The sequence below is a fragment of the Durio zibethinus genome, chromosome 12, assembly GCF_047325235.1.
Source record: "Durio zibethinus cultivar Kanyao isolate XHJ-2024 chromosome 12, ASM4732523v1, whole genome shotgun sequence".
Taxonomy (NCBI): domain Eukaryota; kingdom Viridiplantae; phylum Streptophyta; class Magnoliopsida; order Malvales; family Malvaceae; genus Durio; species Durio zibethinus.
The window spans coordinates 2,523,995-2,668,173 of record NC_143173.1 but is presented as its reverse complement, the minus strand read 5'-3'; the positions used below and the strand labels follow the sequence as shown (position 1 = coordinate 2,668,173).

Below are 144,179 nucleotides of genomic sequence, written 5' to 3'. Positions count from 1 at the left end.
TTATTTTTTAGTTAAATTTTGATAAAATTAAATTTTAATTTATTAATTTTTTTTATAAAATCATGAATGATAAAAATGTTTCTTTGTAAATTTAAAAAAATTATAAATATTCCAATTCACAACATTTTACAAATTTATGAATTTATGAATTTATAAATCTGTGGGATTTACATATGGTGCATTGAATAAGTAAAAAATAATTTGTTAATTTACTAAAAAAGTAATTTGTTAAAAGTTAATAATTATTGGATTTTTTTAAATAAAAAATGGGTGCATTTAGAATTTTTAATAAATGTAAATAGAATAATTCCAATTCTAGTAAAAATTTGATATGATTTTTAAGGGTTTATGTAAACTTAATAATTTTAAATATAATATGATAATATCACATGAAAATAATGTAAATAAAAAATATAAAAATAATACAATTTAAAATTTTAATAAAAATCATAAATATATAATAATATTAAAAAATATTTTTTATATTTTTGTATCGATATGAATTATGATATGTAATTTTTATATAAAATATAATATTAATATATAAATTTTTACTATTTTATATGATAAAAATATGTAAATTATCAAATCTAAATTTATCTAGTATGTCATGGCTAAAACATTAAAAGACTATGCATATTTTTTTTATAAAGGATTTGACAGCTATATCATTTAATTTAAAATATTAATATAATTTAAAATTTTAATAATATATATAAATTTAATAAAATTAAAATTTATATTTTATATTTTTATTAGTATAAATCATAACATAATATTTACATAAAGTATAATAGAAATATATATTTTAATATTTTAATTTATGAACACAAATAATTAGATAGCTCATGAGAAGATAGAAAAAGTTTTGATTTGAAATTCAAGTGTTTTGTGTTTTTACAAGAGCTCCTTAGTCGAATAAAGGAAACGTGAACTGTATATGTATCGTACTGATGGAGCGATGCTATATCAGTGGTTAAAAATAAGGACTTTGGTATAATTTACTCAAAAATAATACTTCACCGATAGAAATCATGTGCCACAGCGCACAAGTGCACAATCGAGACCCAGGGATCGTACAATGGAGACCACCTGGCCGTCCTTTAGTTGTGCTTTAGTTTGACTTGCCGTGAGAATTATTTGGTGCAATCATGCTCTATCTTGTTCATTAAGTGCTGTGTCTAGTGTGATTGTATTAAAAAACAAAAGAAAATTGCCAATCTCACGAGGTTGCAGTCGATTTCAAATGTAACTTTGTTGTTTGTTTTGCTTCGTATCATCAACTAGATTGTAATTCATGTACGAAGTAATTTTATTTATTTTATGTATATATATAAATGAATATTTTTTAAATTATATTTAAAATTTTAAAATTTATAATATATAAAAAATTTATATTTGATTGATTTATTATAAAAATAAATTATTTTAAAAATATAAAAATGATATATTTTTTCTTTACATTATATTTTTATTTTACATCATCTTTATTTGTAATAATATTTATATCAAATACAAATAAATTATATATATATATTTTTTAAAAACAAAACATATATATATTATCAAATAATAAATTAAATAACAAAATATAAAATATAAACAAAAACGCTTGGAGCCTATAAACCATGAACGTTTTCACATAATTAGTACATAGGTAAAAAACCAAATTAAACAAGAATAAAGCGTAAATAATACAATCAAACATTGGAAAGTGTTCTCCAGAGCTATTGTTCTTCTACATGAAATCTTAGCCAGTCAAAGGGGAAACCAGATGGAAAGATAATCCTGTCATTCCTACTTAAATTATTGAACCGAAGATGAGAATGTGGCGTGTCCTCCCTATTTGTTTAAGTGGTTTTTATCAGGATGGTATAAATTTCATTTTCATTGAGAAAAAAAAAAATTAAGATAACAATCTCATAGCAGGTGCCTTATAGATGATTAACGATAAATGATAAGTATAAATTTTATTTGTGTTATATTTATTATTTTATTAAATTAATGTTTTTAATTAAAATTATATTTAATTTAATACCGACCTCTCAATTATTTTGGATTAATTTTTTGGATCATTTTAATTTTGAATAATTTTGTTCATTTTGAGTTCATATTGATTTGAATTTTAATTAATTTGAGTTGGAATTGTTTTTAATTTTCGTCTGGATCGGTTGAAATAGGTGAATTGAGTGTGTTTTTGAGGTTTGGACTAAAATTAATAGATTTAATTAATCTCATTTAATGAAAATAAATTTAATTATGTGATTTAAAAAATGTATGAATTTATTTATAATAAAATAAAAAATTATAAATTTATTTGCATGTAATAAAATATAGAGGATATATATTTATTTTGTATAAAAAATTTAGTGCATACTTGAGTATCAAGTCAAAAAGAAGAAATAAAGTTAAAAAAAGACATGCTGGTTTCGTTCTTACTTGTTATCCCATGAAGGAGGGGGTTTTTTTGGCATAACATAAATTACATGTGATGCACGTCCCCATTTTAACTCCAATTCTTACGGAATCTTGATGTGGGGATCTATTTGTCATATCTCATTGTTAAATATTTAGAGATGTAAATTTATCATACTAATAGAGTTAGGTTGAATTAGTACTAAATATCAAGGACTTTAGTGTAATTTAGTGAAAATACTTTTCCGTGAAGCAAGTGTGCTCAATGGTGTATTAGTCTTGACCTTTCATGCTCTTTCCCAAACAACACACGATTATTGGATTTGATTCCCTGTTTTTCAACCACCACCCCTTTAGGTCAGTCTACGGCTCAATTTCTCAAACTTTATTGGTTTAAAACTCATTTCCATTGTTTTCGTCTGTGATTATTTGATTAAGATAATTTAATTTTTTGGTTTTCATTATTGTTGTTTTTGTTCTTTTGTGTTTTTTCAAGGAGCGTTCTTTCGGTTGCTGTAGTGTCACTGAGCGTAGCAGTGGGATAAAGGCAAAAAAATCTTTATCATTTTTTTTTTAAATTTGATAAAAGATATACATTTTTTATATTAAAATAACAATTAATTTTTATTTAAAACAAAATTTAAAAATAAAAAACAAAAAATAAAAAGAGAAGTTTGTATCTTTTAATTTCAAAGGAAAAAAAATTAAAGCAAAGGTATTTTTGGAAACAGTAGGAGTGGTGGGAATGGAAAAGCCCTCTAAACCTCCTTCCTTCTACTGGGATTTTTGAATTGCGGTGAGATACATTGTTTTTTGATTTCTAAATTCTTTGTTTAGTGTGATTAGACAAAAAACGATTGGTAATCTCATTGAAACGACGTTACGGTAGATTTAAAATGCAGTTTTATTGTTTGTTTTGCTTCATATCATCACTATTGTCATACTTCAAATTTAAAAAAATATATATATATTTTGAATGATATTTGGGTGAATTTGATGAACTTATAGGTAAATTCTTAAAAGCTTTAAATTCATAAATTTCAATCCAAATTTTAAAATTACAAATTTCAACTAAATTTGGAGTTTGCTTTTTATTAAATTTTGATAAAATTAAATTTTGAATGTAAATAGAAGTTCTTAACTCCAATTTGAATGTAAAAGAAACTCACAACTTCAATTCTAATAAAAGTTTGATGTGATTTGTAAAGATGTATTTATCATGTGATTGCTAAAACTTGGGACGATCATGTATATTTTTATATATATAAAGTTAGCTTACAACTCATACAATACATAATTTATTTTATCTATTTAAATATATATAAATTAATATTATTTAAAAAATTATATCAAAGTCTCCAATATTTATAAAATATAAAATTTATATACAGAATCGATATCTCATAAAAAATTAATTTTTTTAAAATAAACTTAGATGTAAAAGAGTATTATATAGATTTTTCTTTCCTTTTAATGATTGTAAAAAAAATATTATTGAATGATGAATTACATCATAAAATAAATATTTACATACCTTCAGTCTTGTATTCTTAATCAAAGTGTTGAACAAAATATTAAAACAATTAGCAGATGTCTATCAAAAGAAAAAATGAATTGAAAAAAAAATATTACTTGAAAAAAACTTAGAAAGAAAAGTTGCAAATAATATTATTATTGGATGGTAATTAGGATGCATATATATATATATATATTTCAAATTAATAAGTATTTTTGAAATTTAAAAAGGTGATATGAGTGTTTTTAAATTAAAAAAATATTAAAAGATTATATGAAATTTTATAAAAATAAATATCTTATTTGAGATTTTTGAATTTAGATTTTTCTATTGATTTATTTGATTTTTGCTCATCCAAATTTTTCTTGAATTTTGATTAATTTTAATAGGATAAGTTTAAGTATTTTCAAAATTTAAATTTAAAGATGTGATATTTTCTTTTAATTTTGATTGCATAATAATTTCATATATTATTTTATATATAAAAAATATAAATTATTCACGTAGACATCAAACAATATATCTTATTATATATTTATGTATTTTATAATATAATATTATATATAATGAGAATAGCTCATAAAAATGTTTTTTAATTTAAAATCAAGATTTTTATGTCCCGTCGAAAGTTTGTTAACTATTAAACCAAGGAAATTGATAACCGTATATTTATCATACTGATGGAGTGATGTTAAATTAGTGTTTAACATCAAGGACTTTATTGTAATTTACTTCAAAATCTATTATAAATAATCATGTTCCTCTTTCTTTACTAGTCTGACCTTTTCTGCAGAAAACACGCAATTCTGAGTTTTCACTCTCTGTTCGCTCAAACTACCGTTTCTTAAACTCTTTCAACTGCTGAATCCTCAAGCTTTATTCACCAAAAAGAAAAAAAAATTCCTAAAAAATTTTCCTGTACGTTCTCTACTCCTTTGATATTAGTACTCAAAGTAAGGATAGGAAGAAGCTGTAGCCAACCAATCTTCTGATATCTAAGACAAGGACAGAGGTATGTTTGTTTAAACCCATTTCCACTGTCTTCAGCTCTGATTATTTGATTAAAATAAATTTTTTTTTGGGTTTTGAGTATTGCTGTTTCTATTGTTTTGGGTTTTGTCAGTGAGCGTTCCTCCCTGTTTTTTTATTGTTTGTTCTGCTTCATATCATCAATTTCCTACCGATTCAAATATATATATATATATATATATATATATATATATATATATGGAGGCTGTTATTTCCATTGTTCTATCCATTCCTAGCTCTGTTGTTGGCAAAGCGGCGGAGTACACAGTTGATTCCACTGCACGACAAGTTAGTTAGTTGTTCAAGTAAACGAGCAAGTTTCAAAACCTCAGGGATCAACGTCAAAAACTGGAGGATTCATGAAAAAGAGTGCGAGAGGCTGTTAATGCCATGGAACTTGATTTGTTCCCAAAAACATAAGTGTCCTCAAACACCCACAGTAGAGTCACGTATTAGAGTAACATATTCCATATGGAATCTTCTCAGTCATGCGTTTCTAACAATCAAAATTAAGAACCATATACTGACAATTCCTATTTGTCAACACCAAAGCAAAGCAATATAATACAATTTTAAATATAATATTATGATATGATACCAAAAAAAAAAAAATTAATAGTTTAAAATTTTTAATAAAAATAAAAAAATATTTTATATTTAATGTGGTAATCGAATTATGACATGATAATACTTATAGTTTTCACCTTTTAAGACATGAATAAATAGACATGGATACGAGAATTTAAAGTCTAATAAATAGTCAAAACATTTAGACGAAAAAACATGACTGAACGCGATTCTGCAGTATGCAAGTATTATCTTACAAGTTGATTCTAAAGAGATAGATATATATATATATATATATATATATATATATATATTTATAAATGATTATGGGCATTGAAAGCTGTAAATCCCAGTTTTTAAAGGGAGAATTTCACTTATAATTTTTTCATTATAATATTATAATTAATCAATCATACTTAAAAATTATATAAAAATTTATCGTTTAAAAAATATGAGTTTTACATAAATATAAATTATAATTAATTAATTGTAATTAAATAATTGTAACTGAAATGTTTCCAATTTAAAAAGAACATAAGAACTCTCTAGCTGAATTTCAGTTGAAATTCACCATTTGAATTCTTCTAAGCGTCATACACATAGAGGACTTGCCAACATATTGCAAATAAGATTTCCCACTTTTCAATGTACTTTGTTTATTTAAATATCAAACAATGAACGCAATTTCTGGAGTTTGGAACATCGGTGGATAATCGGTTTTGGGTTTAATTGACAAATTTTTCAATCAAGAAATGAATTGGGTATCCAAAAAAACTGAGAAAAGTTGTAAGAAAAAAAGAATTACCTGTCCAACGTGAAAAGAAATCATGGGCAAGTACAAGCAAATTAAAAAAAAAAAGCTTATATGCAGAATTCGGTGCTTTGTTGTTTTACGAAAAATTATTTTTAAAAGTTAATTTTACATTTTTAGTTATTTGTTTCACAAAAATTAAGTGGTTAATGAAAAATAACTATTAGTTAATAAAAAATAAAAAATAAGATTTTTTTTAAAAAAAATTTTCTAAGTAAAATTATTTATCAACATAATTTTACTTATAAATAATATATTAATTAATTAATATTATAACAATGTTAATAAATAATATTATAATATATTAATAAATAATAGAAAAATAATAAATAGTTTTGTTTTAAGTATTTTTATATTAACATAATATTTTAATATTAAAAATTATTATCAAAATATAATTGTTTTTGAGTATTAATAATTTTAATATACTTTAATAATAAATAATTTTTAATATCTTAATAAATATATTAATATTATTTGTAAAAAAATATTTTAAAAAAACTAAATAATGAAAAATATTTTCATTAATTCCTCTAAATAACAAAAAATCTCTTTATATTCCAAAAATATAAATATTTTTTAAAAGTTATTTTTCGTGAAACAGACAAAGCTAAAACGTTTCATTTTTCGTGAAACGTTTAGGGAATAATACTCCTTTTCCAGACCAAAAAAAATGTTTAGGGAATAATAGAAATAAAGATTTATAAATAATAACTTCATTTTTTTTTAAATCATAAAATTACTTGCTCTAATTTCAATCTGAATTTTTAAAATCAATTTATTTACTACTTTATCTACTCTTGAACAATTTCTTACACTTCAAATTCTATAATTAGATTAAAAAGAGTTTAAAAGACACCTCTTTTCTGATGTAATAGGGATTAACACTGATTGTTAATGTCCACAAATGTTGTACAATACATATCATAGTCCTAACATGAAGAGAGACCATATTATTACCCCAATGGAAAAGTGCAACGTCAACTCTGATGATGCAGATATAAGAATTCATAATCACTGCAAGTTTGCAACTAAAAGTTGAGGATTTGCATTAGTTCACTTTCCAAAAGAGTACATCGTTTTGGCAAAAACAAAATGGTTAACTGGTTAAGGCCATGCATGATTTCCAACACAGGAGACAAAATTAATTTCGTCAGGTTTTTTCTAAATTCTTTCCATTTTCTCCCTTGGAGAATACTCACAAAAGCTCCTGGTGACAATGAGGTGAGGGATTTAATGATGCAACACAATATAGTATATCACTCTATACAAATAAGAACACTGGGAATAGTCAAGGGATCAAGCTCCCAATAGCCTCTCCAGCAGCAATCCTTTTCTCTTGTGTGCTGTAAAGCTCGAATCTGATGAGAAAATGTAGCAAACTCAATCTCCGGCACTTTGACTTCTTGAAGCCCTATAATGTGATTTAGATCCATTTACACATGACAGAGCCATAACTTTTTTGCTCTTGGCATTATCTTCCAACACTTCTACAATGTCACATTCACCCGTACCCAAGTCTGAATCTGCGGAGTTCTAACTCTGGTATATTGCCCAAACCTCCCCCTTTTTAGGGTAAATTTTGCATTTGTTCTTCCCAATGGGCTCAGCTCTTAATTGATGAGAGACAACGTTAACCTTGGTTTGGCCACTTTTAACTTTAAATATCCTACAACAAAGGGTAGTTTCAAGTCTTTAGGCCTTGAGCACATTTCCAGCAGTGCCACACGCAATTTGAAATGAGGGGTGGATTCAATCTTTTTGAATTAAGCAGAGTCCTTAGGCATGCCATCCCTACCATATAATGCCCAGATCTGATCAACCTCAAACTTGTCCTCAGTCTTTTCCCTCTTAAAATCCTAGCTCTCTGATTTTTATTTTTTGTGAGCCAAAGACAGGTGCAGAGACACTAGAGCTTTTAGTGACATCAATTGTACTACGATTCCTCTCATGTAAATGCATGTTACCAACATGCGAGCTCAAGGAAGGACTTCCTAGAGTATTGCCAAACCTACCATGATTTTGATGTTTGTTGGAAACTAAACGCTTCTTGCTATTTTCCTAGATGTTATGTTGACTTGCATTTACTTGACTGCCTTTTCTGCCCAAATCTCTTGGTGACCTTTGAGGTTTTAAGCAATTTGTTGTGAAATCATTACTTTCACATTGAATATTTTTATAATAAAAAAATATTTTTTTCATCCATTTAAAGAATTTACAAATACTCATATTCATAAATTTTTTTATAAATTTATGACTTTATAAATCTGTAGGATTATGCAAGGAAGAAGTGAAAAGTAATTTGCTAAAAGAGTTAATATGGATATTTTTATAATAAAAACATTAAATGCATCAAGAAATTTTGAATGTAAACGAAACTTCCAACTTTAATTCTAACAGAAATTTGATGTGATTGTAAAACTTTTGGACAATGATAAATATATTTATATATAAAATGAACATACGTCATAAAAAAATTAATTTAAAATCAAGATTTTTTATGTCCTGCTGAAATTTTTTCAATTATTAAACCAAGGAAATTGAGAACCGTATATTTATCATACGGATGGCGTGATGTTAAATTAGTGCTTAACAACATAGACTTTGGTATAGTTTACTCAATAATAATACTTTCCCGACAGAAAGCATGTGTCACAGCCCACATGTGCACGATCATGACCTAGGGATCGCACAATGTAGACGACCTAGCTGTGCTTTAATTGTTGTTTAGTTTGTCATCATGTCCCATTTCTTTACTAGTCTCCGCCTTTTATGCTCTTTTGCAGAAAACACGCAATTCTCAGTTTTCATTCTCCGTTCTCTCAACTCTTTCTACTGCTGAATCCTCATGCTTTATTCACCAAAAAAAGAAAAAATAATTCCTCAAAATTTTCCTGTAGGTTTTCGGCTCTTTTGATATTAGTACTCAAAGTACGGATAGGAAGAAGCTGCAGCCGATCTATATTTTGATATCTAAGACAAGGACACAGGTATGTTTGTTTAAACCCATTCCACTGCTTTCATCTCTGATTATTTGATTTATATATGTATATATATAAATATATATATATATATATATATATATATATTTGGGTTTTAAATATTGCTGTTTTTGTTGTTTTGGGTTTTGTCAGTGAGCCTTCTGCCCTTTTATTGTTTGTTTTGCTTCGTATCATCAATTTCTTACCATTCAAAAAAAAGAAAAGGAAAAAGGAAATCACATAATTTATTTTAAATTTCATGATTAAAATTTAATAATATAATTACAACATATATGTAACATATATATACACAAATCAATAGCTTGTTTTGTAAATTTTATTTTAAATCACATGATAATTGATAATACATAATATAAGAGATTATATAATTTTTTTAAATGAAATATTAATATGTAAATATATCATAATAATTAAAAATATATAGTTTATTTTAAATCATATTATAAATTATAAGAAGTTTTCAAGTAAACATAACATATATAATTTATACTTAGTTTGATATTAAAAATATATATTAATTTGATATTTTTAATAACTTTAATGAGTTATCATTTATGTTATTATTATTATTTTATTAAATTAATATTCTTAATTAAAATGATCTTTTTCTCAATTATTTGGGGTTAATTTTTTGGATCGATTCAATTTCGAATTATTTCAATTTTGATTAATTTTAGATTCATGTTAATTTAGATTTGAGTTAATTTGAGTTCAAATTATTTTTAGTTTCGAGCTAAATCAAGAGTTGGTTGGGTGAGTTTTTTTGGTTTGGATTAAAAAAATTTAAATTAATTTTATTTAAAGAAGTTAAATTTAATTAGGTAATTTTAAAAAAAATTGGGTTTATTTACAATAAAATAAAAAATTATAAAGGTATATATTCATTTTGTATGGGAAGTTAAGTATTTTTTTTTAATATCAAGTCAAAAAATTTGATCTAGTGATCAAAGAAATCTTAAAAGACACAAAGTTTGGAGTTTGACTTCATCTTCTTTTCCTCTCCCTTGTTGTTTGATTTTAAGGGGAGAGAGCTTTACAATAATAAAGAAGAAAGAAAGCATAGAGTCAAACCTCAATTTCGTATTTTTTTAAAGATTTTTTTATCACTAAATTAAGAAGCTGAAATTGGTTTAGTTATATTACTTGTCATCCTATTAAAAAAAAGGGTATTTTTGGTATAACATAAGTTGCATGTGCATGTGAGACGTGGGATCCATTTATCATCGGTAAGTGTTAAAACTTTGGAGATGATGTAAATTTATCATACAAATAGAATGATTGTATTAGTGCTAAATGTCAAGGACTTTAGTGTAATTTACTAAAACATTCTAATCCGACAAAAACCATGTCCCACAGGCTGCACAAGCACAATTGGAGACCCAGGGGCAGGCACTGGAGGCCAGCTGGTTGTGCTTTTCATGCTTTTTTCACAATTATTGGTTTTGATTTAAGTTGAAGGTGAAACATCTTTTTCATTATTTAAAAATCCATGAAAGATAGTTTTTTATATTAAATAATAATTAAATTTTATTTAAAACATTTTAAAAAAAGAAAAATAAAAAGAAAAGTAAAGGTGTTTTAGGAAATAAAAATTGGATTCAAGGAGTATTTTTGAATGTAAATAAAAGTTTTTAACTTCGATTATAATAAAAATTTGATGTTATTTGTAATGATGTATTTATCATGTCTTGGCTAAAACTATTGAAGATGATAGTATTTCATTTTTGGTATATAAGACGAGCATAATTTATGAAAATGAAGAAAATCAAATCAAGATTTTATGTTTTCCTAATAGCTTTTTCATCATTAGGTAAAAAAAAATGACAACTGTATATTAGTGCTTAACAACAAGGATTTTGGCGTAATAAAAAATAATACTTTACCGACAGAAATCATGTGCCACAGCCCAGAGGCGCACAATCAGGACCCCGGGACCGCAGAATGGAGACCAGCTGGCTGTGCTTTAGTCGTCCTTTAGGTTGTCAACATGTTCCCATTTGTTTACTACTCTTGGCTGTTCATACTCTTTTACAGAAAACACGCAATTCTGAGTTTTGATTCTCTGTTCTCTCAAACTGCCATCTCCTAAACTCTTTCAACTGCTGAATCCTCAAGCTTTATTCACCAAAAAAAGAAAAAAGAATTCCTTAAAATTTTTCTGTAGGTTCTCTGTTCTTTTGGCTTCACTACTCAAAGTGAGGATAGGAAGAAGCTGTAGCCGACCAATCTTTTGATATCTAAGAGAACGACAGAGGTATGTTTGTTTAAACCCATTTCCACTGTTTTCATCTCTGATTATTTGATTTATATTATTTTTTTATTTTGGGTTTTGAATATTACTGTTCATATTGTTTTAGGTTTTGTCAGGGAGCGTTCTTCCGATTAAAAAAAATATATGGAGGCTTGTATTTACATTGTTAGATCCATTCTTGGCTCTCTTGCTGGGAAAGCGGTGGAATGCACAGTTGATCCCATTGCACGACAAGTTAGTTACTTGTTCAAGCATAAGAGCAAGTTTCAAAACCTCAGGGATCAACTTAAAAAACTGAAGATTGCAAGAGAAAGTGTGCAAGAGGATGTTAATGCGGCTACGAGACAGGGAAAGGAGATATTTAGCTATGTGGGTGAGTGGTTGACTAAGGTCAATGGGATCTGTGATGAGGCTGCTGAGCAATTGGATGACGATGAAGAGAAAGCAAAGCAGATGTGTTTCGTTGGGTTGTGTCCTAATTTTAAGTCTCGTTACCAACTCAGTAGAAAAGCTGAGAAAGAGGCCAACACCATTGCTGAACTCTTAAAAGATAAAGACGAATTTAATAATAGAGTATCCCGCCAACCTGCTGTTGGAGGGACAGCCACTAGACCTGACAAAGACTACGAGGCCTTTGAGTCAAGAAAGGGTGCTTTCGATAGGGTCATGGAGGCGCTTGAAGATGCTAATTTGAGCATAATTGGTGTTTACGGGATGGGAGGTTTGGGTAAAACTGCCCTAGTCAAACAAGTTGCTATACAAGCCAAGGATTTGTTTGATGAGGTGGTCATGGCAGCTGTAACCCACAATTTTGACATAAAGAATATTCAAGATCTTATTGCTGATGAATTGGGTCTAATTTTTGAAAAGCCGAGTGTACCCGGAAGAGCAGGCGAACTACGTAACAGACTAAAGGGGAGCAATAAGATTCTTGTTATTTTGGATGATATTTGGGAGAAATTGGATATGGAGGCTCTGGGAGTTCCTTACGGAGGTGAACACCAAGGATGCAAGATCTTACTGACGTCTAGAAAGGTTGATGCTTTATCTTTGATGGGTTCGCTGAAAAACATTCCAATTGAAATATTGAAAGAAGAAGAAGCATGGAACCTGTTTAAGAAGAAGGCAGGTGATATTGTTCTAAGCCCTGACTTGGAAACTACGGCAATTGAAGTGGCCAATGAATGTGCTGGATTGCCGATTGCCATTGTAACAGTTGGGGAAGCTATGAAAAATAAGAAGAATTTGTCTGATTGGAAGTATGCCTTGAATGAACTAAGAAATCCCTCTAAAAGAAACTTCAAGGGGATACCAGCAGGTGCATATTCAGCTATAGAGTTGAGTTACAAGTTTTTAGAAGATGAGGAACATCGACCTACTTTCCTACTCTGTAGCATAATGGGCCATGATGCTGCCATCGACCGCTTGTTGAGATATGGCATGGGTTTGGGTTTATTTCATGGAGTTAATACAATCAAAGAAGCACGATATAAAGTATCCGCATTGGTTAACAACCTGAAAAGCTCTTCTTTGTTACTTGATGGTTCTACCTTTGAGCGCTTTGATATGCATGACGTTGTTTGTGATGTTGCCTTATCGATCGCTTCGAGAGACCACCATTGGCTTGCTCTAGGAAGGGATGATGATGATGTATTCAAAGAGTTGTCAAATGAGGAAAAAATGAGAAATTGCGAACTGATCAGCTTGCAGTATGCTAAGGTTTGTGAGCCTTCTGATCATGATCGGTTGGAATGTCCAAATCTTACCTTTGTCTCTTTGGGTAGTGAGGATTCCTCTTTGAAAATTTCAGACAACTTCTTTAGGGGAATGCAAAAACTCAGGGTCCTAGATTTTGCCAAACTTTATTTTCCATCCTTGCCTTCGTCATGTTGTTTCCTAAAAAATCTTCGTACTTTATGTTTTTCTAACTGCATTTTAAAAGATATAGTCATCATTGAAGAGTTAAAGAATTTAGAAATCCTTAGCTTCCGAAAATCTAAAATTGCAGTGCTACCACCCCAAATAGGACAATTGATCAAGCTAAAATTGCTAGATTTGAGTCATTGTTCCAGTCTTAAAGTAATATCATCAAATGTCTTGTCTCGTTTATCCAGATTAGAAGAATTATACCTTTATAATAGCTTTGATAGATGGGAGGTTGAGGGACATGAGAAGCCAAGAACCAATGCTAGCCTTGTTGAGTTGCAACATTTGTCTCGTTTGACAACTTTGGAAGTACATATTCCTGATCTGCAAGCTGTGCCAAAGAAATTGTTTTCTGAAAAGTTTGAAAGATACAAAATTTCCATTGGAGAGAAGTGGTGGCGGAATTATAAGCCAAAAACCTCGAGAGAGTTGAAACTCAAGTTGAATAAGAGTATTCATTTGGACGATAGTGGGGTTAAAACGTTGTTGAGAAAAACCGAAACTCTCCATCTGGATGCAGCAAAAGATGTCATAGACATGCTTTATGATCCAGATACCCAAGGTTTCCCACATTTAAAACATCTTGATGTCCGCAATGATTCAGAGGTTAAATATCTCATTAACTCCATGGAGTTGACTTCATGTAAAGCATTTCCTCTTTTGGAGACATTGTTTCTTCGTGAACTGAACAATTTGGAGGCCATATATTATGGTCAACTCCAAGCTGAATGTTTCGGTCAACTAAGAAAGATAGGAGTAAGAGATTGTAATATGTTGAAGAATTTGTTCTCATTCGCCTTAGCCAGAAAGCTCGGCCACCTTCAAGAAATTCGTGTATCTCTTTGCTCGAATTTCACAGAGTTAATTGTAGAAAAGAGGGAGGAAGAGATTGGTGATGATGACATTTTAGAATTCAGCCAATTACGCTATTTAAGGTTAGGAAATCTACCAAGTTTCATTGGCTTGTTTAACTCAGAAAAAAGGCTTTCCTCGTCTCAACAAGGAAGAGTTCAATCAATTGATGGAAGTTCAACTGCCACATCGCTTTTTGACCGAAAGGTATTTATGTCAATATATTTCTTCTTTTCGTTAAATTCTCACTTCCAACATATTTCCTTTTGATCTCGTTTTTGTTCCTTTTTCTTAAACTAGATTTTCTATTTAATATGTGAATGATATAATTAGGATAAAGAGCAAATTTATTATTGTAGGTGAGTGTTCAATTTTGTCATTATACTTTGGTTTTATTGAATTTTATTGCTGTACTTTCAATTTTAGTGATTTTTGAATCAAAATTAATGAAAATAAAATATATCATAAAATATTTTATTAATATATTTAAAATAAGTATTCAATAAAACATAAAATAAGTCTTTTAAACTCAAAGCTTATCCACAAGGATTAAATTATTTTATTAATAAATATTATATTTTTGTTACATTTTAATTTTGAATATGTTTGCAATATTAAAATATTAATAATAAAATTTTGTTATTTTAATAAAATAATAATTAAATGAGTCAGTTGAGTCAGCCTTGGAAGGGAGACTTGATAGGCCAATCCAAATACGCCTTTGAAACTGAAAAACTCCAATTCACTTTCATGACATGGGCGTGATATAATGAATTTAAGAATTGATATTATATATATAGATGGTCAATTGCACTCTATTTTTTGGGTTAGGAGTCAATAACTCATACTCAACATTTAATGACTTCATTGACTTTATATAGTTGCAAATCCAAGTAAATATTTAATTTTTGTTTAATAATCTACTTGAAAATTATTGTCAATGGCAATTATATATTATTTCTTTGTCTCATATCAATATTGGAAATCGTTATTAATTTTTTTTAATGTTTGAATAATAAGAAATTGTTGATTATCAAATATTTTTTTATTTGCAGGTCATGTTCCCATGCTTAAAGAAGTTGTGGTTATCTTGTATCACAGTTGAAAAATTATGGCATGATCAGCTTCCGGTAACATCTTTTAGTGTTGGAAATTTAACTGTGTTGACTGTTCAGGGCTGTCATAATTTGAAGAATCTATTTACTTCTTCTATGGTTGAAAGCTTCGTGCAACTGAAATCACTTTTTGTTAGAAATTGTAATGAAATTGAAGAGGTAATAACAGTGCCCGAAGGATTACTAGAAGAAGAAAGGATGAGGAAAATGGTATTTTCTAAACTAGACTTCTTGGAGCTCGTGAATCTTCCCAATCTCAAAAGATTTTGCTTTGGAAATCCAAATGAATTCTTCTCTCTAAGGGAACGAAGTATAGCTGAATGTCCAGTTTTGAACACATTTCATTCTGATTCTACAAGTGTGGATACAATTGTTGGAAATGAAGTAGGAAAGAGCAGCATCTCAACGGTGAACCCTTGCACTGATGTACCAAAATATCTATTCAATGAAAAGGTATTTTTTTTAATGCTTTTCTCCATTTTTTGAACATTAAATTTTTATTTCATACATTGTTGGTGGAGTTTTTAAATTTAACAATTGTAGTTAAAATATTATCATATGTTTTTTATTATATTAAATTTTTAAAAACATATCCTAATGAGTTATCTAGCAATCATCTAATTTCGTTGGTGTGGAATTTAAATTTATTATCAGTGGTGTTTTAGATTGTAATTTTCCTATTAACTTAACCTGAAAACAAAGTGATGAAGTATATATGTTAATATATTGCAAGACCAAAATGTATATCTGAAGGTGATTTTTTTCTCATCTTTTATGTTATTTTCTTCAAGTCTTATAATTCTCCTTTTCATATATAGATTTTTTTTCTCACAAACATTATAACATTTTATAGTCATCCAAAAAGATATTCTATCATTGTAGACTTAAAACTTTAAAGTTGAAAGTCTTAATTATTTGAATTATAGAGGGGATTGTCGAAACTGAAGATGTAAGGGGTCAGGCTGCATATGATTTTTTAAGCTTCAGCTTGATTAGTGTTGATTAAATTATTTTATTAATAAATATTATATTTTTGTTAAATTTTGTTTTTATATGTTTAAAATATTAATAATAATAAAAAAGTTTATTATTTTAATAATAAAATATTAGTTAAATGAGTGAGTTTTTTGTCAATAAAATAAATGAGTGAGTTGTCGGCCTCTTATTAGCTTTAAAAACAGAACTTGATAGGTTTAATCGATGAACACCTCTAAAACTTTAAAACTCTTACTTTTACAAGTCATGACTTGAGTGATATAATGAAATTATTGATATTATATATTATTATAGATCTAAAATTACATTTTTTTTTTTTGGTTAGGAGTTAATAACTAATACATAAAATTTAATGACTGACTTTATTTATTGCAACTTCAAGCCAATATTTGACTTTTTTCTAATTATTTCATGGAAGATTATAATCATTGTACGAAGTTAATTATTTCAACCAAAAGGCTTTCTACAATTCATTTTATAAATATTTTAGATTTTGGAGGAAGATGGGGGGTCTATGTGCCACCCTAAACCTTCCTTTAAAATGTATTTTTTTATTTTTTTATTTGGTTTTAATTTTTATTAGATAAATTTTATAAGAAAAATAATATATGTAAAAATTACGAAACAATTTGTATCTAATGGGTTTCAATTCACTTCGATTCAATATAGATATGTTGTTTTAAAAATTTTGAGAACAAATTGAGATTTTTTTTTAAAATCGAGATTTGTTCAAAGGTTATTTTAAAATGTTTTATCTTGTCTAAGATATATATAAAATTATATTTTTATTATTAATTTAATGTTATATTTATATATTTATTATATTAGTAAAATTATTATTTAATATCTTAATTTAATAAATTTACAACACTTTTATTTGGCCTTTTTTCTTTTTTTTTGCCAATAACCTTTTTCAAAAAAAATTTTTAATAAAAAAATTTCATACAAAAAAAAGACCATTGATGTAAGGATGACAAAACAAATTCAATGGATTTTGATTTCTTTCAATCCAATAAGTACATTATATTTTAAAATTGAAATTAGGTCGAAATTTTTTCTAAATCGGATAAGAGTAGGAAACGGATTTGGGATGTTCCATATATATTAAAAAAAATATATTTTATTATTTAATTAATTTTATATTTATATATTTATATTAATAAAATTATTAGTTAATATTTTATTTTAATAAGCTATTATATTTATACATAATTAAGATATAATTTATGAACAGTATACTAAGCTAAAATTATCGAATTAATTTTTATTAATTTGGAATGGATGCGAGTTATACATATATGTGATAGGTTAAGATCATATATCAATTAATAATAACTTAATGTCTAGTAGAAATTGAAGTAAAGTTGAATTATTTTATTATTATATTTATACATAATTAAGATATAATTTATATTAAAAAATAAAATGTTTATGAATATTATACTAAGTTAAAATTATTGAATTATTATTTTTTAATTTGGATTGGATGCAAATTATGTATATATGTGATAGGTTAAGATTAGATATCAATTAAGGATAACTCAATGTCTGGTTGAAATCAAAGTGGAATTGAATTATTAAAAATTCGAGTTAAGAGTTAAGGTGTGTATAAACCCACCCTGACTCGACCTCTTTTCTATCATTAAAAGATAGTGGCCATGCATCTTCCATTAATTTGACTATTTTTTTGCTTGGGCCATTCTTTTAGTTTTAACTTTTTTTTTTGTTTTTAATTGTTTATTTTAACATTTTTTATCTATGCTTTGGAAGATAAATTAACAATAGAATTGTTTAGGTAGCAATCCTATTTAGAATTTTTTTTTTTACCCTTCCATTCCTTTTTTTTCATTTTTTAAAATAAAATAAATTTTGTAAGAAATTGGATCAATAAATGTTAAAATAATTCGTATTTAATAGGTTTCGATTAACCAATTTAATAGTGATGGTTTTTCTTTTTTGAACTTTGAGGTCAGGTTGAAGATAAATTTAAAGTGTTTTTCTTTGTCTCGTCTCATGGTATACATTATATTATATATTTTATTATTTATTTAATTTAATTTATATATTTATTATATTAATAAAATTATTATTTAATAAAATACTATATTTATATGTTGGGTTAGATCGGGTATAAAAAATAATAATCCGAGATTAAGTTGGAGTTATGATAAGCATAACATGGTCTTACTCGTCCATTGTCATCTTTAAGTGGAAGTGTCGACTTGGCAAATTCATTTGGGTCATTTTTCTTTTTTCTTTTTTTTTCCTTTTTGCTTGGCACTTTTCCTTTTTTAAGTTTTTAAATGATGTATTTTAATATTTTTAACTATATTTGAAAATATGAATTTGTATTTGATTTGTTAACAAATTCTATAAATAAAATAAAGATATTATCCCCAAATTAATTAATAAATTATTATAAATCATTGTTTTTATTAAGAAATTATAAAAAATTATATTCATTGATTTATTAAATTTATTTAACTATAAATAAAAAAAAATTTAGATCTACAAGAAAGTGTGGGTATGTTGCTAGTATAATTAAAGATGACGGAGTTGTAGAAATATATAGTCAATGGCAATAATATATTATTTCTTTATGTTATATCAATGCTGAAAATCATTATTAATTCTTTTTAATATTTGAATAATAAGGAATTGTTGATCGTCAAACTTTACTTTTATTTGCAGGCTGTGTTCCCAGGCTTAGAGCGGTTGTCTATAGGCTTCATGGAAGTTAAAAGGCTATGGCATGAGCAACGTTCAGTAACTTCTTTTGGTGTTCAAAATTTAACAAATTTGGAAGTGTGCGAATGCAATAATTTGAAGAATATATTTACTTCCTCTATGGTTGAAAGCTTTGTGCAACTAAAAACACTTAATGTTGGAGGATGTAATGAACTTGAAGAGATAATAATAGTGACGGAAGGATTAGTAGAAAAAGAAGAAAGGATGAAGAAAATGGTGTTTCCTAAATTAGACTGTTTGACGCTGGTGGATCTTCTTAAGCTCAAAAGATTTGGCTTTGGAAATCCGATTGAATTCCCTTCTCTAACATATCTGTATATAGAAGGATGTCCTATTTTGAATACAGTCCATTTTGATTCTACAAGTGTGGAAACAACTATTGAAAATGAAGCAGGAGAGAGCAGCATCTCAACGGAAAACCTCCACTCGGATATCTCAAAATACCTATTCAGTGAAAAGGTATTTTTTTAATGTCTCCCTCCATCGCTCCAATATAAACTTAAAATTTGTTTCAAATAATTAAACTCATTTACAAATTGATAGGTAAAACTATATGTTTAATAGAAATAGCATCTAATTATTAATTACATCATTGGAGTTTAAGAATTTATTTTTGATTTCAATAATCTAATAGAGGGTAAACTACTTATATTGCTAATTGCTAATGAGATTTTTAGCTCCTAAACCCTAAAAAGTGATATTAAATGCATCTTTTTTTTTTACTCTTCTTATGCTATTTTTTTTTCAAATCTTTTTTAAAATAAAATTACTTAATTACTCTTTTTCATAAGTTTTCTGATATTTATATCCAACAAGTTATACAATTTTTCAAACATTTATTTTCAAAAATTTATAAAAAAAATATAATTAAATAATTTTACTTAAGAACATTTTAAAAAATAGGGTATAAAATGAAAAATAAGGGTGTATTTAACACCCCTCAATCCTAAATCTTAAATAATCTTTGGATCAAAATTTTAAAAAATAGATTGACGTGTTTTGAAAAAAAATAAAATAAAAAAGCATTTAATGGCAACATAATAAATATTAAAAAGAAAAGTATGTAAACTATTAATATATTTGTAAGAATAAAATACAATAATTTGTTTATCAAGATAGAATATATAATTTTATAGTATAACTTTGGATTGATCTATAATTTAACTAGAGAGGTATCTTTAAACTTCAATAATCAGATTTTGTTTTTTATTTTCAAATGTATACTTTACTAGTTTTTCAGTAAAATTATATGCATTAAAAAATTCTTTGAATTCTAAATTTTTGTAAAAGTTAATGTGTATCAAAAGTTAGAAAACGATTGTACCTATTTTTTTTTTTAACAAAAAAAATACGTTAATAATAATAACAAACTCAAATCAGCTGGTACTATGTAAGTATACATGATTCAATAATAAAAATAAAAAGATCACTACTTATATTAAAGATATACTTTTTTAAATTTCTCTTTTTATTCCACCATATTACAATCGTTCATTTTGATCCCTTTCAACAACTCATCCTCCGTCCTGTTAACACTTGCATGAATTGTGCAGTTGGCATTCCCAAATCTACAACAACTTCACCTCGGATGGGATGATGGGATGAAAGAGAGATTGCATGGCCTACGACTTGCATCGGACTACTTTTGCAAACTAAAAGTTCTCGGACTTGTACGGTTTCCTCAACAATTAGCCATATTCCCATCTTACCTGTTCCAATTACTATCCTTACCCAATCTCGAAAGCCTTCAAATAAAAGATTGTTACTTTGAAGAGTCGTTATTCCAAAGTGAAGGAGTTGGTGGTGAGGAAGGATTCCAAAATCTAAGGATTTTACATGTGGAATGGTGTCCCAAATTAAAAAGTAATTTAGTTCCATCCTCAGTATGTTTCCAGAATCTGATGACTCTTGAAGTTCAATTTTGTGATGGGATCATAAAATTAGTTACACATTCAACAGCCAAAAGCCTAGTGCAGCTCAGAGAAATGAGGATAAGGGATTGTGAAAAGATAGAAGAAATAATAGAAGGTAGCGATGGGGATCGTGATGAAGTGAAGGATGAAATCATTTTCCCCAAACTCAACCTTTTGGAACTGAGTGGGCTGTCAAATCTAGAAAGCTTCTGCTCATCGGGGAATCATACCTTTGGGTTCCCATCCTTAGCAACAGTAATTGTACACGAATGCCCAAAGATGAAGATGTTCTCCAGGGAAGGGTTAAACGCTCCGATGTTGCACAAAGTACGACCATATGACTGGGCAGATGAAGGGAATTGGATTTGGGAAGGAAGCCTTAATAGCACCATACAAAAACTGTTCACGGAAAGGGTATGTTTTTTCAAATTTCTTTGATTATCATTGACAAAGAAAATTTGTGGTTGGGGGCGTTGATCACGACTCCATTGTAAATCAAAATTAATTCATTTTTTCCCCCTCATGACCAATTAATATTAATTGTTGTTGGTGATTATTATATATATGTAGAATCCCGCGGAGGAAATGCAGTATTCTATAGAAGATCAAGGGAATCCTTCAACTTCTAACACACAAGTAAGCCAAATTTCATTCTATAAATCTTCAGATACCATTCATAATAATATAGCTTTTGTTTCTTTCAACTCAAATGCTTTACTTTTCCTCATCAATTAAGTAGGAGTTTGATGCCTCCTTCCTAGTTTATATTTCTCTTATCATTATAATATTATGTAATTTTTAAACAGTTTTTCCTTTTTATTTTCATCAGGATTTCTATTTAATTTACTCTTTTTAGGATATTCTAGAGCAACTGAAATAGATCATTGGATTTTCTTTTTAAAATACTTCTGCTTTTCAGTAATAATATTCTTTATGGTTAGAGAATGTTTAAATTTATAATAAAATAAAATAAGAAGAGGGATTATGGTGATGATCTTCAAATGGCAAGCGTGGCAAGGTAGGAAATTGTTGAAAATGTGTATTTGAGACATATGACTCTTGTTTCTTCATTCGAAATCAGAATGGCTTTGTTATCATTCATTATGACACTGATTCTTCAAAGAGTAACAAAAGTAATTTTCCAGTAATTTTCTTTTCACCTTCACTAATATTTGTTCATTATGATTTCATAATCCAGTCAACATAGTCGAGAATTCTGAAGAAGATCAGCTCAATCCTTCAACTGCCAAGAAACAGAGTAAGCCAAAAAGTCTTTCCATGCATCTTGAGACAGTATAGCTTATGTAGTACTCATCTAATGCAAATGATTTTTCTTTCCTTGAATAAGTTAAGTTCTTCATTTGAAGGTGTTTTCTTCATCTCAAGTGCAGAAGTGCAAGGGTTCTAATTCCTATTTCCTTCACGGCCAGCATTTATGTGCCATGGCAGAGTGAAGTAAACAATGTATGTATTTTGAGACATCATTATTGATACTTCATCGTTTGAAATCAAATGGTTATAAGATTTCTTTATTATAATACAAGGGTTCTTTAAAATGAAATAATGGTACTCTTTTTTTTCGTTTCTTTTTTTTGTCAATTATCATATTGCTAAAGGGCAGTGCTGCCAAGCTATTCTGTCTCTAAAGACAAGTTTAATCATGCTGCATTTGATCAACCTGTAAATGGTTGCAGCTTCTTTCTTTTAGTCTTTTATGTTTCTATGGTGACTAATTATAGCTTGCCATTTATTTGAACAACCTTGGAAGAAATAACATATGTACTACTTTTCTATTTTTAATGATCTGGGTGTTGAGAAGTTATGGATGACAACAGTTCTGAAGTCAGAGGATAAGGAGAAATATTATGAAGTTCAGGATCACATACTTATTTTGAAATTTCAAGGATTTGCGACTCCCCCTTTTTGGGAAGGTACAAACTATTTCACGTTGAAACTTGAAAGAAAGCTCAATTCATATTTATTCTGGAGGCTCAAATTGATGGTTTTTGTTTGGGCCGGCTGATGGTTTGTGTTTGTTTACAGGTGATTTTCTGCTGCTGCATTGAACCAATGGCAAATTCTTGAGTCCGTTGGGTGCCCCAAGGTGTGCTGTGCCTACAACATTTTGTGAATGGGCAATTTATCCATCCTGATATAACCTGTTCCATTCTACTCGACCCTTGTGCTGAGTTCCATGCTACCTTAGTGGCACTGTTCAGAGGCATGATTTGATGGCTCATGGTGAACATGGTTAGTCGTTTTCTTTGGCCTTGGGCAATTTTTGTGCTTATATATTAATTATCAATTGATTTTTCCACCCAGATCTGTGATTGACAATTTTTATCATCAATGTGAATTGTAAATAGAGCATTCAATGTCAAGGAGGCAGATGGTACAGGAAAATTGGGCAGAACGAATACCCCTCCTAGTTTTCTCATACGATGAGGGCTAATGCCAATTAATCCTACTGATTGAATGGAAGAATGGGAAAGAATCCAATCGCCATTGAAGGTTTACAAAGTATTTGCCTCATGTCAAGTGAAGAAGCTGGTCCTTTTCAAACTTTAGCAAAGGCTTACTAGTTTTATTTCATTAATTGAAAACATATACAAGTCAAAACACTTGCAGAAAGCCCAATGACTGACAACTCATTGGGATGGAGCAGTTATTTCTGATTTTCATTTAGGACATTTTCTATCAGCATTGACATAAACAGAACAACCTATAGCAAGTATCTTGGTCCTCTGAATACACTATAAGCCAAGAGTTTCCAGGTATAAGAAACAGAGGATCGTTGTTCAAGTACAATGGTTTTTATCTACAATAGGTATCAATTTTAAAGTTGGATTTTTTAGTTCTTTGCGTGAAAGAGTCTTGGCTTCAAATCTTATAAGAAGTGCCTTATATTCGTTTAAACACTGGTAAGTAGCTATGAGAATTTAAGTTAATTTCTTCTATTTGCAATGAAATGGGGAAAAGTAAAACCATTGTTGATTAACTTAAAATAAACATTATTTGATGATTATATTAGAAAATTTTTACAAATCATCAAGGTAAAGCTAATAGATCAAATAAATTAATTAATAACTTAATTGAGAGATAAGATCCAAAATTTAACTCTTATCTTTAATTCTCTTTTATATTATTGTTTGTATTGAAATTCTAATTAAATTAAACAGCAAATTAAAAATTGAAATAACTTCTAATTTTTATTGTTAGCATAATCTACCACTTTAATCCACAAGCATTAATATAATTAGTAAGGAGAAAAGGTTTTTTTTTTTCTTTGTTAATTAGAATTTGAACCCTATAAAAAAGAAACCTTTAAGAGTAAAACTCTGAATGTATCCATTCAATTTTTTTTTTTTTTGTAAATCAGAATTTGATATTTATGAAAAATATTTTAAAAGTAAAACACTGAATACAACTTATTGTATTAGAGAAAATCTCTTGAGAGAAGAAATTAGCATTAAATAAAGCTCGATAATATATCTAATAGTAAATCTTGAAAATATTTTGAGATCATATTATAAAAAACACTTTAAATTATATGATATTGAATTTTAAGTAGCCATAATGACATAACTAACAAATAAGTCAAATATGAAGACAATTACTTTTTATTCCTAAGTAGACACAATATTAGATAATAAATTTACCATGTTTTATCTTTTTTCAAAAACTACATAATACTAAGAGAAGTTAATGTTTTGGCACATCATCTAAAATTTTCGAAGTAACCAAAATCCAAGTACTTGGAAAATCATCTTGCATTGTGTAATTAGTTAGAATTGGTGGTCAACTAAGTTAAATTTTTGTAAGTAAGATATTAATTTAAATCCTCTTCCAACAACAAGGGCTAATAAGTAATAATTGTTCATATTATTATGGCCAAAATAAGAAAAAATCTTTCAATATGTAAATATTTGTGAACTTATAATTGAGTTCAGTTGGTTGATATTAATAAGTTTGAGTTTAAATTTTAATACTCATAGCCATTTTAAGTTAGATTTATGCAATTATTTTTTTAGTAAATTTAAGATTCAAATTTCTATACTTTTAATCTTTTTCTTAATCTTTAAACTATGATTTCTTTAAATTTTTTTTTTGAACCCTTCAAAGAAAACAAAGATGAGAAATATTTTCATTTTCCATGTAAGTTAATGACCAAAACTTGAAATAAAAAAATTAAAAAAAAAAAAAAAACCTTGTCCAAGAATAAGGGTTTCAGCTTGACTACATGAATCCTTTTCCATGGTACTTGATTTATCTACTCCTTAATGTTACAATATTCTGTGTGATGTAATACATCAGAACTCCGCCATAATGATCTCTCGCATTAACTCTTTAGGTGCTGCAAAACAGAATAAAAAAATTGACCTCATTTAAACCATATTAAGAATTTTGAAAATATATGTTGCAACTAAAATTCTTGAGCTGTAGGAGGCAGTAGTTTTGAGGAAGAATAGTTGAGATTATCACCACAAAACTTGAACTTGATCATGAGGATGGTACATGGTAAAATTACAAATCAGAATTTTTGGAAGAGGTTCAAAATAGGATATCTCCAGCAATTTTAACTCAATGTATATATATATATTTTATAAAAATTTAGGATAAGAAGAAGCATTCTCATTTTAGGACCATAGAAGATCACAAGCTTCAGCATCGACTTATATTAATTTACAAATCATCTATCAAGGGAAATGCTAGCATCGGGACTCAAACCTAAGTCTTATAAACAAAGTATTCGAATCTTATCAACTCAATCAAAATAGCTTTTTCAGATCATAAACTTGATCCATTCGTCCAACTAATGAAATAAAGATGGATTCGCTACTCACTGGAAGTTTTATTATTCTTTTTCAATAGTCTCGTGACTAAAATCAAACAGCAAAAGATCAAAATGGTTGAACTATCAACTTACATTTGCAGTAAAGATCTAAGGATGGTTTAAAAGGTCTAAAGTTTCTAATTGATTTAATTAGAAAATAAGTGTCCAGAGTGGTTATGATGTAGTTTAAGGTCATGAAACAGATAGAGGGAAGGAAGGGATTCAAGAGATACCTTCTCGACCAGTGAAGAGATTGAACTGACCAATAGCTTGTCTGAGGAACATTTCAACTCCACTGACAATGATTGCTCCTGCTGCCTCTGCATCTTTTAATAGTCTTGTTTTCTTAGGTGTATAAACAGCATCAAAGACCAGCTCATAATCTCCCAAGGTTGCCTGGAATATGAAAGCAAATAACTTCAGTAATGAAACAAAATTGAACTTTATTCTTCAGAAAAGAAATACCACTTAGTGGTGGAAGGTGGAGACCTCAGCAACAGGAATGCGCTGATCAGTATTCGGATGCATTCCCAGGGGTGTTGCATTTGCAAGGATCGATCCTTTCTCTGGCTGGAAGTTAACTACTTCTTCATAAGGTCGAGCTTCACCCGAGACAGCACAAGCAAGGGACTTTGCTCTCCCTTTTTCCACAAGCAATGATAATAGTAAGAAAGCGTTTTGATTCTCTACTCATAATGTTTATTCCTAATGCTACAACAATGTACTAAAAAAGAGTAGGCAGAAGTTATAGTTGACAATCATATCAGCATAAAGGGAAAAACCATGGATTTGCCTTTTAAGAATTGTAGATCACATACCAAAATCAATGTCAAAAATGACTATTTGAGCTCCTCTGCTTTTAGCACCAAATGCCAATGCTCTTCCTGCACCTCCAGCACCAACTAGCGCAAAGAGTTTCCCCGATATTGGACTGCCTAAAGCTACTTCATTACCAGTGCATCTCTTTTCTATAGTAGTTTACTGTTTACAAGTACAAAAGTGTCAGGATATCAGCATCTAGAATGGACTAGTCATTGATCAATACTTTAAACTTCCATGAGGACATGATGAGCATTTTTTTTCTCATCAATGGGAGGTACCTTTTAGAGCATCCTCGATCGCAGTTATTGCAGCTTCGCAGTCAGTATTATAACCTATCAGCTTTCCATCACAAGGCCTCCTTACAATAGTATTAACAGCACCTATAGACTGACAGTGCATGAAAAAAAAAATCGATTGCATTCTCAAATATATAAATATAGGAAACTGCAAGCAGATGCTATTAATAGGGAATTGAAGCACTAAGAATTCTGGTAAGAATTCTGGATATAGGGAAAATTCTAGAATCGCCTCTATATGAACCAGGTAAATATATCCATATAGAACATGTCAACATACAATTGTTAGAGTGTAATCTTCTGCTACTTTTGGTTTCCCATCACAAAATGTGCCATGTCTGATGATGCAATGCCAACTAGCTCAGATAGTAAAATATGAATTTTACAACCAGGATCAGATAAACATTCTGCCTAAACTTAAATACAATTTTTTTTCCTTTTTCTCTGGCAATGAACTGATCAAACCAGTCTTATATGCTTTGGTATGCTTCTCTCAATAAGTTGAACTTCTAAATAATTAGATTCAGAACTTGGTCTTAGACCTTAGTGTAGCCAGAAATCGGTGCTCTGGTAAACTGTGCGTAAAGAAATGGAATAGGGCACAAAAACAAGGGACCTGAAAAAGTATATGGGAAATTACAGATTCAAACATGTTTGTAAGAATGTTATATAGTCAACCTCAGCAAGTGGATGAACTTCATCACAGAACTCAACTACAGCTTCCTTGTACGGAAACCCAACACTGCAATCCATTGGAATGAGGAAAAAGAAAAGTTACATTTCCGAGAATAGTGGAAAACAAACCCGGCTACATCATTGCAGGAGATGAAAATAAGGGTGAGAAATAAAGCAATTTATCAAAGAAAGAAGGCATTTATATTTCAGTATGTTGCAACTATCCATGATCTTCCAGTTTCGAAAATCAGTATTACTATATCAACTAAAGAACTAGTTGTAACATAAAATTTTCCTACATCCATACTTTTTTGGTACTAAATCTTTCAAGGCCAGTTCTGGGCTTAGTTGTTACTGGCTAAAATGTGTTTGAATGCCTAAAAGGTCAAAATACAAGTGTTGCTCATAAGAACAGATGCAGCTTACAGTGGCTATATACTTAAGTGAAAAGACTGTAACCTGACATAATCTACCAAAGACAAAATTGAAGGATGACGTACCTAAAACCAGGAAAGTCGTGACTGGAATAGATGTTAAAGAACTCCTTGAGATTATCTACAAACATTGGGACATAAACACCATTGAAGTTCTCGTGTCTGAATATAGGATTATGCAATAGAGGGCCTTTGCTGTGACCGACAGGTTTTGAAACAAGTCCAAAAACTTTAGTTTCTGAATTTAGATAGCCAAGTTTATAAGTGTGGATAACACTATATAAAGAAGGCATGCCAGGAATTGAATTTCCCTCAATAGATCCATAGGCTAGAAAGCCACCAAATTTAGGGCACAATAGCTGGCTTATGAGACCTCTTTCCCCTGCAGAGTATGCTATTATTGGCACCTGCAGATAAATAATATTTGATATGTTATTCCACTGCAACAATTTATAAAACTAATCTGCACATATTCAAAGCAAAGTCAATAGAGTTAGAGTTTCATACTTTGCAATGAGAAAGCAAATGAAAAATTCTTGCTATCTCAGTAATATCCGTTACATTTGCAGCCATCTTGATGATATCTGCTCCGGTAGCTCGAATGCTAGCAGCAAGATTGTTTAACTCTTCGTCTGAAGAGGTCATTGCATTTATGTGACATGACACAATAAATTTAGTAGCACTACCATCCTTCATTTTCTGTTCCCAAATAAGATCAGAAGCAACCTGGACAATCACATAAAACTAAGAGAAATTTCAAAGGAACAAATAGGTCATTCAAAGGGAAAACTGCCGATGGCACTTTTTGTTTTAACTGCTATCAGATAAATGAGAAACGAAAAAGGGTGAAAATATTATTTAAGTTTGTAAAATAGTCAATAATAGAAATGAAAGCACCAAAATGCAATAATCAAGAGTATAATAGTTTGCAAACAAAAGTACAACAATTTAAAAGCTACCTTGAGTTCAAAGTCAACATAATCAGCTCCCATTTCTGTAGCTAAATGAAGTGCTTCAAGCCGGGACTGCTCATCTCCTTCATACCGACCACCTTCGGATTTAGGCCTGAAGAAAAGACTGAATCTTAGAAATTAAATACAATGAAACTTCAAACCTTCCCAAACTTTCAAACCCAAGTTATATTTTTATCTTTTACTACAGTTTTAGAAGTTCATACAACATAGATTCCTGTCATCTCAGAAAGAATGGCAAAATTATTCTATCACTGCCACCTATTTTAATCTAATTGTCCTACCTCACAACACAACTCACAAGCTTCTGAAAGTGAAAATTAAGAAAACATTATTAACACAAGTAGCAGTACGATAGATTTTCATGCAGAAAAGAGTACAAACTCATTAAAAACTCGATAAAGTTGGGCACTGATATTTGTCCTCTCTGTTTCCAATAATTTCTATGGCATGTTTGCATCCACAAGCAAAAGTGAAAATGTTCAGTATCATGGTTGGTCTCAACTTGGTAGAACAAAAAACATTTATTATTACAGCTGTTTGATGTGTTGAATTCAGGATGCCCGTCTTCAAATCACCAAATAGAAGCCCATCCTTACAACAATTTGCTGCAGCTTTTGCACAAGAATACGTTGCATGTGATTCTGAATTACTGGCTACATCCATTTAAAAACAAATGATGGGACCTAATAACATTTTTTCCACAAAAAAGGACAAGGATAGCAACATACGGAAAAGAATCTACCAAATACAATCTTGACTTCTAAAATGAGGGAAAAAAGGCATTTTTTCCGACTCTAATCTCCTAATATTCATAAGACTGCTCAAATAACATAAAACTAAGAAATCCACTAGTAGAAAAAAATATAGGTGAGATGATTACCTATATACAATGATCACTGGCAAAACTTTATTTTTGAGTATGATTTGAATATCCTGGTGAGGCTGGAAATTCTTGATATGCTCCAATCTAATCTCAACAACTTGTGCACCTTCAGCCTTTGCCTGGTGCATGTCTTTAACCATTTGCTCCACTGATTGAGCCATTAATGGAGCACATATCGTAGTTGAATTGTTCAGCATCCCAGTACTACCCATTTCAGCAAAGATCAAAAAAGCCAGCTAAGCTAAACTTTGAGAAACCCAAAAAAGGAGAAATTAAAATAAGTCAGAATGTAGAAATAAGTTTGGTCTATCTGTAGCGTATTAAACAGAAGAACTTTGCCAAAAGGAGGGTTGGTTGATGTAACAAGTCAAAAGTCTTTGACTGGATTGCAAGAATTCTATTTTGACGTAACGTAGAAAAGACAAGCCAATAATTGTTACAATCAATAAATGATGATAACATATAATGGATTTTTTAATATATATATATATATATATATATATGAAAAAACAAGGCCAAAGACAGACAATGTATATATATATTTATTAAAAAGCAAGGCCAAAGACAGAATGATTCTGCAGCATTTTAGAAATATTGGTTATCTGAATTAATTAAATTAAAATTTGAATTTAATATTGACGTTTCTCTTTAGCTTTTTGTTTTTGACTTCGTTTTTGCTTTGGTTGGTGTGGCATGTGCCATGTGGTAGGTGAAAAAAATGACAAATAGCTTTATTTGTATTTTTCCTTTTTGGTCTTTGCCTCCCACACGAAATCAACATTGAATCCACCTCATGTTTTTATCCATTTAAGGAAAAAAAATCTACAAATCTAAACAATTTTTTTTTCATTTTTTGCCAATCACAAATCTAAAAAGTTAGATTTAGTGCAAAATAATAATATTTAAGTCAAACAGTAAATTTTATTATAATGCAGGACTGGGGACGTAAACCAGTACCAGGACCAGGAGCCAGGACTGGAGACAGGCTAAAGAGTAGACATATTCAAGTGGGCTGCGTTGATGTAAGACTGGGCTAGCGCAAAGTTTTTCTTGATCTTGGCATCTGCCCATGTCTTTGGTTAGCAACAATGAGGGAAATTTTCAAATTACAAATAAACTGTTTCAACTTTCAAAATGCAAATTACTTTCTTAGATTATATTATAATTATTACAAGCAGTTACTTTTGATGTTCCACTTGAAACCCTCAGTCCTGGAACCGACTCTAGTGCCACTGAGCTAACAGCTCATTTTACAAGCAGTAAAAAATTATTGTCCAGGTTCCATGATCTCTCTTAGAAATCAAATACCAAAGCAAAAGCTTCTACAGAAGGCAAATAGCAAACTCACAGGGCTAAATTTCTTTAAGTTGCTCATTTCAATCAGAGTCTGAGCTCCTGTTATCAGCAATGGTAGCCATATCTGCCTGCTTTTTACCACTTAATAGGTTTGTGTTAGCAGAGAAATTGGTGGAGTCCCATAAAACGTGTGGCACAGCTTGATCTGCAAAGAAGCTTTCCAGTAGTTGCAAAGGTGACAGTTTAACTGTGGAACCAGCACTAGAAGAAGTGCTTGAGACGGCTTCTACTGAAACATTTATGGAGGTTAACTTAGTTCACACTCGTGCCGTGGTTTTGAATTGGCAGAAGGGACTTTTCCAGTTTTTTTATGGCATGTTTCCTGCTTTTGCTTCCCAGCAGCATTGTTTCGATCTGCCTTCTGCCTTTCCAGTTGTAAAATGTAGTCTCTGGGATCGTTTGGTGGGTATGGTGATTCAAGCTTGTGATCAGAAACGCATCCGCTGACTTTCCTCATGATAGCTATTTCATGATCTATAATTTGATGTTGCGAGCACATTCAAGTTAACACACAGAATCAGGATTACAGTTCAATTTTCAGCAAATTTTTGAGCATGCATAATGATAAAAGGTCTATGGAAAAGTTACCCATTTCCAATGCGATTTTTTGGCCTTGTGATACTAACTCTCTTTGGAATATTCTAAGTGAACTTTCAGCATGTGTGCAGGGGGAACTTGTCAACAAGATCAAACGCACATATGTATGCAATAGCCTCAAGCCTTAGATTGTTTTTTACAAGTGTTCCAATCAAGACTGTCAAATTGAAAGCAGATTTTTGCAGGTGTCATCAGAATACCGTCAGGCAAAAAAAGAAAAACTCATGTGAAAACACCACCTGAACTTAATATGTTACCATTATAATCCATAAATGTCATATTTTTGCTGAGAAATTTAAAGAACGAGATGATTGGCAAAGAAACAACAAGATAAGTAGTTAGCAGAATTCAGAAACTTACTACAAATAAGAACTGTAGCGGAAAAAAAAAAAGAAAATAATTTACCCATAAGGACCCCCTTTGATTCCTTTCTTGTACCATTCCAGTACATGATGCAACAAAACACTGTTGTAGCATCTAGGGTTCCATATGCAAAAGTTGTACCTCAAGAAATCACTCAAATGTTATTTTGGTGAATTCCTGCATTACATTATACCTGGTCGCTAACAGCTAGAGAAGATGTAACTATAGTAGCATTAATATAGCTATGCAGAGAAGACAAGGATAACCTCACCTAACAGCTAAACGAACCAACAAAAAGAGAAACGATAAACTAGGGAGACAGATAGAAAGTAGACTAACCGCAGATCTTATCTGTCAAACCAAGAGCCAGGCACAAATCAGGAGACTGTCTATACTCACTTGCAATTACCAAAACACCAAGAAGCTCATCCGCATCATAAGCAGAAATCAAAAAGTAGGTGACTATCAGCTGCAAGAAACCATAAGCCATCACACCATTCTGGTACTTTTGCGTTCTTTCTTTCTAATCATCTGCCAACTTCAAAACCTCTTCATTTACATGGGGTTCAATCTGGAGCGGAAATGTCCTTAACTGCTCCATCAATAGAATGCAACTCTTTCTTACTTCTCCTGAGGCTTCCCTAATAAATTCATCCCGAGTTCTTTTTCTTTTTAGGAGCATGCCCTGACTTTGAATGATAAAAGGTCGATAATGCATCCAAAACAAGTTTTGCAGGATCGGGAGACAATTGAAGAGCGTCAGAAATTTCACTGCGCATTAAATCGTGATCCTCCACATGCTCACATAGAAAAAGTATTAACGCCTTCGCATCCATACCGGTGCTATAAGATTGTAGGTCAATCCTTGCCTCTGAAGGAACAACGCCATCCAATTGAAGATTTTCTAATTGATGTCGGTCAATCTTTACTTGAGCATGATGAATACTACTTTCTGTACGGTTAGAGAATCAACTTATGAACATAAATTTAACAAGTGAATTTTTAGTGTCAAAAGAATAGAAAACCAACAAAGATATACTTGCCAAACTCTAAGCACGCACGGTACCATTCATGCTGCAAATTATTGTAATTACAAACAAATACATTCAACAATAACAAAAAGTTGCTGAGGAAGGGAGGACTAAACATTGAATTATGATCTTGGTCGATAAAAAGAACTAAAAAAGTAATAACAAGAAAAAAAAAAAAAGAAGAGATTTTAGCTGGGGCGGCCTTGTCAACTGCTCCAGGTGAAGTGAACTGTTCCAAGCTCCTGTTATTGGCAATTGAACACCCATCTTGCCAATTAAATGAGTTTGTGTCTACAGAGAAAGCATTGGAGTCCCACAAACTACAAGCAACAGCTTGATCAGCAATCGAGCTAACTAGTTGTTCAAGATGAGATGGTTTTAAGTGAAGACTGCAACCAGTACTACCAGAAAGGCTTGGTGTGGCCTCTGTTGACATATTCATGGAGGGCCACTTAATTCCACTCTCATGCTGTTGTTTAGCCTCGGCTGAAGGGACTGACATATTTTTTTTCCTCTCTGCTTTCTTCTTTTCTCTTTGTTCTGTATCATTTCCCTGTTCTTTCTGCCTTTCCAGATGAACAATGTAGTTTTCAAGATCCTCAGGTGGATATAGAGATTCAAGCTTCTGATCAGCAATGCATCTAAGGACCCTTCTCATAATAGCAATTTCTTGGTCTATGGTCTGATTTTGCCAGCATGTGGAGTTAAAGTCTTAAAGATATAAAATAGGATAGCAGCTGGATCTCAGCTTAAACTCTGAGCAAACAGAGACAGAAAAGGTGCAAAGGTTACCAGTTTCACATTTCATTTTTTGAAAGTCTTGTATTTGCTCATCTTGGAATATTTTGTGTAGGCATTCAGAAGGTGTGCAGGAGGGAACTTGTCGGCAAGATCAAATGCACAAATATATGCAATAGCCTCAAGCCGCAGATTATTTTTATGAGGTCCTCGATAAGGACTGCCAAATGCAACCAAATTTTGCAGTTCTGATCAAAATGCCATAAAATACTGTTACTGAAAGAAATGCACCACCTCAACTTGCTAATAACTATTACCTCAACTTATTATAGACAAGAGCATAGAGTACTTATCAAAATCAAAGAATTTTGCAGAGTTCATTTCCGAAGCCATTGATGCTTTAGCTTCCAATAACTAGCTACTATAGAAATGAGAGCGGGAGAATTCTGAACAACTAAATATATAACCATATTGATCTGCCAATCCCTTTTATTTACCATTCGAATACTTGCTGCAACCACGCAACTGCTGCAGCATGTCAAGTTTTTATGCGAAAATTTTATAGTAGGGGAGAGCAGTCGAATCTTATTTGGGAAACTCCTGCTGTATATCAAGCATTATGCTAGAGAGGTGTAACTGTTGGGAAACATCAGGCTAGAATCTGACCTTTAATTCTCAAATATAGCTAATATTCCAAATATTGGTTGGCTCAAGAAATAATCTAGCCCAGCAATCCCTCGTCTAATGTCTTCTACTTTTGTTTTCCATTTCTTAAGGAGTATGACATGTTGGAATAGGAAATTATGTTTACAACTTATAGGGGTGTCTGATATATATCTACAAAGATCTCGAATTTCAAATTCGAAGGTAAAATCATAAGTTCAGCATGTTTTTTTTTAATTGCATGCACATAAAAATTAACAATAATAATAGAATGGGACAAAAATAATCAGAAATGTTTTTTAAAATCTGATTTTTTTTAAAAAAATTTATGTGAAATTGTGAATAATAAAAATATTTTTTCATAAATTTAAAAATTTTACAAACATTCAAATTCATAATTTTTTACAATTTTATGAATTTATGAATTTATAAATCTATAAGATTAATGGTGCAAGGAAAAAGTAAAAAATAATTTGCTAAAAGTTAACAACTATTATATATTTTTGTAATAAAAAATTAATTGCATCAAGAAATTTTGAATGTAAGTAGAAATTTTTAACTCCAATATGAATGTGAATGAAACACCTAACTCTAATTTTAATAAAAATTTGATGTGAATTTTGAAAATGTATTTATCATCTGATTGTTAAAACTTGGGATGATGATATATATATTTTTTATTTATAAAATGAACATAGCTCATAAAAATATTTTAATTTAAAATCAAGATTTTTAAGTCCTGTTGAAAGTTTCTAATCGTACTGATGGAGTGATATTAAAGTAGTGCCTAACACCAAGGAATTTAATGTAATTTACTCAAAAATAATACTTGACCGACAGAAACCATTTGCCACAGCCCACAAGCACACAATCGAGACCTAAGGACAGCACAATGAAGCCAGATGGCTGTGCTTTAGTTGTCCTTTAGTTTGTCGTCATGTTTCCATTTCTTTACGTTTGGGCTTTTCATGCTCTTTTGCTGAAAACACGCAATTCTTTGATTTTCATGACCCATTGAATTGGTCTTTCGGTTTGCCATTATGAATCATAATCCTTTCCTTTAATATCGTTTTTTGATGCTCTTCTGCAGAAAAGACGCAATTCTTTTATTCTCATGATTCGGTTTATTCGAATGAATCATAAAATTAATTTTAATGAAATTAAAAATAATAATAAAATTAATTATTATAATGATGAAATTAAATATTATAATAAATTTAAAATTAAATATAAAATGTATATTTAAATATAAAAATAATGATGAATGTAATAAAAAATATTAAATATATCAAATTAAAATTTGAGTATAATTGAAGTTATATTATATATTTAATATTTGTAAAATTAATAATTTATTAAAATTGTTTTTGTATATAAAAACAGCATTTTGACATCAAGAAAATTCAAGAACTGATTGCAGATGAATTGGGTCTGAAGTTTGAAACGCAGAGTGAGCCCGGGCGAGCAGGCGAACTGCGTAACAGACTAAAGAAAAGCAAGGTTCTTGTTATTTTGGATGATATTTGGGATAAATTGGATATGGAGGCTCTGGGAGTTCCTTACGGAGGTGAACACCAAGGATGCAAGATCTTACTGACGTCTAGAAAGGTTGATGCTTTATCTTTGATGGGTTCGCTGAAAAACATTCCAATTGAAATATTGAAAGAAGAAGAAGCATGGAACCTGTTTAAGAAGAAGGCAGGTGATATTGTTCTAAGCCCTGACTTGGAAACTACGGCAATTGAAGTGGCCAATGAATGTGCTGGATTGCCGATTGCCATTGTAACAGTTGCGGAAGCTATGAAAAATAAGGAGAATTTGTCTGATTGGAAGTATGCTTTGAATGAACTAAGAAATCCCTCTAAAAGAAACTTCAAGGGGATACCAGCAGGTGCATATTCAGCTATAGAGTTGAGTTACAAATTTTTAGAAGATGTGGAACATCAACCAACTTTCCTACTCTGTAGCATAATGGGTCATGATGCCGCCATCGAGGACTTGTTGAAATTTGGCATTGGTTTGGGTTTATTTCATGGAGTTAACACAATTGAAGAAACGCGATATAAAGCATCTGCATTGGTTAGCGACCTCAAAAGATCTTCTTTGTTGCTTGATGGTTCTACCTTTGAGCGCTTTGATATGCATGATGTTGTTCATGATGTTGCCATGTCGATCGCATCACGGGACCACCATTGGCTTGCCAGGGATGATGAATTCAAAGAGTTGTCAAATGAGGAAACAATGAGAAATTGTGAACTGATCTGCTTGGAGTATGCTAAGGTTTGTGAGCTTCCTGATCATGATCAGTTGGAATGTCCAAATCTTACCTTTGTCTCTTTGAGTAGTGAGGATTCTTCTTTGAAAATTTCAGACAACTTCTTTAGGGGAATGCAAAAACTCAGAGTCTTAGATTTTGCCAAAATGTATTTTCCATCCATGCCTTCGTCGTTTTGTTTCCTAAAAAATCTTCGTACTCTATGTTTTTCTGACTGCATTTTAAAAGATATAGTCATCATTAAAGAGTTAAAGAATTTAGAAATCCTTAGCTTCAGCGCATCTGAAATTGCAGAGCTACCATCCCAAATAGGACAATTGATCAAGCTAAAATTGCTAGATTTGAGTTATTGTTACAACCTTAAAGTAATACCACCAAATGTCTTGTCTAGTTTATCCCGATTAGAAGAATTATACCTCTATGATAGCTTTGATAGATGGGAGGTTGAGCGACATGAGAAGAAAAGATCCAATGCTAGCCCTATTGAGTTGCAACATTTGTCTCATTTGACAACTTTGGAAGTCCATATTCCTATTGTGCAAGCTATGCCAAAAGAACTGTTTTCTGAAAAGCTGGAAAGATACAGAATTTTCATTGGAGAGAAGTTGTGGTGTTACGAGTCAAAAAAATCGAGAGAGTTGAGACTCATGTTGAATAAAAGAATTCATTTGGACGATAGTGGGGTTAAAACGTTGTTGAGAAAAACTGAAACTCTACGTCAGGATGCAGTGAAAGATGCCATGGACATGCTTTGTGATCCAGATACTGAAGGTTTCCCACATTTAAAACTTCTTGATGGCCGCAATGATTCAGAGGTTAAACATCTCATTAACTCCATGGAGTTGGCTTCTTGTAAAGCATTTCCTCTTTTGGAGACATTGCGTCTTTTTAAACTGAACAATTTGGAGGCCATATATTATGGTCAACTCCAAGCTGAATGTTTTGGTCAACTAAGAGAGATAGAAGTAAGAGATTGTAATATGTTGAAGAATTTGTTCTCATTCGCCTTAGCCAGAAAGCTCGGCCACCTTCAAGAAATTTATGTATCTAATTGCGAGAATTTCACAGAGTTAATTGTAGAAAAGAGGGAGGAAGAGATTGGTGATGATGACATTTTAGAATTCAGCCAATTACGCTCTTTAACGTTAAAATATCTACCAAGTTTCATTGGCTTGTTTAACTCAGAAGAAAAGCTTTCCTCGTCTCAACAAGGAAGAGTTCAATCAATGGATGGAAGTTCAACTGCCAGATCGCTTTTTGACCAAAAGGTATTTATGTCAATATATTTCTTCTTTTCATTAAATTCTCACTTCCAACATTTTTCCTTTTGATCTCGTTTTTGTTCCTTTTTCTTAAACTAGATTTTCTATTTAATATGTGAATGTTATAATTAGGATAAAGAGTAAATTTATTATTGTAGGTGAGTCTTCAATTTTGTCATTATACTTTGGTTTTATTGAATTTTATTGCTATACTTTCAATTTTAGTGATTTTTGTATCAAAATTAATGAAAATAAAATATATCATAAAATATTCGATTAATATATTTAAAATAAGTATTCAATAAAACATAAAAAAAGTTTTTTAAACTCAAATCTTATCCATAAGGATTAAATTATTTTATTAATAAATATTATATTTTTGTTAAATATTAATTTTGAATATGTTTGCAATATTAAAATATTAATAATAAAATTTTTTTATTTTAATAAAATAAGAATTAAATGAGTGAGTTGAGTCAGCCTTGGAAGGGAGACTTGATAGGCCAATCCAAATACGCCTCTGAAACTTAAAACTCCAATTCACTTTCATGACATGAGTGTTATATAATGAACTTAAGAATTGATATTATATATATAGATCGTCAATTGCGCTTTATTTTTGGGGTTAGGAGTCAATAACTCATACTCAAAATTTAATGACTTAATTGACTTTATGTAGTTGCAAATTCAAGTAAATATTTAATTTTTGTTTAATAATCTCCTTGAAAATTGTAGTCAATATTAGAAATCATTGTTAATTTTTTTTAATATTTGAATAATAAAAAATTGTTGATTATCAAATATTTTCTTTATTTGCAGGTCGTGTTCCCATGCTTAAAGGAGTTGTGGTTAGATTCAATCATAGTTGAAAAATTATGGCATGATCAGCTTTCAGTAACGTCTTTTGGTGTTGAAAATTTAACCGAGTTGAGTGTTCAGGACTGTCATAATTTGAAGAATCTATTTACTTCTTCTATGGTTGAAAGCTTTGTGCAACCGAAATCACTTTCTATTGGGAATTGTAATGAAATTGAAGAGGTAATAACAGTGACAGAAGGATTACTGGAAGAAGTAAGGATGAAGAAAATGGTATTTCCTAAACTAGACTCCTTAAAGTTATGGAATCTTCCCAATCTCAAAAGATTTTGCTTTGGAAATCCAAATGAATTCCTCTATCTAAGAGAACGAAGGATAGCTGAATGTCCAGTTTTGAACACATTTCATTCTGATTCTACAAGTGTGGGTACAATTGTTGGAAATGAAGCAGGAAAGAGTAGCATCTCAATGGTGAACCCTTGCACTGATGTGCCAAAATATCTATTCGATGAAAAGGTATTTTTTTAATGCTTTTCTCCATTTTTTTAACATAAAATTTTTATTTCATACATTGTTGGTAGAGTTTTTAAATTTTGTAAGTGTGGTTAAAATATTATCATATGTTTTTTATTATATTAATTTTTAAAAAATATATCCTAATGAGTTATTTAGCAATCATCTAATTTCGTTGGTGTGAAAATTTAAATTTATTATCAGTGGTGTTTTAGATTGTAATTTTTCTATTAACTTAACCTGAAAATGAAGTGATGAAGTATATATGTTAATATATTGCAAGACCAGAATGTATCCCTTAAGGTGATTTTTTTCCCATCTTTTATGTTATTTTCTTCAAGTCTTATAATTCTCCTTTTCATGTAGGTTTTGTTTTTTTTTTTTCCTCACAAACATTATAACATTTTGTAGTCTTTCAAAGAGATAGTCTATCATTGTAGACTTAGAACTTTAAAGCTGAAGTCTTAATTATTTGAATTATAGAGGAGATCGTCGGAGCTAAAGATGTCAAGGGTCAGGCTGCGTATGATTTTTTAAGCTTCGGTTTGATTAAGGCTGATTAAATTATTTTATTAATAAATATTATATTTTTGTTAAATTTTGTTTTTATATGTTTAAAATATTAATAATAATAGAAAAGTTTATTATTTTAATAATAAAATATTAGTTAAATGAGTGGGTTTTTTGTCAATAAAATAAATGGAGGAGTTGTCAGCCTTTTATTAACTTTAAAAAGAGAACTGGATGGTTCAATCGATAAACAACTCTAATAATAAAACTTTAAAACTCTTACTTTCATAGGTCATGACTTGAGTGATATAATGAAATTACTGATATTATATATTATTATAGATCTAAAATTGCACTCTGTTTTTTTTTTTTTTAGGAGTTAATAACTCATAAATATAATTTAATGACTTACTTTATTTGATTGCAACTTCACGCAAATATTTGATTTTTTTCTAATTATCTCATGAAAGATTATAATCATTGGACGAAGTTAATTATTTCAACCAAAGGGCTTTCAAGAATCCATTCTATAAATATTCTAGATTTTGGAGGAAGATGGGGGTCTATGTGCCACCCTAACCTTCCTCTAAAATGTACTTTTTATTTTTATTTGGTTTTAATTTTTATTTGATTTTATTTTTTATTAGATAAATTTTGTAAGAAAAATAATGAATATAAAAATTACGAAATAATTTGTATCTAGTGGGTTTCAATTCGTTTTGATTTAATATAAATGTATTGTTTTAAAAAATTTGAAAAACAAATTGAGTTTTTTTTTTTTTAAATCGAGGTTTGTTCAAAGGTGATTTTAAAGTGTTTTATCTTGTCTAAGATATATATAAAATTATATTTTTTATTATTAATTTAATGTTATATTTATATATTTATTATATTAGTAAAATTATTATTTAATATCTTAATTTAATAAATTTATAACACTTTGATTTGGCTTTTTTTGCTTTTTTGTCAATTACCATTTTCAAAAAAATTTTGTACAAAAAAAGACAATGAACATAGGGATGACTAAACAAATTCAATGGATTTTGATTTCTCTTAATTCAATAGGTACATTATTTTTTAAATTTGAGATCAGGTCGATTTTTTTTTTAAAATCGGATAAAGGTAGGAAACGAATTTGAGATGTTCCATCTCATCTTTGATATATATAAAAAATATATAATTTATTATTTAATTAATTTTATATTTATATATTTATATTAATAAAATTATTATGTAATAGTTTATTTTAATAAGCTATTAAGTTTATACATAATTAAGATATAATTTATATTAAAAAATAAAATGTTTATGAACATTATACTAAGTTAAAATTATTGAATTAATTTTGATTAATTTGGATTGGATGTGGATTATACATATATGTGATAGGTCAGGATTAGGTATCAATTAATGATAACTCGATGTCTGGTCGAAATCGAAGTAGAGTTGAATTATTTTATTATTATATTTATATATAATTAAGATATAATTTATATTAACAAATAAAATATTTATGAATATTATGCTAAGTTAAAATTATCAAATTATTTTTTATTAATTTGAATTGGATGTGGGCTATACATATATGTAATAGGCTGGGACTAGATATCAATTAATGATAACGCAATGTCTGGTTAAAATCAAAATGGAGTTGAATTATTGAAAATTCGAATTAAGAGTCAAGGTGTGTATAAGCCCACCCTGACTCGACCTCTTTTCTATCCTTAAAGGATAGTGACCATGCATCCTCCATTAATTTGACTATTTTGTTTGATTGGGCCATTTTTTTTAGTTTTAACTTTTTTTTTTTGTTTTTAATTGTCTGTTTTAATATTTTTTATCTATGCTTTGGAAGATAAATTAACAATAGAATTGTTTAGGTAGCAATCCTATTTATATATTTTTTTTCAACACTTCCATTCCTTTTTTTGGTTCATTTTTTTTAAATAAAATGAATTTTGTAAGAAATTTTATAGATGTTAAAATCATTCGTATATGATAGATTTCGATTAACCAATTCAATAGGAATGATTTTTCTTTTTTTAACTTCGAGGTTAGGTTGAAAATATATTTAAAGTGTTTTGTTTTGTCTCGTCCGTATATATAAGAATATATTTTTTATTATTTATTTAATTTAATTTATATATTTATTATATTAATAAAATTATTATTTAATACATTTATTTTATAAAATATTATGTTTATATATAATTATACAAATATATATTGGGTTAGATTTAGGTATAAAAAATAATAATCAGATATTGAGTTGGAGTCGAGACAAGCATAACATGCTCCTATCCGTCCATTGTCATCTCTAAGTGGAAGTGTTTATTTGGCATATTCATTTAGGTCATTTTTCTTCCCCCCTTTTTGCTTGGCACTTTTCCCTTTTTAAGTTTTTAAATTATCTATTTTAATATTTTTAACTATATTTGAAAATATGGATATATGTATTTGATTTGTAAACATGTTATGTAAATAAAATAAAAATATTATCCACAAATTAATTAATAAATATTTATAAATCATTGTTTTTATTAAGAAATTATAGAAAAATTATATTCATTGATTTATTAAATTTATTTAACTATAAATAAATTTTTTTTTGATCTACAAGAAAGTTCGGTTATATTGCTAGAATAATTAAAGATGGCAGAGTTGTAGAAATATATGGTTAATGGCAATCATATATTATTTCTTTGTGTTATATCAATGCTGGAAATCATTATTAATTCTTTTTAATATTTGAATAATAAGGGAATTGTTGATTGTCAAACTTTACTTTTATTTGCAGGTTGTGTTCCTAAGCTTAGAGGAGTTGCATCTAAGCTCAATCGTAGTTAGAAAACTATGGTATGAGCAACATTCAGTAAATTCTTTTGGTGTTCAAAATTTAACAAAGTTGGAAGTGCACTTCTACCATAATTTGAAGAATATATTTACTTCCTCTATGGTTGAAAGCTTTGTGCAACTGAAAACACTTTATGTTGTAAACTGTAATAAAATTGAAGAGATAATAACAGTGACGGAAGGATTAGTGGAAGAAGAAGAAAGGATGAGGAAAATGGTGTTTCCTAAATTAGACTACTTCGAGCTTAAGGATCTTCCCAATCTAAAAAGATTTGGCTTTGGAAATATGATTGAATTCCCTTCTCTAAGAAATCTGCATATAGAAGGATGTCCTGTTTTGAACACAGTTCATTCTGATTCTACAAATATGGGAACAACTGCTGGAAATGAAGCAGGAAAGAATAGCATCTCAATGGAGAACTTCCAAACGGCTGTTTCAAAATACCTATTCAATGAAAAGGTATTTTTTTTTTTAATGCCTCCCTCCATTGCTCCAATATAAACTTAAAATTATTATTTTGTTCATTGTTTATAGAGTTTTAAACTATTAAATATTATTATATGTTTTTTAATATATCATTTTATTAAAATTTTGGATTTTCATATCTAGTAAATTATATTTGCATATCTATAAATTATTTAAACCTTTAAAACTTTAAACTTTAAATTCTAAATCTAAAAATTCAGTTGAGAAAAAAAATCTCATATGATTTAGAATTTCCAAAGCATTGTAAAAAAAAAAAAAAAATACAATTTGTTTCAAATAATTAAACTCATTTACAAATTGACAGATAAAATTATATATTGAATAGAAATAGTACCTAATTATTAATTACATCATTGAGTTTAAGAATTTATTCTTGATTTCAACAATCTAATAGAGGGTAAACTACTTATATTACTAGTTGCTAATGAGATTCCTAGCCCTTAAATCCTAATGAGAAGGATAATCCTTTTTTTTTGCTCTTCACATGATAATTTTTTTTCAAATTTTTTTAAAAATAAAATTACTTAATTATCTTTTCTCATAAATTTCCTGATATTCATATCCAATAAATTATACAATTTTTCAAAAATTCATTTTCGGAAGGTGATTTATTGAAAATTTAAGAAAAATTACAAAAAGATAATTTTATTAAAATTTTTTTTAATTAGTGTAATAAGAAAAGTTATTAGAAAAAAATTATAAATTTTAGAATTAATAAAAAAGTTAATTTAACTATTTTGACTTTTTTATAAATTTAAAATTCATATTTTTTTAATAAACCATTTTTTTAACTTTAAATAAACTAAAATTTTTAAAAAAGTATCTCTATCTACTTATCACGATAGATTTCTACAATTAACGTATAAGATTTTGATAAAATTATTTAGTATTCAATATTATTACTTGTACAACTTCTAAGAGTTTCAGGTTTTAAATGTAACTTAATAGTTTTTTTATCATCTTTCATAACATCAAGAGATGAAATATTTAATTGGAGTTTTATAAGATTTGTTTATTTTTCTAAGGTCAAATAGTAAAATCAACTTTTTTTTATTAATTTTAAAATTTATGATTTTTCAATAATAAGTTTTTCATTACATTAATTAATAATAGTTTTTAATAAAATTTCTTTTTTTGTAATTGTTTTAAAAATTTTATTGTCTCACCTCTCAAAAATAAATTTTCAAATAGCTTTTTGCAAATTTAATTTTGGAAAGCTATATAACTTTTTAAAAATTTATTTCCAAAAAATTATATAACTTTCCAAATATAAATATTCAAAAATTTGTAAAAAAAATATAATTAAATAATTTTACTTAAGAAAATTTTAAAAATTAGGGTATGAAGAGTAAAATTGTGGTGTATTTAGCACCCCTAAATCCTAAATCTTAAATACTCTTTGGATCAGAATTTTAAAAAAAGAGATTGATGTGTTTTGAAATAAAAAATAAAAAAAAGTATTTAATGGCAACATAATAAATATTAAAAAGAAAATACGTAAACTATTAATATATTTGTAAGAATAAAATATTCTAATTTGTTTACGAAGATATAATATATGATTTTATAGTACAACTTTCGATTGACCTATAATTTAATTAGAGAGGTACCTTTAAATTTCAATAGTCAGATTTTGATTTTTTTTTTTAAATGTATACTTTACTAGTTTTTCAGTAAAGTTATATGCATTAAAAAAATTTTTTGAATTATAAATTTTTGTAAAAGTTGATGTGCATTCAAAGTTAGAATATGATTTTATCTATTTTTTTTAACAAAAAGAATATGTTAATAATAATAATAAACTCAAATCGGTTGGTGCTATATAAGTATACATGATTCAGTAAAAAAAAAAAAAGATACACATTTTATATTAAAGATATACTTTTTAAAATTTCTCTTTTTATTCCACCATATTACAATCATTTTTTTTATCCCTTTCGATAACTCATCCTCTGTCCCATTAACACTTGCATGAACTGTGCAGTTGGCACTCCCAAATCTACAACAACTTGACCTCGATTGGGATGATGGGATGAAAGAGAGATTGCATGGCCTACCACTTGCATCGGACTACTTTTGCAAACTAAAAGTTCTCCGACTTGAACGGTATCCTCAACAATTAGCCATATTCCCATCTTACCTGTTCCAATTACTATCCTTACCCAATCTGGAAAGGCTTGAAATAAGAAGATGTTACTTTAAAGAGTTGGTATTCCAAAGTGAAGGAGTTGGTGGTGAGGAAAAGCCTGCATCTGCATCGATGGTGCTCTCTCGGTTAACTGAATTACGGCTTACTTATCTTTATGAATTGATGCATCTATGGAAGGAAAAGGAAGGATTCCAAAATCTAAGGATTTTACATGTGGTAGGGTGTCCCAAATTAAAAAGTTATTTAGTTACATCCTCAGTATGTTTCCAGAATCTGATGACTCTTCAAGTTGAAGGATGTGATGGGATCATAAAATTAGTTACACATTCAACAGCCAAAAGCCTAGTGCAGCTCAGAGAAATGAGGATAGGTAATTGTGAAAGGATAGCAGAAATAGTAGAAGGCAGCGATGGGGATCGCCATGAAGTGAAGGATGAAATCATTTTCCCCAAACTCAACCTTTTGGAGCTTACTAGACTATCAAATCTAGAAAGCTTCTGCTCATCAGGGAATCATACCTTTGGATTCCCATCCTTAGCCACAGTGGTTGTGGAAGATTGCCCAAAGATGAAGGTGTTCTCTAAGGGAGGGTTAAACACTCCAATGTTGCACAAAGTACAAAGATATTGGGACCGTGAAGCGGATTTTATTTGGGAAGGAAGCCTCAATAGCACCATACAAAAACTGTTCAAGGAATGGGTATGTTTTTTCAAATTTCTTTGATTATTATTGACAAAGAAATTTTGTGGTAGGGGGCGTTGATTATGACTGCATTGCAAATCAAAATTAATTCATCTTTTCGCTTTCATGAGCAATTAGTATTAATTGGTGTTGGTGATTTATATATATATATATATATATATGTAGAATCGTGTGGAGGAAATGCAGAATTCTGTAGAAGATCAAGGCATTCCTTCAACTTCTAACACACAAGTAAGCCAAATTTCATTCTATGAATCTTCGGATACAATTCGTAAATAATATAGCTTTTGTTTCTTTCAACTCAAAAGCTTTACCTTTTCTTCACCAATTATGTAGGTGATTGATGCCTCCCACCTAGTTCTTATTTCTCATATCAGAATAATGTTATGTAATTTTTAAACAATTTTGCCTTTTTATTTACATCAAAGTTTTTATTTAATTTTCTTCTTTTAGGATTTTCTAGAGCAACTGAAATAGATTATTGGATAATGTCAAAAAAAATTTTTTTATGACAAAATTCTGTCATATAAATTGGTTTTTCTTTTTAAAATACTTATTGCCTTTTAGTAAGACACGTGACTCTTGTTTCTACATTTGAAATCAGAGGGCTTTGTTTTTATTCGTTATGATACTGATTCTTCAAAGAGTAATAAAAGTAATTTTCTTTTTCACATTCAATAATATTTGTTCATATTGTGATCAGGGATTTAAAATACGATCAAGGTTGTGGTTGCATTTTCGATCACGTTGTGTTTATTGTAGTTGCAGACATAATAGATAAGATAGCAGTAATCATACTCATCGTAATGGTGAATTTTTTTAAAATTTTCACAATGAAGCAAAGGAATAGTTTGATACAATAATAATCCTTCAACTGCTAAGAAACAGTGTAAGCCAACAATTCTTTCTATGCGTCTTGAGAAGCTATAGCTTTTGTTGTACTCATCTAATGCAAATGATTTTTCTTTCCTTGAATAAGGTAAGTTCTTCATTTGAAGGTGTTTTCTTCATCTCAAGTTCAGAAGTGCAAGGGTTCTAATTCCTATTTCCTTCACGGCTAGCATTTCTGTGCCTTGGCATAGTGAAGTAAACAATGTATGTATTTTGAGACATCATTATTGATACTTCATCGTTTGAAATCAAATGGTTATAAGATTTCTTTATTATAATACAAGGGTTCTTTAAATGAAATAATGGTACTCCTTTTTTTCGTTTCTTTTGATTGTCAATTGTCATGTTAATAAAGGGCAGTGCTGCCAAGCTATTCTGTCTCTAAAGACAAGTTTAGTCATGCTGCATTTGATCAACCTGTAAAGGGTCGCAGCTTCTTTCTTTTTAGTCTTTTATGTTTCTATGGTGACTAATTATAGCTTGCCATTTATTTGATCAACCTCGGAAGTAATAACATATGTACTACTTTTCCATTTTTAATGATCTGTGTGTTGAGAAGTTATAGATGACAACAATTCTGAAGTCAGAGGATAAGGAGAAATATTATGAAGTTCAGGATCACATACTTATTTTGAAATTTCAAGGATTTGCCACTCTCCCTTTTTGGGAAGGTACAAACTATTTCATGTTGAAACTTGAAAGAAAGCTCAATTCATATTTATTCTGGAGGCTCAAATTGATGGTTTTTGTTTGGGCTGGCTGATCGTTTGTGTTTGTTTACAGGTGATTTTCTGCTGCATTGAACCAATGGCAAATTCTTGAGTCCATTGGGTGCCCGAAGGTGTGCTGTGCCTACAACAGCTTGTGAATGGGCAATTTATCCATCCTGACTATAACCTGTTCCATTCTACTCGACCCTTGTGCCGAGTTCCATGCTACCTTAGTGGCACTGTTCAGAAGCAAAATTTGATGGATCATGGTGAACAAGGTTAGTCGTTTTCTTTGGCCTTAGGCAATTTATGTGCTTATATATTAATTATCACTTGATTTTTCCCCCCATGATCTGTGACTTACATTTTTTATTATCAATGTGAATTGTAAATCCAGCATTCAATTGTCAAGGAGGCTGATGGTACAGGGAAATTGGGCAGAACGAATGCCCCTTCCGGTTTTCTCATACGGTGAGGGTTAAGGCCAATTAATACTACTGATTGAATGGAAAACGGGAAAGAATCCAATCGCCATTGAAGGTTTACAAAGCATTTGCTTCATGTCAAGTTAAGAAGCTGGTACTTATCAAACTTTAGCAAAGGCTTGCTAGTTTCATTTCATTAATTGAAAACATATACAAGTCAAACGCTTGCAGGAAGGCCCAATGGCTGAGAAATCAGTGAAATGGAGTGGTTATTTCTGATTTTCATTTAGGACATTTTCTATCGGCATTGACATAAACAGAACAACCTGCAGCAAGGTTCTTGGTCCCCTGAATAAACCAAGAGTTTCCAAGTACAAGGAACGGAGGATCATTGTTCAAGTACAATGGTTTTTATTTACAATAGACATCAATTTTAAAGTCGAATTTTTTTGTAATTTTCTTGAAGGAGTCTTTGGCTTCTAACCTTATAAAAAGTGTCTTATTTTGGTTTTAAACACTGATAAGTAACTATGAGAATTTAAATTAATAAAGCTAATTTCTTCTATTTGCAGCTTGTACAATTTTTTTTTTTTTTACTATAGAATCAAAATAACTAAAATTAAAAATATCACTTTGATGCAAATTAGTCAAAAATTTAATTTTAATTCAATGATGAAAAATATAAAAATACACTAATGAAATTGAATCCTTACTCTCTCCCCATAAGTATATATATATATATATATATATATATATATATCCAAACAGAAAAAAAAAAAAAAAAAGCTTGCTCGAAGTAGCCATTGTAAAATTAAAATGATATATAATAAACAAAAAAAAGGCATAAAAATGCAATGGTTACATTGTTTTCATATCCAAAATATGGTTTTGGTTCAATCATATTCTCAAGCCAAAATAACGAAAAACATCTTCTACAAGTTTGAGTAAAGCATTAAGTCAAGATAAACTTTGATATCAATTCCATTATCAATGAGGAACTGAACCAACGCTATGATTTTTCCTTCAAATTTGTCCCTCCCTGGGAGTATAAGAAGTGGTATATACATCAGCTTCTCTTGCTCTCTTAGCTAAAATCTGCCCAATTGCCAAGCAAGAAGGAATGTCTGATCTTGATCCCAGCACTGCTTTAATGTCTTTAGAGTTTGTGCCAGCCACAGCAACCTGCTTACATGTCACCCTATGAGTAAGGGAAGCAAAAACAAAGCGCTTTGAGACGAAGACATTAGGTGTAAATGGCTCCATGTAGGCTACAGTGCGTTGTTTAAATGACATTTATTTGGATTCTTCGACTTTTTCTCTTTCTGGTAAGTGTATGGCCTGCTACTATCATCATCAAGAAAATCCATAAAAACACACCATGATAATTTCACTGGTTCATCAGTTTGCATGTCAAAGAAAATGTCTGAAGAAATTCAGAAATTTCAATTGTTAGATTCTCCTAAAGGACTTCTGAGTATACACATATTTCCTCAATAGAAGTAAGAGAAACAACCATAATGCCAAGAACATTGATTAATCAATATCAGTTTGTAATTACATTTCTAAGAGATATCGATCCATGTCTTGCTCAGATGAAACAACCACCTTCTTCCTTGTTAACCATGAATAATCTTCATTCTGGTTGTGAGTTGCCGCAATAATCATATTCAAGATATTTGATATCTCGCATGCATGCGTCATGAGTTTGAAGCTAGTAATCACTTAAGAATGATAGCACCATTGTTCCAATTGAATGCCAGTGCACTTATCTGTTTTCTGTAGTCATCCAAGCTGTAGGAAACATATATATATATATATATATATATATATATATTCAATAAGCAAAATGCTCACAGAAAGTAATATAGTAGTAGTTGTAGTAAATAAAAAGGGAGATAATGGAAGGGCAAAAAAGTACATGGCAAAGAAGGCTACAGTGTTTGCAGACCAAACAATTTCAAAAGACTTCCAAAAGAAAGGGATTATAACATTTAGGAAGAGGATGATGAGAAAGAGATAATTAAGAGCTAGCTTCTTTTTCATTCTTTGAGCATTCCCTGGCTTGAAGGGATGGAATTGCTGTAAATAAATAGGCAATAAGTAACTAAATAATGTTGTTTGTAGAACACGCAATAACTTCGATAGAAACCCTATAACCAGAGCATGCAAAAAATTAGTAGTATTAAGTAAAAGCTTTAGGACTAACTCACTGAACATCCAAATGTACCAAATGCCCATCAATCTCCAAATATCAGGTTCATTTAATGGAAATATAAGATTGAAAGACAAAGCTCCACACAACAGCAATGAGACATAGCCTTGAAACTCAAAAACGATATACAAGGCAGCTCCAGGCACAGCAGGGCTTTCAGTAGCTGTGGAAGCCCTTGGTTGAAAGGTTGCAGCAGTCTTCTAAACCACCTGTTGTCAATATAGAATACGGACATCCTCAAAATCGACCATTTCTCCATGTAAAACGAGGCCAACTTGAATAAAAAAATGAAACTTTTTGAGGTCCTTGTCAAGGGATTCAGTGGAAGGAGAGGAGTAATGGAGATGTTGTTGCTTTCTTTTTCAGGTTCAGATTCTGAAGTTTCATCTTTGGGTTCTTCCTCTACTGTTTCTGTCCGAGCATCTGCTTCATTTGTTGCATTGGCATTTCTGCAGCAGAGAAACTTGGGATTATTGTTGTAGTCTTTAAAAACTTCTTGGTGCACAATGAACCTTAAAAAGGGTAAATGTTGTAGCCATTATAAAAAATTAAACCTCACAATCTAAAACACTGACATAATATCATGACATGAAAATCATACAAACAAAAGACAAAGATGATATGGTTTAAAATTTTAACGAAAATACTATATGAGTTTAACAAAAACAAAAAAATATATATTTCTTGTTTTCTATGTCAACATGAATTATGACATGCAATTTTCATGCAAAACATGACACGAACAGACAAATTACTAATTTTACCAAAAACAAACTGTTTAGTTTGAGTCAATTAGCCATTGTGATTTCTAAAAAGTTTGGAAGTGAATCTAAACTTTCTACCTAATGAAGCAACATTTAACCATAGATTGAATAACATGAATTCCATATACGAACCATTAGAAACAAGGTTATAAGCATCAGAAACAGCTTGATAATTGTATATTCAGCAATAAATTTTGGAAGAAAGGAATGAAGTAGATATTTTGAGGGAACAATGACATCATCGAACTAGATTCACATAACCTTCTTTCAATCAACAAATCAAATAAATAGGGACGTATGAACAGATTATGTACATTCCCTCCCTCATCATTTCTCTTCTCTTCTTAACCAATTTCAGACCCCTCCAAGCAAGCCATGTTGAATGTTTCACTTCAAGTTTTCAATAAGGTAGATGTTACAATAAGTTTTAAATCTCTCCACCCATTATGGAACATTACTAGCATCATAAAAAGGCAAAAAATTTGGGCAAAACCAAAACTTGATCGAACTGGATTCTGCTATATGATTATGAGTGTTGAAAGTTGGAAAAAGCCAACTTTTGAATAGAACTTAAGAACTCTTCGCTAACTAAATTTCAATCAAATTCACCAATTGATTCTTTTATGCATCACACACATAGAGGACTTGACAAAAATATATCGCAAATAAGATTTCCAATGTTTCTATGTACTTTGTTTCTTGAAATATCAAACAATGAATACAATATCTAGAGTTAGGACATCAATTTGGTTTTACTTGACAATTTTTTCTATGGAGAAAAGAATTGGGTATCCATAAAAACTTAATAAAGTTTAAAAGAAAAAACGAATTACCTATCCAGTATGAAAAGAATTCGTGGGCAAGTACAAGCAATGCAAAAGAAGCTTATCTCCAGAATCTGAAACTACCCTTTTGCTCAAAACCTTCCCTATTAATTGCTTCAACATCTTACAAAGAACACCCTGAAAAACAAAAACAAAATGTCAAAACATAATTGCAAGGACTTTGCAAAGTTTATAAGAAGCGTTACATCAAACAGTTAAAGCGCATTGCCAAAAATGGAGCGTCAAAAACCTAAAAAGAGAGTCTTGGAAGAGATGTGAAAAAAAAATAAAAATTTGTATGGAATTTTGAAGTAAAACAAATAAAAGAGAGTTTAAGAACTGTAGAAAAAGAGAGGTAAACCTCGTGTAAATGACAAAGACAAACTACGAACTACTGTAAAAACTGAAATGATGAGAGCAAGTTTTGCTACAACTTAAAGCAACAAACACCAAAAAATCTGCTAGACTCAACACAGCCAGTTAAAACAAGAAATGCAAGGACCGACCTGTAACCACCAAACAGCTCCTAGCAGCCACACTCAAGTAAAATCCTAAAGCTCCCAAAACCAAGAATCCAAATCTCAAAGCCTGTAACATGATTCTGAAGATAACAAGTAAGCCTATTAGTAAATAACATACCTGGATCACAATGTCAATGAATCCAAACAACATTTCAACCAAAATATAATGGCTAAAATCAGAGAAAATTCAATTTTAAAATAGCAAGGGATCAAATTTCATGGTAAAAAAGGACACATAACAAAAACATTACAATCAACCATATTAACAAGAAATAAAGTTAAAATTTATAAGGATAAAAAAACAAAGAACCAACAAACAGCACACACATAACAAGCATAAATTTTACTTAATAGTTGGAACATGTTAGAAAAAAAAAAGACAAGTCAAGCAGCAAAACCAAAGCTTTAAGTCTTAACATGCACTTATCCATTGTTACCAAATGAAAAAGAAGAAATCAGAACAAATAAAAAAAGCTAGCAGATTTGATTAATTCTTACCAACTTGAATACAATGCGTAACGCCCCCAATCCCACATCAGGAGGATGTGTGGATAAAGAATGATATATATATGTAGAGACTTAATCCTAAACTTGAGAGACGTTTTTTGTAGGACAAAACCGTGAGGCCAAGGGGGGCCAGAGCAGACAATACCTCACAAAAGTGTGAACCGTAGCGGTTAAACTAATCTGAGATGCCGGAAGGGTGAATGCCCGGGTCTCAGAGTCTCGTGGGTTCGGAGCTTAAGTCTCGACTCGTGACAAGTGGTATCAGAGCTAGCCCTAAACCGTTCGATCCACACCAAGCACCTCGAGGGAGGTAGGCAGGGTGGCCAGCTTCCGTGACGAGGGCATCACGAGGTTGGGTGCGAAAAAATGTTACGGACTTAAGGAAGAGTCCTGAATCCCACATCGAACATAATACGAGGGTCACTAGGGTATAAAAGGGTTCACACCACCTCCGCCTTGTAAGGCGCCTTTTGTAGCACAAAACCGTAAGACCTTCGGGTCAAAGCGGACAATACCTCGCAGGTTGGGTGCGGATCTCTACAAATGGTATCAGAGCGGTCTCCAGTCCGCAGTCGTGGAAGTCACTAAGTGCTATACGATGGAGAGCCGTAGGAGTCACTAAATGCTACACGATGGTCTGGTGTGATCTTGGCCCTGTAGATGGACTCGGCTTGACAGGGACGTCAAGCATTAAAGGTGGGGAGATTGTAACACCCCCAATCCCAAATCAGGAGGATGTGTGAATAAGGAATGATATATATATGTAGAGACTTAATCTTAAACTTGAGAGGCGCTTTTTGTAGGACAAAACCGTGAGGCCAAGGGGACCAGAGCGGACAATACCTCGCAAGAGTGTGAACCGTGACGGTTAGGCTGATCTGGGATGCCGGAAGGGTGAATGCCCGGGTCTCGAAGCCGCGCGGGTTCGGAGCCACTCCACTTTCTTATTTTCTCAGGAACCAAACAAATCCCAAGATCTCCACAGAACTAACTTCATCAACCAAAAGTAGATAAAAAAAATTTCAAAACATACACTCACAAAGCCATTTAACCATCGAACAATAACAAATAACATAAACAAAGATAAAAACTAAAAAAAAAAAATAAAACTTAAATTTTAACAAAACATAACAGCAAAATAACAAACAAATGAAGCAAACCCAGATTGAAGAATGGAAGCTTTGAAAAATTAAAAAAAAAAAATTATACCCACAAAAACCAAAATGAAGGACACTTTGAAAATCATGAAAAAAAAACAAAGATAAAAATTGGCTAGATTTAGGCCCATTGAAATTTAAAATATGCATATTTAACATATTTAAATTGAATTCAAAGTGAATTTTATGTAAATTGAGTTTACAGTAATTTGATTTGTTAAATTAAAATTTTAGTATTATGATGGTTAAAATGATTTATGGTAATTTAATTTGTCAAATTATTTTGTTTTTACAAAAGTTAAGGATTTAAGAGGCCTAATTTCTAATTTAGTATAATGAAATGAGAAAAAAAATAAGCCCATCATTGATTAATTTAAAACAAACATTATTTGATTATTGTATTAGAAAATTTTTACAAATCATCGAGGTAAAGCTGATAGATCAAATAAATCGAGTAATAACTTAATTGAGAGGATCTAAAATTTAATTATTTCCTTAGATTCTCTTTGATTTCTTCTATATCATTGTTTTTATCATAATTCTAATTAAATTAAAAAACAAACTAAAAATTGAAATAACTTTTACTTTTCATTATTAAAATAACCTACCACTTTAATCCACAAGGATTAGTATACTACTTAATGGTACGTTATTCTGAGTGATGCAATGCATCAGAATTCTGTCATAATGATCTCCCGCATTAACTCTTTAGGTGCTGCAAAACAGAACAAAAAAATTGACCTCATTTAAACCATATTAAGAAATTTGAGAATATATATTGCAGCTCAAATTCTTCAGCTGTATTAGGAAGTAATTTTGAGGAAGAATAACTCAGATTGTCACCATAAAACCTGAACTTGATGACAATATATGGTAAAATTAGAAACCAGGATTCTTGGAAGAGGTTCAAAATAGGGTATCTCCTGCCAATTTATCTTGAAAGTTTAGGGTGGGGAGAAGCTTTCTAATTTTAGGAAAGGGTAGACTGTATATCTTAGAAAAGACTTAGATTTACAGATCGTTCTCCAAAAGAGAATGCTGACGGTGGGACTCGGACTTAAACCTTACAAGCCCTTACAACTCAACCAAAGTAGTTTTTCCACATCATAAACTTGACACATTGATCCAACTAATGAAATAAAGATGGGATTCGCTACTCACCGGAAGCTTTTATTTTTCATTTTCAATATTGTCATGACTAAAATTTAACAGCAAAAGATCAAAATGGTTGAACCATCAACTTACATTTTGCAGTAATGATCTAAAAACGGTTTAAAAGGTCTAAAGTTTCTAATTGATTTAATTAGAAAATAAAGTGTCAAGAGTGGTTATGATGTAGTTTAAGGTCATGAAACAGATAGGGAAGGAAGAGATTCAAGAGATACCTTCTCGATCAGTGAAGAGATTAAACCGACCAATAGCTTGTCTGAGGAATATTTCAACTCCACTGACAATGATTGCTCCTGCTGCCTCCGCATCTTTTAATAGTCTTGTTTTCCTAGGAGTGTAAACAGCATCAAAGACCAGCTCATAATCTCCCAAAGTTGCCTGGAACATTGAAAGCAAATAACTTCAGTAATGAAACAAAATTGAACTTTATGCTTCAGAAAAGAAATGGCACTTAGTGATGGAAGGTGGAGACCTCAGCAACAGGATTGCGCTGATCAGTATTCGGGTGCATTCCTAAGGGTGTTGCATTTGCAAGGATCGATCCTTGCTCTGGCTGGAAGTTAACTACTTCTTCAAAAGGTCGAGCTTCACCCGAGACAGCACAAGCAAGGGACTTTGCTCTCTCTTTTTCCACAAGCAATGATAATAGTAAGGAAGGGTTTTGATTCTCTACTCATAATGTTTATTCCCAATGCTACAACAATGTACTAAAAAAGCGTAGGCAGAAGTTATAGTTGACAATCCTGTCAGCATAAAGGGAAAAACCATGGATTTGCCTTTTAAGAATTGTAGATCACATACCAAAATCAATGTCAAAAATGACTATTTGAGCTCCTCTGCTTTTAGCACCAAATGCCAATGCTCTTCCTGCACCTCCAGCACCAACTAGCACAAAGAGTTTCCCTGATATCGGACTGCCTAAAGATACTTTATTACCAGTGCATCTCTTTTCTATAGTAGTTTACAGTTTGCAAGTACAAAAGTGTCAGGATATCGGCATCTAGAATGGACTAGTCTTTGATCAATACAATAAACTTCTATGAGGACATGATGAGCATTTTTTTTCTCATCAATGGCAGGTACCTTTTAGAGCATCCTTGATCGCAGTTATTGCAGCTTCGCAGTCAGTATTATAACCTATCAGCTTTCCATCACAAGGCCCCTTACAATCGTATTAACAGCAGCACCTATAGACTGATAGTGCATGAAAAAAAAATTTGATAACATTGTCAAATATATAAATATAGGAAACTGCAAGCAGATGCTATTAATAGGGAATTGAAGCACTAGGAATTCTGGATATAGGAAAAATTCTAGAATCGCCTCTATATGAAACAGGTAAATATATCGATATAGAACATGTCAGCATACAATTGTTTGCGTGTAATCTTCTGCTACTTTTGGTTTCCCATCACAAAATGTGCCATCTTGATGATATCTGCTCCGGTAGCTCACATGCTAGCAGCAAGATTGTTTAACTCTTCATCTGAAGAGGTCATTCCATTTATGTGACATGACACAATAAATTTGGTATCACTACCATTCTTCATTTTCTATTCCCAAATAAGATCAGAAGCAACCTGGACAATCACATGATATGCAAGTCAGAAAAAACTACGAGAAATTTCAAAGGAACAAACAGGTCATTCAAAGGGAAAACTGCCTATGGCACTTTTTAACTGCTATCAGATAAATGAGAAACGAAAATGGGTGAAAATATTATTTAAGTTTGTAAAATAGTCAATAATAGAAATGAAAGCACCAAAATGCAATAATCAAGAGTATAATAGTTTGCGAACAAAAGTACAACAATTTAAAAGCTACCTTGAGTTCAAAATCAACATAATCAGCTCCCATTTCTGTAGCTAAATGACGTGCTTCAAGCCGGGAGTGACCATCTCATTCATACTGACCACCTTCCGATTTAGGCCTGAAGAAAAGACTGAATCTTACAAATTCAATACATGGAAACTTCAAACCTTCCCAAACTTTCAAACCCAAGTTATATTTTCATCTTTCCTACAGTTTTAGAAGTTACATACAACATAGATTCCTGTCATCTCAGAAAGAATGGCAATATTCTATCACTGCCACCTGTTGTAATCTAATTATCCTACCTCACAACACAACTCACAAGCTTCTGAAAGTGAAAATGAAGAAAACATTATTAACATAAGTAGCAGTACGATACATTTTCATGCAGAAAAAGAGTACAAACTCATTAAAAACTCCATAAAGTTGGGCACTGATATTTGTCCTCTCTGTTTCCAGCAATTTCTACGATATGTTTGCATCCACAAGCACAAGTGACAACGTTCAGTATCATGGTTGGTCTCAAATAGGTAGAACAAAAAACATTTATTATTGCAGCTATTTGATGTGTTGAATTCGGGATGCCCCTGTCTTCAAATCACCCAATAGAAGCCCATCCTTACAACGATATGCTGCAGTTTTTGCACAAAAATACATTGCATGTGATTCTGAATTATTGGCCACATCCATTTAAAAAGAAATGATGGGACCTAATAATAACTTTTCCACAAAAAAGGACAAGGTACGGTAACATACAGAAAAGAATCTACCAAATACAATCTTGACTTCTAAAATGAGGGAAAAAAAGCATTTTTTCCAACTCTAATCTCCTAATATTCATAAGACTGCTCAAATAACATAAAACTAAGAAATCCACTGGTAGAAAAAAACATAGTTGAGATGATTACCTATATACAATGATCACTGGCAAAACTTTATTTTTGAGGATGATTTGAATATCCTGGTGAGGCTGGAAATTCTTGATAAGCTCCAATCTAACCTCAACAACTTGGGCACCTTCAGCCTTTGCCTGGGGCATGTCTTTAACCATTTGTTCCACTGATTGAGCCATTAATGGAGCACATATCATAGTTGAATTGTTCAACATCCCAGTACTACCCATTTCAGCAAAAGATCAAAAAAGCCAGCTAAACTTTGAGAAACCCAAAAAAAGAGAAATTAATATAAATCAGAATACATAAATAAGTTTGGTGTATATATAGCGTATTAAACAGAAGAACTTTGCCAAAAGGAGAGTTAGTTGATGTAACAAGTCAAAAAACTGCCAGAGACAGAATGATTCTGTAGCATTTTAAAAATATTGGTTATATGATTTAATTAAATTAAATTTTAAAGTTAATATTGACGTTTCTCTTTAGTTTTTAGTTTTTTATTTCCTTTTTGCTTTGATTGGTGTGGCATGTGCAAGGTGAAAAAAAAATACAAATAACTTTATTCATATTTTTCCTTTTTGGTCTTTGCTTCCCACACGAAATCAACATTGAATCCACCTCATGTTTTTATCCATTTAAGGACAAAACTATCTATAAGTCTAAACAAATTTTTTTTTCTTTTTTTGCCAATCACAAATCTAAAAAGCTAGATTTAGTGAAAAATAATAATATTTAAGTGAAACGGTAAATATTATTATAATGCAGGACTGGGGACGTACCAGGACCAGGAGCCAGGACTGGAGACAGGCTAAAGAGTAGACATGTTCAAGTGGGCTGTGTTTGATGTAAGACTGGGCTAGCTCCAAGTTTTTCTTGATCTTGGCATCTGCCCATGTCTTTGATTAGCAAAAATGAGGGAAATTTTCAAATTACAAATAAACTGTTTCAACTTTCAAAATGCAAATTACTTTCTTAGATTATATTATAATTATTACAAACAGTTACTTTTGATGTTCCACTTGAAACCCTCAGTCCTGGAACCGACTCTAGTACCACTGAGCTAACAGCTCATTTTACAAGCAGTAAAAAATTATTGTCCAGGTTCCATGGTCTCTCTGAGAAATCAAATACCAAAGCAAAAGCTTCTACAGAAGGCAAACAGCAAACTCACAGGGCTAAATTTCATTAAGTTGCTCATTTCAATCAGAGTCTGAGCTTCTGTTATCAGCAATGGTAGCCATATCTGCCTGCTTTTTACCACTTAATAGGTTTGTGTCAGCAGAGAAATTGGTGTTGTCCCATAAAACGTGTGGCACAGCTTGATCTGCAAAGAAGCTTTCCAGTAGTTGCAAAGGTGACAGTTTAACTGTGGAACCAGCACTAGAAGAAGTGCTTGAGACGGCTTCTACTGAAACATTTATGGAGGTTAACTTAGTTCCACACTCGTGCCGTGGTTTTGAATTGGCAGAAGGGACTTTTCCAGTTTTTTTTCTGGCATGTTTCCTGCTTTTGCTTCCTAGCAGCATCGTTTCGATCTGCCTTCTGCCTTTCCAGTTGTAAAATGTAGTCTTTCAGATCGTTTGGTGGGTATGGTGATTCAAGCTTGTGATCAGCAACGCATCCGCTGACTTTCCTCACGACAGCTATTTCATGATCTATAATTTGATGCTGCGAGCACATTCAAGTTAATACACAGAATCAGGATTACAGTTCAATTTTCAGCAAATTTTTGAGCATGCATAATGATAAAAGTTCTATGGAAAAGTTACCCATTTCCAATGCGATTTTTTGGCCTTGTGATACGAACTCGCTTTGGAATATTCCAAGTGAACTTTCAGCATGTGTGCGGGGGGAACTTGTCAACAAGATCAAACGCAAATATGTATGCAATAGCCTCAAGCCGTAGATTGTTTTTTACAAGGGTTTCAATCAAGACTGTCAAATTGAAAGCAGATTTTGCAGGTGTCATCAGAATGCCGTCACGCAAAAAAAAAAAAAAAACTCATGTGAAAACACCATCTGAACTTAATATGTTACCATTATAATCCATAAATGTCATATTTTTGCTGAGAAATTTAAAGAACGAGATGATTGGCAAAGAAACAACAAGATAAGTAATTAGCAGAATTCAGAAACTTACTACAAATAAAAAAATGTTGCGGAAAAAAAAATAAGAAAATAATTTACCCATAAGGACCCCCTTTGATTCCTTTCATGTACCATTCGAGTACATGATGCAACAAAACACTGTTGTAGCATCTAGGGTTCCATATGCAAAAGTTGTACCTCAAGAAATCACTCAAATATTATTTTGGGGAATTCCGGCATTCCATTATACCTGGTCGCTAACAGCTAGAAGATGTAACTATAGTAGCATTAATATAGCTATGCAGAGAAGACAAGGATAACCTCACCTAACAGCTAAACGAACCAACAAAAAGAGAAACGATAAACTAGAGAGACAGATAGAAAGTAGACTAACCGCAGATCTTATCTGTCAAACCAAGAGCCAGGCACAAATCAGGAGACTGTCTATACTCACTTGCAATTACCAAAAGACCAAAAAGCTCATCCGCATCATAAGCAGAAATCAAAATGTAGGTGACTATCAGCTGCAAGAAACCATATGCCATCACACCATTCTGGTACTTTTGCGTTCTTTCTTTCCAATCATCTGCCAACTTCAAAACATCTTCATTTACATGGGGTTCAATCTGGAGCGGAAATGTCCTTAACTGCTCCATCAATAGAATGCAACTCGTTCTTACTTCTCCTGAGGCTTCCCTAATAAATTCATCCCGAGTTCTTTTTCTTTTTAGGAGCATGCCCTGACTTTGAATGATAAAAGGTCGATAATGCATCCAAAACAAGTTTTGCAGGATCGGGAGACAATTGAAGAGCGTCAGAAATTTCACTGCGCATTAAATCGTGATCCTCCACATGCTCACATAGAAAAAGTATTAAACCCTTCGCATCCATACCGGTGCTATAAGATTGTAGGTCAATCCTTGCCTCTGAAGGAACAACGCCATCCAATTGAAAATTTTCTAATTGACATCGGTCAATCTTTACTTGAGCATGATGAATACTACTTTCCGTACGGTTAGAGAATCAACTTATGAACATAAATTTAACAAGTGAATTTTTAGTGTCAAAAGAATAGAAAACCAACAAAGATATACTTGCCAAACTCTAAGCACGCACGGTACCATTATGCTGCAAATTATTGTAATTACAAACAAATACATTCAACAATAACAAAAAGTTGCTGAGGAAGGGAGGATTAAACATTGAATTATTATCTTGGTCGATAAAAAGAACTAAAAAGGTAATAACAAGAAAAAAAAAAAAAAAGAGATTTTAGCTGGGGCGGCCTTGTCAACTGCTCCAGGTGAAGTGAGCTGTTCCAAGCTCCTGTTATTGGCAATTGAACACCCATCTTGCCAATTAAATGAGTTTGTGTCTACAGAGAAAGCATTGGAGTCCCACAAACTACAAGCAACAGCTTGATCAGCATTGGAGTCCCACAAACTACAAGCAACAGCATTGGAGTCCCACAAACTATAGGCATTCAGAAGGTGTGCAGGAGGGAACTTGTCGGCAAGATCAAATGCACAAATATATGCAATAGCCTCAAGCCGCAGATTATTTTTATGAGGTCCTCGATAAGGACTGCCAAATGCAACCAAATTTTGCAGTTCTGATCAAAATGCCATAAAATACTGTTACTGAAAGAAATGCACCACCTCAACTTGCTAATAACTATTACCTCAACTTATTATAGACAAGAGCATAGAGTACTTATCAAAATCAAAGAATTTTGCAGAGTTCATTTCCGAAGCCATTGATGCTTTAGCTTCCAATAACTAGCTACTATAGAAATGAGAGCGGGAGAATTCTGAACAACTAAATATATAACCATATTGATCTGCCAATCCCTTTTATTTACCATTCGAATACTTGCTGCAACCACGCAACTGCTGCAGCATGTCAAGTTTTTATGCGAAAATTTTATAGTAGGGGAGAGCAGTCGAATCTTATTTGGGAAACTCCTGCTGTATATCAAGCATTATGCTAGAGAGGTGTAACTGTTGGGAAACATCAGGCTAGAATCTGACCTTTAATTCTCAAATATAGCTAATATTCCAAATATTGGTTGGCTCAAGAAATAATCTAGCCCAGCAATCCCTCGTCTAATGTCTTCTACTTTTGTTTTCCATTTCTTAAGGAGTATGACATGTTGGAATAGGAAATTATGTTTACAACTTATAGGGGTGTCTGATATATATCTACAAAGATCTCGAATTTCAAATTCGAAGGTAAAATCATAAGTTCAGCATGTTTTTTTTTAATTGCATGCACATAAAAATTAACAATAATAATAGAATGGGACAAAAATAATCAGAAATGTTTTTTAAAATCTGATTTTTTTTAAAAAAATTTATGTGAAATTGTGAATAATAAAAATATTTTTTCATAAATTTAAAAATTTTACAAACATTCAAATTCATAATTTTTTACAATTTTATGAATTTATGAATTTATAAATCTATAAGATTAATGGTGCAAGGAAAAAGTAAAAAATAATTTGCTAAAAGTTAACAACTATTATATATTTTTGTAATAAAAAATTAATTGCATCAAGAAATTTTGAATGTAAGTAGAAATTTTTAACTCCAATATGAATGTGAATGAAACACCTAACTCTAATTTTAATAAAAATTTGATGTGAATTTTGAAAATGTATTTATCATCTGATTGTTAAAACTTGGGATGATGATATATATATTTTTTATTTATAAAATGAACATAGCTCATAAAAATATTTTAATTTAAAATCAAGATTTTTAAGTCCTGTTGAAAGTTTCTAATCGTACTGATGGAGTGATATTAAAGTAGTGCCTAACACCAAGGAATTTAATGTAATTTACTCAAAAATAATACTTGACCGACAGAAACCATTTGCCACAGCCCACAAGCACACAATCGAGACCTAAGGACAGCACAATGAAGCCAGATGGCTGTGCTTTAGTTGTCCTTTAGTTTGTCGTCATGTTTCCATTTCTTTACGTTTGGGCTTTTCATGCTCTTTTGCTGAAAACACGCAATTCTTTGATTTTCATGACCCATTGAATTGGTCTTTCGGTTTGCCATTATGAATCATAATCCTTTCCTTTAATATCGTTTTTTGATGCTCTTCTGCAGAAAAGACGCAATTCTTTTATTCTCATGATTCGGTTTATTCGAATGAATCATAAAATTAATTTTAATGAAATTAAAAATAATAATAAAATTAATTATTATAATGATGAAATTAAATATTATAATAAATTTAAAATTAAATATAAAATGTATATTTAAATATAAAAATAATGATGAATGTAATAAAAAATATTAAATATATCAAATTAAAATTTGAGTATAATTGAAGTTATATTATATATTTAATATTTGTAAAATTAATAATTTATTAAAATTGTTTTTGTATATAAAAACAGCATTTTGACATCAAGAAAATTCAAGAACTGATTGCAGATGAATTGGGTCTGAAGTTTGAAACGCAGAGTGAGCCCGGGCGAGCAGGCGAACTGCGTAACAGACTAAAGAAAAGCAAGGTTCTTGTTATTTTGGATGATATTTGGGATAAATTGGATATGGAGGCTCTGGGAGTTCCTTACGGAGGTGAACACCAAGGATGCAAGATCTTACTGACGTCTAGAAAGGTTGATGCTTTATCTTTGATGGGTTCGCTGAAAAACATTCCAATTGAAATATTGAAAGAAGAAGAAGCATGGAACCTGTTTAAGAAGAAGGCAGGTGATATTGTTCTAAGCCCTGACTTGGAAACTACGGCAATTGAAGTGGCCAATGAATGTGCTGGATTGCCGATTGCCATTGTAACAGTTGCGGAAGCTATGAAAAATAAGGAGAATTTGTCTGATTGGAAGTATGCTTTGAATGAACTAAGAAATCCCTCTAAAAGAAACTTCAAGGGGATACCAGCAGGTGCATATTCAGCTATAGAGTTGAGTTACAAATTTTTAGAAGATGTGGAACATCAACCAACTTTCCTACTCTGTAGCATAATGGGTCATGATGCCGCCATCGAGGACTTGTTGAAATTTGGCATTGGTTTGGGTTTATTTCATGGAGTTAACACAATTGAAGAAACGCGATATAAAGCATCTGCATTGGTTAGCGACCTCAAAAGATCTTCTTTGTTGCTTGATGGTTCTACCTTTGAGCGCTTTGATATGCATGATGTTGTTCATGATGTTGCCATGTCGATCGCATCACGGGACCACCATTGGCTTGCCAGGGATGATGAATTCAAAGAGTTGTCAAATGAGGAAACAATGAGAAATTGTGAACTGATCTGCTTGGAGTATGCTAAGGTTTGTGAGCTTCCTGATCATGATCAGTTGGAATGTCCAAATCTTACCTTTGTCTCTTTGAGTAGTGAGGATTCTTCTTTGAAAATTTCAGACAACTTCTTTAGGGGAATGCAAAAACTCAGAGTCTTAGATTTTGCCAAAATGTATTTTCCATCCATGCCTTCGTCGTTTTGTTTCCTAAAAAATCTTCGTACTCTATGTTTTTCTGACTGCATTTTAAAAGATATAGTCATCATTAAAGAGTTAAAGAATTTAGAAATCCTTAGCTTCAGCGCATCTGAAATTGCAGAGCTACCATCCCAAATAGGACAATTGATCAAGCTAAAATTGCTAGATTTGAGTTATTGTTACAACCTTAAAGTAATACCACCAAATGTCTTGTCTAGTTTATCCCGATTAGAAGAATTATACCTCTATGATAGCTTTGATAGATGGGAGGTTGAGCGACATGAGAAGAAAAGATCCAATGCTAGCCCTATTGAGTTGCAACATTTGTCTCATTTGACAACTTTGGAAGTCCATATTCCTATTGTGCAAGCTATGCCAAAAGAACTGTTTTCTGAAAAGCTGGAAAGATACAGAATTTTCATTGGAGAGAAGTTGTGGTGTTACGAGTCAAAAAAATCGAGAGAGTTGAGACTCATGTTGAATAAAAGAATTCATTTGGACGATAGTGGGGTTAAAACGTTGTTGAGAAAAACTGAAACTCTACGTCAGGATGCAGTGAAAGATGCCATGGACATGCTTTGTGATCCAGATACTGAAGGTTTCCCACATTTAAAACTTCTTGATGGCCGCAATGATTCAGAGGTTAAACATCTCATTAACTCCATGGAGTTGGCTTCTTGTAAAGCATTTCCTCTTTTGGAGACATTGCGTCTTTTTAAACTGAACAATTTGGAGGCCATATATTATGGTCAACTCCAAGCTGAATGTTTTGGTCAACTAAGAGAGATAGAAGTAAGAGATTGTAATATGTTGAAGAATTTGTTCTCATTCGCCTTAGCCAGAAAGCTCGGCCACCTTCAAGAAATTTATGTATCTAATTGCGAGAATTTCACAGAGTTAATTGTAGAAAAGAGGGAGGAAGAGATTGGTGATGATGACATTTTAGAATTCAGCCAATTACGCTCTTTAACGTTAAAATATCTACCAAGTTTCATTGGCTTGTTTAACTCAGAAGAAAAGCTTTCCTCGTCTCAACAAGGAAGAGTTCAATCAATGGATGGAAGTTCAACTGCCAGATCGCTTTTTGACCAAAAGGTATTTATGTCAATATATTTCTTCTTTTCATTAAATTCTCACTTCCAACATTTTTCCTTTTGATCTCGTTTTTGTTCCTTTTTCTTAAACTAGATTTTCTATTTAATATGTGAATGTTATAATTAGGATAAAGAGTAAATTTATTATTGTAGGTGAGTCTTCAATTTTGTCATTATACTTTGGTTTTATTGAATTTTATTGCTATACTTTCAATTTTAGTGATTTTTGTATCAAAATTAATGAAAATAAAATATATCATAAAATATTCGATTAATATATTTAAAATAAGTATTCAATAAAACATAAAAAAAGTTTTTTAAACTCAAATCTTATCCATAAGGATTAAATTATTTTATTAATAAATATTATATTTTTGTTAAATATTAATTTTGAATATGTTTGCAATATTAAAATATTAATAATAAAATTTTTTTATTTTAATAAAATAAGAATTAAATGAGTGAGTTGAGTCAGCCTTGGAAGGGAGACTTGATAGGCCAATCCAAATACGCCTCTGAAACTTAAAACTCCAATTCACTTTCATGACATGAGTGTTATATAATGAACTTAAGAATTGATATTATATATATAGATCGTCAATTGCGCTTTATTTTTGGGGTTAGGAGTCAATAACTCATACTCAAAATTTAATGACTTAATTGACTTTATGTAGTTGCAAATTCAAGTAAATATTTAATTTTTGTTTAATAATCTCCTTGAAAATTGTAGTCAATATTAGAAATCATTGTTAATTTTTTTTAATATTTGAATAATAAAAAATTGTTGATTATCAAATATTTTCTTTATTTGCAGGTCGTGTTCCCATGCTTAAAGGAGTTGTGGTTAGATTCAATCATAGTTGAAAAATTATGGCATGATCAGCTTTCAGTAACGTCTTTTGGTGTTGAAAATTTAACCGAGTTGAGTGTTCAGGACTGTCATAATTTGAAGAATCTATTTACTTCTTCTATGGTTGAAAGCTTTGTGCAACCGAAATCACTTTCTATTGGGAATTGTAATGAAATTGAAGAGGTAATAACAGTGACAGAAGGATTACTGGAAGAAGTAAGGATGAAGAAAATGGTATTTCCTAAACTAGACTCCTTAAAGTTATGGAATCTTCCCAATCTCAAAAGATTTTGCTTTGGAAATCCAAATGAATTCCTCTATCTAAGAGAACGAAGGATAGCTGAATGTCCAGTTTTGAACACATTTCATTCTGATTCTACAAGTGTGGGTACAATTGTTGGAAATGAAGCAGGAAAGAGTAGCATCTCAATGGTGAACCCTTGCACTGATGTGCCAAAATATCTATTCGATGAAAAGGTATTTTTTTAATGCTTTTCTCCATTTTTTTAACATAAAATTTTTATTTCATACATTGTTGGTAGAGTTTTTAAATTTTGTAAGTGTGGTTAAAATATTATCATATGTTTTTTATTATATTAATTTTTAAAAAATATATCCTAATGAGTTATTTAGCAATCATCTAATTTCGTTGGTGTGAAAATTTAAATTTATTATCAGTGGTGTTTTAGATTGTAATTTTTCTATTAACTTAACCTGAAAATGAAGTGATGAAGTATATATGTTAATATATTGCAAGACCAGAATGTATCCCTTAAGGTGATTTTTTTCCCATCTTTTATGTTATTTTCTTCAAGTCTTATAATTCTCCTTTTCATGTAGGTTTTGTTTTTTTTTTTTCCTCACAAACATTATAACATTTTGTAGTCTTTCAAAGAGATAGTCTATCATTGTAGACTTAGAACTTTAAAGCTGAAGTCTTAATTATTTGAATTATAGAGGAGATCGTCGGAGCTAAAGATGTCAAGGGTCAGGCTGCGTATGATTTTTTAAGCTTCGGTTTGATTAAGGCTGATTAAATTATTTTATTAATAAATATTATATTTTTGTTAAATTTTGTTTTTATATGTTTAAAATATTAATAATAATAGAAAAGTTTATTATTTTAATAATAAAATATTAGTTAAATGAGTGGGTTTTTTGTCAATAAAATAAATGGAGGAGTTGTCAGCCTTTTATTAACTTTAAAAAGAGAACTGGATGGTTCAATCGATAAACAACTCTAATAATAAAACTTTAAAACTCTTACTTTCATAGGTCATGACTTGAGTGATATAATGAAATTACTGATATTATATATTATTATAGATCTAAAATTGCACTCTGTTTTTTTTTTTTTTAGGAGTTAATAACTCATAAATATAATTTAATGACTTACTTTATTTGATTGCAACTTCACGCAAATATTTGATTTTTTTCTAATTATCTCATGAAAGATTATAATCATTGGACGAAGTTAATTATTTCAACCAAAGGGCTTTCAAGAATCCATTCTATAAATATTCTAGATTTTGGAGGAAGATGGGGGTCTATGTGCCACCCTAACCTTCCTCTAAAATGTACTTTTTATTTTTATTTGGTTTTAATTTTTATTTGATTTTATTTTTTATTAGATAAATTTTGTAAGAAAAATAATGAATATAAAAATTACGAAATAATTTGTATCTAGTGGGTTTCAATTCGTTTTGATTTAATATAAATGTATTGTTTTAAAAAATTTGAAAAACAAATTGAGTTTTTTTTTTTTTAAATCGAGGTTTGTTCAAAGGTGATTTTAAAGTGTTTTATCTTGTCTAAGATATATATAAAATTATATTTTTTATTATTAATTTAATGTTATATTTATATATTTATTATATTAGTAAAATTATTATTTAATATCTTAATTTAATAAATTTATAACACTTTGATTTGGCTTTTTTTGCTTTTTTGTCAATTACCATTTTCAAAAAAATTTTGTACAAAAAAAGACAATGAACATAGGGATGACTAAACAAATTCAATGGATTTTGATTTCTCTTAATTCAATAGGTACATTATTTTTTAAATTTGAGATCAGGTCGATTTTTTTTTTAAAATCGGATAAAGGTAGGAAACGAATTTGAGATGTTCCATCTCATCTTTGATATATATAAAAAATATATAATTTATTATTTAATTAATTTTATATTTATATATTTATATTAATAAAATTATTATGTAATAGTTTATTTTAATAAGCTATTAAGTTTATACATAATTAAGATATAATTTATATTAAAAAATAAAATGTTTATGAACATTATACTAAGTTAAAATTATTGAATTAATTTTGATTAATTTGGATTGGATGTGGATTATACATATATGTGATAGGTCAGGATTAGGTATCAATTAATGATAACTCGATGTCTGGTCGAAATCGAAGTAGAGTTGAATTATTTTATTATTATATTTATATATAATTAAGATATAATTTATATTAACAAATAAAATATTTATGAATATTATGCTAAGTTAAAATTATCAAATTATTTTTTATTAATTTGAATTGGATGTGGGCTATACATATATGTAATAGGCTGGGACTAGATATCAATTAATGATAACGCAATGTCTGGTTAAAATCAAAATGGAGTTGAATTATTGAAAATTCGAATTAAGAGTCAAGGTGTGTATAAGCCCACCCTGACTCGACCTCTTTTCTATCCTTAAAGGATAGTGACCATGCATCCTCCATTAATTTGACTATTTTGTTTGATTGGGCCATTTTTTTTAGTTTTAACTTTTTTTTTTTGTTTTTAATTGTCTGTTTTAATATTTTTTATCTATGCTTTGGAAGATAAATTAACAATAGAATTGTTTAGGTAGCAATCCTATTTATATATTTTTTTTCAACACTTCCATTCCTTTTTTTGGTTCATTTTTTTTAAATAAAATGAATTTTGTAAGAAATTTTATAGATGTTAAAATCATTCGTATATGATAGATTTCGATTAACCAATTCAATAGGAATGATTTTTCTTTTTTTAACTTCGAGGTTAGGTTGAAAATATATTTAAAGTGTTTTGTTTTGTCTCGTCCGTATATATAAGAATATATTTTTTATTATTTATTTAATTTAATTTATATATTTATTATATTAATAAAATTATTATTTAATACATTTATTTTATAAAATATTATGTTTATATATAATTATACAAATATATATTGGGTTAGATTTAGGTATAAAAAATAATAATCAGATATTGAGTTGGAGTCGAGACAAGCATAACATGCTCCTATCCGTCCATTGTCATCTCTAAGTGGAAGTGTTTATTTGGCATATTCATTTAGGTCATTTTTCTTCCCCCCTTTTTGCTTGGCACTTTTCCCTTTTTAAGTTTTTAAATTATCTATTTTAATATTTTTAACTATATTTGAAAATATGGATATATGTATTTGATTTGTAAACATGTTATGTAAATAAAATAAAAATATTATCCACAAATTAATTAATAAATATTTATAAATCATTGTTTTTATTAAGAAATTATAGAAAAATTATATTCATTGATTTATTAAATTTATTTAACTATAAATAAATTTTTTTTTGATCTACAAGAAAGTTCGGTTATATTGCTAGAATAATTAAAGATGGCAGAGTTGTAGAAATATATGGTTAATGGCAATCATATATTATTTCTTTGTGTTATATCAATGCTGGAAATCATTATTAATTCTTTTTAATATTTGAATAATAAGGGAATTGTTGATTGTCAAACTTTACTTTTATTTGCAGGTTGTGTTCCTAAGCTTAGAGGAGTTGCATCTAAGCTCAATCGTAGTTAGAAAACTATGGTATGAGCAACATTCAGTAAATTCTTTTGGTGTTCAAAATTTAACAAAGTTGGAAGTGCACTTCTACCATAATTTGAAGAATATATTTACTTCCTCTATGGTTGAAAGCTTTGTGCAACTGAAAACACTTTATGTTGTAAACTGTAATAAAATTGAAGAGATAATAACAGTGACGGAAGGATTAGTGGAAGAAGAAGAAAGGATGAGGAAAATGGTGTTTCCTAAATTAGACTACTTCGAGCTTAAGGATCTTCCCAATCTAAAAAGATTTGGCTTTGGAAATATGATTGAATTCCCTTCTCTAAGAAATCTGCATATAGAAGGATGTCCTGTTTTGAACACAGTTCATTCTGATTCTACAAATATGGGAACAACTGCTGGAAATGAAGCAGGAAAGAATAGCATCTCAATGGAGAACTTCCAAACGGCTGTTTCAAAATACCTATTCAATGAAAAGGTATTTTTTTTTTTAATGCCTCCCTCCATTGCTCCAATATAAACTTAAAATTATTATTTTGTTCATTGTTTATAGAGTTTTAAACTATTAAATATTATTATATGTTTTTTAATATATCATTTTATTAAAATTTTGGATTTTCATATCTAGTAAATTATATTTGCATATCTATAAATTATTTAAACCTTTAAAACTTTAAACTTTAAATTCTAAATCTAAAAATTCAGTTGAGAAAAAAAATCTCATATGATTTAGAATTTCCAAAGCATTGTGAAAAAAAAAAAAATACAATTTGTTTCAAATAATTAAACTCATTTACAAATTGACAGATAAAATTATATATTGAATAGAAATAGTACCTAATTATTAATTACATCATTGAGTTTAAGAATTTATTCTTGATTTCAACAATCTAATAGAGGGTAAACTACTTATATTACTAGTTGCTAATGAGATTCCTAGCCCTTAAATCCTAATGAGAAGGATAATCCTTTTTTTTTGCTCTTCACATGATAATTTTTTTTCAAATTTTTTTAAAAATAAAATTACTTAATTATCTTTTCTCATAAATTTCCTGATATTCATATCCAATAAATTATACAATTTTTCAAAAATTCATTTTCGGAAGGTGATTTATTGAAAATTTAAGAAAAATTACAAAAAGATAATTTTATTAAAATTTTTTTAATTAGTGTAATAAGAAAAGTTATTAGAAAAAAATTATAAATTTTAGAATTAATAAAAAAGTTAATTTAACTATTTTGACTTTTTTATAAATTTAAAATTCATATTTTTTTAATAAACCATTTTTTTAACTTTAACTAAACTAAAATTTTTAAAAAAGTATCTCTATCTACTTATCACGATAGATTTCTACAATTAACGTATAAGATTTTGATAAAATTATTTAGTATTCAATATTATTACTTGTACAACTTTTAAGAGTTTCAGGTTTTAAATGTAACTTAATAGTTTTTTTATCATCTTTCATAACATCAAGAGATGAAATATTTAATTGGAGTTTTATAAGATTTGTTTATTTTTCTAAGGTCAAATAGTAAAATCAACTTTTTTTTATTAATTTTAAAATTTATGATTTTTCAATAATAAGTTTTTCATTACATTAATTAATAATAGTTTTTAATAAAATTTCTTTTTTTGTAATTGTTTTAAAAATTTTATTGTCTCACCTCTCAAAAATAAATTTTCAAATAGCTTTTTGCAAATTTAATTTTGGAAAGCTATATAACTTTTTAAAAATTTATTTCCAAAAAATTATATAACTTTCCAAATATAAATATTCAAAAATTTGTAAAAAAAATATAATTAAATAATTTTACTTAAGAAAATTTTAAAAATTAGGGTATGAAGAGTAAAATTGTGGTGTATTTAGCACCCCTAAATCCTAAATCTTAAATACTCTTTGGATCAGAATTTTAAAAAAAGAGATTGATGTGTTTTGAAATAAAAAATAAAAAAAAGTATTTAATGGCAACATAATAAATATTAAAAAGAAAATACGTAAACTATTAATATATTTGTAAGAATAAAATATTCTAATTTGTTTACGAAGATATAATATATGATTTTATAGTACAACTTTCGATTGACCTATAATTTAATTAGAGAGGTACCTTTAAATTTCAATAGTCAGATTTTGATTTTTTTTTTTAAATGTATACTTTACTAGTTTTTCAGTAAAGTTATATGCATTAAAAAAATTTTTTGAATTATAAATTTTTGTAAAAGTTGATGTGCATCCAAAGTTAGAATATGATTTTATCTATTTTTTTTAACAAAAAGAATATGTTAATAATAATAATAAACTCAAATCGGTTGGTGCTATATAAGTATACATGATTCAGTAAAAAAAAAAAAAGATACACATTTTATATTAAAGATATACTTTTTAAAATTTCTCTTTTTATTCCACCATATTACAATCATTTTTTTTATCCCTTTCGATAACTCATCCTCTGTCCCATTAACACTTGCATGAACTGTGCAGTTGGCACTCCCAAATCTACAACAACTTGACCTCGATTGGGATGATGGGATGAAAGAGAGATTGCATGGCCTACCACTTGCATCGGACTACTTTTGCAAACTAAAAGTTCTCCGACTTGAACGGTATCCTCAACAATTAGCCATATTCCCATCTTACCTGTTCCAATTACTATCCTTACCCAATCTGGAAAGGCTTGAAATAAGAAGATGTTACTTTAAAGAGTTGGTATTCCAAAGTGAAGGAGTTGGTGGTGAGGAAAAGCCTGCATCTGCATCGATGGTGCTCTCTCGGTTAACTGAATTACGGCTTACTTATCTTTATGAATTGATGCATCTATGGAAGGAAAAGGAAGGATTCCAAAATCTAAGGATTTTACATGTGGTAGGGTGTCCCAAATTAAAAAGTTATTTAGTTACATCCTCAGTATGTTTCCAGAATCTGATGACTCTTCAAGTTGAAGGATGTGATGGGATCATAAAATTAGTTACACATTCAACAGCCAAAAGCCTAGTGCAGCTCAGAGAAATGAGGATAGGTAATTGTGAAAGGATAGCAGAAATAGTAGAAGGCAGCGATGGGGATCGCCATGAAGTGAAGGATGAAATCATTTTCCCCAAACTCAACCTTTTGGAGCTTACTAGACTATCAAATCTAGAAAGCTTCTGCTCATCAGGGAATCATACCTTTGGATTCCCATCCTTAGCCACAGTGGTTGTGGAAGATTGCCCAAAGATGAAGGTGTTCTCTAAGGGAGGGTTAAACACTCCAATGTTGCACAAAGTACAAAGATATTGGGACCGTGAAGCGGATTTTATTTGGGAAGGAAGCCTCAATAGCACCATACAAAAACTGTTCAAGGAATGGGTATGTTTTTTCAAATTTCTTTGATTATTATTGACAAAGAAATTTTGTGGTAGGGGGCGTTGATTATGACTGCATTGCAAATCAAAATTAATTCATCTTTTCGCTTTCATGAGCAATTAGTATTAATTGGTGTTGGTGATTTATATATATATATATATATATGTAGAATCGTGTGGAGGAAATGCAGAATTCTGTAGAAGATCAAGGCATTCCTTCAACTTCTAACACACAAGTAAGCCAAATTTCATTCTATGAATCTTCGGATACAATTCGTAAATAATATAGCTTTTGTTTCTTTCAACTCAAAAGCTTTACCTTTTCTTCACCAATTATGTAGGTGATTGATGCCTCCCACCTAGTTCTTATTTCTCATATCAGAATAATGTTATGTAATTTTTAAACAATTTTGCCTTTTTATTTACATCAAAGTTTTTATTTAATTTTCTTCTTTTAGGATTTTCTAGAGCAACTGAAATAGATTATTGGATAATGTCAAAAAAAATTTTTTTATGACAAAATTCTGTCATATAAATTGGTTTTTCTTTTTAAAATACTTATTGCCTTTTAGTAAGACACGTGACTCTTGTTTCTACATTTGAAATCAGAGGGCTTTGTTTTTATTCGTTATGATACTGATTCTTCAAAGAGTAATAAAAGTAATTTTCTTTTTCACATTCAATAATATTTGTTCATATTGTGATCAGGGATTTAAAATACGATCAAGGTTGTGGTTGCATTTTCGATCACGTTGTGTTTATTGTAGTTGCAGACATAATAGATAAGATAGCAGTAATCATACTCATCGTAATGGTGAATTTTTTTAAAATTTTCACAATGAAGCAAAGGAATAGTTTGATACAATAATAATCCTTCAACTGCTAAGAAACAGTGTAAGCCAACAATTCTTTCTATGCGTCTTGAGAAGCTATAGCTTTTGTTGTACTCATCTAATGCAAATGATTTTTCTTTCCTTGAATAAGGTAAGTTCTTCATTTGAAGGTGTTTTCTTCATCTCAAGTTCAGAAGTGCAAGGGTTCTAATTCCTATTTCCTTCACGGCTAGCATTTCTGTGCCTTGGCATAGTGAAGTAAACAATGTATGTATTTTGAGACATCATTATTGATACTTCATCGTTTGAAATCAAATGGTTATAAGATTTCTTTATTATAATACAAGGGTTCTTTAAATGAAATAATGGTACTCCTTTTTTTCGTTTCTTTTGATTGTCAATTGTCATGTTAATAAAGGGCAGTGCTGCCAAGCTATTCTGTCTCTAAAGACAAGTTTAGTCATGCTGCATTTGATCAACCTGTAAAGGGTCGCAGCTTCTTTCTTTTTAGTCTTTTATGTTTCTATGGTGACTAATTATAGCTTGCCATTTATTTGATCAACCTCGGAAGTAATAACATATGTACTACTTTTCCATTTTTAATGATCTGTGTGTTGAGAAGTTATAGATGACAACAATTCTGAAGTCAGAGGATAAGGAGAAATATTATGAAGTTCAGGATCACATACTTATTTTGAAATTTCAAGGATTTGCCACTCTCCCTTTTTGGGAAGGTACAAACTATTTCATGTTGAAACTTGAAAGAAAGCTCAATTCATATTTATTCTGGAGGCTCAAATTGATGGTTTTTGTTTGGGCTGGCTGATCGTTTGTGTTTGTTTACAGGTGATTTTCTGCTGCATTGAACCAATGGCAAATTCTTGAGTCCATTGGGTGCCCGAAGGTGTGCTGTGCCTACAACAGCTTGTGAATGGGCAATTTATCCATCCTGACTATAACCTGTTCCATTCTACTCGACCCTTGTGCCGAGTTCCATGCTACCTTAGTGGCACTGTTCAGAAGCAAAATTTGATGGATCATGGTGAACAAGGTTAGTCGTTTTCTTTGGCTTTAGGCAATTTATGTGCTTATATATTAATTATCACTTGATTTTTCCCCCCATGATCTGTGACTTACATTTTTTATTATCAATGTGAATTGTAAATCCAGCATTCAATTGTCAAGGAGGCTGATGGTACAGGGAAATTGGGCAGAACGAATGCCCCTTCCGGTTTTCTCATACGGTGAGGGTTAAGGCCAATTAATACTACTGATTGAATGGAAAACGGGAAAGAATCCAATCGCCATTGAAGGTTTACAAAGCATTTGCTTCATGTCAAGTTAAGAAGCTGGTACTTATCAAACTTTAGCAAAGGCTTGCTAGTTTCATTTCATTAATTGAAAACATATACAAGTCAAACGCTTGCAGGAAGGCCCAATGGCTGAGAAATCAGTGAAATGGAGTGGTTATTTCTGATTTTCATTTAGGACATTTTCTATCGGCATTGACATAAACAGAACAACCTGCAGCAAGGTTCTTGGTCCCCTGAATAAACCAAGAGTTTCCAAGTACAAGGAACGGAGGATCATTGTTCAAGTACAATGGTTTTTATTTACAATAGACATCAATTTTAAAGTCGAATTTTTTTGTAATTTTCTTGAAGGAGTCTTTGGCTTCTAACCTTATAAAAAGTGTCTTATTTTGGTTTTAAACACTGATAAGTAACTATGAGAATTTAAATTAATAAAGCTAATTTCTTCTATTTGCAGCTTGTACAATTTTTTTTTTTTTTACTATAGAATCAAAATAACTAAAATTAAAAATATCACTTTGATGCAAATTAGTCAAAAATTTAATTTTAATTCAATGATGAAAAATATAAAAATACACTAATGAAATTGAATCCTTACTCTCTCCCCATAAGTATATATATATATATATATATATATATATATCCAAACAGAAAAAAAAAAAAAAAAAGCTTGCTCGAAGTAGCCATTGTAAAATTAAAATGATATATAATAAACAAAAAAAAGGCATAAAAATGCAATGGTTACATTGTTTTCATATCCAAAATATGGTTTTGGTTCAATCATATTCTCAAGCCAAAATAACGAAAAACATCTTCTACAAGTTTGAGTAAAGCATTAAGTCAAGATAAACTTTGATATCAATTCCATTATCAATGAGGAACTGAACCAACGCTATGATTTTTCCTTCAAATTTGTCCCTCCCTGGGAGTATAAGAAGTGGTATATACATCAGCTTCTCTTGCTCTCTTAGCTAAAATCTGCCCAATTGCCAAGCAAGAAGGAATGTCTGATCTTGATCCCAGCACTGCTTTAATGTCTTTAGAGTTTGTGCCAGCCACAGCAACCTGCTTACATGTCACCCTATGAGTAAGGGAAGCAAAAACAAAGCGCTTTGAGACGAAGACATTAGGTGTAAATGGCTCCATGTAGGCTACAGTGCGTTGTTTAAATGACATTTATTTGGATTCTTCGACTTTTTCTCTTTCTGGTAAGTGTATGGCCTGCTACTATCATCATCAAGAAAATCCATAAAAACACACCATGATAATTTCACTGGTTCATCAGTTTGCATGTCAAAGAAAATGTCTGAAGAAATTCAGAAATTTCAATTGTTAGATTCTCCTAAAGGACTTCTGAGTATACACATATTTCCTCAATAGAAGTAAGAGAAACAACCATAATGCCAAGAACATTGATTAATCAATATCAGTTTGTAATTACATTTCTAAGAGATATCGATCCATGTCTTGCTCAGATGAAACAACCACCTTCTTCCTTGTTAACCATGAATAATCTTCATTCTGGTTGTGAGTTGCCGCAATAATCATATTCAAGATATTTGATATCTCGCATGCATGCGTCATGAGTTTGAAGCTAGTAATCACTTAAGAATGATAGCACCATTGTTCCAATTGAATGCCAGTGCACTTATCTGTTTTCTGTAGTCATCCAAGCTGTAGGAAACATATATATATATATATATATATATATATATATTCAATAAGCAAAATGCTCACAGAAAGTAATATAGTAGTAGTTGTAGTAAATAAAAAGGGAGATAATGGAAGGGCAAAAAAGTACATGGCAAAGAAGGCTACAGTGTTTGCAGACCAAACAATTTCAAAAGACTTCCAAAAGAAAGGGATTATAACATTTAGGAAGAGGATGATGAGAAAGAGATAATTAAGAGCTAGCTTCTTTTTCATTCTTTGAGCATTCCCTGGCTTGAAGGGATGGAATTGCTGTAAATAAATAGGCAATAAGTAACTAAATAATGTTGTTTGTAGAACACGCAATAACTTCGATAGAAACCCTATAACCAGAGCATGCAAAAAATTAGTAGTATTAAGTAAAAGCTTTAGGACTAACTCACTGAACATCCAAATGTACCAAATGCCCATCAATCTCCAAATATCAGGTTCATTTAATGGAAATATAAGATTGAAAGACAAAGCTCCACACAACAGCAATGAGACATAGCCTTGAAACTCAAAAACGATATACAAGGCAGCTCCAGGCACAGCAGGGCTTTCAGTAGCTGTGGAAGCCCTTGGTTGAAAGGTTGCAGCAGTCTTCTAAACCACCTGTTGTCAATATAGAATACGGACATCCTCAAAATCGACCATTTCTCCATGTAAAACGAGGCCAACTTGAATAAAAAAATGAAACTTTTTGAGGTCCTTGTCAAGGGATTCAGTGGAAGGAGAGGAGTAATGGAGATGTTGTTGCTTTCTTTTTCAGGTTCAGATTCTGAAGTTTCATCTTTGGGTTCTTCCTCTACTGTTTCTGTCCGAGCATCTGCTTCATTTGTTGCATTGGCATTTCTGCAGCAGAGAAACTTGGGATTATTGTTGTAGTCTTTAAAAACTTCTTGGTGCACAATGAACCTTAAAAAGGGTAAATGTTGTAGCCATTATAAAAAATTAAACCTCACAATCTAAAACACTGACATAATATCATGACATGAAAATCATACAAACAAAAGACAAAGATGATATGGTTTAAAATTTTAACGAAAATACTATATGAGTTTAACAAAAACAAAAAAATATATATTTCTTGTTTTCTATGTCAACATGAATTATGACATGCAATTTTCATGCAAAACATGACACGAACAGACAAATTACTAATTTTACCAAAAACAAACTGTTTAGTTTGAGTCAATTAGCCATTGTGATTTCTAAAAAGTTTGGAAGTGAATCTAAACTTTCTACCTAATGAAGCAACATTTAACCATAGATTGAATAACATGAATTCCATATACGAACCATTAGAAACAAGGTTATAAGCATCAGAAACAGCTTGATAATTGTATATTCAGCAATAAATTTTGGAAGAAAGGAATGAAGTAGATATTTTGAGGGAACAATGACATCATCGAACTAGATTCACATAACCTTCTTTCAATCAACAAATCAAATAAATAGGGACGTATGAACAGATTATGTACATTCCCTCCCTCATCATTTCTCTTCTCTTCTTAACCAATTTCAGACCCCTCCAAGCAAGCCATGTTGAATGTTTCACTTCAAGTTTTCAATAAGGTAGATGTTACAATAAGTTTTAAATCTCTCCACCCATTATGGAACATTACTAGCATCATAAAAAGGCAAAAAATTTGGGCAAAACCAAAACTTGATCGAACTGGATTCTGCTATATGATTATGAGTGTTGAAAGTTGGAAAAAGCCAACTTTTGAATAGAACTTAAGAACTCTTCGCTAACTAAATTTCAATCAAATTCACCAATTGATTCTTTTATGCATCACACACATAGAGGACTTGACAAAAATATATCGCAAATAAGATTTCCAATGTTTCTATGTACTTTGTTTCTTGAAATATCAAACAATGAATACAATATCTAGAGTTAGGACATCAATTTGGTTTTACTTGACAATTTTTTCTATGGAGAAAAGAATTGGGTATCCATAAAAACTTAATAAAGTTTAAAAGAAAAAACGAATTACCTATCCAGTATGAAAAGAATTCGTGGGCAAGTACAAGCAATGCAAAAGAAGCTTATCTCCAGAATCTGAAACTACCCTTTTGCTCAAAACCTTCCCTATTAATTGCTTCAACATCTTACAAAGAACACCCTGAAAAACAAAAACAAAATGTCAAAACATAATTGCAAGGACTTTGCAAAGTTTATAAGAAGCGTTACATCAAACAGTTAAAGCGCATTGCCAAAAATGGAGCGTCAAAAACCTAAAAAGAGAGTCTTGGAAGAGATGTGAAAAAAAAATAAAAATTTGTATGGAATTTTGAAGTAAAACAAATAAAAGAGAGTTTAAGAACTGTAGAAAAAGAGAGGTAAACCTCGTGTAAATGACAAAGACAAACTACGAACTACTGTAAAAACTGAAATGATGAGAGCAAGTTTTGCTACAACTTAAAGCAACAAACACCAAAAAATCTGCTAGACTCAACACAGCCAGTTAAAACAAGAAATGCAAGGACCGACCTGTAACCACCAAACAGCTCCTAGCAGCCACACTCAAGTAAAATCCTAAAGCTCCCAAAACCAAGAATCCAAATCTCAAAGCCTGTAACATGATTCTGAAGATAACAAGTAAGCCTATTAGTAAATAACATACCTGGATCACAATGTCAATGAATCCAAACAACATTTCAACCAAAATATAATGGCTAAAATCAGAGAAAATTCAATTTTAAAATAGCAAGGGATCAAATTTCATGGTAAAAAAGGACACATAACAAAAACATTACAATCAACCATATTAACAAGAAATAAAGTTAAAATTTATAAGGATAAAAAAACAAAGAACCAACAAACAGCACACACATAACAAGCATAAATTTTACTTAATAGTTGGAACATGTTAGAAAAAAAAAAGACAAGTCAAGCAGCAAAACCAAAGCTTTAAGTCTTAACATGCACTTATCCATTGTTACCAAATGAAAAAGAAGAAATCAGAACAAATAAAAAAAGCTAGCAGATTTGATTAATTCTTACCAACTTGAATACAATGCGTAACGCCCCCAATCCCACATCAGGAGGATGTGTGGATAAAGAATGATATATATATGTAGAGACTTAATCCTAAACTTGAGAGACGTTTTTTGTAGGACAAAACCGTGAGGCCAAGGGGGGCCAGAGCAGACAATACCTCACAAAAGTGTGAACCGTAGCGGTTAAACTAATCTGAGATGCCGGAAGGGTGAATGCCCGGGTCTCAGAGTCTCGTGGGTTCGGAGCTTAAGTCTCGACTCGTGACAAGTGGTATCAGAGCTAGCCCTAAACCGTTCGATCCACACCAAGCACCTCGAGGGAGGTAGGCAGGGTGGCCAGCTTCCGTGACGAGGGCATCACGAGGTTGGGTGCGAAAAAATGTTACGGACTTAAGGAAGAGTCCTGAATCCCACATCGAACATAATACGAGGGTCACTAGGGTATAAAAGGGTTCACACCACCTCCGCCTTGTAAGGCGCCTTTTGTAGCACAAAACCGTAAGACCTTCGGGTCAAAGCGGACAATACCTCGCAGGTTGGGTGCGGGTCTCTACAAATGGTATCAGAGCGGTCTCCAGTCCGCAGTCGTGGAAGTCACTAAGTGCTATACGATGGAGAGCCGTAGGAGTCACTAAATGCTACACGATGGTCTGGTGTGATCTTGGCCCTGTAGATGGACTCGGCTTGACAGGGACGTCAAGCATTAAAGGTGGGGAGATTGTAACACCCCCAATCCCAAATCAGGAGGATGTGTGAATAAGGAATGATATATATATGTAGAGACTTAATCTTAAACTTGAGAGGCGCTTTTTGTAGGACAAAACCGTGAGGCCAAGGGGACCAGAGCGGACAATACCTCGCAAGAGTGTGAACCGTGACGGTTAGGCTGATCTGGGATGCCGGAAGGGTGAATGCCCGGGTCTCGAAGCCGCACGGGTTCGGAGCCACTCCACTTTCTTATTTTCTCAGGAACCAAACAAATCCCAAGATCTCCACAGAACTAACTTCATCAACCAAAAGTAGATAAAAAAAATTTCAAAACATACACTCACAAAGCCATTTAACCATCGAACAATAACAAATAACATAAACAAAGATAAAAACTAAAAAAAAAAAATAAAACTTAAATTTTAACAAAACATAACAGCAAAATAACAAACAAATGAAGCAAACCCAGATTGAAGAATGGAAGCTTTGAAAAATTAAAAAAAAAAAATTATACCCACAAAAACCAAAATGAAGGACACTTTGAAAATCATGAAAAAAAAACAAAGATAAAAATTGGCTAGATTTAGGCCCATTGAAATTTAAAATATGCATATTTAACATATTTAAATTGAATTCAAAGTGAATTTTATGTAAATTGAGTTTACAGTAATTTGATTTGTTAAATTAAAATTTTAGTATTATGATGGTTAAAATGATTTATGGTAATTTAATTTGTCAAATTATTTTGTTTTTACAAAAGTTAAGGATTTAAGAGGCCTAATTTCTAATTTAGTATAATGAAATGAGAAAAAAAATAAGCCCATCATTGATTAATTTAAAACAAACATTATTTGATTATTGTATTAGAAAATTTTTACAAATCATCGAGGTAAAGCTGATAGATCAAATAAATCGAGTAATAACTTAATTGAGAGGATCTAAAATTTAATTATTTCCTTAGATTCTCTTTGATTTCTTCTATATCATTGTTTTTATCATAATTCTAATTAAATTAAAAAACAAACTAAAAATTGAAATAACTTTTACTTTTCATTATTAAAATAACCTACCACTTTAATCCACAAGGATTAGTATACTACTTAATGGTACGTTATTCTGAGTGATGCAATGCATCAGAATTCTGTCATAATGATCTCCCGCATTAACTCTTTAGGTGCTGCAAAACAGAACAAAAAAATTGACCTCATTTAAACCATATTAAGAAATTTGAGAATATATATTGCAGCTCAAATTCTTCAGCTGTATTAGGAAGTAATTTTGAGGAAGAATAACTCAGATTGTCACCATAAAACCTGAACTTGATGACAATATATGGTAAAATTAGAAACCAGGATTCTTGGAAGAGGTTCAAAATAGGGTATCTCCTGCCAATTTATCTTGAAAGTTTAGGGTGGGGAGAAGCTTTCTAATTTTAGGAAAGGGTAGACTGTATATCTTAGAAAAGACTTAGATTTACAGATCGTTCTCCAAAAGAGAATGCTGACGGTGGGACTCGGACTTAAACCTTACAAGCCCTTACAACTCAACCAAAGTAGTTTTTCCACATCATAAACTTGACACATTGATCCAACTAATGAAATAAAGATGGGATTCGCTACTCACCGGAAGCTTTTATTTTTCATTTTCAATATTGTCATGACTAAAATTTAACAGCAAAAGATCAAAATGGTTGAACCATCAACTTACATTTTGCAGTAATGATCTAAAAACGGTTTAAAAGGTCTAAAGTTTCTAATTGATTTAATTAGAAAATAAAGTGTCAAGAGTGGTTATGATGTAGTTTAAGGTCATGAAACAGATAGGGAAGGAAGAGATTCAAGAGATACCTTCTCGATCAGTGAAGAGATTAAACCGACCAATAGCTTGTCTGAGGAATATTTCAACTCCACTGACAATGATTGCTCCTGCTGCCTCCGCATCTTTTAATAGTCTTGTTTTCCTAGGAGTGTAAACAGCATCAAAGACCAGCTCATAATCTCCCAAAGTTGCCTGGAACATTGAAAGCAAATAACTTCAGTAATGAAACAAAATTGAACTTTATGCTTCAGAAAAGAAATGGCACTTAGTGATGGAAGGTGGAGACCTCAGCAACAGGATTGCGCTGATCAGTATTCGGGTGCATTCCTAAGGGTGTTGCATTTGCAAGGATCGATCCTTGCTCTGGCTGGAAGTTAACTACTTCTTCAAAAGGTCGAGCTTCACCCGAGACAGCACAAGCAAGGGACTTTGCTCTCTCTTTTTCCACAAGCAATGATAATAGTAAGGAAGGGTTTTGATTCTCTACTCATAATGTTTATTCCCAATGCTACAACAATGTACTAAAAAAGCGTAGGCAGAAGTTATAGTTGACAATCCTGTCAGCATAAAGGGAAAAACCATGGATTTGCCTTTTAAGAATTGTAGATCACATACCAAAATCAATGTCAAAAATGACTATTTGAGCTCCTCTGCTTTTAGCACCAAATGCCAATGCTCTTCCTGCACCTCCAGCACCAACTAGCACAAAGAGTTTCCCTGATATCGGACTGCCTAAAGATACTTTATTACCAGTGCATCTCTTTTCTATAGTAGTTTACAGTTTGCAAGTACAAAAGTGTCAGGATATCGGCATCTAGAATGGACTAGTCTTTGATCAATACAATAAACTTCTATGAGGACATGATGAGCATTTTTTTTCTCATCAATGGCAGGTACCTTTTAGAGCATCCTTGATCGCAGTTATTGCAGCTTCGCAGTCAGTATTATAACCTATCAGCTTTCCATCACAAGGCCCCTTACAATCGTATTAACAGCAGCACCTATAGACTGATAGTGCATGAAAAAAAAATTTGATAACATTGTCAAATATATAAATATAGGAAACTGCAAGCAGATGCTATTAATAGGGAATTGAAGCACTAGGAATTCTGGATATAGGAAAAATTCTAGAATCGCCTCTATATGAAACAGGTAAATATATCGATATAGAACATGTCAGCATACAATTGTTTGCGTGTAATCTTCTGCTACTTTTGGTTTCCCATCACAAAATGTGCCATCTTGATGATATCTGCTCCGGTAGCTCACATGCTAGCAGCAAGATTGTTTAACTCTTCATCTGAAGAGGTCATTCCATTTATGTGACATGACACAATAAATTTGGTATCACTACCATTCTTCATTTTCTATTCCCAAATAAGATCAGAAGCAACCTGGACAATCACATGATATGCAAGTCAGAAAAAACTACGAGAAATTTCAAAGGAACAAACAGGTCATTCAAAGGGAAAACTGCCTATGGCACTTTTTAACTGCTATCAGATAAATGAGAAACGAAAATGGGTGAAAATATTATTTAAGTTTGTAAAATAGTCAATAATAGAAATGAAAGCACCAAAATGCAATAATCAAGAGTATAATAGTTTGCGAACAAAAGTACAACAATTTAAAAGCTACCTTGAGTTCAAAATCAACATAATCAGCTCCCATTTCTGTAGCTAAATGACGTGCTTCAAGCCGGGAGTGACCATCTCATTCATACTGACCACCTTCCGATTTAGGCCTGAAGAAAAGACTGAATCTTACAAATTCAATACATGGAAACTTCAAACCTTCCCAAACTTTCAAACCCAAGTTATATTTTCATCTTTCCTACAGTTTTAGAAGTTACATACAACATAGATTCCTGTCATCTCAGAAAGAATGGCAATATTCTATCACTGCCACCTGTTGTAATCTAATTATCCTACCTCACAACACAACTCACAAGCTTCTGAAAGTGAAAATGAAGAAAACATTATTAACATAAGTAGCAGTACGATACATTTTCATGCAGAAAAAGAGTACAAACTCATTAAAAACTCCATAAAGTTGGGCACTGATATTTGTCCTCTCTGTTTCCAGCAATTTCTACGATATGTTTGCATCCACAAGCACAAGTGACAACGTTCAGTATCATGGTTGGTCTCAAATAGGTAGAACAAAAAACATTTATTATTGCAGCTATTTGATGTGTTGAATTCGGGATGCCCCTGTCTTCAAATCACCCAATAGAAGCCCATCCTTACAACGATATGCTGCAGTTTTTGCACAAAAATACATTGCATGTGATTCTGAATTATTGGCCACATCCATTTAAAAAGAAATGATGGGACCTAATAATAACTTTTCCACAAAAAAGGACAAGGTACGGTAACATACAGAAAAGAATCTACCAAATACAATCTTGACTTCTAAAATGAGGGAAAAAAAGCATTTTTTCCAACTCTAATCTCCTAATATTCATAAGACTGCTCAAATAACATAAAACTAAGAAATCCACTGGTAGAAAAAAACATAGTTGAGATGATTACCTATATACAATGATCACTGGCAAAACTTTATTTTTGAGGATGATTTGAATATCCTGGTGAGGCTGGAAATTCTTGATAAGCTCCAATCTAACCTCAACAACTTGGGCACCTTCAGCCTTTGCCTGGGGCATGTCTTTAACCATTTGTTCCACTGATTGAGCCATTAATGGAGCACATATCATAGTTGAATTGTTCAACATCCCAGTACTACCCATTTCAGCAAAAGATCAAAAAAGCCAGCTAAACTTTGAGAAACCCAAAAAAAGAGAAATTAATATAAATCAGAATACATAAATAAGTTTGGTGTATATATAGCGTATTAAACAGAAGAACTTTGCCAAAAGGAGAGTTAGTTGATGTAACAAGTCAAAAAACTGCCAGAGACAGAATGATTCTGTAGCATTTTAAAAATATTGGTTATATGATTTAATTAAATTAAATTTTAAAGTTAATATTGACGTTTCTCTTTAGTTTTTAGTTTTTTATTTCCTTTTTGCTTTGATTGGTGTGGCATGTGCAAGGTGAAAAAAAAATACAAATAACTTTATTCATATTTTTCCTTTTTGGTCTTTGCTTCCCACACGAAATCAACATTGAATCCACCTCATGTTTTTATCCATTTAAGGACAAAACTATCTATAAGTCTAAACAAATTTTTTTTTCTTTTTTTGCCAATCACAAATCTAAAAAGCTAGATTTAGTGAAAAATAATAATATTTAAGTGAAACGGTAAATATTATTATAATGCAGGACTGGGGACGTACCAGGACCAGGAGCCAGGACTGGAGACAGGCTAAAGAGTAGACATGTTCAAGTGGGCTGTGTTTGATGTAAGACTGGGCTAGCTCCAAGTTTTTCTTGATCTTGGCATCTGCCCATGTCTTTGATTAGCAAAAATGAGGGAAATTTTCAAATTACAAATAAACTGTTTCAACTTTCAAAATGCAAATTACTTTCTTAGATTATATTATAATTATTACAAACAGTTACTTTTGATGTTCCACTTGAAACCCTCAGTCCTGGAACCGACTCTAGTACCACTGAGCTAACAGCTCATTTTACAAGCAGTAAAAAATTATTGTCCAGGTTCCATGGTCTCTCTGAGAAATCAAATACCAAAGCAAAAGCTTCTACAGAAGGCAAACAGCAAACTCACAGGGCTAAATTTCATTAAGTTGCTCATTTCAATCAGAGTCTGAGCTTCTGTTATCAGCAATGGTAGCCATATCTGCCTGCTTTTTACCACTTAATAGGTTTGTGTCAGCAGAGAAATTGGTGTTGTCCCATAAAACGTGTGGCACAGCTTGATCTGCAAAGAAGCTTTCCAGTAGTTGCAAAGGTGACAGTTTAACTGTGGAACCAGCACTAGAAGAAGTGCTTGAGACGGCTTCTACTGAAACATTTATGGAGGTTAACTTAGTTCCACACTCGTGCCGTGGTTTTGAATTGGCAGAAGGGACTTTTCCAGTTTTTTTTCTGGCATGTTTCCTGCTTTTGCTTCCTAGCAGCATCGTTTCGATCTGCCTTCTGCCTTTCCAGTTGTAAAATGTAGTCTTTCAGATCGTTTGGTGGGTATGGTGATTCAAGCTTGTGATCAGCAACGCATCCGCTGACTTTCCTCACGACAGCTATTTCATGATCTATAATTTGATGCTGCGAGCACATTCAAGTTAATACACAGAATCAGGATTACAGTTCAATTTTCAGCAAATTTTTGAGCATGCATAATGATAAAAGTTCTATGGAAAAGTTACCCATTTCCAATGCGATTTTTTGGCCTTGTGATACGAACTCGCTTTGGAATATTCCAAGTGAACTTTCAGCATGTGTGCGGGGGGAACTTGTCAACAAGATCAAACGCAAATATGTATGCAATAGCCTCAAGCCGTAGATTGTTTTTTACAAGGGTTTCAATCAAGACTGTCAAATTGAAAGCAGATTTTGCAGGTGTCATCAGAATGCCGTCACGCAAAAAAAAAAAAAAAACTCATGTGAAAACACCATCTGAACTTAATATGTTACCATTATAATCCATAAATGTCATATTTTTGCTGAGAAATTTAAAGAACGAGATGATTGGCAAAGAAACAACAAGATAAGTAATTAGCAGAATTCAGAAACTTACTACAAATAAAAAAATGTTGCGGAAAAAAAAATAAGAAAATAATTTACCCATAAGGACCCCCTTTGATTCCTTTCATGTACCATTCGAGTACATGATGCAACAAAACACTGTTGTAGCATCTAGGGTTCCATATGCAAAAGTTGTACCTCAAGAAATCACTCAAATATTATTTTGGGGAATTCCGGCATTCCATTATACCTGGTCGCTAACAGCTAGAAGATGTAACTATAGTAGCATTAATATAGCTATGCAGAGAAGACAAGGATAACCTCACCTAACAGCTAAACGAACCAACAAAAAGAGAAACGATAAACTAGAGAGACAGATAGAAAGTAGACTAACCGCAGATCTTATCTGTCAAACCAAGAGCCAGGCACAAATCAGGAGACTGTCTATACTCACTTGCAATTACCAAAAGACCAAAAAGCTCATCCGCATCATAAGCAGAAATCAAAATGTAGGTGACTATCAGCTGCAAGAAACCATATGCCATCACACCATTCTGGTACTTTTGCGTTCTTTCTTTCCAATCATCTGCCAACTTCAAAACATCTTCATTTACATGGGGTTCAATCTGGAGCGGAAATGTCCTTAACTGCTCCATCAATAGAATGCAACTCGTTCTTACTTCTCCTGAGGCTTCCCTAATAAATTCATCCCGAGTTCTTTTTCTTTTTAGGAGCATGCCCTGACTTTGAATGATAAAAGGTCGATAATGCATCCAAAACAAGTTTTGCAGGATCGGGAGACAATTGAAGAGCGTCAGAAATTTCACTGCGCATTAAATCGTGATCCTCCACATGCTCACATAGAAAAAGTATTAAACCCTTCGCATCCATACCGGTGCTATAAGATTGTAGGTCAATCCTTGCCTCTGAAGGAACAACGCCATCCAATTGAAAATTTTCTAATTGACATCGGTCAATCTTTACTTGAGCATGATGAATACTACTTTCCGTACGGTTAGAGAATCAACTTATGAACATAAATTTAACAAGTGAATTTTTAGTGTCAAAAGAATAGAAAACCAACAAAGATATACTTGCCAAACTCTAAGCACGCACGGTACCATTATGCTGCAAATTATTGTAATTACAAACAAATACATTCAACAATAACAAAAAGTTGCTGAGGAAGGGAGGATTAAACATTGAATTATTATCTTGGTCGATAAAAAGAACTAAAAAGGTAATAACAAGAAAAAAAAAAAAAAGAGATTTTAGCTGGGGCGGCCTTGTCAACTGCTCCAGGTGAAGTGAGCTGTTCCAAGCTCCTGTTATTGGCAATTGAACACCCATCTCGCCAATTAAATGAGTTTGTGTCTACAGAGAAAGCATTGGAGTCCCACAAACTACAAGCAACAGCTTGATCAGCATTGGAGTCCCACAAACTACAAGCAACAGCATTGGAGTCCCACAAACTATAGGCATTCAGAAGGTGTGCAGGAGGGAACTTGTCGGCAAGATCAAATGCACAAATATATGCAATAGCCTCAAGCCGCAGATTATTTTTATGAGGTCCTCGATAAGGACTGCCAAATGCAACCAAATTTTGCAGTTCTGATCAAAATGCCATAAAATACTGTTACTGAAAGAAATGCACCACCTCAACTTGCTAATAACTATTACCTCAACTTATTATAGACAAGAGCATAGAGCACTTATCAAAATCAAAGAATTTTGCAGAGTTCATTTCCGAAGCCACTGATGCTTTAGCTTCCAATAACCAGCTACTATAGAAATGAGAGCGGGAGAATTCTGAACAACTAAATATATAACCATATTGATCTGCCAATCCCTTTTATTTACCATTCGAATACATGCTGCAACCACGCAACTGCTGTAGCATGTCAAGTTTTTATGCGAAAATTTTATAGTAGGGGAGAGCAGTCGAATCTTATTTGGGAAACTCCTGCTGTATATCAAGCATTATGCTAGAGAGGTGTAACTGTTGGGAAACATCAGGCTAGAATCTGACCTTTAATTCTCAAATATAGCTAATATTCCAAATATTGGTTGGCTCAAGAAATAATCTAGCCCAGCAATCCCTCGTCTAATGTCTTCTACTTTTGTTTTCCATTTCTTAAGGAGTATGACATGTTGGAATAGGAAATTATGTTTACAACTTATATGGGTGTCTAATATATATCTACAAATATCTCGAATTTCAAATTTGAAGGCAAAATCATAAGTTCAGCATATTTTTATTTGATTTCATGCACATACAAATTAACAATAACAATAGAATGGGACAAAAATAATCAGAAATGTTTTTTAAAATTTGATATTTTTTAAAAAAATTTATGTGAAATTGTGAATAATAAAAATATTTTTTTCATAAATTTAAAAAATTTACAAACATTCAAATTCATAATTTTTTACAATTTTATGAATTTATGAATTCATAAATCTATAAGATTAATGGTGCAAGGAAAAAGTAAAAAATAATTTGCTAAAAGTTAACAACTATTATATATTTTTGTAATAAAAAATTAATTGCATCAAGAAATTTTGAATGTAAATAGAAGTTCTTAACTCCAATATAAATGTGAATGAAACACCTAACTCCAATTTTAATAAAAATTTGATGTGAATTTTGAAAATGTATTTATCATGTGATTGTTAAAACTTGGGATGATGATATATATATTTTTATTTATAAAATGAACATAGCTCATAAAAATATTTTAATTTAAAATCAAGATTTTTAAGTCCTGTTGAAAGTTTCTTATCGTACTGATGGAGTGATATTAAAGTAGTGCCAACACCAAGGAATTTAATGTAATTTACTCAAAAATAATACTTGACCGACAGAAACCATTTGCCACAGCCCACAGCACACAATCGAGACCTAGGGACAGCACAATGAAGCCAGATGGCTGTGCTTTAGTTGTCCTTTAGTTTGTCGTCATGTTCCCATTTCTTTACGTTTGGGCTTTTCATGCTCTTTTGCTGAAAACACGCAATTCTTTGATTTTCATGACCCATTGAGTTGGTCTTTCGGTTTGCCATTATGAATCATAATCCTTTCCTTTAATATCGTTTTTTGATGCTCTTCTGCAGAAAAGACGCAATTCTTTTATTCTCATGATTCGGTTTATTCGAATGAATCATAAAATTAATTTTAATGAAATTAAAAATAATAATAAAATTAATTATTATAATGATGAAATTAAATATTATAATAAATTTAAAATTAAATATAAAATGTATATTTAAATATAAAAATAATGATGAATGTAATAAAAAATATTAAATATATCAAATTAGAATTTGAGTATAATTGAAGTTATATTATATATTTAATATTTGTAAAATTAATAATTTATTAAAATTGTTTTTGTATATAAAAAATCAAAGTAAAAAAAACAAAAACAAAATTTAAATTATAGATGTAATAAGGATATTATAATTATGAAAGTATAAATGTAAAGACAAAATAAAAAGTAAAAAGTAAACAATAAAGATAATATTGTTCATGAGCATCACGGTGAGCCACTGCGCATGTTATGCTCCAGTTCTGATTACGGGAAATGGTGCGATTAAAATGCTCCATCGTGCTATTGGCAAGTTTACCGAACATCTTTCTGAAATGAAGCCTTAGTTGGTCCTTCAGTTTGTCATCATAACCCTTTGCTTTAATAGTCTCGGCTTTTCATACTCTTTCGCAGAAACCACGCAATTCTTTGAATTTCTGTTCTCTCAATTACCATCCCTTAAACTCTTCCAACTGCTGAATCCTCAAGCTTTATGCACCAAGAAAAGGAAATAGAATTCTTCAATATTTTCCCGTAGGTTCTCTTCTCTTTAGGCATCGTACTCAAAGTGAGGAGAGGAAGAAGCTCTAGCCGACCAATCTTTTGATATCTAAGAGAAGAACAAAGTTATGTTTGTTTAAACCCATTTCCACTGCTTTCATCTCTGATTATTTGATTTCTATAACTTTTTTTGGGTTTTGAATATTGCTGTTTTTATTGTTTTGGCTTTTGTCAGTCAGCGTTCTTCCTTCTTGTTTTATTGTTTGTTCTGCTTCATATCATCAATTTCCGACCAATTCCAAAAAAACAAAAAAAGAAAAGAAAAAAATTATATATGGAGGCTTGTATTTCATTGTTGGATCCATTCTTAGCTCTCTTGCTGGGAAAGCGGCGGAGAACACAGTTGATCCTATTGCACGACAACTTAGTTACTTGTACAAGCATAAGGGCAAGTTACAAAACCTCAGGGATCAACTTCAAAAAGTGAAGGATGCGAGAGAAAGAGTGCAAGAGGATGGTAATGCGGCTAAGAGACAGGGAGAGGAGATATTTAGCTACGTGGATGAGTGGTTGTCTAAGGTCAATGGGAAGATGTGTGACGTGGATGAGTGGTTGACTAAGGTCAATGGGAATATCTGTAACGAGGCTGCTGCGCAATTGGATGAGGATGAAGAGAAAGTAAAGCAGGGGTGTTTCGTTGGGTTGTGTCCTAATTTTAAGTATTGTTATCAACTCTGTAGAAAAGCTGAGAAAGAGTTTAACACCATTGCTGAACTCTTGAAAGATAACGACCGATTTGATGGAGTATCCCACCGACCTGCTCCAGAAGGGATAGCTATTAGACCTGCCAAAGAGTACGAGGCCTTTGAGTCAAGAAAGGGTGCTTTGGATGCGGTCATGGAGGCGCTTAAAGATGCTAATTTGAGCATAATTGGTGTTTACGGGACGTGCGGTGTGGGTAAAACTACCCTAGTCAAACAAGTTGCTAGACAAGCCAAGGATGAAAATTTGTTTGATGAGGTGGTCATGGCAGCCGTAACCCGGAGTTTTGACATCAAGAAAATTCAAGATCTGATTGTAGATCAATTGAGTGTGGAGTTTACAAAGCAGAGTGACCCCAGAAGAGCAGGCGAACTACGGAACAGACTAAAGAATTTCAAGAAGGTTCTTGTCATTTTGGATGATATTTGGGAGAAATTGGATATGGAGGCTCTAGGAATTCCTTACGGAGGTGAACACCAAGGATGCAAGATCTTACTGATGTCTAGAGAGCTCAATATTTTATCTTTGATGCTTTCGCTGAAAAACATTCGAATTGAAATATTGGAAGAAGAAGAAGCATGGAACCTGTATAAGAAGAAGGCTGGTGATATTGTTCTAAGCCACTGACTTGCATATTACGGCAATTGAAGTGGCCAAATAATGTGCTGGATTGCCGATTGCCATTGTAACAGTTGGGAAGCTATGAAAAATAAGAAGAATTTGTTTGAATGGAAGACTGCTTTGCAAGAACTAAGCCTCTAAAACACATTCCTTTCTCCGATCAAAACCAACAATGATTTTTGGCCTAATATTGTTCATCAAAGAATAATTTTTCAGTAATTTTCCTTTTCACCTTCACTAATATTGTTCATTATGATTTCATAATCCAGTCAACATAGTCGAGAATTCTGAAGATCAGCTCAATCCTTCAACCGCAAAGAAACAGAGTAAGCCAAAAATTCTTTCTATGCATCTTGAGACCATATGGCTTTTGTTGTACTCATCTAATGCAAAGGTTTTTCTTTCCTTGAGTAATGGGTGGCAGAAGGTTTTTTTGTTCTTCCTTAACGTTGCATATGTTAATTTGTTTTGATTGTTAATTGTCATATTACTAAACGGTAGTGCTGCCATACTATTCTATCTCTAAAGACAAGTTTAATCGTGTTGCATTTGATCAACCTGTAAATGGTCACAGCTTGTATCTTTTAGGCTTTTTTGTTTCTATGATAACTAATTTTAGCTTGCCATGTATTATTTGATCAACCTCAGAAGTGATAACTTATGTAGGACTTTTCTATTTTTAATGATCTGGGTATTGTGAAGTTAAGGATGACAACAATTCTGAAGTCAGAGGATGAGAAATATTCTGAAGTGGCAAAATGACAAGGGTTCTGGAGTTGGGGATCACATACTTATTTTGAACTAGACGATGAGGGGACTTTTTCAATGGTGAATTTCAAGGATTTGCCACTCTCCCTTTTTGAGAAGGTACAAACTATTTCATGTTGAAACTTGAAACAAAACTCAATTCAGATTTATTTTGCCGGTTTAAATTGATGGTTTTTGTTTGGGCTGGCTGATGGTTTGTGTTTGTTTACAGGTGATTTTCTGCTGCATTGAACCAATGGCAAATTCTTGAGTCCATTGGATGCCCCAAGGTGTGCCGTGCCTACAACAGCTTGTGAATGGGCAGTTTATCCATCCTGACTGTAACATGTTCCATTCTACTTGACTGTCGTGCCGAGTCCGTACGTCCTTGTGGAATTTTTTGTAGCCCTATTATGTTTTATTAGTGGCGGAGTTCGGAGGCATGATTTGATGCATCATGGTGCACAAGGTTAGTAGTTTTCTTTGGCCTTGGGCAATTTAAGTGCTTATATGTTAATTATCTCCTGATCCCCCCCCCCCCCCCCCCGCCTTGATCTGTGATTGACATTTTTATCAATGTGAATTGTGAATAAAGCATTCAACTGTCAAGGAGGTGGATGGTACGGGGAAATTGGGCAGAGCGAATGCTCCTCCCCGATTTCTGATATGGTGAGGGCTAACGCCACCTAATCCTACTGATTGAATGGAAGAATGGGAAAGAATCCAATCGGCACTGAATGTTTACAAAGTATTTGTCTCACGTCAAGTGAAGAAGCTGGTTCTTTTCAAACTTAGCAGAAGCTTACTAGTTTCATTTTTCGTTAATTGAAAACATATACAAGTCAAACACTTGCAGGAAGGCCCAATGGTTGAGAACTCGTAGAAATGGAGCAGTTTTTTCTCATTTTCATTTTGGACATTTTCTGTTAGCATTGACATAAACAGAACAACCTGCAGCAAGGATCTTGGTCCTTTGAAAACACTATAGACCAAGAGTTGCCAACTATAAGGAACAGAAGATCATTGTTCAAGTACAATGGTTTTTATTTACAACAGACATCAGTTTTAAAGTTGGATTTTTCAGTTATTTTCTTGAAAGAGTCTTAGGCTTCAAATCTTATAAGAGGTGTCTTATTTTCGTTTTAAACACTGATAAGCAACTATGGGAATTTAAGTTAATGAAGTTAATTTATTCTATTTGCAGCGGGAAATGGCTGCTCAAATTTCTATCATCGATAAAAACCAGTTTTAGTACCAATTTGATGTCGCAATGAACCTGGAATTTACTAGTAGGGAGTTAACATATTCAAATGAAGAAGAAAATTTACTTGTTTATTCGGTTTGTGTTTATTAAAGGATTTAGAAGGAAAGAAACTGTTCATTTGTTTCGTTTCAGTTTACGCAGTGGATAGATCTTAGGCTTGAATCTCAGTACAGATAATACTACCTCATCCATCTGACAAGCCTTGAAAACTAGTAGCCCAACAAAAGACCATAAATGTGGCTAAAATAATGTATTAGAAAAGAGCTAAATATATGCTACTATTGGTGAACCATTTAAGAGAAAAATAGTAACTCAAACCCAATACCAACAAACATATACGCTACTATTTCCATTGTTGTATCCATTCCTGGCTCTGTTGTTGGCAAAGCGGCGGAGTACACAGTTGATCCCACTGCACGACTAGTTAGTTACTTGTTCAAGTAAACGAGCAAGCTTCAAAACCTCAGGGATCAGCGTCAAAAACTGGAGGATTCAAGAGAAAGAGTGCAAGAGGCTGTTAATGACATGGAACTTGATTTGTCAAAACGCAGACACAAAAACATAGCGTGTCCCCAAACACCCACAGTAGAATCACGTATTAGAATAATATATTCCATATGGACATGCATTTCTAACAATCAAAATTAAGAACCATATAATGACAATTTCTATTTGTCAATACCAGAGCAAAGCAATATAATGCAATTTTAAACATAATATTATAATATGACACCAAAAAAAAAATGATAGCATAAAATTTTGCTAAAAATTATATATAATTTTAATAAAAATCAAAAAAATATTTTGTGTTTAATATGTTAATGATAATATTTATATTTTTCACCTTTTAAGACATGAATAAATAGACACGGATACGAGAATTTTTTAGCCTAACAAATAGTCGAAAAATTTAGGCAAAAAAACGTGACTGAACTGGATTCTGCAGTGTGGAAGTAATTAAGTTACAAGTTGATTCTAAAGATATATATATTTATAGATATGGGCATTGAAAGTTGTAAATCCCAGTTTTTAAAAGGGGAATTTCACTTATAATTTTTTATACTGGAATATTATAATTAGTCAATCATAATTAAAAAATATGCAAAAATCTATCATTTTAAAAAAATGAGTTTTACATAATTTTTTTAACGAGTTTTACATAAATATAAATTATAATTAATTAATTATAATTAAATAATTGTAGGTGAAAATTTTCCAATTTAAAAAGAACTTAAGAACTTTTTAACTAAATTTCAGTTAAAATTCACCAATTGAATTCTTTTAAGCGTCATACACAGAGGACATGCCAAAAACATGTTGCAAATAAGATTTACCATGTTTCAATAAATAAAATTATTTATTAATACTTTTGAATATAATTTTACTCATAAATAATATATTATATTAATAAAAATATTATAATATATTAATAAAAATATTATATTAATTATTCAATATTAAGACACTATATTAATAAATAATTTATTAATTAATATTATTATAATTATTAATAAATATTATAATTTATTAATAAAATAATATAAAATAATAAATATTTTTATTTTTAAATATTTTTTATATTAACATAATATTTTAATATTAAATATTATTATTAAAATATTAATATTTTTTATATCAAACTTCTCCTCATACTTTTCCCTCTTAAAATCTTAGCTCTCTGATTTTGATTTTTTGTGAGCCGAAGACAGGTGTAGAGACACTAGAGATTTTGATTCCTCTCATGTAAATGCATGTTACCAAGCTCAAGGAAGTACTTCCTTGAGTATTGCCAAACCTACCATGATTTTCATATTTGTTGGAAACTAAACGCTTCTTGCTATTTTCCTGGATGTTATGTTGACTTGCATTTACTGGACTGCCTTTTCTGCTCAAATCTCTTGGTGACCTTCGAGGTTTTAAGCAATTTGTTGTGAAATCATTGTTTTCACATCGAATATTTTTATAATAAAAAATATTTTTTTCATCGATTTAAAGAATTTACAAATACTCAAATTTATAATTTTTTTATAAATTTATGATTTTATAAATCTGTAGGATTTTAAAATGATGCAATGAAGAAGTGAAAAATAATTTGCTAGAAAAGTTAAAAACATTAAATGCAGGAAGAAATTTTGAATGTAAACGAAACTCTCAACTTCAATTCTAACAGAAATTTGATGTGATTGTAAAACCTTTGGATGATGATATATATTTTTATGTCCTGCTGAAATTTTCTTAATTATTAAACCAGGGAAATTGAGAACCGTATATTTGTCATATGGATGGCGTGATGTCATCATATTGGTGCTTAACCACAAAGACTATGCTATAATTTACTCAATAATAATACTTTCCCGACAGAAACCATGTGCCACAGCCCACATGTGCACGATCGAGACCTAGGGACCGCACAATGTAGACGAGCTAGCTGTGCTGTAGTTGTCGTTTAGTTTGCCACAATGTCCCATTTCTTTACTAGTCTCCACCTTTCATGCTCTCTTGCAGAAAACACGCAATTCTCAGTTTTCATTGTCCGTTCTCTCAACTGTTTCTACTGCTGAATCCTCAAGCTTTATTCACCAAAACAGAAAAATAATTCCTCAAAATTTTCCTGTAGGCTTTCGGCTCTTTTGATATTAGTACTCAAAGTAAGGATTGGAAGAAGCTGTAGCCGATCTATCTTTTGATATCTAAGACAAGGACAGGGGTATGTTTGTTTAAACCCATTTCCACCGCTTTCATCTCTGATTATTTGATTTATATTATTGTTATTTTTTTGGTTTTGAATATTGCTGCTTTTGTTGTTTTGAGTTTTGTCAGTGAGCCTTCTTCCCTGTTGTTTTATTGTTTTTTTTTTTGCTTCATTTCATCAATTTCCTACCAATTAAAAAAAAAAGGAAATCACATAATTTATTTTAAATTTCATGATTAAAATTAATAATATAATTACAACATAAACGTAACGTATATATACGCAAATCAATAGTTTGTTTTGCATATTTTATTTTAAATCACATGATAATTGATAATATATAATATAAGAGATTATATAATTTATTCTAAATAAAATATTAATATGTAAATATATCATAATAATTCAAAATATATAATTTATTTTAAATCATATTATAAATTATAAAAAGTTTTCAAGTAAACATAACATGTATAATTTATACTAGTTTCATATTAAAAATATATATTAATTTGATATTTTTAATAACTTTATTGAGTTATCATCATTTATGTTATATTTATTATTTTATTAAATTAATGTTTTTAATTAAAATTATCCTTTTCTCAATTATTTGGGGTTAGTTTTTCGGGTCTTTTCAATTTTAAATTATTTCAATTTTGGTTAATTTTGGATTCATGTTAATCTAGATTTGAGTTAATTTGAGTTCGAATTATTTTTAATTTGGAGCTAAATCAAGTGGAGTTGGTGAGGTTTTTGGTTTGGATTAAAAAAATATTTAAATTAATTTTATTTAAAGAAATTAAATTTAATTAGGTAATTTAAAAAATTTCTGGGTTTATTTACAATAAAATAAAAAATCATGAACTTATTAACATGTAATAAAAGAAGATTAAGGGTATATATTTATTTTGTATAAAAATATTAAATCAAAAGGAAAAAAAACGTAAAAAAGGCATGTTGGTTTAGTTATATTACTTGTTATCCCATTAAAAAAGGGGTATTTTTGGCATAACATAAATTGCATGTGATGCATCTCTCCGTTTTAACTCCAATTCTAACATAACCTCGCCGTGGGATCCATTTGTCATTTGTAGGTGTTAAAACTTTGGGGATGATGTAAATTTATCATACTAATGAAGTGACGTTGTATTAGTGCTAAATGTCAAGGACTTTAGTGTAATTTACTAAAAACATTCTTTTCCGACAAAAACCATGTCCCACAGGCTGCATACGCACAATTGAAGACCCAGGGGCGGGCATTGGAGGCCAGCAGGTTGTTCTTTTCATGTAATAGTCTCGGCTGTTCATGCTCTCACACAATTATTGGTTTTGATTAAAGGTGGAGGCGACAGATCCTTTTCATAATTTAAAAATCAATAAAAGACAAATTTTATATTAAAATAATAATTAGTTTTTATTTAAAACAGTTTAAAATAAAAGAAAAAACCGTTTTTGGAAATAGTAACAATGGTGAAAAAGCCCACTAAACCTCCTTTCTTCTGGTGGGATTTTTGAGTTGTGGTGAGATTTATTTTGTACAATCATATAATATTTTTTGTTTTTTATATGCTTTGTTCAGTGCGATTAGAAAAAAAAATTGTATTTTAAATACTCTTTTGCAGAAAATACGCAATTCTGAGTTTTGATTCTCGGTTCTCTCAGCTACCAGCCCTTAAACTCTTTAAACTGTTGAATCCTCGAGCTTTATTCACCAAAAAAGAAAAAAGAATTCCTTAAAATTTTTTTGTAGGTTCTCTTCTCTTTTGGCTTCACTACTCAACGTGAGGATAGGAAGAAGCTGTAGCCGACCAATCTTTTGATATCTAAGACAACGACAGAGGTATGTTTGTTTAAACCCATTTCCGCTGTTTTCATCTCTGATTATTTGATTTGTATTTTTTTTTATTTTGGATTTTGAATATTACTGTTCTTATTGTTTTAGGTTTTGTTAGTGAGCGTTCTTCCAATTCAAAAGAAAAAAGAAAAAAAAATATATGGAGGCTTGTATTTCGATTGTTGGATCCATTCTTGGCTCTCTTGCTAGGAAAGCGGCGGAGTACACAGTTGATCCCATTGCACGACAAGTTAGTTACTTGTTCAAGCATAAGAGCAAGTTTCAAAACCTCAGGGATCAACTTCAAAAACTAAATGATGCAAGACAAAGAGTAAAAGAGGCTGTTAATGCGGCTAACAGACAGGGAGAGGAGATATTTGACGATGTGAATTCGTGGTTGACTAAGGTCAATGGGATCTGTGACGAGGCTGCTGCGCAATTGGATGGGGATGAAAGGAAAGCAAAGCAGAGGTGTTTCGTTGGGTTGTGTCCTAATTTTAAGTCTCGTTACCAACTCAGTAGAAAAGCTGAGAAAGAGGCCAACACCATTGCTGAACTCCTGAAAGATAAAGACCGATTGGATGGAGTTTCCTACAAACCTGCTTCAGAAGGGACAGCTACCAGAGCTGTCAAAGAGTACGAGGCCTTTGAGTCAAGAAAGGGAGTTTTAGATGCCGTCATGACGGCGCTTAAGGATGCGAATTTGAGCATAATTGGTGTTTACGGAATGGGCGGGTTGGGTAAAACTACCCTAGTCAAACAAGTTGCTAGACAAGCCAAGGATGAAAATTTGTTTGATGAGGTGGTCCTGACAGCCGTAACCCAGAGTTATGACATCAAGGAAATTCAAGATCGGATTGCAGATGAATTGGGTCTGACGTTTGAAAAGCAGAGTGACACCGGGAGAGCAGGCAAACTACGTGACAGACTAAAGAGAATCAGGAAGGTTCTTGTCATCTTGGATGATATTTGGGAGAAATTGGATATGGAGTCTCTAGGAATTCCTTACGAAGGTGAACACCAAGGATGTAAGATCTTACTGACGTCTAGAGAGCACGATGCTTTATCTTTGATGGGTTCGCTGAGTAACATTTCATTTCAAATATTGAAAGAAGAAGAAGCATGGAATCTGTTTAAGAAGAAGGCTGGTGATATTGTCCAAAGCCCCGACTTGCATGCTACGGCAATTGAAGTAGCCAAAGAATGTGCTGGATTGCCGATCGCCATTGTAACAGTTGGGGAAGCTATGAAAAATAAGAAGAATTTGTCTGATTGGAAGTATGCTTTGAATGAACTAAGAAATCCCTCTAAAAGAAACTTCAAGGGGATACCAGCAGGTGCATATTCAGCTATAGAGTTGAGTTACAAATTTTTAGAAGATGAGGAACATCAACCAACTTTCCTACTCTGTAGCATAATGGGTCATGATGCTGCCATCGAGGACTTGCTGAAATTTGGCATTGGTCTGGGTTTATTTCATGGAGTTAACACAATTGAAGAAACACGATATAAAGTATCTGCATTGGTTAGCAACCTCAAAAGATCTTCTTTGTTACTTGATGGTTCTACCTTTGAGCGCTTTGATATGCATGATGTTGTTCGTGATGTTGCCATATCGATCGCATCAAGGGACCACCATTGGCTTGCCAGGGATGATGAATTCAAAGAGTTGTCAAATGAGGAAACAATGAGAAATTGCGAACTGATCTGCTTGCAGTATGCTAAGGTTTGTGAGCTTCCTGATCATGATCAGTTGGATTGTCCAAAGCTTACCTTTTTCTCTTTGGATAGTGAGGATTCTTCTTTGAAAATTTCAGACAACTTCTTCAGGGGAATGCAAAAACTCAGAGTCTTAGATTTTGCCAAAATGTATTTTCCATCCTTGCCTTTGTCATTTTGTTTCCTAAAAAATCTTCGTACTTTATGTTTTTCAGCAAGCATGTTAAAAGATATAGTCGTCATTGGAGAGTTGAAGAATTTAGAAATCCTTAGCCTCCGTAAATCGGAAATTGCTGTGCTACCGGGGGAAATAGGACAATTGATCAAGCTAAAATTGCTAGATTTGAGTCATTGTTCCAGTCTTGAAGTAATATCACCAAATGTCTTGTCTCGTTTATCCAAATTAGAAGAATTATGCCTACTTGATAGCTTTGATAGATGGGAGGTTGAGGGACATGAGAAGCCAAGAACCAATGCTAGCCTTGCTGAGTTGCAACATTTGCCTCATTTGACAACTTTGGAAGTCGACATTCCTATTGTGCAAGCTATGCCAAAAGAATTGTTTTCTGAAAAGTTGGAAAGATACAGAATTTCCATTGGAGAGAAGTGGAGGCGGAATTATAAGCCAAAAACCTCGAGAGAGTTGAATCTCAAGTTGAATAAAAGTATTCATTTGGACGATAGTGGGGTTAAAACGTTGTTGAGAAAAACCGCAACTCTACATCTGGATGCAGTGAAAGATGCCATGGACATGCTTTGTGATCCAGATACTGAAGGTTTCCCACATTTAAAACATCTTGATGTCCGCAATGATTCAGAGGTTAAATATCTCATTAACTCCATGGAGTTGGCTTCTTGTAAAGCATTTCCTCTTTTGGAGACATTGTTTCTTTATGAACTGAACAATTTGGAGGCCATATATTATGGTCAACTCCAAGCTGAATGTTTTGGTCAATTAAGAAAGATAGAAGTAGCAGATTGTAATATGTTGAAGAATTTGTTCTCATTCGCCTTAGCCAGAAAGCTCGGCCACCTTGAAGAGATTGGTGTATCTAATTGCAAGAATTTCACAGAGTTAATTGTAGAAAAGAGGGAGGAAGAGATTGGTGATGATGACATTTTAGAATTCAGCCAATTACGCTCTTTAAGGTTAGAAAATCTACCGAGTTTCATTGGCTTGTTTAACTCGGAAGAAAAGCTTTCCTCGTCTCAACAAGGAAGAGTTCAATCAATTGATGGAAGTTCAACTGCCACATCGCTTTTTGACCGAAAGGTATTTATGTCAATATATTTCTTCTTTTCGTTAAATTCTCACTTCCAACATATTTCCTTTTGATCTCGTTTTTGTTCCTTTTTCTTAAACTAGATTTTCTATTTAATATGTGAATGTTATAATTAAGATAAAGAGCAAATATATTATTGTAGGTGAGTCTTCAATTTTGTCATTATTACTGTCCTTTCAATTTTAGTGATTTTTAAATCAAAATTAATGAAAATAAAATATATCATAAAATATTCTATTAATATATTTAAAATAAGTATTCAATAAAGCATAAAAAAAGTTTTTTAAACTCAAATCTTATCCAGAAGGATTAAATTATTTTATTAATAAATATTATAGTTTTGTTAAATATTAATTTTGAATATGTTTGCAATATTAAAATATTAATAATAAAATTTTGTTATTTTAATAAAATAATAATTAAATGAGTGAGTTGAGTCAGCCTTGGAAGGGAGACTTGATAGGCCAACACCTCTGAAACTTAAAACTCCAATTCACTTTCATGACATGCGTGTTATATAATGAACTTTAAGAATTGATATTATATATATAGATCGTCAATTGCGCTTTATTTTTGGGGTTAGGAGTCAATAACTCATGCTCAAAATTTAATGACTTAATTGGCTTTATGTAGTTGCAAATTCAAGTAAATATTTAATTTTTGTTTAATAATCTCCTTGAAAATTGTAGTCAATATTAGAAATCATTATTAATTTTTTTTAATATTTGAATAATAAAAAATTGTTGATTATCAAATATTTTTCTTTATTTGCAGGTCGTGTTCCCATGCTTAAAGGAGTTGCAGTTAGATTCAATCATAGTTGAAAAATTATGGCATGATCAACTTTCAGTAACGACTTTTGGTGTTGGAAATTTAACTAAGTTGATGATTAATAGATGTCATAATTTGAAGAATCTATTTACTTCTTCTATGGTTGAAAGCTTCGTGCAACTGAAATCACTTTATATTAGGAGATGTAATGAAATTGAAGAGGTAATAACAGTGACAGGAGGATTACTGGAAGAAGAAAGGATAAGGAAAATGGTATTTCCTAAACTAGACTTCTTGGGGCTCGAGAATCTTCCCAATCTCAAAAGATTTTGCTTTGGAAATCCAAATGAATTCCTTTCTCTAAAGGAACGAAGGATAGCTGAATGTCCAATTTTGAACACATTTCATTCTGATTCTACAAGTGTGGGTATAATTGTTGGAAATGAAGCAGGAAAGAGTAGCATCTCAATGGTGAACCCTTGCACTGATGTACCAAAATATCTATTCGATGAAAAGGTATTTTTTTAATGCTTTTCTCCATTTTTTTAACATAAAATTTTTATTTCATACATTGTTGGTAGAGTTTTTAAATTTAACAAGTGTAGTTAAAATATTATCATATGTTTTTTATTATATTAATTTTTTAAAAATATATCCTAATGAGTTATTTAGCAATCATCTAAATTTGTTGGTGTGGAATTTAAATTTATTATCAGTAGTGTTTTAGATTGTAATTTCCCTATTAACTTAACTTGAAAACAAAGTGATGAAGTATATATGTTAATATATTGCAAGACCAGAATGTATATCTGAAGGTGATTTTTTTCCCATCTTTTATGTTATTTTCTTCAAGTCTTATAATTCTCCTTTTCATATATAGATTTTTTTCTCACAAACATTATAACATTTTATAGTCATCCAAAGAGATATTCTATCATTGTAGACTTAAAATTTTAAAATTGAAAGTCTTAATTATTTGAATTATAGAGGGCATCGTCGAAACTGAAAATGTAAAGGGTCAGGCTGCATATGATTTTTTAAGCTTCAGCTTAATTAGGGCTGATTAAATTATTTTATTAAAAATATTATATTTTTGTTAAATTTTGTTTTTATATGTTTAAAATATTAATAATAGAAAAGTTTATTATTTTAATAATAAAATATTAGTTAAATGAGTGAGTTTTTTGTCAATAAAATAAATGAGTGAGTTGTCGACTTCTTATTAGCTTTAAAAACAGAACTTAATAGGTTTAATTGATGAACACCTCTAATAATAAAACTTTAAAACTCTTACTTTTAAAGTCATGACTTGAGTGATATAATGAAATTATTGATATTATATATTATTATAGATCTAAAATTGCACTTTTTTTTGGATTAAGAGTTAATAACTAATACATAAAATTTAATGATTGACTTTATTTATTGCACTTCAAGCCAATATTTGACTTTTTTCTAATTATTTCATGGAAGATTATAATCATTGTACGAAGTTAATTATTTCAACCAAAAGGCTTTCAACAATCCATTTTATAAATATTTTAGATTTTGGAGGAAGATGGGGGTCTATGTGCCACCCTAACCTTCATTTAAAATGTACTTTTTTATTTTTTATTTGGTTTTAATTTTATTAGATAAATTTTATAAGAAAAATAATAGATGTAAAAATTACGAAACAATTTGTATCTAATAGGTTTTAATTCACTTCGATTCAATATAGATACGTTGTTTTAAAAATTTTGAGAACAAATTGAGATTTTTTTTTAAAAATCGAGATTTGTTCAAAGGTTATTTTAAAATGTTTTATCTTGTCTAAGATATATATAAAATTATATTTTTATTATTAATTTAATGTTATATTTATATATTTATTATATTAGTAAAATTATTATTTAATATCTTAATTTAATAAATTTACAACTCTTTTATTTGGCTTTTTTTCTTTTTTTGCCAATAACCCTTTTCAAAAAAAATTTTTAATAAAAAAAATTTCATACAAAAAAAAGATAATTGATGTAGGGATGACAAAACAAATTCAATGGATTTTGATTTCTTCCAATCCAATAGGTATATTATATTTTAAAATTGAAATTAGGTCGGAATTTTTTCTAAATCGGATAAGGGTAGGAAACGGATTTGGGATGTTCCATCTCATCTTCGGTATATATTAAAAATATATGTTTTATTATTTAATTAATTTTATATTTATATATTTATATTAATAAAATTATTAGTTAATATTTTATTTTAATAAGCTATTATATTTATACATAATTAAGATATAATTTATGAACAGTATACTAAGTTAAAATTATCGAATTAATTTTGATTAATTTGGAATGGATGCGAGTTATACATATATGTGATAGGTTAAGATCATTTATCAATTAATGATAACTTAATGTCTAGTCGAAATTGAAGTAGAGTTGAATTATTTTATTATTATATTTATACATAATTAAGATATAATTTATACTAAAAAATAAAATATTTATGAATATTATACTAAGTTAAAATTATTGAATTATTATTTTTTAATTTGGATTGGATGCAAATTATGTATATATGTGATAGGTTGGCATTAGATATCAATTAATGATAACTCAATGTCTGATTGAAATCAAAGTGGAAATAAATTATTAAAAATTTGAGTTAAGAGTCAAGGTGTGTATAAACACAACCTGACTCAACCTCTTTTCTATCATTAAAAGATAGTGTCCATGCATCTTTCATTAATTTGACTATTTTTTTTGCTTGGGCCATTTTTTTAGTTTTAACTTTTTTTTAATTGTCTATTTTAACATTTTTTATCTATGCTTTGGAAGATAAATTAACAGTAGAATTGTTTAGGTAGCAATCCTATTTAGAATTTTTTTTTATCCTTCGATTCTTTTTTTTTTTTCATATTTTAAATAAAATAAATTTTGTAAGAAATTGGATCAATAGATGTTAAAATAATTTGTATTTAATAGATTTTGATTAACCAATTTAATAGGGATGGTTTTTCTTTTTTGAATTTCGAGGTCACGTTAGAGATAAATTTAAAATGTTTTCCTTTTTTAAGTTTTAGATTTTTTTTTAAGTTTTTAAATTATCTATTTTAATATTTTTAACTATATTTGAAAAACTGAATTTGTATTTGATTTGTTAACAAGTTCTGTAAATAAAGTAAAGATATTATCTCCAAATTAATTAATAAATTATTATAAATCATTGTTTTTATTAAGAAGTTATAAAAAATTATATTCATTGATTTATTAAATTTATTTAACTATAAATAAAAAAAAATTTAGATCTACAAGAAAGTGTGGGTATATTGCTAGTATAATTAAAGATGACGGAGTTGTAAAAATATAGAGTCAATGGCAATAATATATTATTTCTTTCTGTCATATCAATGTTGGAAATCATTATTAATTCTTTTTAATATTTGAATAATAAGGAATTGTTGATCGTCAAACTTTACTTTTATTTGCAGGTTGTGTTCCCAGGCTTAAAGCAATTGTGTCTACGCTCAATCCCAGCGAAAAAACTATGGCATGAGCAACTTTCAGTAACTTCTTTTGGTGTTCAAAATTTAACAAATTTGGAAGTGTACGCATGCTATTATTTGAAGAATATATTTACTTCTGCTATGGTTGAAAGCTTTGTGCAACTGAAAACACTTAATATTGTAGAATGTGATGAACTTGAAGAGATAATAATAGTGACGGAAGGATTAGTAGAAGAAGAAGAAAGGATGAGGAAAATGGTGTTTCCTAAATTAGACCGCTTGAAGCTTAGTGTTCTTCCCAAGCTCAAAAGATTTGGCTTTGGAAATCCAATTGAATTCCCTTCTCTAACATATCTGTACATAGAAGGATGTCCTATTTTGAATACAGTCCATTTTGATTCTACAAGTGTGGGAACAACTGTTGGAAATGAAGCAGAAAACAGCAGCATCTCAATGGAGAACCTCCACTCGGATATCTCAAAATATCTATTCAGTGAAAAGGTATTTTTTTAATGTCTCCCTCCATGGCTCCAATATAAACTTAAAATTTGTTTCAAATAATTAAACTCAATTACAAATTGATAGGTAAAACTATATGTTTAATAGAAATAGCACCTAATTATTAATTACATCATTCGGTTTTAAGAATTTATTTTTGATTTCAATAATCTAATAGAGGGTAAACTACTTATATAACTACTTATATTACTAATTGCTAATGAGATTCCTAGCTCCTAAACCATAAAGAGTGATATTAAATGCATCCTTTTTTTTGCTCTTCTTATGCTTTTTTTTTTCAAATCTTTTTTAAAATAAAATTACTTAATTACTCTTTTTCATAAGTTTCCTAATATTTATATCCAATAAGTTATACAATATTTCAAACATTTATTTTCAAAAATTTATAAAAATATATAATTAAATAATTTTACTTAAGGAAATTTTAAAAAATAGGGTATAAAGTAAAAAATAAGGGTGTATTTAACACCCCTCAATCCTAAATCTTAAATAATCTTTGGATCAAAATTTTAAAAAATAGATTGACGTGTTTTGAAAAAAAATAAAATAAAAAAGCATTTAATGGCAACATAATAAATATTAAAAAGAAAAGTATGTAAACTATTAATATATTTGTAAGAATAAAATACAATAATTTGTTTACCAAGATAGAATATATAATTTTATAGTATAACTTTGGATTAATCTATAATTTAATTAGAGAGGTACCTTTAAACTTCAATAATCAGATTTTGTTTTTTTTTTTAAATGTATACTTTACTAGTTTTTCAATAAAGTTATATGCATTAAAAGATTCTTTGAATTCTAAATTTTTGTAAAAGTTAAGTTAGTACCATATAGGCATACATGATTCAGTAAAAAAAAAAAAAGGTTCACTACTTATATTAAAGATATACTTTTTTAAATTTCTCTTTTTATTCCACCATATTACAATCGTTCATTTTGATCCCTTTCAACAACTCATCCTCCGTCCCATTAACACTTGCATGAATTGTGCAGTTGGCATTCCCAAATCTACAGCAACTTCACCTCGGATGGGATGATGGGATGAAAGAGAGATTGCATGGCCTACGACTTGCATCGGACTACTTTTGCAAACTAAAAGTTCTCGGACTTGTAGGGTTTCCTCAACAATTAGCCATATTCCCATCTTTCCTGTTCCAATTACTATCCTTACCCAATCTCGAAAGCCTTCGAATAGAAGATTGTTACTTTGAAGAGTTGGTATTCCAAAGTGAAGGAGTTGGTGGTGAGGAAGGATTCCAAAATCTAAGGATTTTACTTGTGGAAGAGTGTCCCAAATTAAAAAGTAATTTAGTTCCATCCTCAGTATGTTTCCAGAATCTGATGACTCTTACAGTATATGGATGTGATGGGATCATAAAATTAGTTACACATTCAACAGCCAAAAGCCTAGTGCAGCTCAGAGAAATGAGGATACGGTGTTGTAAAAAGATAGAAGAAATAGTAGAAGGTAGCGATGGGGATCGTGATGAAGTGAAGGATGAAATCATTTTCCCCAAACTCAACCTTTTGGAACTGAGTGTGCTATCAAATCTAGAAAGCTTCTGCTCATCAGGGAATCATACCTTTGGATTCCCATCCTTAGCAACCGTACTTGTGCATAAATGCCCAAAGATGAAGATGTTCTCTAAGGGAGGGTTAAACGCTCCGATGTTGCACAAAGTACGAGCATATGAGTGGGAAGATGAAGGGGATTGGATTTGGGAAGGAAGCCTTAATAGCACCATACGAAAACTGTTCACGGAAAGGGTATGTTTTTTCAAATTTCTTTGATTATCATCGAAAAAGAAAATTTGTGGTTGGGAGCGTTGATGACGACTCCATTGTAAATCAAAATTAATTCATCTTTTCGCCTTCATGACCAATTAAAATTAATTGTTGTTGGTGATTATTATATATATGTAGAATCCCATGGAGGAAATGCAGTATTCTATAGAAGATCAAGGCAATCCTTCAATTTCTAACGCACAAGTAAGCCAAATTTCATTCTATAAATCTTCAGATACCATTCATAATAATATAGCTTTTGTTTCTTTCAACTCAAATGCTTTACTTTTCCTCATCAATCAAGTAGGAGTTTGATGCCTCCTTCCTAGTTTATATTTCTCTTATCATTATAATATTATGTAATTTTTAAACAGTTTTTCCTTTTTATTTTCATCAGGATTTATATTTAATTTACTCTTTTTAGGATATTCTAGAGCAACTGAAATAGATCATTGGATTTTCTTTTTAAAATACTTTTGCTTTTCAGTAATAATATTCTTTATGGTTAGAGAATGTTTAAATTTATAATAAAATAAAATAAGAAGAGGGATTATGGTGATGATCTTCAAATGGCAAGCGTGGCAAGGTAGGAAATTGTTGAAAATGTGTATTTGAGACGTATGACTCTTGTTTCTTCATTTGAAATCAGAATGGCTTTGTTATCATTCATTATGATACTGATTCTTCAAAGAGTAACAAAAGTAATTTTCCAGTAATTTTCTTTTCACCTTCACTAATATTTGTTCATTATGATTTCATAATCCAGTCAACATAGTCGAGAATTCTGAAGAAGATCAGCTCAATCCTTCAACTGCCAAGAAACATAGTAAGCCAAAAAGTCTTTCCATGCATCTTGAGACAGTATAGCTTATGTAGTACTTATCTAATGCAAATGATTTTTCTTTCCTTGAATAAGGTAAGTTCTTCATTTGAAGGTGTTTTCTTCGTCTCAAGTGCAGAAGTGCAAGGGTTCTAATTCCTATTTCCTTCACGGCCAGCATTTATGTGCCATGGCAGAGTGAAGTAAACAATGTATGTATTTTGAGACATCATTATTGATACCTCATCGTTTGAAATCAAATGGTTATAGATTTCTTTATTATAATACAAGGGTTCTTTAAAATGAAATAATGGTACTCTTTTTTTTCGTTTCTTTTGATTGTCAATTATCATATTACTAAAGGGCAGTGCTGCCAAGCTATTCTGTCTCTAAAGACAAGTTTAGTCATGCTGCATTTGATCAACCTGTAAATGGTTGCAGCTTCTTTCTTTTAGTCTTTTATGTTTCTATGGTGACTAATTATAGCTTGCCATTTATTTGAACAACCTTGGAAGAAATAACATATGTACTACTTTTCTATTTTTAATGATCTGGGTGTTGAGAAGTTATGGATGACAACAGTTCTGAAGTCAGAGGATAAGGAGAAATATTATGAAGTTCAGGATCACATACTTATTTTGAGATTTCAAGGATTTGCGACTCTCCCTTTTTGGGAAGGTACAAACTATTTCACGTTGAAACTTGAAAGAAAGCTCAATTCATATTTATTCTGGAGGCTCAAATTGATGGTTTTTGTTTGGGCTGGCTGATGGTTTGTGTTTGTTTACAGGTGATTTTCTGCTGCATTGAACCAATGGCAAATTCTTGAGTCCATTGGGTGCCCCAAGGTGTGCTGTGCCTACAACATTTTGTGAATGGGCAATTTATCCATCCTGATATAACCTGTTCCATTCTACTCGACCCTTGTGCTGAGTTCCATGCTACCTTAGTGGCACTGTTCAGAAGCATGATTTGATGGCTCATGGTGAACAAGGTTAGTCGTTTGCTTTGGCCTTGGGCAATTTTTGTGCTTATATATTAATTATCAATTGATTTTTCCACCCAGATCTGTGATTGACATTTTTTATCATCAATGTGAATTGTAAATAGAGCATTCAATGTCAAGGAGGCAGATGGTACAGGAAAATTGGGCATAATGAATACCCCTCCTAGTTTTCTCATACGATGAGGGCTAATGCCAATTAATCCTACTGATTGAATGGAAGAATGGGAAAGAATCCAATCGCCATTGAAGGTTTATAAAGTATTTGCCTCATGTCAAGTGAAGAAGCTGGTCCTTTTCAAACTTTAGCAAAGGCTTACTAGTTTCATTTCATTAATTGAAAACATATACAAGTCAAAACACTTGCAGAAAGCCCAATGACTGACAACTCATTGGGATGGAGCAGTTATTTCTGATTTTCATTTAGGACATTTTCTATCAGCATTGACATAAACAGAACAACCTATAGCAAGGATCTTGGTCCTCTGAATACACTATAAGCCAAGAGTTTCCAAGTATAAGAAACAGAGGGTCGTTGTTCAAGTACAATGATTTTTATCTATAATAAGCATCAATTTTAAAGTTGGATTTTTTAGTTCTTTTCTTGAAAGAGTCTTGGCTTCAAATCTTATAAGAAGTGCCTTATATTCGTTTAAACACTGGTAAGTAACTATGAGAATTTAAGTTAAATTAAGTTACTTTTTTCTATTTGCAATGAAATGGGGAAAAGTAAAACCATTGTTGATTAACTTAAAATAAACATTATTTGATGATTATATTAGAAAATTTTTGCAAATCATCAAGGTAAAGCTAATAGATCAAATAAATTAATTAATAACTTAATTGAGAGATAAGATCCAAAATTTAACTCTTATCTTTAATTTTCTTTTATATTATTGTTTGTATCAAAATTCTAATTAAATTAAACAGCAAATTAAAAATTGAAATAACTTCTAATTTTTATTGTTAGCATAATCTACCACTTTAATCCACAAGGATTAATATAATTAGTAAGGAGAAAATGTTTTTTTTTCTTTGTTAATTAGGAAAAAAACTTTAAGAGTAAAACTCTGAATGTATCCATTCGAATTTTTTTTTTTTTGTAAATCAGAATTTGATATTTATGAAAAATGTTTTAAAAGTAAAACACTGAATACAATTTACTGTATTAGAGAAAATCTCTTGAGAGAAGAAATTAGCATTAAATAAAGCTCGATAATATATCTAATAGTAAATCTTGAAAATATTTTTAGATCATATTATAAAAAACAGTTTAAATTATATGATATTGAATTTAAGTAGCCATAATTACATAACTAACAAATAAGTCAAATATTATAGACAACTTAAGACAATTACTTTTTATTCCTACATAGACATAATATTAGATAATAAATTTACCATGTTTTATCTTTTTTCAAAAACTACATAAGACCAAGAGAAGTTAATGTTTTGGCACATCATCTAAAATTTTTGAAGTAACCAAAATCCAAGTACTTGGAAAATCATCGTGCATCGTATAATTAGTTAAAATTGGTGGTCAACTAAGTTAAATTTTTGTAAATAAGATATTAATTTAAATCCTCTTCCAACCGCACCGACTAATAAATAATAATTGTTCATATTATTATGGCCAAAATAAGAAAAAATCTTTCAGTACGTAAATATTTGTGAATTTATAATTGAGCTCAGTTGGTTGATATTAATAAGTTTGGGTTCAAATTTTAATACTCATAGCTCTTTTAAGTTAGATTTATGCAATCATTTTTTCAGTAAATTTAAGATTCAAATTTTTATACCTTCAATCGTTTTCTTAATCTTTAAACTATGATTTCTTTAAAAAAAAAAATTTTTTGAACCCTTCAAAGAAAACAAAGAAGAGAAATATTTTCATTTTTCATGTAAGTTAATGACCAAAACTTGAAATAAAAAAATAAAAAAAAAACCTTGTCCAAGAATAAGGGCTTCAGCTTGACTACATGAATCCTTTTCCATGGTACTTGATTTATCTACTCCTTAATGTTACAATATTCTGTGTGATGTAATACATCAGAACTCTGCCATAATGATCTTTCGCATTAACTCTTTAGGTGCTGCAAAACAGAATAAAAAAATTGACCTCATTTAAACCATATTAAGAATTTTGAAAATATATGTTGCAACTAAAATTCTTGAGCTGTAGGAGGCAGTAGTTTTGAGGAAGAATAGTTGAGATTATCACCACAAAACTTGTACTTGATCATGAGGATGGTACAGGGTAAAATTAGAAATCAGAATTATTGGAAGAGGTTCAAAATAGGATATCTCCAGCAATTTTAACTCAATGTATATATATATTTTTTATAAAAATTTAGGATAAGAAGAGGCATTCTCATTTTAGGACCATAGAAGATCACAAGCTTCAGCATCGACTTATATTAATTTACAAATCATCTATCAAGGGAAATGCTAGCAACGGGACTCAAACCTAAGTCTTATAAACAAAGTATTCGAATCTTATCAAATCAATCAAAATAGCTTTTTCAGATCATAAACTTGATCCATTCGTCCAACTAATGAAATAAAGATGGATTCGCTACTCACTGGAAGCTTTATTATTCTTTTTCAATAGTCTCGTGACTAAAATCAAACAGCAAAAGATCAAGATGGTTGAACTATCAACTTACATTTGCAGTAAAGATCTAAGGATGGTTTAAAAGGTCTAAAGTTTCTAATTGATTTAATTAGAAAATAAGTGTCCAGAGTGGTTATGATGTAGTTTAAGGTCATGAAACAGATAGAGGGAAGGAAGGGATTCAAGAGATACCTTCTCGACCAGTGAAGAGATTGAACTGACCAATAGCTTGTCTGAGGAACATTTCAACTCCACTGACAATGATTGCTCCTGCTGCCTCTGCATCTTTTAATAGTCTTGTTTTCTTAGGTGTATAAACAGCATCAAAGACCAGCTCATAATCTCCCAAGGTTGCCTGGAATATGAAAGCAAATAACTTCAGTAATGAAACAAAATTGAACTTTATTCTTCAGAAAAGAAATACCACTAAGTGGTGGAAGGTGGAGACCTCAGCAACAGGAATGCGCTGATCAGTATTCGGATGCATTCCCAGGGGTGTTGCATTTGCAAGGATCGATCCTTTCTCTGGCTGGAAGTTAACTACTTCTTCATAAGGTCGAGCTTCACCCGAGACAGCACAAGCAAGGGACTTTGCTCTCCCTTTTTCCACAAGCAATGATAATAGTAAGAAAGGGTTTTTATTCTCTACTCATAATGTTTATTGCTAATGCTACAACATTGTATTGAAAAAGAGTAGGCAGAAGTTATAGTTGACAATCAAATCAACATAAAGGGAAAAACCATGGATTTTCCTTTTAAGAATTGTAGATCACATACCAAAATCAATGTCAAAAATGACTATTTGAGCTCCTCTGCTTTTAGCACCAAATGCCAATGCTCTTCCTGCACCTCCAGCACCAACTAGCACAAAGAGTTTCCCCGATATCGGACTGCCTAAAGATACTTCATTACCAGTGCATCTCTTTTCTATAGTAGTTTACGATTTACAAGTACAACAGTGCCAGTATATCAGCATCTAGAATGGACTAGTCATTGATCAATACTTTAAACTTCTAAGAGGACATGATGAACATTTTTTTTCTCATCAATGGCAGGTACCTTTCAAAGCATCCTCGATCGCAGTTATTGCAGCTTCGCAGTCAGTATTATAACCTATCAGCTTTCCATCACAAGGCCTCCTTACAATAGTATTAACAGCACCTATAGACTGACAGTGCATGAAAAAAAATTTGATTACATTCTCAAATATATAAATATAGGAAACTACAAGCAGATGCTATTAATAGGGAATTGAAGCACTAAGAATTCTGGTAAGAATTCTGGATATAGGAAAAATTCTAGAATCGCCTCTGTGTGAAACAGGTAAATATATCAATATAGAACATGTCAACATACAATTGTTTGAGTGTAATCCTCTGTTACTTTTGGTTTCCCATCACAAAATGTGCCATGTCTGATGATGCAATGCCAACTAGCTCAGATAGTAAAATATGAATTTTACAACCAGGATCAGATAAATATGCTGCCTAAACTTAAATACAATTTTTTTTCCTTTTTCTTTGGCAATGAGCTGATCAAACCAGTCTTATATGCTTGGTATGCTTCTCTCAATAAGTTGAACTTCTAAATAATTAGATTCAGAACTTGGTCTTAGACCTTAGTATAGCCAGAAATCGGTGCTTTGGTAAACTGTGCATAAAGAAATGGAATAGGGCACAAAAACAAGGGACCTGAAAAAATACATGGGAAATTACAGATTCAAACATGTTTGTAAGAATGTTATATAGTCAACCTCGGCAAGTAGATGAACTTCATCACAGAACTCAACTACAGCTTCCTTGTACGGAAACCCAACACTGCAATCCATTGGAATGAGGAAAAAGAGAAGTTACATTTCGGAGAACAGTGGAAAACAAACCTGGCTACATCATTCCAGGAGATGAAAATAAGGGTGAGAAATAAAGCAATTTATCAAAGAAAGAAGGCATTTATATTTCAGTATGTTGCAACTATCCGTAATCTTCCAGTTTCGAAAATCAGTATTACTATATCAACTAAAGAGCTAGTTGTAACATAAAATTTTCCTAAATCCATACTTTCTTAGTACTAAATCTTTCAAGGCCAGTTCTGGGCGTAGTTGTTACTGGCTAAAATGTGTTTGAATGCCTAAAAGGCCAAAACACAAGTGTTGCTCATAAGAACGGATGCAGCTTACAGTGGCTATATACTTAAGTGAAAAGACTGTAACCTGACATAATCTACCAAAGAAAAAATTGAAGGATGACGTACCTAAAACCAGGAAAGTCGTGACTGGAATAGATGTTAAAGAACTCCCTGAGGTTATCTACAAACATTGGGACATAAACACCATTGAAGTTCTCATGTCTGAATATAGGATTATGCAATAGAGGGCCTTTGCTGTGACGGACAGGTTTTGAAACAAGTCCAAAAACTTTAGTTTCTGAATTTAGATAGCCAAGTTTGTAAGTGTGGATAACACTATATAAAGAAGGCATGCCAGGAATTGAATTTCCTTCAATAGATCCATAGGCTAGAAAGCCACCAAATTTTGGGCACAATAGCTGGCTTATGAGACCTCTTTCCCCTGCAGAGTATGCTATTATTGGTACCTGCAGATAAATAATATTTGATATGTTATACCACTGCAACAGTTTATACAACTAATCTGCACATATTCAAAGCAAAGTCAATAGAGTTAGAGTTTCATACTTTGCAATGAGAAAGCAAATGAAAAATTCTTGCTATCTCAGTAATATCAGTTACATTTGCAGCCATCTTGATGATATCTGCTCCAGTAGCTCGCATGCTAGCGGCAAGATTGTTTAACTCTTCATCTGAAGAGGTCATTCCATTTATGTGACATGACACAATAAATTTGGTAGCACTACCATTCTTCATTTTCTGTTCCCGAATAAGATCAGAAGCAACCTGGACAATCACATGATATGCAAGTCAGATAAAACTAAGAGAAATTTCAAAGGAACAAATAGGTCATTCAAAGGGAAAACTACCTATGGCACTTTTTAATTTAACTGCTATCAGATAAATGAGAAACGAAAATGGGAGAAAATATTATTTAAGTTTGTAAAATAGTCAATGACAGAAATGAAAGCACCAAAATGCAATAATCAAGAGTATAATAGTTTGCAAACAAAAGTACAACAATTTAAAAGCTACCTTGAGTTCAAAATCAACATAATCAGCTCCCATTTCTGTAGCTAAATGAAGTGCTTCAAGCCGGGAGTGCTCATCTCCTTCATACTGACCACCTTCCGATTTAGGCCTGAAGAAAAGACTGAATCTTAGAAATTAAATACATGGAAACTTCAAACCTTCCCAAACTTTCAAACCGAAGTTATGTTTTCATCTTTTCCTACAGTTTTAGAAGTTCATACAACATAGATTCCTGTCATCTCAGAAAGAATGGCAAAATTCTATCATTGCCACCTATTGTAATCTAATTATCCTACCTCATAACACAACTCACAAGCTTCTGAAAGTGAAAATGAAGAAAACATTATTAACAAAAGTAGCAGTACGATAGATTTTCATTCAGAAAAAGAGTACAAACTCATTAAAAACTCATAAAGTTGGGCACTGATATTTGTCCTCTCTGTTTCCAGCCATTTCTATGATATGTTTGCATCCACAAGCAAAAGTGACAGTTCAGTATCATGGTTGGTCTCAAATAGGTAGAACAAAAAACATTTATTATTACAGCTATTTGATGTGTTGAATTCAGGATGCCCGTCTTCAAATCACCAAATAGAAAGCCCATCCTTGCAACAATATGCTGCAGCTTTTACGCAAAAATACATTGCATGTGATTCTGAATTACTGGCTACATCCATATAAAAAGAAATGATGGGAGCTAATAATATCTTTTCCACAAAAAAGGACAAGGTACAGCAACATACAGAAAAGAATCTATCAAATACAATCTTGACTTCTAAAATGAGGGAAAAAAAGCAAATTTCCAACTCTAATCTCCTAATATTCATAAGACTCTCAAATAACATAAAACTAAGAAATCCACTAGTAGAAAAAAACAAAGGTGAGATGATTACCTATATACAATGATCACTGGCAAAACTCTATTTTTGAGGATGATTTGAATATCCCGGTGAGGCTGGAAATTCTTGATATGGTCCAATCTAATCTCAACAACTTGTGCACCTTCAGCCTTTGCCTGGTGCATGTCTTTAACAATTTGCTCCACTGATTGAGCCATTAATGGAGCACATATCATAGTTGAATTGTTCAGCATCCCAGTACTACCCATTTCAGCAAAAGATCAAAAAAGCCAGCTAAACTTTGAGAAACCCAAAAGAAGAGAAATTAATATAAATTAGAATATATAAATAAGTTTGGTCTGTGTATAACGTATTAAACTGAAGAACTTTGCCAAAGGGTGAGTTAGTTGATGTAACAAGTCAAAAAAATGCCAAAGACAGAATGATTCTGTAGCATTTTAAAAATATTGGTTATATGATTTAATTAAATTAAAATTAAAATTTAATATTAGTTTTTAGTCTTTGATTTCGTTTTTGCTTCGGTTGGTGTGGCACCTGCTAGGTGACAAAAAATACAAATAACTTTATTCATATTTTTCCTTTTTGGTCTTTGCGTCCCACACGAAATCAACAATGAATCCATCTCATGTTTTTATGCATTTAAGGACAACAAAATCTACGAATCTAAACAATTTTTTTTTCTTTCTTTTGCCAATCACAAATCTAAAAAGTTAGATCTAGTGAAAAATAATAATATTTGAGTCAAACAGTAAATATTATTATAATGCAGGACTGGGGACGTAAACCAGTACCAGGACCAGGAGCCAGGACTGGAGATAGGCTAAAGAGTCTAATATTCAAGTGGGCTGCGTTTGATGTAAGACTGGGCTTGCTCCGAGTTTTTCTTGGTCTTGGAATCTGCCCATGTCTTTGGTTAGCAAAAATGAGGGAAATTTTCAAATTACAAATAAACTGTTTCAACTTTCAAAATGCAAATCACTTTCTTAGATTATTACAAGCAGTTCCTTTTGATGTTCCACTTGAAACCCTCAGTCCTGGGACCGACTCTACTACCACTGAGCTAACAGCTCATTGTACAAGCAGTAAAAAATTATTGTCCAGGTTCCATGATCTCTCTTAGAAATCAAATACCAAAGCAAAAGCTTCTACCAAAGGCAAACGGCAAACTGACGGCTAAATTTCACTGAGTTGCTCATTTCAATCTGAGTCTGAGCTCCTGTCATCAGCAATGGCAGCCATATCTGCCTGCATTTTACCACTTAATAGGTTTGTGTTTGCAGAGAAATTGGAGTCCCATAAAACGTGTGGCACAGCTTGATCTGCAAAGAAGCTTTCCAGTAGTTGCAAAGGTGACAGTTTAACTGTGGAACCAGCACTAGAAGAAGTACTTGAGACGGCTTCTACTGACACATTTATGGAGGTTAACTTAGTTCCACACTCGTGCCGTGGTTTTGAATTGGCAGAAGGGACTTGTCCAGTTTTTTTCCGGCCTGTTTCCTGCTTTTGCTTCCTAGCAACATTGTTTCGAACTGCCTTCTGCCTTTCCAGTTGTCTAATGTAGTCTTCCAGATCGTTAGGTGGGTATAGTGATTCAAGCTTGTGATCAGTAATGCATCCGGTGACTTTCCTCACAGCAGCTATTTCATGATCTATAATTTGATGCTGCAAGCACATTCAAGTTAACACACAGACTCAGGATTACAGTTCAATTTTCAGCAAAATTTTGAGCATGCATAATGATAAAAGGTATATGGAAAAGTTACCCATTTCCAATGCGATTTTTTGGCCTCGTGATACAAACTCTCTTTGGAATATTCCAAGTGAACTTTCAGCATGTCTGCAGGGGGAAACTTGTCGACAAGATCAAATGCGCATATGTATGCAATAGCCTCAAGCCGTAGATTGTTTTTTACAAGGGTTTCAATCAAGACTGTCAAATTGAAAGCAGATTTCACAGGTGTCATCAGATTGCTGTCAGGCTTAAAAAAAAAAAAAAGACTCATGCGAAAACACCACCTGAACTTAATAGGTTACCATCATAATCGATAAATGTCATATTTTTGCTATGTAACTGAACGAACAAGATGATTGAGAAAGAAAAAACAAGATAAGTAGTTATCAGAATTCAGAAACTTACCACAAAAAAGAACTGTGGTGGAAAAGAAAAATTAAGAAAATAATTTACCCATAAGGACCCCCTTTGATTCCTTTCATTTACCATTCGAGCACATGATACAACGAAACAACTGTTGTAGCATCTAGGGTTTGATATGCAAAAGTTATACCTCTAGAAATCACTCAAATATTATTTTGGGTAATTCCTGCATTATACTTAGTCGCTAACATCTAGAGAAGATGTATCTATAGTAGCATTCATATAGCTATGCAGAGAAGACAAGGATAACCTCACCTAACAGCTAAAAGAACCAACAAAAAGAGAAACGATAAACTAGAGAGACAGATAGAAACTAGACAAACCTCGGATCTTATCTGTCAAACCAAGAGCCAGGCACAAATCAGGAGACTGTCTATACTCACTAGCAATTACCAAAAGAACAAGAAGCTCATCCTCATCATAAGCAGAAATCAAACGGTAAGTGACTATCAGTTGCAAGAAACCATATGCCATCACACCTTTCTGGTACTTTTGTGTTCTTTCTTTCCAATCATCTGCCAACTTCATGACCTCTTCATTTACATGGGGTTCAATCTGGAGTGGAAATGTCCTTAACTGCTCCATCAAAAGAATGCAACTCTTTCTCACCTCGCCTGAGGCATCCCTATTAAAGCCATCCCCCAAGTTCTTTTTCTTTTTAGGAGCATCCCCTGACTTTGAATGGTAAAACATCGATAATGCATCCAAAACAAGTTTTGCAGGGTCAGGGGCCAATTGGAGAGCATCAGAAATTTCACAGCACATTAAATCATGATCCTCCACATGCTCGCATAGAAACAGTATTAAACCCCTTGCATCCATACTGGTGCTACAAGATTGTAGGTCAATGCTTGCTTCTGAAGGAACAAAGCCATCCAATTGAAAATTTTCTAATTGACGTTGGTCAATCTTTACTTGAGCATGATGGATACTACTTTCTGTTCGGCTAGAGAATCAACTTATGAGCATATATTTAACTAGTAAGTCAATTTTTAGCATCAAAATAATAGAAAACCAACAAAGATATACTTGCCAAACTCTAAGCATGCACGGTACCATTCATGCTACAAAATTATTGTATTTACAAACAAGTACATTCAACAATAACAAAAAGTTGTGGAGGAAGGGAGGACTAAACCTTGAATTATGATCTTGTTCGATAAAAAAGAACTAAAAAAGTAATAACAAGAGAAAAAAATAGAAGAGATTTTACCAGGGGTGGCTTTGTTGACTGCTCCAGGTGAAGTGAACTGTTCCAAGCTCCTGTTATTGGCAATTGAAGACCCATGTTGAGAATTAAATGAGTTTGTGTCTACAGAGAAAGCAGTGGAGTCCCACAAACTACAAGCTGCAGCTTGATCGGCAATTGAGCTAACTGATTGTTCAAGAAGAGATGGTTTTAAGTTAAGACTGCAACCAGCACTACCAGAAAGGCTTGGTGCAGCCTCTGCTGACATATTCGTGGAAGGCCACTTAATTTCACCCTCATGCTGTGGTTTAGCCTTGGATGAAGGGACTGACAAATTTTTTTTCCTCTCTGCCTTCTTCTTTTCTCTCTTTGCTGTATCATTTCCCTGTTCTTTCTGCATTTCCAGTTGAACAATGTAGTTTTCAAGATCCTCAGTTGGGTATAGAGATTCAAGCTTGTGATCAGCAATGCATCTAAGGACCCTTCTCATAATAGCAATTTCTTGGTCTATGGTCTGATTCTGCAAGCATCAGGAGTTGAAGTCTTAAAGATATAAAATAAATAGGATAGAAGCTGGATCTCAGCTTAAACTTTGAGCAAACAGAGACACAAAAGGTGCAAAGGTTACCAGTTTCACATTTGATTTTTTGAAATTCTTGTATTTGCTCATCTTGGAATATTTCACGTGGTCATTCAGAAGGTGTGCAGGAGGGAACTTGTCAGCAACATCAAATGCACAAATATACGCAATAGCCTCAAGCCGCAGATTATTTTTTATGAGGTTCTCGATAAGGACTGCCAAATGCAACCAAAATTTTCAGTTCTGATCAAAATGTCATTAAGGAGACAAAAATACTATTACTGAATGAAATGCACCACCTCAACTTACTAATAACTATTATAAACAGGGAAAACTCCTAATGCAAATGAATGAGAGAGATGAGAATTAGACCAAAGCATAGAGTACTTATCAAAATCAAAGACTTCTGCGGAGCTCATTTCCAAAGCCACTAATGCTGTAGCTTCCAATAACTAGCTACTATAGAAATGAGAGCTGGAGAATTCTGGACAACTAAATATATAACCAAATTGATCTGCCAATCCCTTTTATATATCATTCGAATACATGCTGCAACCACACAACTGCTGTAGCATGTCAAGTTTTTATGTAAAAATTTTATAGTAGGAGAGCACTCGAATCTTATTTGGGAAACTCCTGCTGTATATCTAGCACTATGTTAAAGAGGTGTAACTGTTGGGAAAATACAACACATCAGGCCAGAATCTGACCTTCAATTCTCAAAAATAACTAGCATTCCAAGCCTTGGTTGGCCCAAGAAATAATCTAGCCCAGCAAGCCCTGGTCTAATGGCTTCTATTTCAGTTTCTCATTTCTTAAGGAGTATGACATGTTGGAATAGGAAATCATGTTCACAACTTATATGGGTGTCTAACATATATCTACAAAGAACTCGAATTGTAAACTCAAAAGGCAAAATCGCAAGTTCAGCATGTTTTTATTTGATTGCATACACATGCAAATTAATAATAACAACAGAACGGGACAAAAATAACCAAAAAATGTAGCATATAATTGTCTTTACATTGCAGATGCATTCAAAAGGGGAAGTGCAATATAAATAAAGTAATTTTAGAGAGATAAAAAGGACAGACAGGCAAAGGCAAAGCCAAAATATTCAGGCAATGCATTCAATTTGTTCCTTAAGGCAATGCACTTTGACAACACCCTCAACTTCAACACACAAACACAAGTGTGGAGCAAGCAAAGGGGAATGACCAACATTAAAGGGACGATATTTGTCAGCTTACAAAGGAACAAATGTGAGAAATGACTAAACTTAATTCATAATCTGCTGATTGCTATAATTCCGGCCTCATAATATCAAGGGCATTTAGAAGTTTCATACTAGAACACCACCAAAATGTTGAAAGATTTTATATAGAAAAGTTTGGAAAAAATATTATGTTTCCAAGTATCAAAATTAGTCAAAAGATGTAAATATTATATACATGTTATTTTGTTTTTCTTGTCAAAGCAGCAATGCAACACCCCAAAGCATCAATATAAGCTCTGAAGAGAAAACAGCTAAAACAAGTGACAATATCAAGAAACACAAAACCAACAAACACTAGTAGATCAGGAAACTTAGTATAGAGGATTTAGTGAACAATCTCTTAAGAGAGAGAGAGAGAGAGAGAGAGAGGAGACTCACTTAATATCTTATCCGCGAAACCAAGAGCAAGACACAAATCAGGAGACTGTCTATACTCACTAGCAGTTACCAAAAGATGAAGGAGTTCATCCATATTATAAGCAGAACTCAAACAGTATGTAACTATAAACTGCAAGAATCCATATGCCATCACACCTTGTGGGTACTTCTCTTCCATTCTTTGTTTCCACTCAACTGCTAACTTAAGAGCTTCTTCATTCACTTGGCGTTCAATCTGGACAGAACATGTCATTAACTGCTCCAACAAAAGAATGCAACTCTTTCTTACATTGGATAAGGCTGCACCCTTAAACCCCTCCCCTGACTTTGAACGATAAAAACTTGATAATGCATCCAAGACTAATTTTGCAGGATCTGGAGCCAATTGAAGAGCATTGGAAATTTCATGTCGCATTTGATTATGATCTTCCACATGCTTCGACAGAAATAATATTAAACCTCTTGCATCCATACTGATACTAAGAGACAGTAGCTCAGGCCAATAATGAGTAGATGAAGAAGCAATATGCTGCTCAAACTTTGCTTCAGAGGGGACGAAGCTATCCAATTGAAAATTGTCTGCTTCAGATTGCTCAATGTTTACTTGAGAATGATGGACACCTCTCACTGAATGGTTAGAATATCAACTTGTAAGCATAGATGACACACCAGCAAGTGTGAATCTAGAATCAAAATAAATGAAAACCAACGAAATTCATAAATTTGACAAGCTATAAGTATGAAACAAATACCCTTCCATTTAATTAAAAATATATACAACAATCGATTGAGGCAAAATCATTGAGAGAAGCAGGATTTAATCAAGAACAAAGGTGAAAAATGATTAAATCTAAAATGAAAATCTCGATTAATTAACAAAATTCTAACCTGTAATAGAACAAGTTTGCGAATAAACAGATGAACAGACTATAAAAATCAAAGAGGTGAAAATGAAAATGAAAATGTTTTTTGTAGGAAATAACTACAAAAGAATTACTAAGTTTGGTCAACAAAACCAAAGATATAACTGAATATAGGGGCAACAAAAAGAGACTTACCAAGGGTTTGGTCAACAAAACCCAGGATAGAACTCAGCATAGGAGCCTGTTTATGCTGAGAAATGCTCTCAAAAAGACTCTCAATTTCCTTGAAATTGAATTCACTAGTCAATCCATAAGCACCCACAAGCATCAAAAAGACCAAAACCTCTTTATCATAATTGCCTTGAGTTTTTATATTTCCTTTCAATTGTTGCGCTACCTTGAGAGCTTTTTTCCTCAATTTTTGTTTAACTTCTGGCCTCAATCTCATAAACTGCTCCAACAGAATTACACAACTGTTCTTGACCAGACCCCTTTCAACTCCTACATTTGCCTTCTCAGAATCCCCAGCTTTAACCACATCCAAAACTAATTTTGCTGGATTACCAGACATTTTCAGTGCATTGTAAACATCATCACCAATGATGTCATCATTCTCATGCTCATTCAAAAACATCAACAACTTATCTGCTTGTGTACGTGCAATAAATCTTAAATCAGCTGAGGATGGACAGGAATAATTGATCAATGTATCATCTATTGCCCCAGATGTCACTGTTGAAACCTCACCCAATCGCTCCATCTTTACTTGGGAATGGATTATGCAGCCCTCTGAACAGACCAAATATCAAAAAATTTTCAGAGCGCAGAAAACGCTGATAAGTGGAAGTTTTAGCACCAAAGGAAACAATGGTTTAACACAAGACCGATGTTACTTATTTGACTAAGGAAATTCCAAGAACATTACATTTTTTTTTTTTTTACATAAAGATATCAACTAGGCAATTTAATTTACTGCTCAAACATGAAATTTTACCTAACATGAGAAAGTACAGAGATTTTACCAGGGGCAGCCTTCTCAAAAAATCCAAGAATATGACCCAACAAGGAAGCCCGCTTATGCTGTGCAACCCTCTCAAAAAGACTTCTAATTTCCTTGGATTTAAAGTGATCAAGCAATCCGTAAGCACCCACAAGCATCAAAAACAATAAAATCTCCGTATCATCCTCACCCTCCATCCCAATCTTTAGCTTCCATTGTTTTGCCACAAAAGCTGCTTGTTTCTTAACATTTTTCTTTATCTCAGGCCTAACTCTCATCAATCCCTCCAACAAAACCAAACAACTTCTTCTCTCCACATTTCTCTCAACCCCAACATTTCCTTTGTCAGAAAACAGCCCTCTAACAGCCTGACAAACCAGTTTTCCAGGATTATTAGACATTTTAAGTGCATTATAAACCTCATCGGCAAGCTTTTCGTGTTCATTCTCATGCTCATTCAAGAACATCAACAATCTTTCCCCATCCGTACTAACAACAAACTTTAAATCCAGTAAAGATGAACCTTTTCCTATCAACACATCATTAAGTTTTAATCGCTTACCCAGTTCATTTGCTCTCAATTCAAGTTCTCTGAATCTATTCTCTACCTCATTTTCTTTGGATTGGAGTTGTTCAAAACGAGCTTGGATTGCACTTTGGATTGAATTGCAAAGTTCCTGGAGCTTTTGACATTGAAGGGTAAGTGAAGAGACTAAAGAAAAACCACCCTTGAGTTTTTCCAGGGAGTTTACAAGGCTTTTCCTTTGGGATTCTAACAGGATCAAGTCAGCTGAGATATCATCAAAAGAACACATTTTCTTTTTCTTGAAACAGAGATGCTTCCAGGAAGGGAAAAAAAAACAGAAAAATGAATGAATCCCAAAACAGTGAAAGGTTCACAGAGAAAATCTTTGTCGGGAAGTAAGTTGACTACTTTTCATTTGGTCTTTGTTTATAGTTTTCTTTCATGTGGAGGCCACTTTCCAGTCGGCCTCATTATCATGCAAGTTTGGAAATGTTTGGTTTTGTGGGTTTTGATTTTTGCTGTACGGTGTGGGCTTGATCAAACTCCTGAGGCTAGTAGCAGTAGCATCCACCCTTGTTGTATGCACATGCATTTGTATTGTGGGGAAATTGGGAATTAATGGGCTTCAAAGAAGCGACGACGCCCATGAATAATGGAAAAAAAAAATAATGCTACTCTTTATAGTCAAGATTTTATGACTTTTATCAAATTCGATTTATCTTGTTTTATCAGCAATTCTAACAATTTAGCTAAGCTCAAATGTTGTTGATTGAGTTGGTATCTATGTATTTGAATTTGATTGAGTTGGTATTCATGTCAAATGTTGTTGATTAACAGTTCATTTGGAAACCTGATTAAAGGGCTTCCACAGCTCATGTCGGTGAACCAACTCCCACGTCACACGGTCGGTGTGATAGGAACCCTTAATCAGGCTTTTAAATGAATTCCAAGTTGCTAACTATGACAATGGAGTTAGGAATGGCTAGTTACTTGCATAGAGAGTTGGTTATGTGGTTGGTTACCATGCATTTATACAATTGGGATGGGTTTTAAAATTCTGCATTTACCCATCCATCATGATAATTTCCTTTTTTCTTTTTTTTTTCTCTTTTAGCAGCATACGTCCTCTGTTCTAATGTGAATACAAATACTAACACTAAAAAAGCGGGGAAAAGAAAAAGAGGCAGAAGGGCCACAAGCATTCCCAAGTACATGGATTAACCAGTGATAGCATTTAAACTAGGTAATAGATCGGGAGTTAGTGACCCATTTCAGACATGGTTGCGAAGGGTCAGTATGATTCATTGCCAACAAAAAATAAAAAAACCATGGCCTAATCTATATATATACGGCCTATATATAATATGTACAGGCGAAGTGGTTCTTGAGAGAGTTACCAGACAGGAACTACAACTGCTTGGGCCTGTTGAGTTTCAAGCATTGTTCTCGAGCAGCATTTAATTGCCTGGTACCTAAATTAGATGAATAACCTGACTTGGCAGGCAATCCAAAATGAGCTACGCCTTGATTAAGTGGAACACCGAATCCTTGCTGTGAAGCTGATCGATTATTTGGATCGTTAAATGTTGCCCCTTGAGGAGCGTAGATATTAATAACTGGTCCATCAATCCGAGCACGCTTTTTGCTCAGCCCTTGCAGTTGAGTCCCCGGAGTGGAAGCACAGATCCCACCTTGAAACTGTTGAACTGCAGGGACAGGACTGGGTTGATTCCTGAGGACAGAACGGCCATGATCACAAGTTGTCTGGCCCTGCACCTTCGTTTGAACAGCAGGTGCTGGGGCTGGTGCAGAAAATCTCCTGGTCATCTTTTGCTTTTCTATCTCTGCAATGCACTTCTCAATGACCTCAACCGGCATACTGGATTCAAGCTTACAATCCTTGATGCATTCAATTGCTGATTTCAGTGCAGCTATCTGTTCATCTATGGCCTTCTCCTGTAAAAATAATCATATCTAAAATATATACTGTTCATTGTAAAAACTGTGCATGTCGATAATGGCAATTAAATAAACTATAGAGGAAATACTTACATTGCGAAGAAATGTAACACATACCTGTACTTCAGGCAAATTCTTCCCCATCTTACATCTATCACGTGCCACTTTATTTATATCTTCCCAGAATAGGTTTAAAAGCAGTTCTGGTGGGCACTTGTCCTTGGAATCAAATGCACAGACAAACCTAACAGCTTCAATATACTGCTTCCTTTCAATAAGACTACCAATGAAATCTGCAACAAAAATTTGTAGTCTCCATCAATCTGTCTTTTTTATATGCATGTTACAAAAATATTTTATAAAACTTGAATAAGTTTTGTACACTGACAAAAATGTTAATGATTTATATGTAACAAACACTATATACATATATATATATATAACAATTTAAATCTATATACACTTTCATCGTATAGGGAAATATACCGACAACCTATATAAAATTTTTTTCCTTTTTATCTGATAAGAATAATATGAGAAAAAGAATCAGAAGATTGTTAACTAATAATAGGCATAACCCCCAAATGAAGTCTCTCAGTTTAAGGTTTCAGAACTAACAACAGCTGACTAGCAACAAAATACTATAGTAATTAGTAAGCATAAAAAATGAGAATAATTAGACAAAGAAAATACATGTTCATCTGCCTATGTAACTGCTTATACATATAACAGATGCATACATGCACAAACAAAAGAAAAAGATATGTTTATCTGCAGATAGACAATCAGACAAGGATATGAATATGCAAACTAAGCTGTTACTAAATTTACCAGGAATCATATCTGCAAAACCAAGGACCTGGCATATATTTCGAGCCTGTTGGTGTCGAGCAGCAGTCCCAAGAAGTTTGAAGATTTCATCTCTGTTAAACGATGACACCAATCCAAAAGCAGCAACAAACTGTAAAAAACCTATAATCTCAATAGAATTTTCAGCACTCAGTTTCATCTTCGCTCTCCACTCAATTGCCAACTTCAATGCATCTGCTTTTACGTTAGGTTGCACAAGTGGTGAAACTTGCAAAAGTTGCTCCAACATAAGGACATAAATCTTCAGAACACTTTCTTCAAATCCTGTCCCACCCTTATTCTGATGTTGAGAACATGTCCCTAGCATCAGGTCCAGAACAAACTTGGCTGGATCTGGTGAGATTTGAAGAGCAGACAAAACTTCATTCTGTCTCAAATCAGGCTCATCTAAATGCTCACTGAGGATACCTTGCAAACTCATTCCATCCATTGTAGCACCAACCCCAAAATCAGTAGATGAAGTTTCATTTGCATTGCTAATCATAAAATGTTCTGGCTGCTCAGTCTTTATTTGGTTAGGGGTGATGGGGTTTACTAACCATATGCAAGACAAAAAAGAAAATAAAAAGAGAATTTAGGAAGTAAACCAAACTTCTTATTTCTCCATTGCAATTAAGAAGAGATTTATAGCAGAAACTTGCTATCTCCATATGAGCATTACATACTGAAATTAGCTTTAAATCTTGAAAAGAAAAAACAGAAACTTCCAAGTTAAAAAGAAACTTTCTAAGAGCCAGTGGTGGTAAAATGAATTAATGAAACAATGTCACAACTATTACTTTGATAGACTTTGACCATGGATTGAATGTGAGATTTCCTTTTCCTTTCACCTTATAACTAGAAACCACAAAGCCTAACCAGCCTCCAAACTTTTACACATATATTACAAAACATGGACTTGTAAGAAAATAAATTTATCCTGAACAGGTTAGCAGATAAAGACCAATAGCAAAACATAACCATGACCCTTACAAGCCACCTAGCTTTCATAGATGCCATATTGGTAATAGCCTCATAGATGGACAGTTTTGACTATGGCTTTCATATAGTAAAAACAGTGAAATAAAGAGACTGGAAGAAAAAGAGGAAAAACATGTTTTATGGTGCTCCACAACCCAAAATAAGAAAAATTTTTGAAATGAGTGAATGACTGCTATTAAGAAGGATCATCAAGATATCTTTTCCCAGTGACCATGATATATGGAGAATGAGTATCCAGAAATCACTCCTTTAGATGATACATAGGTAATTGAGCATCTAAATCCCTTTCCAGTAAAAGGGATGAAATCCCCTAACGCAGATTAACATAGGGAGGGAGTAAGAGAAGATAGAAAGGGGAGCGTCTGGTACTATCAACAAATAGAGACAGAAAAATAGAGAACACACCTGTTACCATGTTTGTGGTTCCAAGGACCTGAAAGGACAAACAAGGATTCTCACTCCTCGATTGAGAATGAAGGGCATTAATTAGTTGCTTCTCTTTCAATTCTAGTTCTTTACAGCGTTGTTCAGCTGCCTTTAGGACAGAATCAAATTTTTTTTCTTTCAGTTCAAACTCCTTGACACGAGCATCAAACCCCCTCTTTTCGGTTTCCAATTTTTCCAAGTGTTCCTCTACTGATCTTTTAAGTGCATCAAGATGCTTCTCCCTCACATTGGCCTCCTGTAGGCGTTCACTGCATGCCTTTTCAACTAAATCCAGTTGCTTTTCTTTTGATTCAAGCAAATCAGAGAGCTGTTCTTGAGATTTTTGTTTTGCTTTAAGGTGCTGTTGTTTTAATTCAAGTTCATTGGTGCACTCCAAAATTGAGTTTTTGATTGAGACAAGCTGTTCCTCCTCTGCTTTCAGCTGCTTTCTGCATCCTTGTATTGATATTTGGACAGAGCTTAGTTGCTTCTCTTTCAAATAGAGTTCTTGCTTATGTTCTTCAATGCACATTTGTATAGCATTGAACTCCTGCTTTTTCAATTCAAGATCCTCAGAATATCCTATCACCCTCTCTTTGACTGAATCAAGCTCCTTCTTTGATGATTCAAGCTGTTTCTCGCTCCTCCTTATCGTTGTCTGCAGTGAACCAAATTCAATATCTCTCGAATGAAGCTCCACTGAGCGATCCATAATTGTTTGTTCAATCAAGCCTAATTCCTTCTCCTTAGATTTGAGTTTAGCAGCATAGTATCTGACAGATTTGTCAAGTGCATCATGTTTTTTCTCTTTGGCTTCAAGTGCTTCAGTGCAGTCCTGAATCAAGGATTTGAATGAATCTAGAGTTTTCTCCTCCTCATAAAGCTGTTTACAATGGTACTCAATCATTTCTTGCCTTCTAACAAGTTCGTTCTGCTTCATGTCAAGTTGGTTAGAACATTCCTTGATTGAATTTCGCAAACATTCTAACTCCTTCTCTTTGAATGCAAGCCCCTCATCATACTCCTTCATCATATTTTCCTTCAAATCTATGTCCATCTCTTTCAACTCAAGTTCCCTACATTTTTCATTAATGGATCTCTGTAAATGGTCCAATTGATTATCTTTGAGACAAATCTCATTACAACATTCATCAACTCTTCTTGCCACTAACCCCAACTCCCTCTCTTTTGACTCAAGCTTTCCTTCACATTCTTCAACCAACAACCGCAACAAATCCAACTTCTTCTTTTTCACATCAATTTCCCTACTAGATTTTTGAATTTGTTCCTCTACCAAACCCAATTGCTTCTCCTTCCCTTCTAGCTTCTCACAACATTCACTTATCAACTTCTGCACAGAACACAATTGCTCTTTCTTCAAACTAAGCTCCTTAGAACAACCCTCAACGAATTTTCTAACCAAATCCAAGTCCTCTTTTTTCGATTTAAACTCCAATGAACACTCTGCATACGATTTTTGCATCAAATCGATTTGATCTTGTTTCAACTTAAGCTCAGCATTACATTCTTCAATCTTTTTATCCAACAAACTTAATTCATTTTCTTTCAAACCAATCTCTTCTCGTCTTTCCCTCAATAGCCTCAATGCAGTTTCTAGCTCTTTTTCTTGCAATTCAACAGCCTCTACTCTTTTCTCAATATTCTGTTGAACCAAATCAAAATGATTCTCTAATTCTTTCCATTGCAAAGTAAACATCAGAACTGAAGACGCTTGAGCCCTGGTTTGCTCAAGCGACTTACGAAGGTTCTCCCTCTTTAACTCACCAAGTTTCACATCTGCCTTAATATCCTCCATTACAAGAAAAACAGAAACAAAATGCAGAAACCTTCCACCCTTAAAAAAAATACAAAACAAACAATTCCAAACCCAACTGCAGAAAAAACCAAGGAAACAAAAGCAAGTTCGAAGCTTTTTCTCTTCTTCAACTCTCTTAAGAGAAACTCATATGTAAAACCCACTTTCTAAAAAACCAAACAAGGCCAAACCCAAATTTAAAAATCGAATGCAAGAACAAATTTTTATGGTTTTTTACTTTTTTTTTTCAACTCTCCCAAGTTCCAACTCCAGCCTATTCTATGTTGATCAAAGAAAACCCACTTTAAAAATGAAAATCCAAGCAAAACACAGATACAGAAGGGTCAATGCAAGAGCAAGTATCACGTTAAAAAGACAAAAGGAAGATGAAAAAGTTACAAGTGACAAACCTAGTTGAGGTTTTGCTACAGTTGAACGGATGAAGAGAAACAGAGAAACCCTAACGTGAGAAGAAAAGGAGAGGTTTGCTCGTTTTGTATTTCATGGCAGTGTGGTGAAAGTTGGACAGCTTACACTGGAGAAGCCTAGAGGAGAAGGAAAGACTATTAAAAGCTTTTGTAATGGCCAATCAGGAGATGTAGAATTGTTTTGGTACGTGAAGGAGTCTTTTCTTGTGCGTGCACCCGCAGCTGGATATGTTTTCGTGATCAAAATGATTGGCTTTGGATTTTTTCTTTGATATTCCATATTTGAGAGGTTAATTTTCAACCTTATACATTGAAATTAAAAATTAAATTTTTTAGAACAAAACAAAAAATTATGGACATATTACCTAAGAAGATTATTGATGCTAAATCTTTTGTTTCCCTTTGTTGAATGCAAAGTGCAATTTGGTGAACATTGGTGCACCCACAAGTGTTTGAAATATGATTAAAACGTGAAATTTTAAAAGGTCTGATATAATTAGAAGAAGGTCAAGCATAATTTATTCTTAATAATTATTATTGTTAATTTAATTATCCATCAAAGATGGAATGAGAAAAGTTGTAATAACTAAAGAGTAACTATAACCCTTAATTATAATATTGGAATTAATTTTAATATTGAACATTTTAAATTTAAATTTGAATCGTAATTTAAAAAATAAATAAAATATAAGATATGGTACTTAAGTCAATTTTATAATAAAAAATCTTGAATTAAATTTAAATTGTAATTTAATAAATAAAAAAAGTTATAATCCATAATTATGCATAATTTATGTAATTTTTTAAAGTTAATCCTAGTGGTTAATCGTGTTAGACCTACGTGGGGATTTTTTTTTTTTCGGTAAGATAAAGAGCAAATTTCATTTTTTTTTAGACGTACTTATCCTTTTTTTGGTAAGATGTAGGGTAGAGATGGTTACTGACATGGTTCTATCAATAGAACCGTATATATGGAATCAAATAAAAAGCAAAAGGAGGTGGATTCTTCTTTTAATTAAAAAAAATTTAAATGTGTATTTGAGAAGAGATATCAATGGATATGATATGAGAAAGGTTAAACCCTTCGCATCTCTATCTTTATATTTTTATATTATATTTATATTTATATTTATATTTAACATGTATTTTAAATTTATTCATATTTTATTTTGTGAGTATTTAATGGGTACGAATAATACTCATATCCATAGATTTAAAAAATAAATAAATAATTTTTTTAATTTTTTTAAATTTTTATTTTGTATATTTAAGTAATTTTTTATAAATATATATATGAATATATATTTTCATTCAATAAAAATTTATTAATTTTAATTAATTTAAATTAATAATTTATATTATTTAATAAAAAATTTATTTACTAAATATATATAAATATACATGTAAGGTATATGTACGAGGTGAATACTATATTATCCGTTATCATTCTTTACCTAATAAAAACTAATCATACCTATTCTCATGTCCATACTTACAATATAATATTTATCCACATCTTTATTCTTATATACTTACAATATAATATTCATTCACATCTTCATTCTTATTCGGATAAAAAATCAAATTTTTCATTAAATATGGATAAGATGAACATATGTGTCTTGAAATATCGATTTCATTTCAATCAAAGTTTTTAAAAATATAAAAATAAATTTATCTATTTAAAAAAATTAAAAAAAAAACTCAAAAATTAAGTTAAATTTAAAGAGATAATTTAAGCATTTCAAATTCCCTTTCAAAATTCTACTTAAATAAGTAATTTTTCAAAATTTCTCTTTTTTTATTGCACAGATTCATCGTCAAATTTAAAACTAAAAAAAATAAATATTATTTTATTTAACTCTAATATATACTTCAAGATAAGGAATCAACTCACATGAGTGTAAAATTAAAAAAAATTTAAACCTTTTTTTGATCATTGATTTTAATAAATCCAAATAAGAAAAAAAATAATGTAAAAAGAGAGAAAATTAGTTAAATTTTATAAATATACTAAAATCAATTGTTGGAAAAAACATAAAAAATTTTAATTTTACATTAATGTATGTTGATTTCTCCTCTAATTTAAATCTATTTTTTTAACCTAATATATAAAATAAGTATAGAATTCAAATTATAACGTTTACAATCTTTTTTATTTCTAAAGTATAAGTTCTTTTATAAAAAAAAAATAATTTTTATTAAAAAAATACATGGTTAAATGAACCATTGAAAGAAAGACTTCATTAGTGAAATGGTTAGCATCATCATTCTCACCATTAAATATCAAATAATTGATGAGCACATTTCTTTGTAAAATTGTAGAGATGGCTTTTTCAATAATTTAAAAAAAAAAAAAAGGAAGAAATGATTGTTTCCAATCTTTTTCAATGTTGTTTTATTACTCAACAAATGAAACCTCTTTTCCAAGTTCCAAGTCTCAAAACCAGCTTTTCCAAATTATATTCTATCGCCCAAAGTAATTGCCAAAGAAGGAAAGTCTCCAGCTTTTTCATTATCTCAGATATCAGCAGCATTATATTAAAAACAGCTAGAGCCAGTTGTCAAGACAGTGAAAGAAAGCAGCAGCGATTCCCTGTCTAAGCTCGAGTTTTTGCATTACAAGGTAAGGATAGTAAATGCCAAAGGAACTCAACAGTCAGCTTCAAACTCCATCTTTTCAATATCTTAGGACCACCATGCAATGGAAAAGGGTGTTATTTTCCTTCCACAAAAATTTTGGATAGCACATTTCATGCATTGGTATTTGTTTTTTAATCAAATATATATAAAATATAAAAATTATTATTTTGATAAGGATTACACATTTGATTCTATACTTGTACAGTTCCTTTTCCAGTGAAGATGTCAGTTCAACAAGTGAATGGCACTTAAATGCACAGAAAATAATTCAACAAAGCAATCTTATCAATAAAAAAGGGGTTTCAAAATAACCATATACAAAAGTTCCAAGTCTATTTGTCACATAATTTTCTACAAAAGTATTTATTGTACCACTTCTGATATTCTGAATGGGACTATAGTAGTTGTCAGGCTGAGTTTTTATCTTGCAGAAGCAGAAGCAGAAGATACGTTCTTTTAAACTAGCACCCAGAGTGTGTTTGAAACCCAAGAATTGGTGTAGCATTCCTGGTAAGATGCTCATCAAGCCTTTATTCAGATCACAAATGAACCTGAAGTAGCTTTTCTGGTAGCATGCTCCTCAAGCCTTTATTCGGACCACAAATGAACCTAAAGTAAAAGCAAGATCAGAAGTCTCAACAAGGTTATATGTTACATGAATTATAACTATATAAATAACTCAGAACAGATAACTCTGTTCAAATATCAGACATTCTGTTTACATTTCTTCTGGAAACATGTTATTGTCATTGATTAAGTGTCATTTCAAAAACAAAGAATGAAAGAACCATCAAATGCAGTGAATATGAATGGTATAAACAAGAGGTATCCAACATAATTACATCAACCCTTTCTAATTTCTACAATAGAAAGTCACTTAATACTACTTAAGTTCATAAATAAGGGAACCAAAAGCTAAATTTGCTTCATGTATTAAATAACACTGACTAAGTTCCTAAAGTAGCACTTTAACCTTAACTTACTCAAAATCACATATAATCTGAGTGTCTAGAAACATGGTTAATAAATGTTTAGAAAAGGATAAAAATTTATATAGCAATCATCAAACAGGTTACTTACATGCAGGAAGGTTGGATATGTCAGCGGACACTGCACAAGGTATTCCCAAGTTTGAAAGAGCTCCCCTGATGATTCCACATGGAAAATAGAGATGCATGCTTTGCACACCCTTGTTGTCAGCCATGATAGAAGCCTCTTCGGAGGCTCCATTTTCAGGTGATAGATCAATTGACATGCGTGTAAGCCAACGAAAACGATTATCTTGCAATACAAAGGTACCCTGCAAGACAAGTGTAAACCATTTCTAAAATTTCATCATCACAACCAATTTTTAGTCAGTTTCAGGTCCTAAACATACTCTATGATTTGTCTTCAAGTTGTCTATCTGCTTCTTAAAGAGTACAGACCAAAAATCCTTGCAGATGAACTTGATTGCCTCTAAATGATCACTAAAACGTGGCCTCTCCAATGTGTACCTGGCAATGACTAAACTTTGTTATTACAACAAGTAGGATCTTAACCTTCCTTAAGAACAAATATCAGGAACAATTCATTGTCTAAGTGCCATAACTTGTGCAATTGAGCAAGCCCCAAGAAATCAAAATGCATTTCACCAAATACATTAAGCACTAACACAAGTGTCAAAGCCCCCATTCTGAATCAAATTTTGGTGTCAGGTGCAACGTACATCACCAAATGAAAAGAGCTCATTACATAAGACAAAAAAGTTGAAAACTAAATCTGGATAAAAGACATTAACCAATACCATTATTCTAACTACCTTAAAATGATGATATCTTTTCTATTAGTAGAAACAAATGCATACAAGTTACGAAGATTTGTCAAGACTTGAAATCAAATCATTTTTCAGCTCTTGTTCTCCATGGTATTTACCTTACATTACATCCTACTCAAGGATAAAATGGAATTACTAAGATCATCATAACAACAATTCCAAGCAAAACCAATAATTACAAAAGCCAGACCATTCCGTCAATTAGCATCCACAATCAGAACTTTAAATTTTCGTGTGTTCAAAACATTACTTTATCATAAAAGATTTACTACTAGAAAAGAAGGCTAACAGCATTCTTTTTCCCACATCACAAACCACACCCAATTTGACATAATCTATAATAGAAAAAAGATCCAAAATTTATAATTGGGTTTTTGAATTCCACTCAAATCAAATCAATTTCAACTAATGGGTGTTTTTTCACTCCCCCAGATCCACAAAAAATGACATTGAAATAAAGTTACTTAAAACTAAAATTCATACTAAAAAAACATTTCATTAACAAGACATTAAAACAAGGTACCTTAAAACTAAAAAAACCAATTTTGTTTCACTCCCCCAAATTAAAAAAAAAAAAAAAAAAAAAACGTTAAAACAAGGTACCTTAAATTAAAACTAAAATTCACACTAAAAAATATTTCATTACCAATTTATAATTCAAACGAGCTCCTCAGATTCACAAATCTACAAATGTTAACTAAAAAATAGCGAATTTGGGTTTTGATAAGAAGAGGAAGATTTTACCGTTCGGAGAGCTGATGACCGAACTGATATCCAATGGCTTCGATCCGACGGGCGGCGAGCTCAGGCTTATTGGCGTAGAAACGGTTGCAACATGTTGAAACCATTTCGGTTAGTAGGCTACCGATGCAGCTTTCTGATACCTCTCTCCCCATTTCCTTCTCACATTAATGGAAGAAACAGGTTTTCCCTTCCTTCGCTTCTTCTTATTGTCTCTAAAATATCTTAAAGTTTTTTTTCTTTACTTTTTTGTAATTTTATAGTTTGGACGTAATTTCTAGTAGTCTTGGGTTCGGTGGACTTGTTGGCCCAAAAAACTAAATAGAATAACTCTATATACATTAAATTAAGGAAAATTATATGTTAAAATAAAAAAAAAAAAGCCCTAAACTTTACAATTTTATTTAAATAAGTCTTTATATTTTATTGCATATAAGATGTCCAAATTAGATTGAACCATCAGTGCATATGCTTAGCAAGTTTTTAAGTATTGTATGGAATTATTGGATTCGGGACTTTATTTTGGAACATTTTGTTTTTTGTCCTTTTAAGATCGGATCATTTTTAATCTTGCCAGGAGCAATGTTTTGCGTGATGGAATTTCTTGATCGATTTTGTTCGTGTTTGATTGTTGGAATATTTGAAAATGGAAGAATAAATGCATATTTGAACAGAAATTTTCTTAACTTGATTATATTGCTAATATTGTTACGGATAGGGTTAGGGAATTTTTTGCTTATCATGAGATCAAAGGAGTTACTTATGTTAAGCAAGTCTCACTTATTCTTTGGAAACCTTTTCCATCTATTTTTATTAAAAGTAATGTGGATGGCATTGTTTCTTCTAATCCATGTGATTTGGGTATGAATGCATTGCACAAGATTCGGATGGTTATTGAATGTTTGGATTTGTTAGAAAAATTGGATATGGTTAAGCACTTAAGACCAAATTGTATGCAATTCAGATGGGACTAAAGTTACTTGAGATAAAGGTTTTAAGCGAGTGGTTATTAAATCATATTCTATGTTTTCAATTAAAAAGACTATAGGCTCTATTCATGCAAAAGATCTTCTTTATCATATTATTCATCAATGTCAATAGTTTATTAGTATAAGATGAAAGTGTAGAGTTCAACATATTTTGAGAATGGCAAACTTTGATGTTGATTATTTGGCTAACTAACTTTTAGTTAAAGTGATAATCATTATGTGTTAGTTGACCCTAAGTAAATTTGCTTGGTTTAATGCACAAAACTTATAAGAGGCAGCAAGGTCTAGAGCCTTTAAGATTGTAAGGGGTTTCTACCACTTTTTTGCACCAAAAAAAAAAAAAAAGACTTATCATCTTTGAGTTACACCAAAATAAGCCCTTAACCTTTCATTTGTATTTAAATGAGTTTTTAACCTTTTAATTTGTATCTAAATAAACTCTTAACATAAATCATTCTTTCACTTATTTGGACAAAAATTAAAATATAAAAATTTATTTGAATATAATAAAAATATAAAATTTTATTTAAGAAAAATGAAATAGTTCAAATTTTTTTTAATATTTTAACCAAAATTATATTACAACACCTATTTATTTCTTAATTATATACACCAAGTTTCATGTGCTTTTTCAAAAATTAGCTGAGTATCATTTAATAGGTCATTTAAAATTATTATAAAAGAATAAAGAGGTAATTTTAAATAACCCTCTCATTTATTGATAAGTGTTAGCTCAAAAACTTGAATTAAACCAAGAGGAAAGGTGAATTGATTGATTATAAATTTTTCAAAATTTATATTTTTTTAAGCAAATAAATAGAGCAAATATGAATATATTAAAAGTATTAAAAGCAAATAGATAAAGATAAAAAATCAAACACTAAAATTTATAAAAGTTCGGCTCTTTCTTCAGGCACATGCGTCCTCTCTTTTAACTCCATTTATCAAGAAGTTCAATCCATTATGTGTTGAATGTTTCGATCCAGCTTTTCAAAGTTCTATACAATCAACAATACAATCTCTTAAGACTTATCTTCTCCCTTAAGCTCACAACCTTGCAATACAAATTTTGAAGTGTTTTGTAAACTAAAAAAAGCTCTCCAACGTTGGATGTTTACTAGTTTAAATTGCAAGTTAAGATTAAGAAGAATATCAAGAGAAAAATAACATAAAAGATGAATTCCTACACTGTGGACATAATAAATACTCTTTAATGCTTAGAGAATATGGTAGATGGAAGTAATAAGTTTTTTGTAGCTCTTGATAGCTTGAAATGTGGTGGGAGACTTACTTTTATATGTAGAGAGTGGAAAATAGCCATTATTTACATTAAATATTTAAGCCTACAAAATTTCAAAAAAAAAAAGCGGTTTGAGCTTTTAGGCAGGAGGGGATCAATCTCCTTATATAAGGATCAATTTGGTAATCAAAATCAAAGGAATTTTACTCATGAAGCACAAGGGGATCGATTGGGTCATCAAAATAAAAATAATTTTATGCATTAAAGCCAGACCCGATCAATCAGGTAAAGAACCTGATCGATCCCTTATCCCAAGTGATCAATCTTCTGTGTAGGGTGATCGATCACTTCTGTAAGCTTTGAAATCATTTTTGCTTTTGGATAAAAAATGGATCAATCACTTTAGAAAAATATCGATTGCGTCTTATTGAAAACCTAATCAATCAATCCCTATAGGGAAGATTGATTGATTCTTGAAAATTTTCCATGAGATAAGATATTGGCATAAATATATATATATATATATATATATATATATATATATATACAGATTGATTCCTTGTGTTAGGGGATCGATTGAGTCATGTAAGGGGATCGATCCCTTCCCTTAAGGGATCGATACCTTCTACCCCAATATATCCAAAACTCATTTTTGTTACAAGAGTTTATTTTGTTTTGGTTCAAAACCATTTTTAGCAAAACAGAATGTTGGAGAAATGTTCAATTTGATATTAAATCAATTTAGTTCATGTTAAGCAAATTTTTGTTTTGTTATTTCAAAATACATTGATTAGTTTAAGGCTTACAATAAGTATAAAATTTACAATTATAATAATAAAAGAAATTGTAAGTATTTAATTAGTCTTAATAAATATAATGTTGCATTTATACCTTTCACATGTAAAAGATCCTATCAAAGAAAAATATTGATATTTGTGAATATGAGAGGATTTTCATAAGCACGGTATCTTTTCATTTTTTTTTTATAAAGAAGATCATAATACGAGAATAAGAGGTTATAGATGTTATTATTTGAAGAGTTATCTAAAGGTATTTTTATAAATTTTATAATTTAATTATTTTTTGAATGATTTTAATAACGTATTATTTTTGTCAATATTTTTTACTTCATGTATCATGATATATGAAAAAAATAAACAATAAAGATGGAGATAAATTATTAATTATTTTTGGTCTCTGTGACGCTTAATTAATTTATTCACCAAATTTGGGAAATACATAACGTCGCAAATTTCAGCAGCCGCAAACACAAAGGCCAGCCGTGCACTTGTTAACGGTGCAACCATGGCAAATGCTAATGCAATCCTCGGGTTTTTGGCATTGGACTGGCTTTTGTTGCTTTATGGAGTAGTGCTCCTCTTTAAGCCCAACCACACAGCCACATACACAAAGCCCAGCCGTGCATTTGTTCACGGTGCACCCATGGCATCTCTCAACACAATCTGAGGGTTTTGTGCATTGCACTGGCTTCACTTGCGCTTCAATTCCATCAGGCAAACCTACATCATTAAAGTAACTGTTTTCATCACTTACAATAAAAAAAATTTTAATGTAATTTTCATCTATCTAATAATTACTTAATTTATTAACTTTCATTATCATACTTTAATTAATGGGATATGCACGTATTATCCTCTAATTTATTATTCATAGAGTTTAAAATTTTCATCAGATATATGGGATAATTTTTCTATACATAATAATATTAAATATATATATATTATATCATATAAATACATGGCAAGTTAATTATCTATTTCTAAAAAATATATTTAAGTTTTGAATTTTGAATTTTCAATGGTACTTGTGAACCATAATAAGTTTACGTTTATATTATATTTAAATTTTAATTCTGCTCTTTTCTTGTGTTATTGAATAGAAAATAAAGTTGGTGAAAATCATAATAATAATAATAATGACAAAAGATATAAGAACAATGTGAATTAAAAGAGATTGAGAGATATACAGGATCCAATAACTAGCAGGGCTACCAAGAAAGCCAGCTTGGAAATAGCAGCTCTATCCATTTTGCTTTTAGTAATATAGATGTGCTTTGTGATATGAATTGGATGCTGCACATACATATATATATATATATATATAAAGTATACATGGAAAGAAATCTCAATAGATAGAAGGCGTTTTATCATTTATTGAAAAAATTTTTGGTAAACTATATATGGGAATTTGGTACCATCTTTATATATGGTTAGAGGATTGCAGGTTGAATTTAATGAGGAAAAAAAAAAACTCTCCACAGGTGAATAATTATAAATGTAAAATTTTCCAACACAAGTTTTGTGATCCTTGAAATTTATTTAAAAATTATGTTTCTTAATTAATTGTTAGAAACAATAAATAAAAGAATAAAAATAATAAAAGAAGAACTTTGATTTTGAAGCACAAAAAACATTTTCTTAAAGACGATTATACATTTAAGATACAATAAAACCTAAAAATTATCCAAGCAGAAATAGTGAAAATGATTAAAATAAAAGTTTATTTATAATAAATGAATAGATAAAAATTTTTATTCAAATTGTTATAACCAGTTGTGCAATCATAAAATATGAACAATCATTTATTTATATTCAAATGGTAATAACCATTTGTCATATACTAATTATTTATATTCAAATATAATTATTTAAAATATGAATAAAATTAATACAAAAATTAAGTCTATTCACTGATAATTAAGTCTTTCTATCCAATGTGGGATGCATTACATTCTAAACTACCAATAATCCCCCACTAATTTAGAATATTGGTATTTAATCTTTAACTTTTTACATAAATAAATATTATGAATACATGAAAGTATCTTTCAATTTAAACATTCAATTGTTGTATGTACCTTAGAATTTTAACGAAATTAATGGTGTTCATAAATTAAACCTTAACTCTTAGTGTTAAAATTGAAGATGTAATACACATAATACTTATTCTTCTATCAGAAGTTTATAATTGTTTTAACATTATTATGATCATGTGCTTATCCTATTCATAAACATTTACAAAAAATATCAAAATTCTTCTTATTGAAGCAGCACCACTTCTATGTTTATATATGTAAAGTTTGTACAATGTTTCTTTTACTTTAGACATTTAAATAATAAACTCTATTAAGAGTATTAAAACTTATCTTCCCCATGTGGACCACATACTCATGTGGACCACACTAATTTCTAAAATTTGAATAGGTTTTTCTAGTATTTAACAAACGCATAAGAATAACTTATTTTTACCCATTAAATCTGTAATTAGAAGTTATTAATTCAAAGTTAAGTTCTCATTATTAGTGTCTAATAGTACAGGTTTAAACTCATTTTACTTGTAGTACTACTGATAAAATATCTTAGAATTTAATATTCTTTTGTGGTAATTACACCACTTAAGATTAAATCTCATATATAATCACTCCATAGGCTAACATGTTCAAACTTGTCATTTTGAATATCATTTATATGCTCTAAACATTATTATCTTATTCTTATCGTTTTAAAAAATAGTTGATATTAATTGTGGCCATAACTTTATATTCATAAATTTCAGCCATTTTATTTTCATACTTTTTCATGCCTTTAATACAATCATATATTTAGTACAATTTGATAAACTGAATGAATAAAATAAGCCATTTTAATCCTTTTAAGATATTTATGGATTTTTTATTTTTTACTTTAATATATTATACTAAACTTATTAGCTTGTATAATTAGCTCTTAAAATTATACTAAAATCTTACAATATTATAGTAGCAATTTTTTTCTTTTGATTCTTATCAATCCACCATGTACAAATGTGTATTCTTTTATTAAATCATATCTCATTCAATTATCAAGATATCATCTATACTTAATCAAATTATCATTTCATTTATTTTTTCACTATTTAGTGGTTGTTTTTGTTTAAGTGGAAGGCCTCTAAATCTATCATTAGTAAAAGATAACTAATGAATATTCTATATTTTAATATTTCCATTTCATAAAAATTTTAAAATTTTTATATTTTAACTCAATATGAAAGTATACATCAATAAATATGATGTCAAATATAAACACCCTCAAAATCAACTTTGTTTAGTAAACTCAAGCTTAAGATAACTAATGAATATTCTATATCTTAATATTTCCATTTCATAAAAATTTTTAAATTTTTATATTTTAACTCAATATGAGAGTATACATCAATAAATATGATGTCAAATATAAACACCCTCAAAATCAGCTTTGTTTAGTAAACTCAAGCTTTCCATATTCTCCTTTCGAGACTTTTATACCAACTCATGGATACTTACAAAATTATTTTATCATAGATAATAAAACCATATCCACTGTGGTTCGTGTCATTAAGAACAACCATAATTTCATGTATAATAACAAAATACTATATATAAAGTTTGTGTCTAAATTATTAAATACATGAAACTTTTCACATAACAATTAAAAAGCATTTTAACTTGTTACAAAAAATTATATAATTTTTCCAACTAAATTGAAGTTATCTTTGATAATATATTTATTTTTTGTTGAAACAATATTTATATAAATTAAATAATATGAAGTATGCATTATTCTCTTGCACTAAAATGCAATCATGGAATTTGGAC

At 31.2% G+C, this 144,179-nt stretch overlaps 10 protein-coding genes and 3 pseudogenes across 36 annotated transcripts; 5 read left to right on the top strand and 8 right to left on the bottom strand.

The window, feature by feature from the left end:
- Nucleotides 1–4,710: 4,710 nt before the first annotated feature.
- On the top strand, nt 4,711–23,995 carry LOC111296925 (disease resistance protein At4g27190-like). 13 transcript variants are annotated; one of them, XM_089769010.1, is made up of 14 exons: nt 4,711–4,943; nt 9,239–9,328; nt 10,697–10,798; nt 11,230–11,318; nt 11,505–11,594; nt 11,698–14,576; nt 15,425–15,937; nt 19,172–19,687; nt 20,782–21,555; nt 21,712–21,777; nt 22,340–22,399; nt 22,533–23,072; nt 23,185–23,391; nt 23,508–23,995. In XM_089769010.1, exons 6-11 carry the CDS (start codon nt 11,736–11,738, stop codon nt 22,346–22,348), a joined length of 4,719 nt encoding a protein of 1,572 aa, XP_089625136.1. In that variant the 5' UTR covers nt 4,711–4,943; nt 9,239–9,328; nt 10,697–10,798; nt 11,230–11,318; nt 11,505–11,594; nt 11,698–11,735; the 3' UTR covers nt 22,349–22,399; nt 22,533–23,072; nt 23,185–23,391; nt 23,508–23,995. The 13 variants fall into 13 exon arrangements, with proteins under 13 accessions (XP_089625136.1, XP_089625140.1, XP_089625133.1 ...); XM_089769014.1 differs by having other exon boundaries at nt 11,230–11,594; nt 22,533–22,605; nt 22,977–23,072; XM_089769007.1 differs by having other exon boundaries at nt 11,230–11,594; nt 22,533–22,605; nt 22,961–23,072.
- Nucleotides 23,996–25,262: 1,267 nt separating this feature from the next.
- LOC111296929 (bifunctional 3-dehydroquinate dehydratase/shikimate dehydrogenase, chloroplastic-like) lies at nt 25,263–30,360 on the bottom strand. The gene is made up of 10 exons (XM_022891421.2): nt 30,057–30,360; nt 29,162–29,267; nt 28,710–28,928; nt 28,269–28,609; nt 27,772–27,835; nt 27,076–27,184; nt 26,794–26,943; nt 26,465–26,616; nt 26,209–26,371; nt 25,263–25,495 (listed from the first exon to the last, which is right to left on the bottom strand). Exons 1-10 carry the CDS (start codon nt 30,269–30,271, stop codon nt 25,452–25,454), a joined length of 1,563 nt encoding a protein of 520 aa, XP_022747156.1. The 5' UTR covers nt 30,272–30,360; the 3' UTR covers nt 25,263–25,451.
- Nucleotides 30,361–35,709: 5,349 nt separating this feature from the next.
- LOC111297420 (uncharacterized) lies at nt 35,710–48,964 on the top strand. Its single transcript, XM_089741722.1, has 10 exons — nt 35,710–35,715; nt 36,191–38,392; nt 39,164–39,676; nt 42,981–43,496; nt 45,508–46,371; nt 46,540–46,605; nt 47,354–47,469; nt 47,825–47,936; nt 48,049–48,253; nt 48,373–48,964. Exons 1-7 carry the CDS (start codon nt 35,710–35,712, stop codon nt 47,411–47,413), a joined length of 4,227 nt encoding a protein of 1,408 aa, XP_089597848.1. The 3' UTR covers nt 47,414–47,469; nt 47,825–47,936; nt 48,049–48,253; nt 48,373–48,964.
- Nucleotides 48,965–54,904: 5,940 nt separating this feature from the next.
- On the bottom strand, nt 54,905–58,580 carry LOC149515570 (bifunctional 3-dehydroquinate dehydratase/shikimate dehydrogenase, chloroplastic-like; annotated as a pseudogene).
- A 5,197-nt stretch (nt 58,581–63,777) lies between these two features.
- On the top strand, nt 63,778–76,527 carry LOC111296931 (uncharacterized). The gene is made up of 9 exons (XM_089741721.1): nt 63,778–65,918; nt 66,732–67,244; nt 70,549–71,064; nt 73,073–73,936; nt 74,103–74,168; nt 74,917–75,032; nt 75,388–75,499; nt 75,612–75,816; nt 75,936–76,527. Exons 1-6 carry the CDS (start codon nt 63,915–63,917, stop codon nt 74,974–74,976), a joined length of 4,023 nt encoding a protein of 1,340 aa, XP_089597847.1. The 5' UTR covers nt 63,778–63,914; the 3' UTR covers nt 74,977–75,032; nt 75,388–75,499; nt 75,612–75,816; nt 75,936–76,527.
- Nucleotides 76,528–76,893: 366 nt separating this feature from the next.
- LOC111297418 (uncharacterized) lies at nt 76,894–80,398 on the bottom strand (annotated as a pseudogene).
- Nucleotides 80,399–82,535: 2,137 nt separating this feature from the next.
- LOC111297417 (bifunctional 3-dehydroquinate dehydratase/shikimate dehydrogenase, chloroplastic-like) lies at nt 82,536–86,113 on the bottom strand (annotated as a pseudogene).
- Nucleotides 86,114–91,457: 5,344 nt separating this feature from the next.
- LOC111295992 (putative disease resistance protein At1g61310) lies at nt 91,458–95,059 on the top strand. Of its 2 annotated transcripts, none has more exons than XM_089769046.1 (4): nt 91,458–93,427; nt 93,804–93,968; nt 94,081–94,317; nt 94,444–95,059. In XM_089769046.1, the coding sequence occupies exon 1, from the start codon at nt 92,310–92,312 to the stop codon at nt 93,105–93,107; it is 798 nt and encodes a 265-aa protein (XP_089625172.1). In that variant the 5' UTR covers nt 91,458–92,309; the 3' UTR covers nt 93,108–93,427; nt 93,804–93,968; nt 94,081–94,317; nt 94,444–95,059. The 2 variants fall into 2 exon arrangements, with proteins under 2 accessions (XP_089625172.1, XP_089625173.1); XM_089769047.1 differs by having other exon boundaries at nt 91,499–93,427; nt 93,809–93,968; nt 94,444–94,918.
- Nucleotides 95,060–97,522: 2,463 nt separating this feature from the next.
- LOC111295981 (disease resistance protein At4g27190-like) lies at nt 97,523–111,650 on the top strand. Of its 12 annotated transcripts, none has more exons than XM_089769037.1 (14): nt 97,588–97,643; nt 97,730–97,819; nt 99,031–99,146; nt 99,558–99,647; nt 99,750–102,633; nt 103,418–103,930; nt 106,893–107,408; nt 108,426–109,199; nt 109,356–109,421; nt 109,984–110,043; nt 110,134–110,249; nt 110,604–110,715; nt 110,828–111,031; nt 111,148–111,650. In XM_089769037.1, exons 5-10 carry the CDS (start codon nt 99,802–99,804, stop codon nt 109,990–109,992), a joined length of 4,710 nt encoding a protein of 1,569 aa, XP_089625163.1. In that variant the 5' UTR covers nt 97,588–97,643; nt 97,730–97,819; nt 99,031–99,146; nt 99,558–99,647; nt 99,750–99,801; the 3' UTR covers nt 109,993–110,043; nt 110,134–110,249; nt 110,604–110,715; nt 110,828–111,031; nt 111,148–111,650. The 12 variants fall into 12 exon arrangements, with proteins under 12 accessions (XP_089625166.1, XP_089625161.1, XP_089625167.1 ...); XM_089769038.1 differs by having other exon boundaries at nt 99,535–99,647; XM_089769040.1 differs by having other exon boundaries at nt 97,523–97,819; nt 110,620–110,715.
- Nucleotides 111,651–112,908: 1,258 nt separating this feature from the next.
- On the bottom strand, nt 112,909–118,039 carry LOC111297983 (bifunctional 3-dehydroquinate dehydratase/shikimate dehydrogenase, chloroplastic-like). The gene is made up of 10 exons (XM_022892627.2): nt 117,704–118,039; nt 116,814–116,919; nt 116,346–116,564; nt 115,905–116,245; nt 115,408–115,471; nt 114,714–114,822; nt 114,432–114,581; nt 114,103–114,254; nt 113,847–114,009; nt 112,909–113,133 (listed from the first exon to the last, which is right to left on the bottom strand). Exons 1-10 carry the CDS (start codon nt 117,916–117,918, stop codon nt 113,090–113,092), a joined length of 1,563 nt encoding a protein of 520 aa, XP_022748362.1. The 5' UTR covers nt 117,919–118,039; the 3' UTR covers nt 112,909–113,089.
- A 563-nt stretch (nt 118,040–118,602) lies between these two features.
- LOC111298039 (FRIGIDA-like protein 5) lies at nt 118,603–126,082 on the bottom strand. Of its 3 annotated transcripts, none has more exons than XM_089768985.1 (8): nt 125,134–126,082; nt 124,307–124,900; nt 123,249–123,875; nt 121,643–121,809; nt 121,039–121,534; nt 120,149–120,763; nt 119,434–119,600; nt 118,603–119,332 (listed from the first exon to the last, which is right to left on the bottom strand). In XM_089768985.1, the coding sequence occupies exons 1-8, from the start codon at nt 125,924–125,926 to the stop codon at nt 118,868–118,870; spliced, it is 3,924 nt and encodes a 1,307-aa protein (XP_089625111.1). In that variant the 5' UTR covers nt 125,927–126,082; the 3' UTR covers nt 118,603–118,867. The 3 variants fall into 3 exon arrangements, with proteins under 3 accessions (XP_089625111.1, XP_089625112.1, XP_089625113.1); XM_089768986.1 differs by having other exon boundaries at nt 120,305–120,763; nt 125,134–126,049; XM_089768987.1 differs by lacking the exon at nt 120,149–120,763 and having other exon boundaries at nt 125,134–126,042.
- A 768-nt stretch (nt 126,083–126,850) lies between these two features.
- LOC111298037 (uncharacterized) lies at nt 126,851–132,226 on the bottom strand. Its single transcript, XM_022892732.2, has 4 exons — nt 129,853–132,226; nt 128,428–129,000; nt 127,714–127,889; nt 126,851–127,593 (listed from the first exon to the last, which is right to left on the bottom strand). The coding sequence occupies exons 1-4, from the start codon at nt 131,687–131,689 to the stop codon at nt 127,045–127,047; spliced, it is 3,135 nt and encodes a 1,044-aa protein (XP_022748467.2). The 5' UTR covers nt 131,690–132,226; the 3' UTR covers nt 126,851–127,044.
- Nucleotides 132,227–135,024: 2,798 nt separating this feature from the next.
- Nucleotides 135,025–137,556, bottom strand: LOC111297372 (uncharacterized). Its single transcript, XM_022892121.2, has 4 exons — nt 137,321–137,556; nt 136,139–136,256; nt 135,841–136,060; nt 135,025–135,369 (listed from the first exon to the last, which is right to left on the bottom strand). Exons 1-4 carry the CDS (start codon nt 137,470–137,472, stop codon nt 135,341–135,343), a joined length of 519 nt encoding a protein of 172 aa, XP_022747856.2. The 5' UTR covers nt 137,473–137,556; the 3' UTR covers nt 135,025–135,340.
- Nucleotides 137,557–144,179: the final 6,623 nt, after the last annotated feature.

Coding starts and splice junctions, on each gene's coding strand:
- LOC111297372 (XM_022892121.2), bottom strand. CDS start 137,472: ATGGGGAGAGAGGTATCAGAAAGCTGCATCGGTAGCCTACTAACCGAA. Junction 136,061..136,138: donor ACTTGAAGACAAATCATAGA/GTATGTTTAGGA, acceptor CTTGTCTTGCAG/GGTACCTTTGTATTGCAAGA. Junction 135,370..135,840: donor CATATCCAACCTTCCTGCAT/GTAAGTAACCTG, acceptor CTTTTACTTTAG/GTTCATTTGTGGTCCGAATA.
- LOC111296925 (XM_089769008.1), top strand. CDS start 11,736: ATGGAGGCTTGTATTTACATTGTTAGATCCATTCTTGGCTCTCTTGCT. Junction 14,577..15,424: donor CATCGCTTTTTGACCGAAAG/GTATTTATGTCA, acceptor TTTTATTTGCAG/GTCATGTTCCCATGCTTAAA. Junction 15,938..19,171: donor AATATCTATTCAATGAAAAG/GTATTTTTTTTA, acceptor TTTTATTTGCAG/GCTGTGTTCCCAGGCTTAGA.
- LOC111296931 (XM_089741721.1), top strand. CDS start 63,915: ATGGAGGCTCTGGGAGTTCCTTACGGAGGTGAACACCAAGGATGCAAG. Junction 71,065..73,072: donor AATACCTATTCAATGAAAAG/GTATTTTTTTTT, acceptor TGAACTGTGCAG/TTGGCACTCCCAAATCTACA. Junction 73,937..74,102: donor AAAAACTGTTCAAGGAATGG/GTATGTTTTTTC, acceptor ATATATATGTAG/AATCGTGTGGAGGAAATGCA.
- LOC111297420 (XM_089741722.1), top strand. Junction 38,393..39,163: donor TCTTTTCATTAAATTCTCAC/TTCCAACATTTT, acceptor CTTTATTTGCAG/GTCGTGTTCCCATGCTTAAA. Junction 39,677..42,980: donor AATATCTATTCGATGAAAAG/GTATTTTTTTAA, acceptor TTTTATTTGCAG/GTTGTGTTCCTAAGCTTAGA.
- LOC111296929 (XM_022891421.2), bottom strand. CDS start 30,271: ATGGGTAGTACTGGGATGCTGAACAATTCAACTACGATATGTGCTCCA. Junction 28,610..28,709: donor ATTTGCTTTCTCATTGCAAA/GTATGAAACTCT, acceptor ATTTATCTGCAG/GTGCCAATAATAGCATACTC. Junction 25,496..26,208: donor TCTCTTCACTGGTCGAGAAG/GTATCTCTTGAA, acceptor TCTGTTTTGCAG/CACCTAAAGAGTTAATGCGA.
- LOC111297983 (XM_022892627.2), bottom strand. CDS start 117,918: ATGGGTAGTACTGGGATGCTGAACAATTCAACTATGATATGTGCTCCA. Junction 116,920..117,703: donor CCAGTGATCATTGTATATAG/GTAATCATCTCA, acceptor TCTTTTCTTCAG/GCCTAAATCGGAAGGTGGTC. Junction 114,255..114,431: donor CATTTTTGACATTGATTTTG/GTATGTGATCTA, acceptor TTGTGGAAAAAG/GGAGAGCAAAGTCCCTTGCT.
- LOC111295992 (XM_089769046.1), top strand. CDS start 92,310: ATGTGTGACGTGGATGAGTGGTTGACTAAGGTCAATGGGAATATCTGT.
- LOC111295981 (XM_089769040.1), top strand. CDS start 99,802: ATGGAGGCTTGTATTTCGATTGTTGGATCCATTCTTGGCTCTCTTGCT. Junction 102,634..103,417: donor CATCGCTTTTTGACCGAAAG/GTATTTATGTCA, acceptor CTTTATTTGCAG/GTCGTGTTCCCATGCTTAAA. Junction 107,409..108,425: donor AATATCTATTCAGTGAAAAG/GTATTTTTTTAA, acceptor TGAATTGTGCAG/TTGGCATTCCCAAATCTACA.
- LOC111298039 (XM_089768985.1), bottom strand. CDS start 125,926: ATGTGTTCTTTTGATGATATCTCAGCTGACTTGATCCTGTTAGAATCC. Junction 120,764..121,038: donor AGTCAACAAAGCCACCCCTG/GTAAAATCTCTT, acceptor CTAGCCGAACAG/AAAGTAGTATCCATCATGCT. Junction 119,601..120,148: donor TTTGACAGATAAGATCCGAG/GTTTGTCTAGTT, acceptor TCAATTTGACAG/TCTTGATTGAAACCCTTGTA.
- LOC111298037 (XM_022892732.2), bottom strand. CDS start 131,689: ATGGAGGATATTAAGGCAGATGTGAAACTTGGTGAGTTAAAGAGGGAG. Junction 129,001..129,852: donor AACCACAAACATGGTAACAG/GTGTGTTCTCTA, acceptor GCATATGGTTAG/TAAACCCCATCACCCCTAAC. Junction 127,594..127,713: donor AGAATTTGCCTGAAGTACAG/GTATGTGTTACA, acceptor TTATTTTTACAG/GAGAAGGCCATAGATGAACA.